At 30.6% G+C, this 116,704-nt stretch overlaps 10 protein-coding genes and 1 long non-coding RNA gene across 16 annotated transcripts; 4 read left to right on the top strand and 7 right to left on the bottom strand.

The window, feature by feature from the left end:
- Positions 1-975: 975 nt before the first annotated feature.
- On the bottom strand, positions 976-7,775 carry LOC148233897 (WD repeat-containing protein 48 homolog). Its single transcript, XM_088188844.1, has 3 exons — positions 6,025-7,775; positions 5,727-5,951; positions 976-2,996 (listed from the first exon to the last, which is right to left on the bottom strand). The coding sequence occupies exons 1-3, from the start codon at positions 7,708-7,710 to the stop codon at positions 2,904-2,906; spliced, it is 2,004 nt and encodes a 667-aa protein (XP_088044970.1). The 5' UTR covers positions 7,711-7,775; the 3' UTR covers positions 976-2,903.
- A 1,248-nt stretch (positions 7,776-9,023) lies between these two features.
- Positions 9,024-16,407, top strand: LOC148233896 (E3 ubiquitin-protein ligase UHRF1-like). Its single transcript, XM_088188699.1, has 15 exons — positions 9,024-9,204; positions 9,273-9,426; positions 11,868-12,372; positions 12,441-12,578; positions 12,744-12,943; positions 13,014-13,114; positions 13,439-13,643; positions 13,717-13,890; positions 13,960-14,086; positions 14,153-14,302; positions 14,362-14,500; positions 14,571-14,844; positions 14,913-15,112; positions 15,180-15,278; positions 15,347-16,407. The coding sequence occupies exons 1-15, from the start codon at positions 9,049-9,051 to the stop codon at positions 15,494-15,496; spliced, it is 2,772 nt and encodes a 923-aa protein (XP_088044825.1). The 5' UTR covers positions 9,024-9,048; the 3' UTR covers positions 15,497-16,407.
- On the bottom strand, positions 16,338-20,446 carry LOC148233895 (spliceosome-associated protein CWC27 homolog). 2 transcript variants are annotated; one of them, XR_015810221.1, is made up of 8 exons: positions 20,322-20,446; positions 20,119-20,227; positions 19,483-19,734; positions 19,151-19,334; positions 18,730-19,092; positions 18,473-18,670; positions 16,633-18,395; positions 16,338-16,570 (listed from the first exon to the last, which is right to left on the bottom strand). XR_015810221.1 is itself a non-coding variant. In XM_088188706.1 (8 exons), exons 1-8 carry the CDS (start codon positions 20,361-20,363, stop codon positions 16,408-16,410), a joined length of 1,446 nt encoding a protein of 481 aa, XP_088044832.1. In that variant the 5' UTR covers positions 20,364-20,446; the 3' UTR covers positions 16,338-16,407. The 2 variants fall into 2 exon arrangements, 1 of the variants encoding a protein (XP_088044832.1); XM_088188706.1 differs by having other exon boundaries at positions 16,633-16,767.
- A 3,468-nt stretch (positions 20,447-23,914) lies between these two features.
- On the top strand, positions 23,915-32,620 carry LOC148233894 (uncharacterized). 3 transcript variants are annotated; one of them, XM_088188702.1, is made up of 14 exons: positions 23,915-24,017; positions 27,295-27,445; positions 29,568-29,712; positions 30,117-30,204; positions 30,300-30,481; positions 30,541-30,701; positions 30,762-31,037; positions 31,100-31,224; positions 31,290-31,475; positions 31,543-31,666; positions 31,725-31,843; positions 31,900-32,129; positions 32,199-32,382; positions 32,457-32,620. In XM_088188702.1, the coding sequence occupies exons 2-14, from the start codon at positions 27,340-27,342 to the stop codon at positions 32,601-32,603; spliced, it is 2,073 nt and encodes a 690-aa protein (XP_088044828.1). In that variant the 5' UTR covers positions 23,915-24,017; positions 27,295-27,339; the 3' UTR covers positions 32,604-32,620. The 3 variants fall into 3 exon arrangements, with proteins under 3 accessions (XP_088044828.1, XP_088044830.1, XP_088044829.1); XM_088188703.1 differs by lacking the exon at positions 23,915-24,017 and adding an exon at positions 27,008-27,209 and having other exon boundaries at positions 27,298-27,445; XM_088188704.1 differs by lacking the exons at positions 31,900-32,129; positions 32,199-32,382; positions 32,457-32,620 and having other exon boundaries at positions 31,543-31,611; positions 31,725-31,820.
- A 504-nt stretch (positions 32,621-33,124) lies between these two features.
- On the top strand, positions 33,125-39,759 carry HLH3B (Helix loop helix protein 3B). Of its 2 annotated transcripts, none has more exons than XM_088188708.1 (5): positions 33,125-33,261; positions 37,025-37,197; positions 38,107-38,267; positions 38,333-38,849; positions 39,519-39,759. In XM_088188708.1, the coding sequence occupies exons 2-4, from the start codon at positions 37,039-37,041 to the stop codon at positions 38,835-38,837; spliced, it is 825 nt and encodes a 274-aa protein (XP_088044834.1). In that variant the 5' UTR covers positions 33,125-33,261; positions 37,025-37,038; the 3' UTR covers positions 38,838-38,849; positions 39,519-39,759. The 2 variants fall into 2 exon arrangements, with proteins under 2 accessions (XP_088044834.1, XP_088044833.1); XM_088188707.1 differs by having other exon boundaries at positions 33,125-33,428.
- On the bottom strand, positions 38,853-43,681 carry LOC148233892 (protein SERAC1). Of its 2 annotated transcripts, none has more exons than XM_088188701.1 (14): positions 43,466-43,681; positions 43,215-43,389; positions 43,006-43,145; positions 41,462-41,691; positions 41,257-41,384; positions 41,035-41,195; positions 40,746-40,964; positions 40,594-40,677; positions 40,432-40,525; positions 40,263-40,361; positions 40,017-40,204; positions 39,812-39,952; positions 39,539-39,743; positions 38,853-39,467 (listed from the first exon to the last, which is right to left on the bottom strand). In XM_088188701.1, the coding sequence occupies exons 5-14, from the start codon at positions 41,367-41,369 to the stop codon at positions 39,299-39,301; spliced, it is 1,473 nt and encodes a 490-aa protein (XP_088044827.1). In that variant the 5' UTR covers positions 41,370-41,384; positions 41,462-41,691; positions 43,006-43,145; positions 43,215-43,389; positions 43,466-43,681; the 3' UTR covers positions 38,853-39,298. The 2 variants fall into 2 exon arrangements, with proteins under 2 accessions (XP_088044827.1, XP_088044826.1); XM_088188700.1 differs by having other exon boundaries at positions 43,010-43,145.
- Positions 43,682-44,814: 1,133 nt separating this feature from the next.
- LOC148233891 (uncharacterized) lies at positions 44,815-47,229 on the bottom strand. The gene is made up of 2 exons (XM_088188709.1): positions 47,078-47,229; positions 44,815-45,460 (listed from the first exon to the last, which is right to left on the bottom strand). The coding sequence occupies exons 1-2, from the start codon at positions 47,093-47,095 to the stop codon at positions 45,158-45,160; spliced, it is 321 nt and encodes a 106-aa protein (XP_088044835.1). The 5' UTR covers positions 47,096-47,229; the 3' UTR covers positions 44,815-45,157.
- Positions 47,230-49,239: 2,010 nt separating this feature from the next.
- LOC148233890 (uncharacterized) lies at positions 49,240-51,147 on the bottom strand. The gene is made up of 2 exons (XR_015810220.1): positions 50,637-51,147; positions 49,240-50,570 (listed from the first exon to the last, which is right to left on the bottom strand). It is a non-coding gene; the product is annotated as an uncharacterized LOC148233890 (long non-coding RNA).
- A 4,702-nt stretch (positions 51,148-55,849) lies between these two features.
- Positions 55,850-64,017, bottom strand: shrb (charged multivesicular body protein shrub). The gene is made up of 6 exons (XM_088188696.1): positions 63,426-64,017; positions 61,620-61,797; positions 61,399-61,549; positions 61,230-61,329; positions 61,092-61,154; positions 55,850-56,999 (listed from the first exon to the last, which is right to left on the bottom strand). The coding sequence occupies exons 1-5, from the start codon at positions 63,604-63,606 to the stop codon at positions 61,093-61,095; spliced, it is 672 nt and encodes a 223-aa protein (XP_088044822.1). The 5' UTR covers positions 63,607-64,017; the 3' UTR covers positions 55,850-56,999; position 61,092.
- Positions 64,018-64,744: 727 nt separating this feature from the next.
- LOC148233888 (uncharacterized) lies at positions 64,745-65,408 on the top strand. The gene is made up of 2 exons (XM_088188552.1): positions 64,745-64,793; positions 64,865-65,408. The coding sequence occupies exon 2, from the start codon at positions 64,871-64,873 to the stop codon at positions 65,348-65,350; it is 480 nt and encodes a 159-aa protein (XP_088044678.1). The 5' UTR covers positions 64,745-64,793; positions 64,865-64,870; the 3' UTR covers positions 65,351-65,408.
- Positions 65,397-108,185, bottom strand: LOC148233887 (uncharacterized). Its single transcript, XM_088188551.1, has 3 exons — positions 107,856-108,185; positions 67,416-72,200; positions 65,397-67,346 (listed from the first exon to the last, which is right to left on the bottom strand). Exons 2-3 carry the CDS (start codon positions 72,198-72,200, stop codon positions 66,420-66,422), a joined length of 5,712 nt encoding a protein of 1,903 aa, XP_088044677.1. The 5' UTR covers positions 107,856-108,185; the 3' UTR covers positions 65,397-66,419.
- Between the last annotated feature and the right edge of the window lie 8,519 nt (positions 108,186-116,704).

Raw genomic sequence — 116,704 nt, 5'->3', positions numbered from 1 at the left:
TTGTGAAGTTTAACTTTTTGTTGTACGCCGATGATGTTGAAAAGCTTCGGAACAATTTCTGATTTGTTGTCTTAGCAAACCGATCTAGATTTTTGATGTCAACTGACTACTTAAGTTCACCTATCAGCATCAGAAAGTGGCTTATTTAACTTATGCAATTAACGCTTTTAAGCGCATATTTTTTGTTATCCCCGCATATGCATCGTCAAAGTGTTTTTCAGGGAGGAATTTGTAAAGAAAAAATGGCTCATAAGTATTCCAACGCAAATTGTCAATTACACCATCAGCAAGAGGTGACAAAAATACTTACAAATTTATTCTTGTCAAGTGAATAATGAACCTTTAACAAAGCATCCGATACAAAAATTATATTGTTAGTCATTAGAAGAAGAGTTTCGACCAAAACTGATTAGATGGAAGTTCTTGGGGCAAATTATTTTATTTACGCAGAATATACTTGTATTGATATGAGGAAATAAGTTTTCTATTACCACTTAAGTCAGCTCTAATTCATCCTCTAGAAATAGGAAATACAACAGACGGGAGAACCAACGAAAACTTTTATTTGATTGTCTATCGATGTTGCTCTCAATGTCCTCTTTAAAAAAGTCCTAATTCCCCGGACACTTTTTTTGTCTGCTACAATCAAACATGATCTATTTAACTCATCGTCGGTAAATGGTTATCCTTCTACGGCTAACAAATTAGCTACTCAGCTGACTAGTTGCGTCATTTTATTTTTTGTACATAAATCGCATTGTAATGAAATATTTCTTCTGTTGTGAATATTGTATTGAGAGTGCCTTATATGGTAATGATAATGTATATTGGTCTCTTAGTACACAATAAGCATAATGTCATCTAACTTAGTAACTAAATAATTCACATTTCACTATGCTTTCAAAGTATAACATTCAGAATTAAATAAAGCCTGAAAAGAAATCTCATTACACTTTGTATTAAATAAAAAAACAGTTGAAGTTAAAAAATAATATATTATCTTTCTCCATATTCATCATTACAAATAATGTACAAGATTTAAATTATTCATGTATACCAAAATATGTCCATGACATCAAATGGCATGCAATTAATCTACAATTTCAATAATTACAATCTTTCAATAGACAACATTTTTTCAATATATAAAAAAGGAAAAACAAAGTAACGAGGCACTGCATAACTAAAAAGTATATATTTGTTACAAGTTTACTCATTTTAACAATTTAACAATGCTATTTTATTCATAGTTACAAATCAATCAATAGCCACTTCGACGTATACGCCGCAAACCATACAACGTCCGGTTTGCTAAAATATTAATATACTATAAAAAAGCTTCAAACATTGCAAGATGTTTGTTGCTGACAAACTTTTTATAAACAAAATTATTTTTACAGCTTATGTCTGAAGACTAGATAACACTTCCTATTGAAAAAAATATAATATTAAAATAAATTCATATTAGGCCATATTTTGATTTAACCGCCTCCCGGTGAATCATGCAAATACACATGAAAAAAATTGTATCGCAAGCATGAAATTGTCTAAAAGAAAAAAACATGCTTTCAAAGATGAAATAAAATTCTGGGCGATCATGCAAAAAAAATACGAAAAGGTTAACATTTATAATGACAAGATGTTGAAATAACCAAGTGTCCTAAAAACATTTGATTCTGAAAGATACACAATGAATGTATATATTAATCAACACTTGGTTGTTAATGAACATCAGATTTTTTTCGAACACAAAACAAATACCATATAACATTTTCTGTAAGTGCCTGAAATTGTCAAATAAAAAAGGATACTATATTTTGCACAGGCACCAAGAAGCGCAATAAATTGGTTATTATCATAAAATAAATTGTTTTCACAAAACAAATTGTTTTCATAAAATAAATTAATTTATAAAAATAAATTAAAAACATTATTATAAAGAAGTGTACCGAGAAGCGTTAATAACATATTAATTAGTGTGGAAAATATTTCAACTGTCAGACATTCCCTTTATGCACTCATATATATCTTCTAAAAAATGCAAATATACTTTGTTATATATTATATACATACATTTAATTTGAACAATTGACAAAATCCAATCGATTTAAGCTGCAGCTTTTGATTTACGACATACGCCGTACAAATAATAAATTCATACCTTAACAAAGCTAAATATCACAGTGATCTCGGTAAAACAATTTTGAAACTAAACCAAAGTTCAATGCGAAAAACGTAAGCTTGCTTCCGAAATCAGGAATGTCTATAAGCTTTACCATCATTCTCGTCATCAGATACAATAATATAAAAAGTAATACTTCGTCTATGCGAATATCACATTACATCACAAAATGTCATAATCAGGAAATAAGCAACATTTGTAACGTTCTATAAAAAAAAAATTGAATCATATCAAAACTTGGTATGTGTATCAATAGATAGAATGTTTCATCGTTTCAAATCATACGTACATAAATAATAGGCTAATCTAACGCATTATATACATATTTGCAGCTTAATAACCGAAAACTTTACAAACCCCACCGTTCGATGATAAATTTATATATTTGCATAATATATATAATAGTTAACAGAATCGTTAATATTTTCGCCCATCATCATTTTGATATGGTTATTAAAGATTGCTTTTTGAACTTGATAGATATCCTATCATTTTATAACACATCATAACAAAGCGTGTCGTTTCAACGATAGATATATAATATTATAAAAAGAAAAATACAATCGGTTTCATTCGTTTAACACTGAGCAGCTGTAAAATTAAAGGATATCGCAATCCTTTAAATACCGCATGCGTCTCCTTAGCTACGAGAAGTCAGTCGCGGCAATACGATCAAATTCTCTCCTTGTGGTGATTGCCTTTCATGGCATTAGACTAATCGTTACTTCAGTGTCCTGTAGTGCAATGTGAACTCCGCATTTGACTTCCATATGAAGTGTTTCACCGTTCTCAAGTCCATGTTGGGATCTAATACCTAATAAATAAAATATATTAATAAACAATATATAATTTAAAACTAATGGATATATAAATGAGTTAGTTTTTTCTTTTCTTAGATCTGAATACATTTTAGATGGTCTAAAATTAACAATCTTATTATATACGTGCTTTTGTTGAGCCTTAGCCCAACATAAAATGACCATCCTCAGTAATATTCACACTACAGGCAACAACAGACACAACTTCTCTGAATTGCAGAGCCTAACTGATGTTACCAGATTTACACAATCGCAAACGAGTCCCATATGTTGTAACGTTTAATACACCAAAATTTTTAATAAGATATGAATTAAACAAAAACAAAGATTTATTATCCGCCCTGAATCATCTGCATTTTTCTCAAGCCTAGAATGCAGTCATACATCTTCACTTTCGTTCAAAGCTTGCATATACCAAAAGAACTTCCACTTGGATTATCACTTTGCATCAGACTTGGAATTCGCATCCAGCGAAGCCGAATCAACCGACACTTTACTTAGAAGCCCGAAAAAAGCAACTGCTTTTACTTAAGACCGTTCGATCCAAGCGGTCATCGCGAATCTGCAAAGTTTAACTCTATCTTCGATACGATTCGAAGGCTAGGACGTTGTAGCCCTCCCCTTGGCTACAATTTAAAATTAAGAATAAAATTAAGTCAGAATAAATATCAAATAGTTAAAATAAAAATATCATATGGTCATAATAAAAATATATTAAGTAAAGCAAAAAGAAATATCGTTTTCTTTTGTTTGTTTGTTGTTTTGAAGTCATATTGTTTCCGGCTGCGGTCGAGTAAGTACGTCAGCATTATTGTTTTGAAATTCTGCTCATACTTTTACTGTTTTCAGTTCGTTCTTTTCATTTTCGAGGCCAGAGATTGAGGAGCAGTTGCGATGTATTTTGATTTTATTTGACAAGGGATTAAAGCACTAAGAGGTTACTGAGAGCATTTGTGAAACCCACGGAGGTATTTTTCAGATTCGTAAATGTCATCGTTGGTTTAAACAATTCAAAAACAATAATAATAATCTTATCTAAAAGATAAACCGAAATTAGGAAGATCACAAAAAAACAATGAGGACGTGTTAAACTCACTGGTAGAATCAGATCCACAGAAAACTATCAAGGAATTATCAGAAGAGATCAGCTGTCCCTATTCGACAGTAAAATATCATTTGAAATTATCTTTCGGAATAAATATTATATATTTTTTTGGCAAATAAGTTCTTTCTCACTATAAAATATAACGATATTCTTTTCGCTTTACATTAAAATAATGAATGGTCAATATTATATTATTCAGGGTCAGAATAATATCAAATACTTAAAATAAAATTAGCATATGGTCAGAAAAAACATAGGTTGATCCGAATTATATTTAGGACAAATATGTGAATTTAAAAAATATTATAACATTGATATACAAATGGGTAGTAAAATATATATTTTAGAAATATATTATAAAATATGTCGCTCACACTAAACTGCTGGACAGGTTAGATGCGAGAAAGCGAGCATTGATCAGAACAGTGAACACCTCATGAATAACTCTCAATGAATCTATATTGTATGTAGGACGTGACAGTATTCACAGCGACGAACGAAGCGGGAATACTGTCACGGTCGGAACGAACGGGAGCGGCGGTGGAGAGCTCGCTTGGCTTATTGTGTTGACATCTGACAATGTCGCGAGCCCAACCAAGTAAGTCGGTCCTCGTATAACACCTCGATAATGATAATGAACTGCCGACGTGCAACAACAGATCGACCAGTTGTACCAATCTTCAGTGTTACAGCAATAACTATTTAATATAAATTCTGACCATCAAATATTTATTCTGGCCGCTTATATTCTGAACTTTTAATATAAATTCTAACCATATAACACTATTGCACAAATTGTACAGGCATACTTGAAATTGTTGTTATTTAATTCATGTTTTATTTTTAATTAAAAAATATTTTTTATAAAGGCTTAACGTCAGCATGTTAGAACAGCTAATGTGGAGTAAATTTAATTTATTATGATTAATGACTATGGTGTAATTTTACGATTTCCATGCGTGCATGTACACAAAAGCAGTTTAATCTCTATTCAAAGGAAAAGAGATCAAAGTGCAATATAATCGTAATATGTTTTTTATATACTGTCTTTTTCCGAAAATAAGACATCCTCCGAAAATAAACCCTAGCGTGATTTTCAGGAGTTTTTGGAATATAAGCCCTCCCCCGAAAATAAGCCCTAGTTAAAATAAAATGAACGCCAACATATGGCGATTGAAATTCAGGATGGAATTCAGAATTTGATTAGTTATGACTATGTTCCAAAAGAAAATGAAATGACTGTATTTGAATAAATTTGAAATAAATGTAAAATTCCTATATAAAAATAAATATTAATCGAGAATATATAAATTTACTTATTGTACGTGAAAAGTAAGCCCTCCCCCGATAATAAGACCTAGCTCATATTTCGGACCAAAAAAGAAAGTAAGACGGTGTCTTATTTTCGGAAAAAGACGGTAGTACAAACATTCCACACAATAAGCCTTAGTTATAGCTAGATATTACAGAATCGGTTGTTAAACATCAGAATTTAAAAATAAGATTCTACCCATTTCGCAGATTACCATCAAGGAACATGACGGGTAGGTTCTACCTGAGCTGTCGGTTAAATGTTATGATAAAAAAAAAATAAAGGAATTTCATTATTTGATAATATTACTTGTTCGCAACAGAGTAATTCGATCTTATCTTCGGGAGCCTCTCCGGGACTGTCTCCGTTAGCTGCCGGTCTAGGCTGAGAAGTCGCTTGCTGGTTAGAATTAGTGGTATTTTGGCTTTGACTAGACGACGACGCTACTCCGCTGTCCGATCCGGAGAGGATCTTTTCTAATACGTGTTCTGCGACTTTCCGGCACTGGATAAAATCGTTGGCTATCAAACGATCCTATAAACGAAACGAATCAATAAACGTACGGTATGTATATGCATATCGCTATATATCGCTATATATGACGAACCTTTTTTTGCCTGTCTTGTTTGGACTGACAACTAGAATGGGGCAGTAGATAAAATGGCAATTTAACTAGCTTGGGCGTGGACATTTCGATGGCTACGTCCACGACCCACTGAGGAACGGTCTCGTTCAAAAGAACGCTCTCCGTCTCTCCTCCCGCGTCGCCGACGGCCAGCCTGTACAGAGTTCGCCCTCCGACTTCGCTGAAAATGAGCGGAGTATGCATAGGCACAGAGAAATACGTATTTCCTATAACTTTAGAGCCAGTCTCGGCGTTGGCGGGCACCCTCTGGGGATGACTCCACCTCTCCAAGAGCGCCTGCAATAAAAGACTACCGTAATTAACTTTCTGATCTCTGTCCGAAGTCAATCCCGCTTCTTTGGCGCTGACCCACGACCCCAAGCAGTCGACTTCGTCTTGTCCCAGATGAATGGTCAACATTCCCGTTTTGAGATCCACGTTGAACCAATTAGGAACGTACACCATCTTAGATCGCTTTTTCACCTCTTCGTCGTAATCCACTTGGCCCAGATCTTCGACTTTGACCGCTTTTAACACGTCGTACAGAGTGACTTTGTTATCGGTGTCTTTGGTGAGGACGTGCCTTTTATCGTTCAACACTTGGTAGTGTCTTATGGCGGCGCCTCCGGGGATCTCCGCGATCGGGCCTTGAGCCCGACTGGCGTAAGTGGCGAATCCTTCGACGCCAAGGGAGTTAACAGGAGGCAGCCTCCAGCATCGGATGTCGGAATCGGACGTGGCGACCCACACGGCTTGGTGGTCGGCGGTGAAGCATAGCTTGAGGACGGGAGCGGTCTCTTCACACACTACGACGTAGTTTTCTGGATTTCTCAGCTCGGTCATGACGACTCTCTTGTCGCGGCCGCCCGAGACGACGTGCGCGAAGTTGTCGGTGGCGAGGAGCGCCCAGACAGCTTCAGTGTGCACCCGGACGGTCTGTATGCACCGCTGCTGAGTGAGCGACCAATGTTTAACAGTTCCGTCAGAGCTTCCGGAGACGGCCTGGGCGCCGTCGTGGCTCACGACGAGAGCTTTGACGTTGTCAGCGTGTCCCTTGAGCGTCATGAGTTTGGAACACGAGCGCGGGTCCCACACGCGCAGCACTTTCTCGGTGGAGCCGCTCACGAGCACGGTGCCGGGCGGGTTCATCGCCAGGCTGTAGATGGACTCGGTGTTGCCGCTGAGGCTCGACGTCGTGACGGTGTTGTTGCTGGCCGTGAGCGCCGTAAGGGTGTTGACGTCCCAGAGGAAGATGGCCCTGTCCAGGCCGGCGCTAGCCACCTGCTCCTTGTCCTTGGCGTAGGCCAGGGTGCGCACGTAGTCTTTGTGGGTGCGCAAAGTCGACATGCAGAAGCCCTTGTGGGCGTTCCAGACCTTGACGGTGGTGTCGCTGGAGGCGGATATGAGGTTCTTTCCGCCGCAGCACAGGACGATGTCGTTGACCCAGTCGGTGTGGTGCTCCATGCTCTGCAGGTAACGGTCCTGGGCGTTGGGCTGCGTGTGCCAGACGCGGACGATGGAGTCGCGCCCGGCCGAGTATAGCCTGCCCTGCAGAGGGTCGAGCTGCAGCGCGCTCACGCCCGCACGATGCCGCCGCTCTTCCTCGCCGCGGATCACCAGCGACACCTGCGTCTTCTTGCGGCAGCCGCCGCCCTTGTGGCCCGCCATCACGAGCGAAAATACGAACACAGACGAACGGCGGACACCCTCGGCGCCGGCATCTTTCCGACGACGGAGGTCCCAACGCAAAGTTCGCCGTCCAGGTGCGCGCGCGTGTTCGAAAATCTTGCGCAATATATGCTTACTATAAACATCGTTAACATTTTAATGTTAAATGTTAAAACATATTTCACTTTAAACAATAAAAGAAACTTAATTTCCTATGTCAAGTATCAGTTAAACCAAGAAAATGGTGTAATATAAAAACAAATAAAAAATTATGAACATGTTATAATTTTTATGAACTTGCACTTTGCCAATAGCCGGCACGAATTTTAAAATTATATTGAAGCTTTCATACATAATTTAATGGTGCAAGGACTATAATAACCTTAATATCCGTGATTTGTAATAAACGAATAATTTTAAGAAATTTTAATTTTTACTAAAATCATTATATACTTAATTTTACTGCCTTTGGCTTATATTTGTAACTTAAATTTAACAACTTAATCAAAAAATTCATACTAAAATAATATTTGAATTTATGTTTGAAATAATTTGCTGATATTATTAATTTTGAAAAGATATGGAAAACCAATAATAACAGTACTTCAAAAATTTAATTTCAGAAATAAATCAAAGATATAGTTTACTGCTTATGTTGTTCAATACTGTGCACAACATATATTTGAATCGAAGACAATACACTTAAAATCATTAATTATTTTTTTTTCAAAAATTCACAATTTTAAAACGAGCCTTAATATTATAAATTATGAACCATTTTCACTATGTTACTGCTTTCTCTAGGTTATTTTATAGTTAATTATTTTTAATAAAATACATTATTTGTAATTTTTATTATTAAATTCATTTTTACCCTTTTTCTTTTTCTTTAATACTTTTTTTTTTAACGAAGTAATGCTTTAGTATTTTTTTAGAATATTGGCGCTACGCTTACAAATTTTAAACTGCGGCAGTTATCGTGTCTATAAAACCATCAATAAAGAAAGAAAAAATGAAACAAAAATACTGTTTATTCCATTTTATGCGTTTTTAACAAAGCTACGATTTTTGAATTTTATTTTATATATGATATTCTGTAACATAATTGCATAATATATTTTTAAATGATAATGATAAAAATTGACGGCAGTTATCGTATACAAGTTAAAAATATAATTGTAATTTATTTTCTTCTTTTGTTTTAAGACTTGACAGTTCGGTACTTTGCAAACAGTAGAAACATTTATAACACTGCCAGCCAAATGATCAAAATATAAATAATTGTATTTTGACGCGCGGCAACATTCAGCAGTAGTCACTTTTTGGCGCGAGTTCGCGATGCACGTCCGAGTACGGGTGATCGGAGCCGAAGCCCGCGAGGTTGTCGTATCGCTGCCCTCGAGGCTCTCGCGCGTCGAGACACTTCGGGCAAAAGTCCAGGAGAAATTTTCAATCGCCCCCCGACTCCAGAGGCTCTTCTATGGCGGCAAGCTGGTACGTTTCCCCTTTCTCTTTGTCTGTGAAGCCATAAATCTAAGTAAACACGTACGAATTGTAAACAGCTCGAGGACAGTTACACTTTCCACGACTATAACATCAAGTTGAACGACGTCATTCAGCTGATTCCTCGACGGCCTGACGACGAAGATAAAGGCGAAGCCATATCCGAGGCGTCCAAGAGCGACGGAGAAGCGGAGAATCAACTTCAATTCGAAGGTATCATCGGCTATTGCGTCTAATGGATTTCCGTTACTCTCAAATTTTAAACGAAACGTGGTATATAATTACTGTAACATTCATTGGTACTCAATATTTATTTCTGAATATACAGTGCCAAGTACCATCGCTATTAGGGTTGATACAATAACCGGTTTTCGAATCCCAGTATTTTCAGAAACCGGTTAAAACTGGTTTTCCAATTACCTAAAATAAAAAATACTCTTGTCGCTTGTTACTAGGCTTGGTTGAATCGTTTTCATTTATGTATTGAAATATTTTATGGATCCTGCAAATACAACAAAGAGGTTGATATACTTGTCCAAAGACGAATTTTAACCTTTTAAATGCCTCAAACTATTTAATATAGCCATAAAATACATACATATATTAGGGGGAAAAATGTAAGTTAATTTAATACAGACGTATTAAAACAAAATGCTAGGGTTGCCACATAGAATTTCGTAAAAGAATTTACATATTTTATAAAAAAAAAGGTATAAGCAAATTTAATGCGGACGAAAAAAACGATTCTAGGATTGTCACATTAGCTTTTATAAAAAAAAAAAAATATTGTAAAAATTAAAAAAAAGTCAAACAAAGCTTTGATTTAGATCTCTGTAAAATCGATATTTGCAATTTATCCTGTCCTAATTTTTTTTATCATCTTTAGAGCTGTCACTATGTGCTGAAACATTTTACGTCGTACAAAACACTTGATATTAGGTAGTAAAACGAATATAAAGTGAAGCGCTTTGTATGCTCGACCTCGTGCGCTCAGACATAAAGAGCAAGTTTACACGCCTAAGGCGCAGAAAGGCTTAGATACTGAGATTTAAATGTATAAAGTTTAATCTTACTACAAAAAATATGCTTGTACTGAAAGCGATTTCAAGTCAAAATGTTAATTTTTCGTCATCTAGTGGTAAACATTGGGTAATGTAGGTTTACACTTGAAATTTAAATTTTATTGTGTCGATATCTATGGAATAAATGTTTGTACTAAATGAAACGTGAACATTTATTTAAGACAAGTATTTTAATTTGTTGCATTGTAAAATTAATTTGCTCCACAATATCTGTTCTAACCCACTGACGATTGTTAAACTTCTTTGTAAATATTTTCGCTCTGGATTCCGGATTTCAAGCTGGATTTATATATGAGAAGAGAGAAATGGCGGTTTCTGCAATCTTTCTTGGTCTGAAATTCAGTCGGTTGCAATCCAAATCGGGAGTCTCTTGAATTTCGGGTGGATGTTCAAATATGTCAGACAAAGTGTTAGAGTCCTCAGATGAACTATCTGAGGCAAGTGTTCCTGGCTGCCAGGGTTTCAGTATTTATATTCATGGTCCCCCTCTATAGTAGTTTTTGTGGATGACCAATTATACAATAGAAAGGTGGTGAGTAATTTTTAAATAAATTGCCGTTGGCCAATAAGATAGATTAGAAACAGTTGCGAACGTTATATATTCTCAAAGCGATAGATATTTAATCTTTTATTATTTATGGCGCATACCTTAATCCATTAAGAGGTCTCCTATGGTGTTTCATTTTAACGAACAAATACATTTTTTCTTCAACGGTTAAAATGCTCTATCGCAAGTCAAACTTGCTCTTTTTTATGATTATAGAATGCATTAATCCCCCAATTGTGAATAGAGGAGTGGTTCAGTTGATGAACCCGACAACGTTTTAATAAACATAAAATACATTAACTTCTAGAATGTTATGATTTATTTTATATTTTTCGTTCTCTAGATTAATTTTAATAATAAAATTAATTACATTTCTGACATTATTACAATTGTGTTTTGCGCCATAAAATGGCTATTTATTACACGTGAGCATCCAGTGATCTCTCACATGACAAGTGCCGGTTTATTTAATATTTGCCACAAACTCTTGACAAAAAAGCAATCCTGCAATTTTCGGGTTTTTGTTTATCCTGGAATTTTATAAATATCGCAAAACGTCCAGGATCTCTGGATTGGATCTTTAACAACAGAATTCCTAAATTTATTTTTAACGTGCTATTTTTTATTTTACTGAAATCATGGCGTCATTGTAAATTTCTTCAACATATTATAAACAGTTTAATAGAGATTCATATTAATTTATTTTATTCTTCAAGTAAAAGAATTGCTTAAATGCTCTGTAGAGATTGAACACCACTGAAGAGAAAATATCTCTGAAATATTAATTCTGTGACTAAACAGTTAATATGCAAATCAAGTTTCTGAATACGAAATATTGCATCATGCATGAATCTAACTTAGTTGGAAACGATAACAATTACTATGCAAATTAAGATTCAAACTTAAAACTTCAGATGTTCTAAGTGGGAGTAGTATACATAGTAAAAAACACTCAAAGTACATTAAGCACATACAACTTTTTATTTTGTTACAGAAGTGATTTTTTTTATTACTTTCGCTTTCAGAATCAAAGAGTGATATATACCGAGTGGGTGATCTGATTGATGTGAAATTAGACGGCAGCTGGTTAGAAGGTAAAATCATCAAGATCCTGCGAATCGTCGAAGAGTTGTCTAAGGAAAGCCAATTCAAATCTCCGTCGAAACTTTCAAACGGCACTTCTAAATCACCCGCAAAACATACAAACGGTACGCCAAAATCACCCGGAAATTCTAAATCCAATAAAACCAACGATGAATCTCTCGATTCGGAAACGTTCAAATCTACGTCCAGCACGAGGGCCCGCAAAGCGAAAGAATCGCCGACTAGCGCTTCCAAAGGCAAAAAATCTAAAACACCCGATACGACTCCAAAAAAAGGCAGCATACACGACTACTTTGGCAAATCGCCGAAGAGTGTTGAAAAGAACAGCTTGATCAAAATCAGTCGTGAGATTGAAAAAGAAGAGAGCTTGGAAGATATTATTAAAAGAGAAGATAAAGTTTTGCTTTTTAAGATTCAATTATATGAGTGAGTATTTTAAATTATTATATAAATCATTGGTAATAGTGTTATATTATTTTTGTGTAATTTTATAGCGATGAAATCGTTGTTGAAAGCAAAGTATCCCAGATCAGACCGAGAGCTAGAAAAGAGCTGAAGATGGAAGAATTGTATATCAATCAGATAGTAATGTTGAATTATAATCTTGAAGAAACACACGAGATTGGATTTTGGTAATTATTTTTATTAAATTATTTTGGTTTTCACAACTCGCTGCTCTCCCTCTTTATACCAACTTGTTGATGTTGTAATACTCCAATCCATTTTATTCACAAATATCCTTGAAAAAAAGTACAAGTTTAATCATTTGAAATGCTTAATTCAATTGATTGTTTCAGGTATGACTTTATTATACACGAGCTTAAACCTATGCGTAAGAGCTTCGAAATATACGGCGCTATCAAACAAGGCTCAGACATTCTAATCAACGACACAAAAGTTAAGACCTCCGAAAAAATTTACGATATTGAAACGGCCATTCCTTTGAGAGATCGAACCAAAGCATATGAAAAGTTAATGTTGACTGAAACAGAGAAAAGTATGTACTGATTTTTTGGTTCGTACTGATCGATTTGATTATATTTTTATTTTTAAATGTTATATTTTAGGAAAGCGGCCGTACCATTGTTCAAAATGCAAAGATATCGTTGGCGCTAAATGTAGAGATTGCGGATGTACTGTGTGTGCCGGAAAGAATCAGCCTGATAAGGTAGTATTAATAAACTCAACTAAATATTTTGATACTAGCTCGGATTTGCTTGTGTTTTGTTTCCAGTTATATTATATCAATATTGTTTTTATTGAATTATTTTCTAGTGTTTTGGATTATTTACTAGCGACGTTGCAACATAAAATCGATCACGGAAGAAGCAATCATCTCAATTCCAATCTGGAATATTAAACTTTTCTGAATTATTATTTTCCTGCTGTTTACGTTGTTCATTCTGTCAAATAAATCACACTGAAATTTTTTTTCAGTTGTTTCAAGATGTATTAGCACTAATAAAAATGTATTAATTTTGTATATTTGTAGATCATCCTCTGCGATGAGTGTAACACTGGATATCATCTGTTTTGCTTGGAGCCAGTTTTGGATAAGTTGCCTGCTGAGGACTGGTATTGTCCGAATTGCCGAAGAAATCCCGAAGACGTGATAGCACCTGGAAAGGCCAAGCAGCTGCACAAAGCAAATAGAAGTAAAACGAAAAGAGATTGGGGGCGAGGAATGGCCTGCGTCGGTAAGGAACTTGATAAGATAACGCTTTAAAGGCTCCCAGAATTAAACTATAACATGCTTGTGTCCGATTTTAGGAAAAACTCAAACATGTTCTATGCCAGCCAATCATTTTGGACCGATACCTGGTATCGAAGTCGGAATGGCTTGGAGATTTAGAATACAGTTGTCTGAATCTGGCGTTCATAGGCCACCTGTGTCTGGAATTCACGGAAGAGACGTCGACGGGGCTTATAGTATAGTATTATCAGGTAATTATATTTATTTTATTTGTTTTTGGATGTATTTTTTTATAAATATACATTGTTAAATATTTATAGGTGGTTATGAAGACGATACGGACGACGGTTTTGAATTTACTTATACCGGAAGTGGAGGACGAGATCTATCTGGAAATAGAAGGACAGCCGATCAGTCCAGTGATCAAACCCTCACTAGAGAAAATAGGTTAATATCTGAATTTAGAATAATCTAGGCTTTATTAAATAGATTATTTAATAAAATAATATTTAGAGCCTTAGCTAAGAACTGCGCCGTTAAAGAGATTAGCGAAGATGGAGCTGATGCTGGAGAAAATTGGCGAGATGGCAAACCAGTCAGAGTCACGCGATCATATAAAATGAAAAAGCATTTCCCTGCATATGCTCCTAAAGAAGGAATAAGGTATCTATTATGATTTTTTTTAATGTTAGTTTAAATCACTATAAGTAATTATTTTACAGGTATGATGGAATATACAAAGTTGTAAAATACTATCCGGAGACCGGCAAGTCCGGATTCAGAGTTTGGAAGTATATGTTGAGGAGAGACGATCCAAATCCTACTCCTTGGGATGAAAACGCTAAAAAGTTTACAATTGTGGTAATTATTAATGAAACTGACTTTCAATTGTAGTTGCTATTAATATATGTATATGTTATTGATGTTTCAGTATCCGGATGGTTATCTAGAAGCTGAAGCAGAAAAGCTTTCAATAAAACAAAAAAATAAATCTCAGAAGAGAAAGCGAGTCTTGAAAGAAAGTAACGGAGTCAATGTAGACGAAGACGAGAATAAGAAAAGTAAATCTAAAAAGAACAATAATAGTAGTAAAGATATAGAGTGTGACTCTCCGCCTAAAAAGAAGATGAGGACAAGATCTATGCTCAATGATGATAGTGAAAAGCAGGAGAATAAGAAAAAACTTGTGACGCCCAAAAGAAAACGTATGTTCCTAATTAGCTATATATATATATATATATTTTTGTCGATTCATTTAATAATTTTATTTTAGGAAAATCTGAAGCCGTAAGTCCAAATTCAGTCAATCCGTTTACTATTGCAGCTAAAAAAAGCGATTCAAAGGATTTCACTCAAAACGAGAATGTGGAACCAGAAATTTTATCTACACATATAGAAACTGTTAAAAAAGACGAACTAAACAAAAAGTTATGGGATGAATGTCTCGTTGCTTTAAAACATGAAGGAAAACAGGTAAGATAAAAATTTAATTATATATATGTATAGCTCTTAGAAAGTATGAATATTTTTTTTCTTTTAGGGTTTAATTAACAAAGTGACTACACTGTTCTTGTGCATCATATGCCAAGATTTGGCAGCGAGTCCGGCGACGACGAGCTGTGGACACAACTTTTGCACTGTGAGTATCTAAATATATAGAACATTCTCAATGTTTTTCTTTGATTAAATAATTTTATACTTTCACAGGGTTGTTTGAAGCTGGCTTTTAAGTCCACGGAAGGAAAGCAATGTCCTTATTGCAGAACGGATCTCTCCAAAGAAGAAATGAACTTGAACGAGGCGCTGCAGACGGCGCTCAGGGCTGTGATGCCGGGTTATGACGCAGGCAGAAAATAATCCAAACTACATTAGTACCTAGTGTGCTCAAACATTTCCATTTTGTACGAGATTTCAATTATTTTTTACACTAATAATAATTTTCTTAGAATTACTTCATTGTATATATGTACGTATGACTGTATTCGTTATACTTTTCCCTTATGATGGGTTCAACAATACGATAGCAATTTTACAGTATTGTAGCTGAGTACAAATATTTATTTGGTAGTGGAGAGTAATCTCAATTTTAGTATATATTTTTTCAATCAGTGTTGTCGTTTAGAATAATCTAAATGTGATATATTTGTGCCGTTTATTTTTGTAAGATGTATAATGGAACTTCGAGTGGGAAGAATTTTTAATGGAATTGTACTGGTCGAGATGCATTTTTTGCATATAATTCAAATTAAAGATTGAACGAATGGGTTATCAAAATTTTGTTGATTTCACAATAGAAGCTGCTTTCATTATATTTGTGACAAAAGCCAGAACTTTAGATTATCCTCTATTATTAAATAATTTTTACCTTTTCGTGTATCATTCGATTGAAATTGAAAGTTCGTTTTTTTATACGTTGTATCTACCTCTCTTATACTGTTTATTTATTTTCATTGTTTAGAGGTCAATTTAAGTTATCGATAAAGTTAAGTTTTAAAAGTCATATTTGTTTTTATTCAACTGACGTTTGCAGAACAATTATTTTGCCAAAATAATTTTATTACAGTTAATTATAAAATTCTGAAGATTCTTAAGAATGATTTGTTTTCGTTGCACCATAATTAAGTTCGAAACTCTCATTAGTGCAACATGTCTTATGTTCGGTAATTTGGAAGAAACTTTAATTTTGAAAACAAATAAATAAAAACTGAAAAAATGTATTTTAATGATTTTTTAACAGTAATCAATAAATAATGCATATAAAGTTGTGATCATTTTTTTGATTTGGAACCCGACTGTCCGTCCTTTGCCTCCCTTTTTCTTTTATTGATTGGATTCCTCGGATCGTAAATGTCATACCAATCGTCGCCTTTCGTCGAAGCGTCCTTAGCTATAATAGCACCCTTTTCCTCAAAGTGAAGTTGATGGGCCAACCTGTTTAAAAATGAACATTTTTTAAATAATTTATAAAATAAATATTAATTATGTATACATACCAATCGTCTCCGTCGTCTATATCTTCTGAATCGTCCACTATGTCTTTCTTCTTTTCTTCACTTTCGGCATACTGTTCTTTGGCCGAACTCAATTTTTTCTTAAATTTATTTAAGAGTGCGAGTGTAAATTGTTCCCTATAAAAATATTAAATTATCTTTTTACTATCCATGAGAAATTGGATAAGAGCAAAAATTAAACAGTCTGCAGTTTGTGAATTTACGTCAAATCAGTGATTTTATAATTCTTGATGAACCAAAATCGGATTTAATTTAATAATTATAGTTCCAAATTTTTCGCCACAAGAAGAAAAGGCTTTCTTATCTATAGCCTCATTTTTTAGATTTTCTGAAATATAAAATAGACCCAAAACTATACAAATAAAGTCGGACGGATGCTGTCAATAATCTAGTTTGTGTCAACAGCGAGTTCCGGAATATTCCATGGGACAAAATAAAATATTATTTTTGACTATCTGTTAAAATAAAATCTATGAATGTCTCAGATTTTTTTATAAATGGATCACTTGCAGGCACACAAAAAATGCAATGAAACTTAATACCTCCGTACATCCTGTGTCGTTCCCCTTCTTAGAGGTAGTATTTAAAATTTTTTTAAGTACGCAAAACAAATTGGGGTTCAAAATATCAAAATAATTCGAAGATTCCAATCAAAAACGCTAAGATGCATCACAGATGTTCCATGTTTCCAACAAAATAATTACCAATACGAAGTAAGATATCTTAGGAAGAAGAAATATTGAACTTAAAAATGAACATAAATTAATAAAATTAAAATAAAGTTTTTCTATATCGATACTTTATTTTATAATCAATCTTAGGTTATTCAGGTAACAAAATTTTAATACAAAATCTAATAATATAAATAATTTTATTTTACACCGACACAGTTTGATATATCATCAGCATCATGCACCACAGCCTCGTCCCAAGGTCCGTAAATATTATCTTTATACTTCTGCCATTTGATAAACAAATATGGACAGTATACATTGACAAATAAAAGTGTCAATATAAAAAAGAAAAACATAGTTTGAGAAACGTTCCACAATAAAATAGACGAGATCATAACGGTCATACTAAACACGATTACATAATAACGAGAATCCCAAACCAATCGCACTAAAATCGGTGACAATACGAAAGCCTGAACGGACACTGTTAGTAACACAAAAGCACAGAAGGGAGTAGATAATCTTGAAGCTAAGCAAATCGATCCGAATATTGCAGAATTTATAGATAAGGAATTTGAAACAACAGCCACAGATATACCATAATCAGAAAAAATCATATGTAACACCATCATAAATATGGTTGCCGCGAATATGGTATCAGTGCTGACAGTATCAGTTAGCGTATGCAATATCGGAGAGAATAAATAACCAAATACTAGATAAATTAACACCATCTTTAGATGTTCCAAAACATTCAAAGATTTACTCTTCTTAAATTTAATTACTAATAAGAATAGCAAGTATCCGAGGAAAGTGGCTAAACAAGATAAACCAAAAGCCGTTTTGGCACTGATCCATTCGTTGTACAAATACGTGAATATCAAAGAGAATATGACGATCGTGGAGAGTCTCTGCGTTATCCTCAAAGATCCGAAAGCACTTTGAAGAAACGTATCGTTGCGAATATTGATATTCTTTTTCATCTCCTCTAAGAACTTTGGATCTGTATAATTATCAGGATATATGCCCGTGTTTTCGTACAGTCTCTTTGTCCATGCTTTATGCTCTTCTCTGCAATGTAAGATCCGACTCGAAAAATTCTTCTTCAACAATTCTTCTATTTATAATTAAGTAAAAGAATAACTAACCTGGAAGCTCCTTTCTTTGGTATCTTCTCCATGTTCTTTCTGTACTTTTCTTGATCATCTTCGTATTGTTGCACCATCTCATTATCTTTACTGTGATGTTGCTTCTTTTTGTCATCTTTTTTATCGTCGTCGCTTTCTGGATTGTTTTTTTGAGACATTTCCTTCTTCAATTTCTTTACTTCTTTGCGAAGATCATCCCTAAACAAATAAATTTATGAATAATGTGACAAAAATGTCATTGTAAAAAATGGACTTACAACTTCTTTTTCCTAGCGTCTTCTTTATCTTTTCCTAAATAATATTCTTCGATTTCTTCATCGCTTTTGTCTTCGCCACAATGCTGTACTATCTTCTTTCTTTTATCTAAATCTGCCTTTTTTTGAAGCATCTTATTCCTAACACTTTCAACTGTCATTTTAGGCTCTTCTTCGATGTTGTCATCGGATAATTTTTCCTCATCGTCTTCTTCACCATCCGATTGCTGAACTTCCACTGCAGAATCTTTGCTTAGCTTAGGATCGTCCAACAAATCGTGAGTAGACTTTGGTTTGCCTCTGAATTCTGTCGATTGATCTTCTTCTTCTTCGGCTTCCATACCAAACGAAAGCAAACCGAAATTTCTAAAATAATAATTAAATTAAAATAAAATAAGAAAAGCATCTTATCATCAATACTTACTTAACACCTTTTTCTTTTTTCTTCTTCGGTTGTACGACTTCGTCCTGTTCTTTAATTCTAGGCTTGATGTCTTCGAATGGATTGATTAAAACTTGACATCCAGTTATTTTATGAGGGTAAGCTGGCCTTTCATTATGATCTATGTCACCTTCAGCCAGCTTCAACATATTATATACTGTTTCGCCTGAAAATAAACAATTCTAAACTACTGTGCTTTGTTCAAATTCAACAGTGAAATTTGTACTATTTTTAATTTTACCTATTACTCTCGAACCAATGTTCCATTGAAAAAGATTGAAATGCAAATAAATATGATATACATATGGACTTACCAGTGACTTTACCAAATATAGTATGCTTATTTTGAAGCTCCGGAGTCGTATTGAGCGTGAAGAAAAACTGTGAGCCATTATCGTCTTTTCCAGCATTTGCCATTGCGACAAGACCGCGGCGATTGAATCGAAGTCGAGTATGAAATTCATCTTTAAAAGGTGCACCGTAAATTGATTCACCACCAGTGCCATCTCCTTTAGGATCTCCACCCTGAACTATAAAATCAGGAACGACTCTGTGAAATATTGTGCCTGAAAATGATAATAGGAATCTTAATATTTATAATATATATAAAATAAGATACAATTTATATATTCATAATACAAGGGTATAATATATATTCAAAAAATGGAAATTTTTGTTTGAAGGGGACAAACAAGGACAAATTGTTACAAAAGCTAAAAAAGGTCATTTCGGAAATTATTGTTTGAAGAAGATAAAGGAGGGTAGATTGCTGTTGGAACTTAAAAAATGTCATTTTGGAAATTTTTGTTTAAAGATTATTTTGAATTTTTTATTTGAGGAAAAATTGCTGCAAGAGCTAAAAAATGTCATTTCGAAAATTTTTATTCAAGGAGGTCAAAGGAGGGCAAAATTTTTGGGGAGGACTTCTGGTCAACTTATATTACACATACCATTATAATATCCTTCCATAGATAATTGAATGAAATTCCTGCATGCTTTCGGCGCTTCTTTAGTCCATAGTTCCAAATCGATATCACCGACAGTTGTTTTAAGTAGAACCTATGGAATTGTATTGTATTTAAGTTAAACAATAAAATATTGGTATATAGATAATTATAATATAACATAACAGAAGACTACATAAAAACGATACCTTTCCAAGAGCTGGTGGTTCTTGGATGTAAATATTACTCATTTTGTAAGTTTTTCAAGAGAACGGCTATGTATGAATATGACGCCAATATCAAAACATAACCTTCAAATTTGACGTTTATCAATGCTGCCATATTACAATATTGTGTATAATTTATTATCTAAATATAAAATAAAATAATTTAAGCTTTATTTGGCAATATTTAAATTATATATTTTTAATTTTTAATGAGTTATATTAACAGTTTATTTATTCATTGAATAATTTATGGGGTAATATTGAACGATATGTAAAAATATATAATTTTGTCGTCAGGCGGCTTCAAAAATGACGTCATAGGGTTTTCGTAAAATTTTAACCCACCCCCTCTTATGTGACAAAGGGTCACACCTAACCCCCGTACGTCACGTCACAGAACCAAAATTATTTTCATTTATAAAGGCAACAATATCATAGGTAGAATAAGAAATGTATTTGTGTGAAAGTGATGTTGCTAAATAATTTCTTTCTTGTATTCTCCGTACCCGGTTTTTACAAACCGGCAAGCCTAAGTTCTTGTCTTTGTGTTGGGTGTTTATTTTTGCTTCAAGACAAAGTTTGTTTGCTAATATTTATTTTGTGCAACAATTTAGATCATCACGTACAGTCTCCGAAGGAGGTTTAACTCTGAAATCTAGACGTCGAGCTAGCCCAGGAAATACGAAGAGAGAAGCGGCAGTTTTGGCGATTTGGGTCGGCCTCCTCTTGGTTGAAGTTCGTACAAATTAAATAAGTCAATTTTGGTGAATTCTGATGTCTTAAAGTCAGTAGTGCAGTGGGGCCAGAATGCGCAGGATCATCGTTCCGGCATATTTTGTCATATCTATTAAAATTTCTTTAAGCTTAATTGCATTATCACCGACAGCACATTTTTAGACAGCAAAACAGACTAAATAATCAGTGTGATCGTCACCGAGTTCACATAATCACCCCCAGGGAAGTAGAGTTCCGGTACTTTTCCCTAAAACTATTTTTAATTTGCATTTGAATTGAGAAAATTTGGTAAGATTGTCCTCCAAAATCTTCTATATATATTATTGAAATGGAACAAAGCCAATTCCTGAACTTTTATTATGTTTTAAAAGAATAGTTCTTCAATATAATAGTACACAGCGAATACAATTCATTGATTTTATTGAAATATAGAAGAGTAGTTGTCATGCGGACTAAATCAATCTGTGAAAATATTTCATTAATATTATCCTTTCAAGTCTCTGCAAATATTTATAAATTGTGGTAAACTGAGACTAAATAATAATGTAAACCGCAGAGCAATACAACGTACAGTTGCTATAAATTAAACTTTTACTGTCAAAATCTATTGTAATATATTTTATTTTTTTCCATCCACTAACACATCTTTCCTGCATTATCAAGAATAGTACTTACATTTTGAAAAATATTTTGTGATTCATTGATAAAAAAAACAGTAGGTTTGCCTACTTTTATCAGATCAGTCAGTGCCAAGCGTACATATATGTACAATATAGTTTTGCCATTAATTTTTATTTTTTGACATTTGACATTTTTGTAATTCACTTATAAAAGGGTATAGGTGATACGCGCGTGTTTTAAAGTTGAAAATATTGGTCAGCCCTGAATTTTACAAATAACATTTTTTATCAGTATATCACACGTCATTTTTTATTACAATGGGCCACCGCCCATTCTTAATGACAATAGTTATCATAAATAAAGTCGCTGAACTGTGATAATATGTAACAATTTGCAGATTTACACTCCAACGATTATCACACCCCATTTTTATTGATGCCATACGCGTGCGGCTTCGGAATCGCCCCATTTGAGATAAATCTAGATACTATACTATTAAAGTAACATATATTAGGATTTTGTATTAAAATTAAATTTTATTAGATATACATTTATATATAGTATAGAATTTTGTGCACCCTAGACAAGAGACGCTTTCAGCGTAGAAATTACAGCATAATATAAAACGTACATATATAAATATGGAGAGGCCTTATCTTCGCTTGCCACTCGCTCGACACGTGACTACACTCTGGCTTTCCATAGCCAAGAAGAATTAGGAGACTTCACCCTAATTTTTAACCACAAATAGCCATAATACCTAACAGTGTATATTCTGATGAAATTCATTAAAATAAATCAAAATTTTTCTAAAAATTTCTACTATTTAGTAATTTTCACACGGATCTAATTACAATTATTAAGACCCTCCCCAAATAGTCACACCAGTCAAATTCAGCTTAGATGTCAAAAGCACCCCATTATGTGCTTGAGGGTTGACCGCTGATTTTTATATGATCCGCATTTTATATTCAAAGCGGCGATTTTTTATTTGCCGTCAATGCTAACGGGGGAATAATTTCACCCCATTGATTTTTCCAAAGTTGTTCTCGACACGCGACGACATTTGCTAAATAGAATATTTTAATAAAGGATATAAATAACCAAAAACTTGATAGAAATATAAATAATAAATAATGTTAATTTGAACGATTTGTTTACAGAAATCAATTTGTGAAATTTAATCAATATTTATGAATCATAAGATATTAATATGTTAGAATATGAAAATCTCATCTACCTGAGTAATAAAGTTCCATTAAATAATATTCGGTGTGATATAAAAGAAAATATCAGAATCTATTCTAATTTGCATTTAGTTATTTACTGCCTTTTTGTACCACTTAAAAGTATAAAAACGAATTTAACCTATTCACAGAGACAAAATCAAGTTTTATGTTCACTTTCAACATCAAAACACAGTTATTCACAATCGAAAGAATTTTGAAAGAATAGTAAAATTCTTTCAAAATTGGTTTGATTGTGAAAATGATAGATCTGTTTCGAAAGTGCATTTAGAATATGTATTATATCATATATCCAAATACGAATGTATGATGCCAGCGAAGAAAATAACTTATTCTTTGTGTCACAGATAAATAATGCAATTAGGCTTTTAAATTCGAGTCATTGCGATAAATTTTGTTCACGAATAAGGGTAAAAATAGTCTAGCGAAATTGCCTACAAAATATTTTTTCTGGTGCTTAACAGCCAATTCTTAATCTTGAATGATATGAAGCGCTAAAAAGTGGTAATCTAAATTCTTTCAAGTGAATGTTTATGAATACAGCTGCTTCTTGAAACAACAAAATATATATTTGTAAATAAATTGATGAAATAATGATATTCAGTATCTGAGACATAGTTTCTGAAGCATGCTCATGTGCATGCAAAATGCATGCATGTTATCATCAAGTAGCAAAATGCGATATGATTTTCATTGTGTTTTAATGTCATTAAATGTGACTTTGTTTATGATCCTCTTTAGATATTCCATGAACTACGCCTGAAAATGTTCCAACAATACATGCGAGTAAACTAAGGAACGGATACAATTTTGCAGTTTTTATTTTTACTATCATATCCAACTTCACACATAGGACCAGCTATGCATTACGCTCGTGATAAATCATTGTTCATTGCAGTAAAAGTTTTTCCGTGATATTGTAATCTCATTGAGATAATCAATACGCATTTACTAGCGATGGAAACAGACGTCAGTGAGACATTGACTACAGAGCGTGTAAACGCGTCGCGACGCGTCATTGCACTAAGAAAACAATAAACATTTGTAAAGTGTAGACCTTTGCCTCAAAATACAGGTAACTATTAATTTAATTTGTATACTACGGTAAAAATGTGATATTTTTCGTTGTTGTGATAAACGTTGGAACGTATTAATTGCAGTGTAATGCCTTCTACTTGACAAATACATTTTATTTAGTAATCAATGAACTTTAAGGTTAAATCAACAGTCACATTGAGACAGTAAGATAAAGTTATCACTCAAGTCTGATACATTAAGAAGTTCATAATTTTTATATTCTTTCTATAAAAATATTTTTATTACTACCGTTTATTTATTGTGTATATGCATTTACAATATACCTTTAAAAGTATCTAATATTTTTATATATATAAATCTAAACGCGTGGAATGAAATGCTTATATCTATATATTTATTTGTGATTATATATATGTATATAATTTATTCAAGGCGATGTGATCCATTCCAAAAAACGTAAACAAAGAAAATACGATTTTTGAGTCTCATGCTGCGATTAATATGGAATATATTTAGATTTGGGTCACTCTGTGTTTTTAAACGTATATAATGTTACTGTTTTGTAATATTTAATACAACATACTATTATAGAAACGTATTTAGGTAATAACATGGCTCCGGTTTTTCTAAGAATGTATTACTATCCGCAATCGATAACGCTTCTGACACATAATCGTGAGTGGTTAATTACTGTGATAGTGTTTCAGCGGGTAGTCATGCTTAGAACTAAATATTTTTGTCTCATGCTATATATTTTTAGAACAACCAGAGTACATACATATATTTATAGACCAAGAAATTCGCTTGACTATTATTAATATAACATACAAAATACGAGATCAACGTGTACCTAATTGCTAATAATCAGTTATGTGTATTACCAGTGAAGTTATATTTTCACTAGTATGAATATAATTTTACTAGCTCAGTCAGTTAAAATATATCAAGCAATTGATTCACAATTTCACTGCTCAATATCAGTAAAACTGTATGTGTTCATGAAATATTTCCACATGATCAAAAATTCATAAAGTGACGTCTAATCGTTTGATAAAATACTACAATATAAAAAATAAATGGAAAAACTCAAATGAAAGTGCAAAAACTATACTTAGTTTTAGAACCTTAGTTAAGCCATGTTGTGTTTGGTTAATTCGTTTAGGTTAGGTGTAGGTTTGAGCAGCAAATGGACGTTTCGCAACTGTCAAATTGAGTTTTATAGACATTTTAGAGCAGCATATAATTTTACGAAGGCCTATAAGTTCAATTATATTTTTGCTAGTAAAGATATGATTTTATTGAAACACTAGTAAAAACATAACTTCTCTGGTAATACACATTCACTGTAACATATATAGTATATGTATAATTGCTATTATTTATATAATTATTATTGAAAATTGCGATGATGTAGAAGTTTCAGAGATATCAAAATTTAAAGAAAAATATAATTTAAGGTAGTTGGAAAATAACTTAAAGAGATTTTCTGTAAATTCACCCATTTATATTTAAATACAGTAACATAAAGCAGAGCAATACAAAATATAGATTACATTTAGCTGGCTGAAAAATAATATATTAAATTAACTGACGAACGCATTAGTTTCAACGCGATTAAAACAAATTGTATTAGAGCCAGTGCTGGTTTAGCGTTTTATTTACTGTGATGTACATCGAGTGTACATGCTATCTTATTATGTGGATATCTTTATTAAAATGTCGAATAAAATGTTCATATTTAGGTGTTCCCCCGCAATACATTTACCTATGAAATTAGATAGTTACAGTGTATAAGTACATATCAGTAAAGTAACAAAAAAATATTCTGTAAAAAATATTCAGCTAAAACTGGTATTTATTCACCATTACATTGAATATTTATTTTTGTTGCCAGTTGGATTTCTTGCTTCGCTCAGGAGTTATGTCCGCGTAAAGCAGATTTAAACTTTATTTTTCAATATTACATTAAAACTAGATGACATTAGCTATTTTTGTGAATTGCTCTTCAAATCTGCATCTTTTAAGTATTAACATAAAATTAAAAACCCGATGACTCGGCGTGAGTGCCCGACGCATATATATAATACATACTCACTAATATTTTATTTTATATTTTTTTTTTATTTTATTTTTTATGTTTAATATATTATAATATATTACTATATATTGTTTTTTACCGTCGTGACGCATTGGGGTAACCTGTTAGGTCACGATGGTCTCAATTTAATTTAATTAAAAAAATGTAGTATATACTCACATTGTCATATACAAACATATTTATATATTTACGTACTCATATACAATATAATTAGTTTTTAGATTAATTACTTAAAATTATGAAAGCCATTATTACTAAACTTTTGTATTTATTATGTATTATATAAACAAAGATTAATAAATTTATAAATTGTTTACTGTAAACTCATACTTTTTAGAATCTAGTGAATTAAGGAAAATATATTATAACATTTTTAAACGTTACCAATTTATAAAAGTCGCATACTCGTTGTATACTTTTAATGTTATAATATGTTTTTTATTTGATATATTATAATAAACATATAATAGTCATGTCACGTTTTTCTTTCATACGATTTCATTATAAATGCATTGTAAGTACCAACAAGAGATTCGTAATATAAGTGGACTTTGCTATTTTTATGTGATACGTATACATTTAATACTTTATTTTAATAATGCATAAAGGAGTTTGTCTTGATTGAAAGTAAGAGACTTAGAAGAAGAAAAATATTTGTAACCCTGATTATTTTTTTTTATAATATTTTAATAATTTTTCAGGAAAATAAATATATTTATGATCCTAATACAAAAGTAAAAATATTTAACTTTTTTATACAAGGTTATATAAAACGTATTTATTTATAACGATCGTTCCAATTTGATTACTGACATATAAAATATTAATTTTGACCATTAACCGTTCATCTACGACATCATTCTCCATAATATTTTTGTTGTTACTAAATAAAATTTACATTGTAACAGTATATATTTTTCTAATAAAATACAGTTGTGCAATGGTATTTGCACAGTTTGCACATAGCTATCCCCAAGACCCAACTTATAAAATTCCTCTCTCAATATTGTCGCAATGTTTTAATATAATTTCTGTATTTCATAATAAGTAATGTATTCATTATAATATTTCTTACGCTGTCATTTTGTCATTAGACTGACCTGCTTTTATAGTATAATTGTAAAAATCGCGGTAATTTGTCGGCTCAAACAATAGTTTATTGACACAAGGAGAGGTATTATCTTGCAATTATTTGATAACGCCATTCGACTTTTAGCAGTTTGATGCTGTGCATCACAAATCACACATCTCTTGAGCTCAGATGGAATGTGAACCTCTTGTGCAAGAGGCATCTTCATCCGTTGACAACGAGGGAAGAAGAGCCAAAATGAGAGAATACTGCGAATATGCGCTGGCGCCTCTGGAAGGTAATTTTTTGATGTGTATTAAAAATATAAAATATCCGGATAATGACTGGTTACTTCAACGTATCAGTGATTGATATACATTGAAAAAATATTTCTTTAATCTTAAGTAACGATATTTCCTCATAAACAAACACAAATACTTGACAGACGAAACCAATTAAAATTTTTAATCAATTCCGATGACAGCAGAAACAGGGTCGAGTTTTATAATGTGCGATAATGTTATCTATGTTGTGATTCTTATATGTATAATGTATTGTATATATAGTCTGTTTAAAGGTCATTTTTACCTCAAGTTCTTCATTTTGTAATATACTTGCGCCTTATCATCGTACTGCAACTTTTTAAATATAGTTTTGTCATCTATTCGCACATCCACTTTATGTAAATTAACGCAAATATGTAGTTCTACTATAAATTAAAATTGCATAGTAAATATTATAAGTAAAACGAAAGATGACATAAAATAAGCAGTGAAAGAAATATAACAATAATTACAAGCTTTCATAAAGCTAAACATGTAATACTCCAAATCAAACAAAATTTGGTTCTACACGTGTAGCGCGGCGATGTATAAATGCATGGGTTAATAACTTACTCCCACTTCTTGCAATTGATCTACATCTGGAACCTCACCCACTACCCATGCAGCGTCTTGGGTTGCACGCGTGTCGCTGAAGATTTTGCACGTTTACTTTATAAGTTAAATAAACGTTAAAAAGTGCACGTAAATACTATTCGATCGTTTTATTACAAATTATTTATTAAATATTATACGTTCTATGCCTCGATTTACGCGATATTTTTTGGAACGTATTATCTAGCGATGAGTGTCTGTAATTATTCTACAATATTTAAGAGCACTTACTATTGTACTACTAGATATAATTCTGCAGTTTGTCACATAATAATAGTATGTTTATTAGATTTTATATTGCATTGCACTAATAGTAAGTCGTTAAATTAGAAAAAAAATAATCAATAGGAGTTATGATTATAGTATTAATAAATGAACGTGATTTATTCTCCAAGATTAAAAATAAATTAAATAAAGATTACTTTATGTAGTAGTATAATATACATATATTCTGTATATTATAAATGAATTGTTCTACACAATATATGCTAATAAATTATCAAATTAACATAGCACAATGACTAGCCATTCTTCCACCATCATTATTTTTGCGCCTGGCCTGCAAAATAGAAGACAATGTGGCCTGATTTGTAAAAATAATTTGCAAATCGTGCGTGAAGATGTGTTAAAAACCAAATACAATCCCAAGACATCAGTATTAGTGTATCGGACGTTGACTAAAACGGCATTCACAGTGATTAGGATTTTTTCTTCTATATTTTATAATGTTATTTTGGCATAAAAGTTAGTATAGTAGAATCGAGAATGAGATCAATTATCAAATACTTAATCGAAATTGTGGCAATCTTGATGGATTGAAAAAAATGATAAATTATAAGAATAAAACTTATAAACATATGTAAAGGGAAGGAACTGCCAAATTTCAGCACTCACATAAGATTGATTATTTTATAAGTAATAAACACATTTTAGTATGAATATTTTATAATATTTCGTTTAACATGTACTGTTAGACCATCATTATTTTTTAATGACTGAAGTCGATCAGTCAACAGTTACATTGGTTGGAAATTCTTTATAATCACCAGTATTTGTATTAACACTAATTTAAAGCAAATGTTTATTTTAAACTGTTTGTTATTAAAAAATGATCAACGCCACAATAATGATTGCAATAATTAAAAACAATTTACTAATTATCGTTAGATAATAGATCAATAACTCTATTTATATTTTTACAATTTTGTACATTAGATTAAAAATTCGAATTGCGTCAACAGATTTTTTAATATCACACGATATCAGGACATCAGATAAAAAATATTAAAATCAAATAGATTAATTCGCACGCTCTTTCCATAGTTTTTGGATTAATTTTGACAATAAGGGATGAGGCAACGCGTGGCAGTCGCGCGACTTCATCCCCTCGAAGCTCGAAAGCTCCCGAATCTCTATTCATAGGATGGTCGGGCAATGATAGCAAATTGATTATAAACACACCCTTGATGTTTGTTTATTTTTTAGAGTCAAACATCAGATATGCCGGAAGACAATCGATACAGAATAACAATGTGCGACCATCTTGGCAGGGACCGTTGAAAGCTCTACGATTGTTGATTTTAGTCGCCATTTTGCCTACGCTCTTCATAGCTATTCCACTTTATATGAGGTAAGAACTTAAAAATACGTATTATTGATTATTTGATAATTATAAAATAATATTGTTTTAATGATGGTTGATGTGACAAATAAAAAAATCGTAAAAAAATATTATTGTCTATATATAGTCTAGTAGAGATTCTATTTACATTCCGATCTTAAATTTATACTTAAGTATAATGGTCTAGAATTTATATCAATAATAAGTTAAGCCCTTTTAATTAATATGTATTTTTGCTCCTTCCTGTTTTATCATAATTATTAATTATAAGAAAATATTAAACTTATTAAAAGTGCTTTATACGACGCAAAAAACACTGAACATATCACAGCAAAGTTTACATATTGCTATTTTTTTAATTTTATCTATACCAATATCTGAAAAACTGAAGAACGTCTAATCATTTTCCACAGATATTTTGTATTTTCTGGCCAGATGTATCCAGTCAGCATGAGCGACATGAGACTCATAGATAAGAAAGTTTCCACCACTTGGTGTCAAGTAAGAGTTTACTTTAGTCTTATGTTCTATATAGCTTTTTCTACTGCTAAATCCAAGATAAGATAATGCACTGTCTACTAATATTTTTCTATCAGCGTCAATTGTTACATTCCAATGCAACTTTCAACGCATTTTTGATGTCCTCTCAACCAAAATTCGCTAATGATCTAGTACCAGTTGAGATGACAAGGCATCTGATGTTAGAGGACGACATGAAAGAATATTGGGGATTTTATCTACTACAAGGATCTATAGTAACAGTTTCGACGTGCGTGCGGTAAGTAAACCCTAATAGATACATTGTTAGCAATAAATTTTATTTTAAAATATATTTAGATGGTCTGGAGCTTCTCTCATAATGATTAGAGGACATAAACATCTACAAGAATGCGCTTACATAGGAGACGATTCATCTGAAGAATTAGATGAAATCATCGAAGCCAACATAGGCAAATTAGAAAATATTACGATGCAAAAACGACTGATCAATAAGCCAGGTATGTTTTAATAACAGAAACATGTATTTAAGATAATTATTTGTAACCATTATTTTTAAGGCGATATGATTAGGCAGTTGGGTGAGATTCACTTTCATGCACCTAAGCATAATAACCTGACTCATAGGAATATGACACGCGAGAGAATCAATGAAGACAAGGATATTTTAGATCCAGTCGTTTTAAAGAATATTTTACTTCATTTGAATAATAAGCAGCATAAACCAAGATCAACTCGTATTCGACACAAAAACATAGTCACAGTGCCTCAATTACAACATAGATATAGAGACACGAATGTGAATGAAGATGAAGAGAAATTTTTATCATTTAAAGGTACTTATCTTTACAATAGAATAGTTTTTTAAATACAAGATAATGTGACATATTTTTCAAAGACTTAGAACTACCGCTCGAGCATATAAATATCACACACAATGATACAGTTGAATCTCAAAAAAATGATAATGGAACAATTATAAATGAAATGAGTAACAATTCGACTCAAGTGATTGAAGATAAGGTAGATAAAAACATCATAAATTACACACTGCAGAGATTGAATGATAATATACAAATATTCTACAGGAGTTTATAGATATTTTAGAAGAAGAAGAAGAAATCATCGAAGAAAAAGATTCATATGTCAATTCGAGTGAAGTGTTAGATGAAATTTTTGAGAAATTAAAAACATTGGGAGATCGCGGAAGAGGAGTTTTAAATAAATTAAACAATAAGTTGAAAGATACTTTTGAGAACAATCATACAGTATACGTGAGTATACTTATTTATTGTAATTTTAAAATATATGCTTTTTAGTAAAGAGAATAAATATTTTCAGAATAACGTTGATTTGAGTAAGAATAAGACTGTGGCTAAAGAGGAAGAAGATGCAGAAGAGAAATTAGATGTACTTAAACAAATTATAATGCAATTGATTGATGAAAGCAAATATAAAAACAAAGGTATTTGCTTAATCTTTATACTCAGCTACAACTTAAATATTAATGATATATATTTTAGGTGTGAAAAGAAGTTGGAAGGAAAAGGATCCGAGGATAAAAAGAGATATTAAAATTACTCCATCTTTACATCATCAGCTTAACGATGAAGACGAAAGAGGAAATACAGCAATGGAAGAAGTTAGTCTTTTTTAAATATATTTTATTTTTTATAATTAAATCTCACATTTATTCAGGGGTTTGAAGCTGATGGTTTTGCCGATCATCATCATAGATTGAATGAAACTACTCTAAACGATATGTCAAGGTCAGAGTTTTGGTCTTCTTTTTCATCAAGTGAAGAAGCATTATTAGAATGTGAAGGATTAATTCTAAATTTACCCTTGACGCCTCACAAACAGTGCCAAAAAACATCTTCTGATGATATTCATGAACAAGCTTCTCTTTCAAACACCATAACGTATAGGTAAAACTATTTTATTGTAATATATATATATTGTAAATTAAGAACATGTAAAGAATATCGTGTTTTTAGTGTTCCAACCAACGGATACTACTTCTTTGTCTTCAACAGTGAGAATGAAGTACAAACAAACTACATTAGAGTCAAATTTAATCTTCAAAAGACCATTTATGATTTGACTAAAGGCACTGTAATGGAATGCAAGAATAGTAGCAGTAAATGTGCAATACCTTTATCGTTCTTCAGTGGAGAAAAGGTACAGATATACATATGTGCATCTATTAGTATAGTATATACGGAGATTAATATAGTTTATTATTTTATTTTTAGGTGGTTTTAGAAGTTCCAATAAATGACAACGAGTCTTTGTGGAATGAAGAATTTGTTGTTATGTCGGAATGTGAACCACGTACTGCATTATATATAGTTTGTGTTATAACAGTGCCTGTTTTAATTATAGTCATGGCTTTTCAATAAAGCAATGTTTCTGTTTTTATTTATCTATGATTAGATCTCAAAATTGATCAAATGCCAAAAAAAGTGAGATTACAAAAGTGAGTTTTAAGGTTGTGATACTAATTATATTATTAATTTAATGGTATATTTGTGATTTTTATATTATAATAGACTTTAATAAATATAATTTAATAATAAAAATATTTTTATTGTGCCAAAAAATCTTTTAAAAGAGGGTGAAACTTTTTAATTGCATTTTAATACTGGAACACTACCGAGACAAAGCAAAGATTTTTAATCACCCTGAAATTAATTCTTACAGTTATTTATTATAACGATCCTGCCTTCCGGTATTTCGCACAAAAATACTATTATGTTTCTGTTATGTAAGTACACACTAAATTTCATTGATTTTTCAATATGCTGAAAATTAAACTCCACCCCTATTTTGTCATTGGTCAAAATTCACCCCTATGGGCGTATACAAAGAGATTTTCCCTAAAACTCCGCCTACTCGTTCCTGCATCAAACAAATCTACATCAGTATAATCCCGACTCTTGCACGAGATGCATATGTACTAATTTTGAACAGTTTCACCGTAATTATAATATGGAGTGAAATATAATAATATAAAAATCTGCGTGGGATTGTGTGAACATCCGTTTTGTTTTCATATTGGTAATATATATTATACAATAGAAATAACCGCTTATATTCTATATATGTTTACCATAAACTATTTCATTGTATAATTTAACGATAAAAATACATCACAATGAAAAATAATATCATTTTAAATTCGGTAAAATCTGAAAATGAACAAGCTGATTTGCGAATACAATTAGGTACGATATTTCGATTGTAATATTAGTTTATTTAATTATTTTTAATATTTTTGTATGTTGTGTTTGTTTTTTATATTTTTTATTGAGTCATTAAAAATCTATACAAAAATATTAATGTAATAATCACCATATAGTTCATATAAAATACAATGTTTTACGGCAAATCATTAATAGTATAACATTAAATGTGAAAGTAGTTTTATAAAATAGCTTTATATCATTAAACCATTTATTATTTTATTTTATTTTAATAATGTTTTCAATACTATTTTTAGCATTGAAATTTTATTGTATAATATGCTACTTTAAGAAATAATATATGGTAATCTTATGGTAATTTTATATATTTTCCAACCCTCTTTTCATATTTTAATAATAAATTATTACAATTTTTCGTACCGTAAACATGTTTAAAAAATATATATTTATATAAATATATATTAGTTTTATTAATGTTTTAAAAATATTTTACAATTATATTAGATATTTACATTGGTATGTTATACTTATATTTCCCATACTTTTTACAATTTTTTACTTAATAATAGAGAAAAATATAAAACTGTTGAAATAAAAAGTAAAATATATTTGATAACGCAAAACCGCATATATTCAGAAATTTCGAAGTTTGAAATTTTTTATGTGCAATAATCCGGTCACCTCTATTTGTAGGTGCTGATTGTGTTTACCCCGTAGTAACGCACTGGGCTAACGCCTCTTATGCAGTAGCGTAGCTAGAAATTTTAGGCTCTCGTGCAAAAATTATGCAAGTCCCCCTTTAACATGATTTTTTATATATCAGATAAAATGATTTTTACTACATGTTAATACATATTCACATAAAAGAGTAAAAAAATCTAACCAATTTTAAAATTTCTTCTTTCTCGCTTTAAGATTTGGGTAATCACTAATAAGTTTTTAAACTCCATTTTCTATGCTTGTTTGTCTTCAACCAGCAATGCGAGATGGTTGAATCTGGAATGTCCGTTTCTGTTTCTTTTGTAGTATTTTATAATTTTTAACTTACTTAAAAATAATATAAACATGACATAAATTTCTGAAAATTTACTTACTAAACAATTGTATTTTTTGATGAGAAATTCTGTCTTATGGGCATATATTCAATAAGGTATTTTTTCAATAGAGAAGTTGTGGTATTTTTGCTGAGTTACAAACAATTTTCCAAAATATTTACTTCTGATATATTTATGATATGTGAGGTTCAAGAAAACTTACTTACTGCATTCCTTCAAAGCGACTTTTAAGTTGAACGGTTACCTTGTCAATAATATTATAAAATACATTAACTCTGAATAGTTCCTTTTAAAATAAACATTTAAGTCTCACTTACAGGCCATTTCATTCGCTTCTGATTTTATTTCTTCGTATTATTTTCGTAATTTACTTATATTTTCATATATACGATTTAATGACAAAGTTTTGTTTAAAATATGATTTTTTATTTATTTTATTTTTTATTCGGATTGCTTCTTATTTTTTATCGATTTTAGATTTATTTTCATCAATGTCTTTATTATAACAGTAAAACGAAGTTTCACTGCCTATATTGATTAAGAATTCAGCTTTTTTAAGGAAACTTCTGACTCTGTGAAAAATTAAGAAAGAAGATCACACATCTTTATGCTATTGCCAAAAAAAGTATTGATATTCTGAATGACAATAGTTTATGGCAATTGATAACTAAATTTACATTATGACTGTCGCAATGCACGTATTCCGCATTTGATTGAATAGTTTTAATCCTCATTTTCACACCATTCATAACACTTACTCCATCATATTCCTAGCAGTAATATTTTTCAATAGGGATATTCACGTTGTTCAATAAATTCATTATTTGATTGGTTATTCCTTCTGCTGAATCATTGCTCAATTAAAAAAAATGTTTCGCTAATATCGATATTTGTGGGTTGTTGATTCTCATCCCGAATAACATAAACATATCGTATAATGATATTTAGTTGGTCTCTTTTGGAATGTCTCTTTTATGAGTATGTATATAATGCTAAATGATCATATTGTAGCTTGATCTTAAAAAAATATTTTTATTGTGTTTGTTTTAACTTTTGATATTTTTTTTATTGAGTGCTTAAAAACTGTGCCTGTCAAGCTGGGCCCTCATGCTTTGCTGGACCAATGATAGATTATGATCGAAAATGTATTATACCAGGCTGCATAGTTTGGTATAATTTCCACTACGGCTTACGAAACGTGATAAAATTTTCATTTTTATCAGAAAGTGTTCATATGTTCTGTTCATTTGTTAATTGTCCCATTAAAATAAGTTACTTATGACAGAGTTTCTTTCAATCCGCATAATATTTGTGAAATCTGTTCATTTAGCGATTTCGCCTTTATCTCTTTTATGGTTGCAAAACGCTGTCCTTTTATTTTCCTCTTTATCTGTGGAAACAGGAAAGCCATATCTGGTAACTATGGCATCATTATGGTTATGTTGTTCATAAGAATTCGTTATAATCGAGTAAAACCAAACAATTGATCCGTCCGTGATATATACTTATTGAAATATTTTAGCACTTAGAGGTAAACACAATCAATAACTTTTAAGTAAATAATGAGACACTAAACTTGAATCAAAATGTAAATCATAAATTAATTAATTTTTATCACAGCATACAATCCACAAGGTCACTATGCATGATTTATCTCGATTTTTTATTTTATTTATTCATCCGTGAGATTAGGGAAATCTAGGAAAACATAATCTTTAAAATTATATAATAATCAATGATTCAAATTGCTCAGACACAATTGAAAAATACTAAGGTCAATGTAATGTTAACAGGTCTTTCGGGTATTAGCCACCGATTTATACTACTGGTCTATCGTATTGGTAAATATATATTAATGTACATATGAAATCATTTCAAATTTTTTACAACATAATAGAAGTGCTTAATATTTGCTATGGTAGTAAATAAAAAAAATAAATATCTACTAGCTGATGTAAACAAGCGTTTCTCCCTGTTACTATTTGCCACAGACCTTCGAGATCTAGCATGCATTGTTATAATTTATAATAGGAACGTTTTTTTAACGTCTTTTTTGAAAGTAAAAAACTGAGACGTGTTGATTGCGTAATGCAAAACGGTTTGATATGTTTACTTAAATTGCTCTCCTACTTTAAAAAAACGAAAAATATTTAGCCGTGAAGCTTAATGTTTTTGGATATTTTACAAATGAATTGCTACTCGTTGTAGCGATATTCATACCTAATAACTAGTTGTCCAAGGTAGTACTCTTAATTATTTGTATCTTATATTCTATATTTAACCATAAACATGTGCGTGATGCGATTTAATAAGCGATGCAAATTAGTTTATTATGGACAAATAACTTAAAAACAATTTAGCCACAAAACATCGCTTTCTCTAAAAAATAGCACAATATTGTTTTTAAAAAATCTCGTCGAGGACTAATTGCAAAAAAATAACATTCGGCTTCCTGCCAGCTGACAGATGGACGGAAGCGTCCATCAGTCCACTTCCTTCCTCTCCAGCCGCATCAGATAAATCTTTAAATTATTAGTAAATAGAGTATTTCATATTTTAAAGGTTTGATCGTCAACATGGCAGCATCAGATCGTGAATCGTCCTCAGACGAGGATGAGAACTGCAGTGAGATGCTCTCCGACGAGTTTTCTTTGCAGGACTCCGAAGAGGAAAATGATTCCATGGCTGGAGATCAGAAGATTAACAAAAACGATATGTTGACGAATGGGCATCAGGTAAATTCTATTGATTAATCTTGAGTAAGATATTGAATACTGAGAATTTTGATTCTTACTATTTTTTTGAAAATCAAGACTAGAGAATAGAATTTTATGTAAAGGAAATAAAAAATAAATGTCATTAATAAATTAACTGGTTTATAATAAATATTTTTCTTTTTAACGTTGTTATCTGTGGCTCAAAATAGCATTCTATAACGTATAACTCATTTGCAAGCATGTTATATTTTTCGCAGTAATAATGAATCACTGGATTATTTTATCGTTTGATGGAAAAATTCGTGATATTATTTCTGTGCCAAATGCTTTTTTAGGACATTTAGGAAAAAATCATTATCAAGGTCAAAATCCAGATTATTTCAAGTTCAATACCATTTTTCACTTGAGTGAGAACTTCTAATGTATTAATTAAATTACTTCTATTATATTAATTGAGAATAGACTGATATATAATTATTAGTGACATTTTTTGCGTTCTATTTTTATAGCTTCTGTTAAAACATCATTAAATTTTGATATAAAATATGTATTATATACTATATAATCTCTGGGAATTCTCCAATAATCGCAATTTTAATAGGAAATCCTTCTATAGATTCTGCGTTATCTTTATTGTTATAAATTGGCTGGTCTCAATGACACTTGTCAATACCACCAATTTGATATTGTTTTGCGTGTCCACAATTTTTCATCTCTATTTAATTTCAATTAATAGCACCCAGTGCTCCTTTTTCGAATTAATTATAAATCGGTTACACATTATTTTTTACAAGTTGCCATTTCGTAAAACGCGAGATTTTTCATCGTACTTTTATTCGTTTAGTAGTGGTAAATCTTTGATCTTTCGGAAAAAAGTAGCGGAACACCAACTGCATTATCTTTCTAAAATATATTTTTTATTTATAGACTCCAACTAACAGACCAGTAAAGAAGCTCTTCACAAACTGTCGAGAGCGATGGAGACAGCAGAATGTATCTGGGGCTTTTGCCGAACTCAGACGCCTCGTGCCCACACACCCACCAGATAAGAAGCTTTCCAAGAATGAAATACTACGAATGTCCATCAGGTATTAACAATCATTCTAAAACATATTTAACATAGTATATAAGTATTAACGTAAAAATATTTCAGATACATAAGACTACTATGTAACGTACTTGAATGGCAAAAATCAGCAAGCGGTCAACCGTCACAATCCAGAACATCCAACAGCAATTCCATAACTATAAAATGCGAAACGGTCACTAACAACAACACCACCAGATTCTTTTCGGCCAGTCCTATCAGTTATCAGACTCAATGCACTCCGATCAAACAGACAGAGCTGAGGACCAGGGCTAGATTGAGACGGAACACTGCTTTGACCAGAGAAGATATACCCTCAGCAACAAACAGTTTCAACAATCAGTTGTGCAAGTCAAGGTTGAATCCTAGATTCGTTTATGACACAAACGGAAACAATTTATTGATGATTGCACCGTCGAGTAAGAGTATTGATTTTTGTTACAATCCCAACGAGGGAGGAAAGCGGAAAACTTCCAATCAAAGGAACACCAAAAGGATCAAGGTAGAAGTGGACGAAAACACGGAATCTACAAATGTCAAGGATCTGAAACACGATCGAAAGGTTGATTAAATTAAAATAAAGGTATTTACTTTATAAGCAAACTTTATTATTATATAAACACTTTAAAGCTTCAATAGGAATATATCAAATAAAAATAAATAATAGTGTAACTCTTATATTAACAGTGAGGGGTAATATCGAAACTTCAGACGCATACTGAATCACAGAAAACGTTAAATATAATATAAGAGGGGTACCAAAGCAAAAGATCTCTTTTTCAAGATATTTGCAAGCGACTATTAAAAAAATGTTATTAGTATAAATTTTAAACACAAATACACCCATACAGAATAAGTAGAGCGATAAAATTATTAAAAAAAACCTTCAATATTGTACTGACTGGATGGATATAGATTTCCAGACTAAGTATAGATTATTTCTGCATTTGCTTTAATATCCCTCATTAACGACTATATTTTAAGTACGATTTGTACTTCAATTTGGTCATATAAATCGGTAAAAAAACCTGATTATATAATCGTAAAAAAGAAAGTCATTACTTCGTCGAATATTCTTAACACAATATTTTTGTCGGAATTGTCAGTCTTTTTGGTACACTCTGTACAATTTTCGTTCCTACATTTTTCGCCCTTTGCGTGTTGAATCATATCGACCACGATCCGATAGATGAACGAATGCCTTTAAAATAAATATTCATCAATGTTTTTACATAAAAAATTATATTTTCAGATGATGCACGATTGACCTACCTTGTGGCGGGTTTACAAATGTCCAAGTGATCCAATGGTAGAGTGTAAAAAGGTCCCAGATTGTCGTTGGCTGAATCAGGAGGGACTAAATGTAAAGAAAGACCAGGAAACGATAGCAATTTAGTGGGCTTGCTTTCTCCGATGCAAATCGATGGCCATCCTCCAGTCAACCATTTTTTGTGTAGTTTACCCAATACTTTACTGTCTAAAAATAAATAAAATTAAAATATGTATATATTTAAATATTAAATGGTATTTTATTAAATTAATTACCTTGACGAATATCTTGTATTTCTTTAGATGGCCAAATCAAGGTGTGTGCTGCTCGAGAGCCATGATGCGGAGTTGAGAAGAATACTATGCCTTTTGTGTTCTTTGCCATCTGTTGTTCTTCTTCATTCTTGGCTTCCATCGCTGATATTATAATACATATATGATTATATTTAATTAAAGAGATCTGATTATATATGATACTTACATTGTACAAGCATGTATTTAACAATGAGTCCTCCCATCGAATGCGTTATCCAAACTATAGGTCTAGATCCTACGCCGGCTTTTTGCAAAGCAGCACCGAGGACTCGAGCTCGATCTTCAATATTTCCGTCGTTTCGACAACCTGTGTTCCATTCCATCATCATCGTATCATAACTTACGCCTAAAACTCTAATTATACAATTAGTAAAGAAGCACATAAAAGCTATTAGTAAGTAAAAAAACTAACCTGATGTTAGTACAATCATAGGGCAACCAATCTCGTGGCCAGCATTGTGTACGCGATGTTAAATCAGTGAATTCATCTTGGGCAAGCTTATAATTATCTCTAAAATAAAATTTATCAGTACATTCACTTGCACTATATTTTTTTTAAATAAAATAAAATAAATACGTACTTATAAGACAAATCTGTATAACTAGAATCTCTCATAGAGAACTCTGGAATATCTCTTAAAACTACTTCAACTTTATTCTTTGATGAAATAATTTCTAAAACAATATACAAGTCTAATATTTTCTTATTATAATAATATATTTTAAATTATCTAAGATATTACCATCTTCGTCGTAGATAATATTATTTTGTAAATTTGCATCTTCTCCAATGCCATCTCTTTGTCTCCATGTTACGAAAGGTTCACCTGATTATATTCACATTTTTAAGGCATACAAATTATAAATATTTATGTGAATTATTTTAGTGACTTGCCTAAAAGACCATGAACAAAAACAGCGTCAATTTGAGGAGGTTTCATTGTATGATTTATGGGATAGAGCAATTGAACAGCGGGCCCGTAAAGTTCTTTAGTGCGCTTTTCTTCGTTGGTTCCATCTTCGAGACTAGCCAAAGCTCCGGCGGCCATGCAACACAATTCAGCATTTTTGCTATCGGTTTTTTCTATCCACAATGCCAAAATCGATATAATTCCTAAAATAAAATATTATAATCAGATAAATAGATGATAATGAATGAAAGATAGCAAAACAACAAAACACACCAGCTCTATGATACATTGGCAAGAGATCAGGAAAATGTGATAGTTTCATTATAATCCTAGCTGCTAAAATCTGTAAGGATCGATCTGAGCTAGATGCCACCTGTTTTATAAATGTTAATCCTCCATTTTTAACGAATACTTCTTCAGCTGTAAGCTCTGATCTATAAACATAATATTAAGTATTGTAATTAAGATCTAAAATATATCTTTAAAAAGACTCACTTAGAAGGCGTCGAGTTCAAATCGAAATGATGAAGCAGTGACTCCAAACAAGTCAACATTTCTGCATTCTCATCATTCTGCTTATTTTCACCAGCGCTCGTCTCTTGCTCCATAAGTCTTTGTACATCCTACAAACATTGACGTTTAAATAAATTATTTAATTATAATATGATATATATATATACATATATATATAATATATTACCTGTTGATGGTCCAACTGTTCTTGGATGTAAGTGTTTAAGCAACGGCATCGTCCTTTCGCTTTTGTGTTATTTACAACACTAGTAAGTGCTGTCAAATGAGATGAATCAGCTGTTACGGGCAAAGGGGGTATTCCACCTGTTAAGCGCCAAGCACATTTTCCTCCGTGACGAGCAAGCCAAACAACAGAGCGAGCATCTAAACGTTGACTTAGCCATGTCCATTCCCATTCTATTATTAAAAATAATAATTATAATATAAAAAATATTATCATACATTAGAAATATAAATAAATAAGTAAAGAAAATTATGAGAATAAAGCAATTTGATTAATTCAATACAAGAGTAAACACCTTGAAACAATTCCAATATTCCAATTCATGATAACCATCACAATTACAAAATATTAACTTCTGAGATTTTAATTTGAAACAATAGGAAATATTCAATATTTCTAATTTGAAAGAGTTTCAAGTTATAATTCACATAGAAATTGTTAGTTAACGTTGCTAGCTTTTTACACTTTCTTCACATATCATTATGAATAAAAGCACAGACACATGTTAGTAGCACCTCGGCTGTTGTCGTGGAAGCATCACTCCTTTTATGTATTTCATAGCAAGACACAAGAGCATGGCGTCAATAATAGATTTAAAAATCTTGCAGGACACCCAGTATTGCACAATAACCACAAACTTCCAAGTCACTAAATCACCCATTACTGCAGCATAAAAACTCAATTCTTGTAAGTATTGAGACCCATGCTAAAGAAACTTGACTAGCAATATCCTGCCTTTCTCCAACCTGACTGGTGAACTTTGACTACTATAATAGATAATTTAGATTGTTTCAAGGTGCAACACTTTTCTCTAAATTTATACAAAATAAAGGTCCTTATAACCATTTCTTTATGTACTAATGATGAAAATGTTAAGCATCGCATGATTAACCACTTCATACTCGCACTCATACTGATACGAGTGAATTGAACATGTCGTTACACTCACGCTCGTACCCGTGTGGGTGTTCATTTATCGTTATGCTCGCACTCGTACATATTTGATATCTGTATTAGAAAAGATGGGGTCTCGTGTGTATTTTTCAAAATCAAACCAAGGCTCTAGATTTCGACCGATCCTCGAAAAAAATGGTAAAATAATAGCATTCTTCGAGTCTTTTCCTCAATGCTGAAAATCAAGAAACTTAATAATTTTGTTAATTTTTAAAATTCGTTTCTACCATTTTTATAATAAATAATTAATTTTTTTTTTTATTAAACATAGATTATTAAAATGCAATTAAAAAAAGCAATTCATTTTAGAAGATTTTTTGGAAAAAAAAACTGAGCGTGAAGTGGTTAATTAAAGCTTGATTCTGTAATAAAAATAAATCCACATACCATCAACTGTTCTCACCACCAAGATTGACCGAAACAGAAAAAAATATTTAGCATTGCAGAGATTCATAGTGCATATTATGAATAATGTTATAAATAAATAATATATAGGCAAAAAATATATTTTATATATACACATATATAAATACATACCTTTGAGATGTTTTATAGCAGAAAGATGATGTAATGCCTTTTGCCTATCAGACGGACTACCATTGCGACTGATGTGTATCAATCGTCTCCAATATGCTCTACGGAATCCACCTATCCAACGTCCAAGAACTGGACCCTTTCAAAAATATTATATTGTATAATCATATAAGTATATTTATTTATATTAATTAAATTATTCAATTACAGGTGACCATGCATCTTCATCTTCCAAGTGCTGTCTGATGCGCTCCTCATATGCTGGATCGTTTACGAATAGATATTCAGGCCTACCTCCACGTTCTCGTTCTAAAGCACTACTGGCAACAATTCGATTCAAAGCATAACGAGTCTTATAGACGGCGGCTCCACATATAAACGATCTGAACATTTTATTGCACAATGATGAATTATTATCATATTGTAGATGCATGAATTAGTATTTTAGGAAGTACTTACACAGAGCTGATGGCAGCTGCGTATCCTGCATACTGCTTAATGTAATCCCAGCCTCTTAATCTAATATTCCAAATCACATTTCTTACTCCGGTGATCATTTAGTGTGTAGTTGTTCTTTAACATTTATGTAATGCGTAATTATTGCGTTATAAACGGTTGAGATTTCAAATGTTACACTGTAAACGTCAACCTTATCAATGCGTTCAAGGAACAGCTGTCATAAAATGTGGACATAGCACGATATTATTCGGCCAGAGTCTTTAATTTAATTTGCTGAAATATGTTTTATATATTATTTAGCAATAAAATTATATTTTCAAAATAAAATAAAAATATAAATAAACAATTTTATTATATAATTTTAAAAGTAAAAACTAAAAAGTTTTTTATACAGTTTTAGAAAATTATGCTACAATAATAGTGAGACAAAACCGCTTTCACAATATGGTCAAGATTCCTGGTGTGCTGATGTATCAAAGTAAGTAAGGTTAAAATTAAAGTTCTTGCGAACCATTTTATATGTTTAGTGCGAGTGGTTTTGATGAGTAATAAACGATCATACAGTCAAATATCATCCTCTTGAGCGTGTCTCTAACTTGTTGGCGATGAAACATAAATGAGTATATTAATGATCTTTGTTTTGAGTGCAACAATATCATATTATATCTTAATCACGTGTATAAAAAATACAATTATGTTATTTCAACGTGACAACGGTGTAAAATAATTAAATAAAAGTATTAATGTTTATGGTTTGGCCGTAATTTTTAAAAAATGTGATGATTTTTATTTCTAGGTAATCTTGCGTTACTTGTAATCAGGGCCATCGCCCGGGGCGCTAGCCCCGAAGGGGCCACCAACTACTCCGAAGGGGGGCGCCCACCAACTAATTCGTGTTTTTAAAATGATATTAAAAATTATGTGCTAGGTTAAATGCAGGATGATAATGTTTGCTAAAAATAGTCACCTCAGAAATTTTTAAATGAACAAAAATATCTAAGGTGACCCTTTTTCTCATCAGCATTCATTACTCAAAACCGCTGATAAATCGTACAGGTTACAGCTTTATCAATATAAGAGTGAGACTATTATAAATTTATTATCCCTTGCGAGTCTGGCTTCCGATCAATGAGCGAGATCGCTGATGGAGAGATAAAAGCGTTTTTGTTTTCATAATGTTAGCCAATTATTTGTATATGTAAAGTTAAAGATTTAGTTTAAGAATTAATTTTTACTTACACAATTTCTTTTTAACATGAATAAGTTTTTAGCCTAAGCAGAAGTTCATTTAGATAACAAATGGATTATTAAATTATGTTACTAGAATATATAGTCAAAGTAAAAAAATGTTTGTATACATAGTATATTTATTGTATTATTTTCACATATATAAAATCCTTGCATGTTTTTAAAAAGCAATATAAAAACTTTAAATATACATCAAGTAATTATTAACTTTGAATACCGATGCAATCATAATTTACACTTTTTATACATTATGAAATTATTAATTATTAAAAAAAATATATTTCATCAACGTTGACAAGCGAATTAAACGTTATGCACTAATGACTCGCGATTCGCTTAAGAACCTGTTTCCGATTTTGTTTTGGAAAACCCAAATTTAACCTTCAATGTATTTTATTTGAGCAACAACGAATACATTTACATTTATATTTTTACTTTATGACACTAAGGTTGAAAATAATTTAATCCCCCCAAATGTCCACGATCTCTCTGTCGCTGTTTCGCCAATCGCTCGTCTTCTTTCCCATCCATTCCCAACCCCAGTCTTTCTATCAATTTTTCACCCTTGATACCATTGAGTTCTTCCCATTGTTTTCTTCGTTTCATTCCTATCTCCGGATCAAAAGGCCAACTAGTTTTCTCGTGAAGCACAGGTAAGCCCGCTATATTTGTTTGTACAAATCCTCGAATAAATTCTAATTGACAATTAACGAGGTTCAAATTGTAAACAATCAAGAGCACCAAAATCTGAAATGAAACAATAAAAATCTAAGGATACGCGACCTTGTAGAAGAATTATAATAGGTAAAATGTAATATTATTTGTAGTATATTCGCATTTGCGTCACTATTTTTCCGGCTAAGCTTTTTGCGGTTTTATAAGTTTGCATAATGTAAGAAAAATAGTATATTTGTTACTTTGCATAAGTATTTTTTGTTAAATCTGTTTCTTTGATGGTAGGATCACGTGCAGATTACTTCCATTATGTGAAACTATAAAATGTAATCACTTTATTCTCAATCTATTGCAAAAAATTGTTCGATGATTATTGCGCACAGCAAAAATTTTAAATAGCAATAATTTTGATTATAAATAATCAATATACACATATATCTATATTTAAGAATACGGCAACATATTTAAAACAAAATGTCTGTGTATGTAACCGATGTTAATATGATTTTAATTTAAAAATATCATGTTTTAAAAATATTTTACAATTATTTATTTATTTATTTTCAACCGCCAGTGCACACAAACATCATGCTCATAATCGGTCACCCTGAGGGGCAGTACCGGTATATGTAAGTACACAGTGTATTACTGTTTTTTTTTTGTCAACGATATACGTTGTCGAGATTATTATCTTATCATCCATTTTACTACTGTTTTATTTATTATGATGTTGCCTAGCTCTATGTGTATTTTTAATATAATCCATATTGTAATATTTATTAAAAAAAATATTTGCTTCGTATTTGTTTTAGTGTACTGATTCTTATGAAAAAATAGAGTGTAGATTTTGACTATTTACTTCGTGCAAGTCATTCTTATTTTAACAAAGAAATAATCAGATGAAATCGACTATTCATATTAAATACTTATATATTAATAAGCCGAGATTAAATTACTAATACATTACATATAATTCTTGCAATATATATGCTACTAATGACATATTTATATATTAGAAAATGGGGTATAAATATATAGGAAGATTTTGCCAAGAAATCGTATTTTTTTATTATAAATTTTAGTAACGATATGCAAACAATATACGTGGTTATACTATTATAACATTCAGGATTTTGGTCATCGGAAAAACGAGGTTGTGTCATTCGGATTTCAAGAGTCCTAAACCCTAAAATTAATTGTCTGTTGAAACATAACTATATCAGTTACAGTTAAGATTAATATGTTTTCAGGATTTGAAATGAAAAATTTAACTAACCGAAACGCTCGATATTTCAAAAAGATATTTCTATTAACACATACAAAATAATTAAAGTAGTGCTAAATTATTTTTTACATCATTTTCAACTACGACTCATGTTCAATTGACTGAAAATTAACAATAACTATTTTATAACAGGTCCCTTCATTAAGTTTCTCACGTTTTTCTGATTACATTGTAATAATTATAAAGAACTTCTCACCCATAATCCGAATTGTCACACTTATTCATATATGCAAACTTTTTAATTTTAAGCAACACTGATTAAATAATTAGTTTGTATAACTTCACACAAAAATGGGTGAATTCATAACTTTCAGCACGGATCCACAATTTTTATTCTCTATGTATAATCACTTATCTAATTTACAAATTGTTCGTTTGCGAAACATGTCTCGTGGTTAACTCACAATCGAGTTTCGTCTCATTTTGGCGAATTCGCCTCGTTCAAAATCCGGTTCCCAGGAATGGCAATGGTTGTTGTAATCGCAATGGTGTCTGCGGGACGACTGGCGTTCGCGTGCCAACCGTGTCGTAGCTCTGGCTTACTGCACTTACATCACAATTATCTACGTGCAAATGTGACTGCACAACTCATTGCTATTTCAAAATGATCGGCAGATACGTTACGCAAAATGTGACGGTGACCAAGATGTATAAACAATGATGCAAAAATATAGAAAACTTATAAATATTATGACATATCATTGTAACTAGACTTACTATATATAATCTTTATTTAAAAAAAAGATTTCTAAGCTTTCCCCCAAAACTAGGATAAACAATACATTTATGATTATATTTCAAACTGGGAGAGAATCAAATAAATAAATTGATACTAATATTTGATTTCAACCAATTGTACTTGCTGCTAAGAACTGCTTAAAGAAATGGACAATTTTTTTCATATAAATAGAAGCACTGTAGATCGATGTTCAATTTTTAGAACATTAGACCTTAAACTATTGATTCAATCATTTTATTGCTTTCAAGTTATACTGTCAGAAATAGTTTCAGCCTTTTTTTAACGATATAAACAAGATCTTGTAATGAGTAAAACCTCAACTTCATCCCGTTGTATGTCGTTTGCTATACAACAGAGATACGTTCCCAAAAAGATGGCCGTTTATTTTGATACAAAACAATTATGATCATATATAAAAAAAATGGAAATCGAAACTAAGCTTTAATGACTTATTGATGATGTGTTTTGAAAACAGTTCGACGATGTGTTTTGTAAGCAAGGGCTTTGAAATCAATACCTCACAATAACTATCTGAAAATCGATTCGACAACTCACCTTAGAATATCAATTAGATTATGTCATAAATTACATGTATTTATTTGGTCATTATAATTGTTGCGTTGTCAAATAAACCGCCCTTTAAATAAAATAGTGATTTTTATGACATATTCCTTACATTATGTTAGCTCTGTCAACTTTCAGAAAAATTTCTGAGACGCATTGTTTGTTTTTTAACAATTTGCAAACTTCAGAAAGCAGTTATTGAAAAGAAAATATAATAAAATGATGGTTTAAAAAAATAATCTATTAATTGAAGCTTGAAATCACATGTTAAAAAAATTGTAGGTACCAGCAATAAGGTTGCAACTATCGTTTTTTATCCATGTTTGTAATAGTTATAAAAAAAATTCTTTAGAAAGTGTTGTTTCGGAATTGAGACAACAACACTAAAAAACTTACTTTTGTAACACATATACATTGAAATAATATTTAGTTTATAATAAAGTAATTATTCGGATTCTCATAACGATGTAAATAAAATGTTATTACATATTAATTTCGCTACGCAGCCTGATAAACTTGTTGAGAACGTAATGTAGCGTGTCACTCTCTGCACGTCATCTGTTTCAAAAGTTGGTCACTCTAGCGATGAACATCGGCGAAATTTCACTTTCTACGCATTTTATCACAAGGGAAATGATGCATCGCCGATTGTACATGAAACATTGCACGAGTATAGCTCTAGACTCAGAACTTGTCCGATTGCGTGTGTGTGAGTCACAGGGTGTTTGATGAATGTTTTACATTTTGTTATTAATTAATTTTCTAATATTATTTTTGTGTAGCATTTATTTTTAAATAATAAATGAAGCAGATCGTATTTATGTCAGATTTTCAATGGACTGTTTTTTGTTGCAATTATGTTCAAACCTTTTTTATACCTGGATAGGGATGGTTTATTGACATGGAGCTGGCGGAAGGGATTATTTTTGTCTTACTTGTCGCATTGTGATAGTTTTACTAAAGTAATATCAATGGTTTTTCCATGGATCTTTAGAATTTGTAAACTTGGTATGTATATGGTGAATTTAGAATTTAAAATTTGATTAAATTAAATTAAATACTTTAGAAATTATGACGATTTTAAAATGTATTAAATACGTGAATGACAACCTCGAGTGCGTACTAATTTTACCTTTTTGTCACATAAAAATACCTTATCAGTTCACTAAAGTGATCGCATGAAGATGAAACAAAGATAAAGCAGTTTCCAGAATTTTGGTTTATTATATATCTTAGTGTAAGAATTATTTAAAAGCCAAGGTAGAGTATTAACTTAAAAATATTTTATTTAAATATAAATCACAACAACACAAATTATAAAAAATACATACATATATAATTAATATAAAAATTGCAGACAAATTAATCTATTCATCAAAGGAATCTTCTGAACTAGAGTCTGAATCTTCGTTTACACTAAACACTAAATTCATATTATTCATAATATCATCCATGGCAATATCGTTTATTTCATATTTTTTTTCAATTTTTATTGCATTTCGGCAGACATTACTCCATTCGTTGGCAGTTATAATATTTATTTTTTCTTCCACTAGTTTTTTGACCGAATCTATTGTCATCTCGACATTTCTAGAGCCCACATAGCCTTTAATAGAAGACCAAATTTTTTCTATGGGGTTGAGATCGGGGTGATATGGTGGCAGCCTTAATACATCGTGACCAAATTCACGAAAAATAGCATCTATTTCAAATTCTTTAAATTTGGACTTATGAATACATACCAATTTATACAGTTCGACCTTCAACATATTTTGTGAAAAGGGTATGCCTTTTCTCGAAAGCCACTCTATCATTTCAGCCTTTTTTGTGTTTGAGGTTGGAGACGGGTTTAGTTGCTTATTGTGATAAGGCGCATTATCAATTATCACCACCGATCTGGGCTCTAGATTTGGAATTAGCATCTCGGTTAACCATTTTTTATAATTTTTAAAGTTCATGTCGTCATGGTAGTCTCCCGTCTTTTGATGCGATTTATATATCAAACATGCGTTCGGTATAAATCCTGCCTCACTGCCAGCGTGTACAATAATAAAACGAGAACCTTTTGATACGGGCTTTCGAATACCGCTGTCCGATGAATCGCTCCAAGCCATGGATGAAACGTGTGTGGTGTGAATATATGTTTCGTCAGTGTATACAATAACTTTTCCTTCTTGTCTGTATCGTGCAATATTTTTTAAAAATACAATCCTTTTGTATACAACATCGCTTTTTTCTTTTAAATATGGGTAATTGTCACGCGTTTTTGCCCATTTAAATCCTAGATCATTGACAATTATTCTACCCAATGTCTTTTCCGATCCTATAAATGATATCGATTCCTTAACAACTGGGTAAATTTTGTTTACGGTTGGCAATTGTTTATGTGTTAAGTGGAAATTGTGTAAACATCTTCTAATCACTGATTTGTCAAAATCATCTACTACAATTTTTTTACTGCAAACCCTTGTTTTCTTCGGAGAAGTTATGGCCATCCCTATTCCGTTATTTTTAAAATCCCGAATGATTTTTTGTACCCGTTTGATAGATAACTTTGTCGCCTCGGCAACCTGTTTCATAACGGGCTCTACTACCTAAAAATACACACATTATTTAATATATAAATATTTTGTCTATATTATTATGTTATCAATAATTACCGATTTGCTAGTATCGTCCATATTTTTAAAATATGTATATACGTTTAAAACCATTTCTTTAGTTTGTCCCGATAATGCTCTTCCTTGTCCTAATTTACTGTATTCCGACATCTCAATACTTGATAAACACCGTGTACTCAACAGACGACAGCTTCGCTCTGTGCCAATGGCCTACTGACTCACACCCATTCTACCTAGCACCAACAGGCGCGTGTGGTGAAATATATTCCCTTTCGCTCGCTCGCGTGTTAAGGGACGAGAGTGTGTGAGCGATAAGGGGATACGGTCCGAATGCCCTATCTCTCACTCACTCTAGTCACTTAACACGCGAGCGAGCGATAGGGAAAGTATTTCGCCGCTACCGCTTGATCCTAAACCATCCCTATGTTATCGCCGTCCACTAAAAAGTCTTTACGTCAAAAATTATTTTACAGGGTCCAATCAGTGCAGATTAGTATACATATTTACTCACACTATTGCAATAGGACAAGTTACGTGTCTAGAGCTCTACCTACAACATGGAAAAACATCAATTCCAAGCCATAATTTTTTTTTAAAATCATTGATTTTATTAGAAATCTCCATTCGCACATAGTCGACTTTGACTGTGAAAGTTTTTTCTTTAATTCGGTACAAGACCTTGACATGAATATTGGCCTACGGCAATTTAGTTACACAAGATTTGGAGGTAAGTAGATTTGTTGATTATGGCTTGTATTTTTTACATAAATAAAACATATTAAATAAGCAGTGTCAAACTTGGCAAATGTTGCATAATTAAAATTAAATATGCAATAGAATGACAACTTTTGTAATATGTATAGAAAATTATTTGTAAATGAAACGCTTTAATCAGGGCAATTAATAAGGCAGGTGCAACAAGTGCATAGGCACAGGTGTCAGTCCTTAGAGGAGCTCAAATACTTTTTCATACGTTGCATAACAGTTTAAGAAATAATTAATACATAATTTATCAATAACGATTTACACTATCTATCGTAATTATTTTTGCTATAAAAAACAAAGGGTCGTAATTCAGAGGGGGAGTGGCAAAAGTTGACCAATCATTGGTCGTCTTTTAATATTTCGATTTCATTAAAATTTATATTTAATTAAATGATATGCATTTTTATAATCAAGTTGAAGGGGGAGGCATATGCCCCCAAATGATGTTCATGTTTACCATTCACGTCAAAAGCAATAAAATCGCGCCGTCGCTATGGAAACGCTCGGTTATCAAGCGTTCATATTAATACTTTTTATAACAATAATACGACTTACAATAAGTGAGAATCGAATGAAGCACATCTAAACCGAATTTTGGCCAATAGAAGAGCGAAAAAAACAAGTATCCCTTTGCAGAAGTCAAAAATTCACGTCAAAAGCAATAAAATCGTGCCGGCACCCTCGTAGTGGGAACGCTCGTTACTATGCGTTCCCACTGCAACGGTGCCGACACGATTTTATTGCTTTTGACGTGAATTTTTGACTTCTGAAAAGTGATAATTGTTTTTACGCCCTCCTATTGACCAAAATTCGGTTTGGATACACTTTGAGCAATATTCTCATGTCATAAGTCTGTAGCAATAATAGCTATCATATATATAAAACATAATGTAATATTAAAATGCAGATAAACTATGGAGCAATATGCGAGATGCGACGTCTGTCTGTAGTTCTTCTTCCGCTTATTTTGCCCCGAAAGCTGAGTTAGCCAATTTTATATTTTAAAGCTCTAAACTATAATTAGGTTTAGAATTTTCATTAGGTTAAGTTGGATTTGGTTAATTCGTGTAAGGTTAGGTTTGAGTTTGAACAGTAAATGTACGTTTCGCAATTTACCCTAATATAAATATACATCTGCTGGTGAAAATGTATTTGAACCTCACTATTGAAAATATAACTTATAATAACCGAAAAATACACATTCACTGTAACATTAATACATTGCATATAAAAAAATAATAATAGTATGTAAATGTTGATATTTCTACGTTATAATTTATTTAGATAATATAGCTAATTGTTTATAGACTAAAGAAATTTAATCAAAACATATATGTATATACAACATATAATAAACACAAACAGATTATAAAAACCTATAATTTATTTCTTAATGCAAGAAGGTGTTTCTTTATTCCATTGCTTCCACACGATACATTTTTATTTCTGCAGATTGTCCTAAGAATATTATTATAAAAATTCACACCTCCGTACAATTGTCCCCTGGCCGTACACGTTTTCTTATACCCATATATCCTTAAATTTTCACAATTTCTATTATTAAATTTATGTACGTCTTTTTTTCTTATTAAGATACTCTGGTAACATATTATTTTCTACCTTATTGAAGGTGGCCCAAAAGTCGCGAACTGCTTTGTTACCACTAAGCAATACATTATACACGATGAAACAGTAAATATTGTTTATGAAAGACCACCCGGGGGTAATTCTCATTCTTCATTAGAGGGGCGTCTATAGAGATGAGGATTTTGACCACATGGCCTAAGTAGTCTAAATACATTTGTCTAAGCTTTTTTGAGAGAAAGTATAAAATATTTGCTACTTACCCACTTCGATACATCAGCTCTTCAATGACTTAACTTCTACGACTGCTATACTTTGAACTCAACAGTCTGCTCCAATCATTCCATTCTTCTGCATTCGACAACGCCGCCAGATACTGACACCTGATTTACATATGTATGTATATTAATATATACAATAACTAATATAATAAGTGTACAAATTATCGAGTCAGAATTATTTTAGATCTATTGTAGAAACATTAGTTATATTAATTTTTTGGCATTGAGTATTATAACCTCTATATTAGTATCGTACCCATTAAAAATATCAGATAGTAAATAAGCATAGTATAAATTTAATACAAGTTAATAGATAGTTTAAAAAGCAGTAATCTTTTTTTAAATTGTTTTTATGTGACCACCCTGTAAGTAATTATACTGTAAAAGATACAACATATTACACTATCGATGTTCTTACACACATGCATAAAAACAACCTTATTTGAGCAACTTTGCAGAGTAGCGATATGACATTAAAATTTCCCTTCCGGCGCAATTAACGTCTCCGAGTGGTCCAAGGATGTATGATTCACTAGGGAGCGAGATATTTTAAATTTCAAGTTCAAGATATTTCTTAAGATCTTTGTTTATCTACTGATAGTAGTGTCACCCCCAGTTATGTAGTACTCTAAAATCGCCATTGTTCGTTCCAAGAGAATTAGCATAATATTTTCTGTAGAGAGTTGTTGCGCCTAATTTGAGCGAGATGAGTCTGTTACAGTTCTCACACCGTTTAGGAACTTAATAGTCCATTTGTACCCTTGCTGAAGTAACATGCATCTCCATACTGAACTTTACATTCCTTTACTATAAAAAATAAAGAGCAGTGTTGCAAGCACCGTGATTCATATAATTAACAAGAACAAAGTAATACTTAACATTCAGTTTGAAAAACTAGCGAATGCACAATATGTTTTGATATTAAAGGTCACATTCATAGTTTCCGTATTATTTAAAATACTAGTATCGGCGTTTTTAAAATGCCATTGATTACTCGAATTCTAGCAGGCCAGATAAAACATGAATAGCGAGTGACATGAAAGCGGTTATCAGTTAAATAACAGAATGTATCTAATCATTCGAATGAGATTGAAAGTCATTGACGTAGTAAAATGGAAAAAATATACAAAATGTATCTAATAGCATTAATAAACATCCACAAAAATTTGACTAGAATTCAACCAGCAGTATTATTATTAAGAACAATTATATATAAGATTTTCTAATGCTATCAATATTATTCGTAAGAAGTCAATGATTATATTCAGTACTTAAATATTTTTAATGTATAAAATTTAATATAATATAATAAACACGAAGATATAAAAATATTTTAAAAATAATTACATACACTTGGTTTTCTTTTTATGCGGTAGATACGTTCCACAGGAAAACGCATAAAAATAAATCGCACAAAAAAAGACTAGACACGTATAAAAATAAAGGATACGTTCCATAATTTTTTAAAACCGCACAAAACTAAATCAACGAGTTACAATATACCGAAAATCGCATAAAAAAAGGTTTATTAAATTTCAGAAAAATAATTAGTCTTACCATATTCTTTCTGAAATGTTTATTCATAATTTTATAAAAACGTTAACAATCATAGACAAGTTTATTAAATTTGAGAAAAATATAATCTTAACATATTCCTTCTAAATTTATACGGAAAAATTTTACAAAAAAAAATACAGAAAATTTTTATATAAGTTAATCTTTCTTCACATTTTTTCTTTATAATTATCGTCGCTATATGGGAGTGTTCGGCATAATTTGCGAACTGGGTCGAAATCACTTTCATCACTAAAAGAGATAGTCAGCATATCAGATCTATGTCCTGAAGATAATGATTCTTTACAAGTAAAATTAGTCTCAACTTCGCATGTTGATTTTTTCCCTTTGACAATATAATCAGTGATTAAACTTTGCGATGGCTTTGCTAATCTTTTGTACAATTCCTGATATCCAGAAATGCAATTCTGAAGCTCGCGTTGAAACTTGAATGTTCGTTCAGAATTATCATCTTTTTCGATGAAATGGTTTGCCAATTTACTGGAAAGTTGAAGAACTTCTCGAATTACACTTGCAATGAGTGTGACTGAAGTTTCATCTTCTTCCGATTAATTTTAGTTTTCTTGTTCTTCAATGATATCATTATCATTCATGACAGTAATTCATCTAAATCGTTTTGGGTATATGTTTCAAAACCTTCTCCACCAATTTCACGTGCTAAAGAAATTTTTTCAGCTAAAACGATACATCCGGAGACAAAATTCTCTGAAGTTCTTACCCTTTTAACATGTCAAAATGGTCTAAAATAGTTATTTAAAAAAAAATGCTTCTTGAAATAAAAACCGCATAAAAATAGTACGCATAAAAAGAGGACCGAGTGTACCTATATTAGGCAGTCAACGATTTGTGATTATTCTTAAAGGTCATCTGTTCATCGAACCATGAATTGTTTGAAGGTGATTTTTAATTGAATTTCTTTTATATAATTTCAATACAATCACTGAATTATTTGAGTCATTCAGTTTTAAATAACATAATATAGATAAATACAGACAAGATAACTGTAGCATGAGTTTAATATAGGACTAAGATTTAAATCACATTGTATGCTTTTTTGCTATATTATTTATTATCAATAAAAAAGATAAATATATATTCTGCAGTTGTTCATTTATGATACATACATATATTTATAATACATATACAATAAAGGCATTTCATTTTATATAAATATACTAACATCTTCAAGGCCATCAATCTTTGAGAATAAATTCAACACAAGCATCTCAATACTATTACTCACTACTCAATGCCAAACAATAATTTACCGAAACAATTTTTAATATTATTAAGTTAATACATATACAATAATAAACACCAATATTATCATAATATATATATTTTTTAAATGAACAAGCAATACACTCACCATTATATTTTTAAAATATTATATGTATATAGAATAAAAATTAAAAATGTTTTTCATTAATAAATAAAATATCCAAAAATCTTGAGTGTTATTATCTCTACTATAGTTAACTTTGTATACATATTCATGTATTATTAAACAATATTAAAAATGGCCAAATTTATCCATCCTGCCAGCAGGGATTGCATATATGTAATATATTTGTTACAATCTTGTTATAAGATAATAAAAATAGGTTCCACGAATATTTTTGGAATAATTGTAAATTTGTAGAATATATCAGAAATTATATAAATATTATATTCTACAAACTTATAATATTGAAACTGATAAGTCTTAATTAAATAAAGCTTTATATTTGATTGTTTAAGGTAATCTCTAAATTGCAATTTTAAATCTAGTATTTTTTTGAAAACAACACAAAAAAATAAACATTCGAAAGTTAAGCTTTAAGAACATTTCCGTCACGAGATTGAGACTCTTGTGAACATATTTCACAAAAATAAATACATTATATACAAAAATAAAATAAAGTATGTATTGCAATTATTAAACTGCTCCGTATCTCCTCAAATCAGATATTGAATGACCGGCTCCGAGCGCGTGCACCAATCTCTCTCCTCTGTAGCCATATTTTTGTTGGAAGTATCCTTTTAAACGGTCTGATTGATATGGATCGAACGGTATTTGGATCACTTTCGTGTAACGTGAATCGCCGACTAGTAGAATCTTGCCGATCTTTAAGTATTTGCCGATGTTCAAGAAATCCAGAGCTTTAAGTGGGATGTGCGATACGGACAGTTGTATTAAGCAGAGTAGAAGCAAAACCTATAAATAATAACAATCACCATATAAATAACGATAAAATAAACAAAAATATATTACTTAATAGACTGACGTTAAAAAATAACTTCATTTTGAGTACGATCGAATCGACTGTTTCGTGACACCAAAGAAAACTGAATGAATCAATTGTGTGAAAGTTAATCATACTATAACCCATATTGTGATGCTATTTAGTATTCTGTGGAGTGTATGTGTGACACTTGGAATAGCAATTAAAAGTTTTGTAATACAATGTTCGAAAGGTTATGTAACAACAGGACATATAGAAAGTGTTTTCGTATGCTGACAAAATTTTGGCCCTTATTGTTATGAAATGATAAATATAATTGCTATAAAATGTAGTTATTGGGCAAATTACACGTCCACTAGATTCCAAATGATAAAAATTAAGCTTGACATAAACCACGGCTCAAATGAAGCAAAAACTATATTCTTGAAGAATGAGATTATTCTCTAAAAGATCATTTTTCGAGATCTTTTAGGTATAACCAGTATATTAAATTATTTTCAAAACCTCATGAAATTCTCTCAAATCTAAATCACTTAAAAAAAATTATTGATACAACATATTTAAAACTAAACAGGTTGCTTAAAACATGTTTTTGCCGATTTTTAACTCTTTCGTAAAATCACTATTAACTTTAAAAGCAGTCACTATAAATTCATATATTTTTTTAGTTATGTTAAAAAAATCAATAATTGTTAATTTCGCATTTCTAAAATTGCATTTTTTTTGACAGTTTTACAAGTGAAAATAAAATTAAAGAACTAGGAAACAAATTAAGTGTTCAACCTCTTAACCAGGCAGTTTCTTATTACGTGATTGAAAATAGTTGATTCTGAATGGATAGTTAAATTTGTCAAATCAAATTTCATGAATATTTAAAAGTTAAATTTTCCCGTCATAAAATAAACAGAACGCAAAGCGGATAATTAAAAAATTCGCCACAGAACGGTCACGCACTGGCTCTTATGATGATATAATATAAAGAATGACAAAATTTGTCCTTCCTGTTAAAAACACTTTTTGCGTCATGCCCTTTATGCACGAAATATATATATGACGCCTTTAGGCGTCATGCCCTGTTAAGAGGGTAAGGATAGTCTTATAAATGACCCACAAGTTCGTTAGCTGCCTGTAATGTGTTAACAGTAAACTAATGGATTGTTTTTTTCTTTTAGCGCTTATTTCACACAACACAAAATTAAAAGTAAAAATTCATTTTTTTCAATTGAAAGAATTATTAAAAAAAATAGTTTTAAGTTTTGACTTTGGAAGTATTGGTACATCTGTTCAAATTGTTTTGTAAATGATTTCAATCTGTGGGTCATGTAAAATCAAAATTAATACCAAATTAACATATATTTATAAAAAATATTTAAAAACTGTTACAAATAAATTTAATAGCATCTTAAACTTGTCATAGGTGGGATATAACAGTTAAAGTGGATCAAATTAATTTCATTAGATAATTTATAGCTTTATCACACAACAAAAAAATATGTCATTTTACGATCCTCATGTTTGTAGAATAATATTTGTAGAAAATGTAGAAATAAGACTTGTTGATATAGTTCAAGAGAAAAAAATCAAGTCGTATTATCTTTTTTCATATAATCCAAAACCTTTTAAAATTTAAACAAAAAAATATGTAAAAAAAGTAAAGCTATAAAATTAATGTATGATACACTTTTTTATACTAATCTCAAAAAAAATATTAGCCATCAAATAATAAATAAAATATTATAAAAATATTTCCCGAAACCGCACTAGCTCACTAATCTTGTGTATCGGTGACTACGATACAAGCAACTCTATATTTAATTACAAGCACGTATTGTTTTAGAGAATCATTTCATTTCTTGTTTTTTTTTTCCTATATTTTTTGTCATTTGTTGGCCATTCACGCACAGGCACATCCGACAAATCTGCTCGTCACTGGTGCCCGGTGGACAAATCCGATTGTGTGTGGTGAGAAAAGACACAGATTTGTCTGTTCGTCATCTGCCCACTGTCCGTGCTCAAAACGAACAGATCGGACACGGACAGGCAGATCTGAGCACTCGCACCCAATGGTTAACAATATTTTTTGTTAAAATTTGTCCCCTAAGTAGTTCTATGAGCCGGGCCGGTAAAAGTCTAAAATAAGATTTTGGTGATGAGGTTTTATTACTTTATGACAAATTTTTGCTCTTTGAAAGAGTCATTGGACAACCGTTTGAAATGGACCCGTAAAAAATACTTATGTCCGAGTTCAGTTTGTCCTGGTGTCCGTCGGACATATCCGTGCGTGCTTAGCTTTTCGCTTAAATTGTAAGTTTTTTTTATTTTTTACCCTTAAATGGATGGATGACCATTGGCAAACGTAACAAGTAAAAACTAAATGACTGACATGTAGTACAATTACATGTTTATAAATGTCTAGTACCAAGCTATATATAATAGAAGGGTTTTATAGCAAGTCATATGTAATCAGCAAATATAATGAAGTGGTTGAAGGATATTTTTTACGGGTCAAAGTAATGTTAACATTTTAACAATGCCAGTAACTACCGCCACTGAAATGTTTCAGCACTTGCAATATTGTTCGGCAAAAAAACAGAACAATCAAAAAATATGAAACATCAAGAATAATTTATAAAAAGGTTAAGATCAAGATAAAAAAAAAGAGCATTAGAAAGATAAAGAAACCAATCAAAGAAATGCTTTAAGTTTTAAATAATTTTGTCAGAATCTGATTAAATATACATGTAGTTTGTCTCCTTTATTCCTTTACTTGACAAACCTTTTGAGACTACTATCTAAATATCCATGTATTACATAATAAAAATGTTAGAATTTTTTTTCATTTTTATTATGTAATACATGGATATTTAGATAGAAGTCTCAAAAGGTTTGTCAAGAATAAGGTTAAAGGACACAAACTACACTTTAATTTAATCTGATTCTGACAAAATTATTTAAAACAAGCAAGCGCAGGGTTAAATGATATTATAGTTGTTTTTTTTTTAATTATTTTTCCTTATACTATCATTCACTTATAAATGATTTAATCATTTGGAAATCATTGGAATAACTGTTACTTTTAGAAGATATTATACAGAACAATCTTAACTATAAAACACAGTCTGTTTGCTGAAATAATGTAAAATAATAAAAATGTGTCATAAAATTTAGTGTAAAAGTCTAGGTTATGTCATCTCAATCATGGTCTTTATAGAGCATTGAAATATTAATGTCATGACAAGACTTTTTAGTGCATAACATATGTATATTTTACTAGGGTATATTAAGTCAGGTTATAAACATATTTTTTAAATTTTGCGCGAATTTATGTTAACATCATGATTTACAAGCTACTGTGTCAACCCACTTGATATTAAAAATACTACTTCCTTGATGGTTAAGGCCTTGATAATAAAACGTATAATAAACCTAAATTGGTCAATGAATAGAGACAGAATGTATGAAGTAACTGCAATACTTTCATTTATATTTTAACAACGTATAATCCTGTTCAGCGAACGTTTTGAAATTATTGTTTTATTTTAATGCAATTTACTCTTGCATCCATCTAAGCGGCAAGGTTGTTCCAAAAACTATGCATTTTAAATTAGTTGAATGTTTTTTTATATAAATATTAAAATATCCAATTACCCATAATTTTATTTAATGAAATTTGAATGCATCTAATGTGTTCTATGCTTACAATAATACACACAATATATATATAAATCTTATATTTATGCATTATACAAAAAGATATTTGTAAACTTTTATTGCCAAATGGATTGAATCAGAAAAATTACCCCATAATCGGGATTCTGCACTCAATATATATTTGTTTTTTAATAAAAACTACACAATTTGATATCTTTTTAACTCATGATTGACTACAATTCAACTGAAAATTACCATAAACCAATATTATTTTATATTGCTAAAGACAGTCGTGTTACTAAAGTTATTATACAAGTAAAGATACTTTTTAAATACAACTAAATAATATTGATATTATTATGTGACTTGCACGCTTCTTCACATATATTTTATTTTAATAAAAGTGTAATAACCTTATGTTGACCACATTTTAAGTGCTTTTAAATCTTCGTCATCATCTTTGACCTCTTCGGCTTCTATAGATAAAAAAAACACATATTTTTTATTATAAATATATTTTATATTAATATATAAATTATAGAAATACTTACTCTTGGTACGAGGTTTAACCGCTGGGGCCAATTCTCCAGTCGGCACTTCTGGTAATTCATCGGTTTCTCCAACACCGAGTAACTCTTTATCGAGTTCCTCCTGAAAACACATTAAAATTGATTCACACCATACTTTTATATTAAAAAAATACTTGAATAATAATTTTACTTGTTCTAATTCCTCTAATTCCCTTTCTAATTCCTCTTCGTCGACGTCCTGTCCGAACGCTACTGGATTGCTGATGGCGTCGCTAATTTCTTTGGCTACATCTTGCTGTTCAGCTATGTCGTCCATCATATCGTGAACTTGATCGACGTCCCTATAATATATAATAACAATAGTTATACATATAATGATATATAATAAAAAATATTAAATGAAATAATTACATATGCTTGTGAGCAGCTTTGAGAGCATCTGCTGCATTTTTCATGGTGGTTAAGACAGCCGTATTCGTATTGGCCGACTCGAGAGCTTCTCGTTGCATTTCAATTGTACTAAGGGTTCCATCTATTTGCTGTAATTGTTTCTCGTACCTCTTCTTTCTCTTCAATGCTTGGATTGCAGCTGAAATTTGATGGGTTCAGGATTAATAATAGATTAATTATGTTAAGTCATAAGTGTAGAACAAAGAAAAAAACAAGTTACTCAAGAGATTCATTTCTATTATTTTAACTTCAGCCTTACATTTAGAGGATCTTTAGATAAATTATTTACCAAAAATAATAGTAACTTTAATAGTAAAATAGGCAATAAGAAATCCATACAAAATGCATTATTTGGGAAAAATATCCAGCAAGAAATCATCTCATTGATCATCAAAGCTACCAAGGACACGGTGAAAAATGTTATGTTTTTTTCTATAATTGTGGACTGTATGCAGGATGAAAGTAATAAGGAACAAATGTTGATTTTTGTGCAATATATGCACATTAAAAAAGAATCCTAAGTTTGCAACTCAAGAGTGTAAATTAAGGAAAGTTTCATAGAATTCATAAATATTGAGAACACAATTGGAACGAAAATGACATAAGTAATTTTGAATTATTTGAGCCAATATGGTTTATCCATCGAATATCTTCATAATCAAGTCTACGACAACGGAACCAATATGCGAGGTATAAGAAACAGTGTACATCTTATATTGCAAATATTAATCCAAAAGCATGTTTCATTGTGTTTTAGAGGTAAAAATCTTTGCGCAATGGATGGAGATCTTGGGCTAAAACATCGCAAAAGAAAAATAAATTTTTGATGTGTTGTGCTCTACAGCAATTGTTTTGATTTAGAGATATGACTGATATAATTAGTCCTCGCGGTTTTGGGACAAACAGTCTACGTAAAAAATCACACATATTATAGCATTCATATATTTTTGAGTACTTGTACTTTTTATAGATAAACAAAACGCATCTATAATTTATATTAGTATAAAAAATAATAACCATCAGATTATTTCTTATCAAGTATTTTTTTATTACTTGTTTAGCCCTTTGAGTAGTGAGTTAATTTATACACATTTGTTAATTTATTAGTATACACTTGGAAATTTTTTGTTATGTTTATTTATTTTATACTTTTTAATTTATTTGTATTATTTTCTATACAAATCATTTGCATTATTATATTTTTTTAGTTCTATTCTTCATGCAAGTAGTATCGTAATACCATACTCTACATTTGACTAAATATACAAATCCATTCATTTCGATCATAATAATTTCATTATAACTACCTTTTAAATTTTATAATCTGTAAGCTTTTTCAATTTGACTATGCTTCGAGCTTATAAAATGATAAAATACACAGCCAATAACTTATTATGAAAGGCGTGTTAGTTCAAAGATTATAAAAAACGATAAAAAATTCACTCATCAAGATTACCGTATATCATATAGTGTAATCACTACAAATTTTAATACTTTCTATGAGATATTTCATCAAATGTATAACCAACAGAAAAAATTAAGCACTCAAATCTCTCAATGACATTGAATTTAGTTACAAAATAATTGTTATAAAATTTAGCGTTAAACTTTCACGTAGATAAAATGCTAGTGACAGATAAGCAAACGTCAGATGCGCCATTTTGAGGAATCGCGCAACAAAACACGAAGGTCAGACGCTCTCGACTAAGTACACGTTAGTTTGTTTTTAAGACGAATAATGGGAAATAGTGACGGGATACGCCTTACCTCGTTTATTTTTGGTGGCGTTCTTCTTGGCAGTCGAAATCTCGATGTCGATCTTCTTTTCGAGGAAGTCCTGTTTCTTGACGAGCATCTCCTCAGTCTCGCGCAGCTTCTGTATCGCTTCGCTAGTCGTCGGCGCCTTGTCCTTGTCTTTGCCACCGAACATTTTCGTTAGGAAGCTCATCTTGACGGCTGGTACTGGACGATGCGTCACCGACGGCTAGCGAAACGACGCACACGCTCACCAACCTAGGCGGTTGGGCGAAAGTGTTACCAACGCTGCGCAACGTGATTAGAACAAATACTTGTCTAATTGGAACTACTCACATTTTTACTAGCGAAACGCAGTTTTATTGCAAAATTACACTTAGTGTCTCATATATTATATACCAAAAAAGTACATAGTTAAATTCTTATTGAATAACAAATAATAATAAAAACATTTTGTTTAAGAAAAAGATATTTATATATATTTATTTAGCTTTAATTATGGCCAAAATTTGCCGGTACGCTTTTTCTCTTTGACTTCGGCGGGCTCTCGCAGCCGGTGCGGGCCCCGCGCACCGTCCACTCACTTGTATATTCATGTAACTTCTTTATCTCAATAAAAATACTACTGCAGCGAGTCAATCTGTATCTAATTACCACTCGTCACATTCCGTCGTCAAAACTTTACACATAAGTATTTTTGTAAATGAGAGTTATTTTATTTTATGACATGCATAAAATAAAACAATTTAGTTATTTATGAGGGAGGTTGGAGGTGCTTAAGTTGGTGGTCAATCATTAATATGCCACAATCATTTATTTTAGTTGGAAGTCGTCTGTATGACCACTACTGATATATTTATTCATATAAACATAAATATAAAAAAAAATCTATTTGAAGTTTCTGATAAAAGTCAAAGTACTGAATGTGACGTGGTGGAGGACAGCTCATTCTATTAGTGAGTCTCGATGGAAAGATAGTCTACCATTCACTCGCATAGCAATTTTAACCTAGTTATGTGCGTTGTAATCTAAAAGGGTTAGTCATTTAAAATTATTACTATATTATTTAAATATCTAAATTATTATTGTTGAAAATTAGCAGATATTTAATTTTTTATTGTTTCTATTATTATTTTAGGAAAAATAAATTGGGTTAATTATTTAATAACCCTACTTAATTTCTTAGTTTTCTGATAATACATATTATTAATAGTTATTTAACAAATGTTTTTTTATTAATAATAAAAAAAAGTCAGATATTATTAACAGATCTAGGTAAGAATTTATTTTGTATTTTAGCGAATTGTTTTTTGGCAATGGCCGTAATTTATTACGCTTAGATCGCTGTCACCGTCTTTCTTACATCTGACGTTTCTAATTGTATGTCAATTTCGATGGTGTACATTTTGAATATCTTTCTAAAAAATATACTTATTCTATTCCTCTTACAGATAAAAATGGAGCAACAAATACGGAGTCATCTAGAATTATTAGGATGTACATCGCCGCTTAAGATATCATTAGCATATCAAGTGTTTATAGAATTATTCGACGTTAAAGCAATGTACGATGTCAATTTGCACTATAACAAAGAATTAGAAATTCCATTTTTAACGGCGAAGGCGTCAAAGAACGCCGAAGCCCACATCTTTGTCCCTCAATCAACATTGGATACAATAACAATGGTGCAGATTGAAGAATTACAAAACAACCTCTGCGGCGAAGGCGAACATAAGACTGTCAATTTAGCATGCATGGAATCCGATTCGACGATTGTGTTTTATACGTTCACGAAAAACTTTCTCAATCCACAAAATCCTGAATATTTTATAAGACAAAAAACTCGAGAAGAGAGGAAGCAGTATTTAGAAAGTGAGATAAGAAAAAATAAAAATAAGCTGCTAGTCGACGCCTATAAACAAAGCATTGGTAAATAATTTAGTATGTTTGTAATGTGATAATTAAAAATATAAACAATTAAGAATTCTTTATAAACTTGTTTTATTATAAATCATATAAAAATACATTATTACAATAATAAATTACATGGAGTATTAAATAACTTAAGTGTAGCTAGAATTATTTTTAAGGCATACATGTAAATGTATCTACAATATACATCTTAATTGTAAGTTATTTTTATATAAACTATTTGAAAACGGGTCGTGCATATTTGATAACACTAAAATGCAATTACTGTTTTCAAACTTGGTAATTTCAAATTATTTTATCGTCACAAAGATTATTAGTAATATGAACAATATTTTTATTGTTTAGTTATTATTGCAGAGTGAGAAATAAGAGAAACTAATTCTCCATTTAAAAATATATTTACAAAAATATTTCTCAGTCTAACAGTAAACTTTATATGCGTAACATATTTTTATTAACTGTTACAATTTTGTAACACATCATTGTTACGTCGATAGCATATATTGAAAAAATAAATATTAATTTTCTTATTCATAACAGTTACAATAACTAAATAAATATATTTGATATAAATATAAATTAACAATACCATGGAAATCATATATGATAAATATATGATACTGACCTGAACATTTGGACAAGTAAATTTCGCAGTGGAGTTTATGAATATAATATATTGTAACTAATTAATAAAATAAGTACAGTTTTCTATATAAAATTGTGCAAAGACACATTTTCAAGCTACCATTTTTGGTAATAAGCTGTACATTATTTATTACTATAATATACACATAATGGAAAATATAATAGATACATTTTGTATATTATATCATAAATTGATCTCGCATTGGGAAAAAAGATCACACAATACATATATTTGCAAATCAGTCATTTCTACACTTTCATAGAAAATTGAAAATTTGATCTTTTAATTAAAAAAAACTGACTAATGTATAAGAATGACTGGCGACATTAAGCTAGGAACAGTAAATATAAAAACGTGAGAAGAAAAAAATATTAGGCTATTCAATCAGGCACGTATGTTTTTTTTAATACAATAAATTCACTAAGCTTTTATGATACGATATTGTGATCTTCCTTTTTCGTTTTTATACATCTTCCCCTATAGCAAATTTCTGTTTCGTGAGATATTTCAGTGGACTTTGACGTACTGATAACATTCATCGGATCCCAATATGCTAAACCAGGTGTAGTGTTTTCAACCGATTCAATTTTTGTAACAATGTCTTTTTGAACAACATCTTCATGAGAAGGCTCTTTTTCAACTATACTATCCACATGTTCAGGTTCTTCATCTTCCGCTTGTTTGGTTGTCATTTCTTCTGCTTCAGTAGCATATTCCGTTGGATTCTCCATTGGAATCTCAGTCGTGGTTGGAATAGCTAAAGCATCTTTTAATTCTTCCATCACAACTGTTTCTTTTTCGCTATCGTCTTCCAAATTTTGAACTAGTTTCTCTGATACAGCTTCATTATTGGAAAACAGCATTTCGTCACTTTCTTCTACTTTAGTTTCCGCACTATCGGTATCGTTCTTCTGATGATTTACAACTTCTTGTTGATCCTCTAATGAAGCTTCTTCATGAGACATAACCTTTTCACCGAACATATTCATCATTAGCATATCAGGAGATCCAGTTCCAAGATCCATATCAGCAAGGTTTTGAACCACTTCAGTGACCGATTCAATTTCAGGAGCAGTTGTTGGTGCTATTGTAGTTTCATCCTTCACATTTTCTGTAGTGATCACTACTTTTTCTGGTTCTTCTTTGATCTTATTGACTTCCTTTTTCAATTCATTATTTTTAGATACGATTGTTTCTTTTACAGTATCTTGGATTTTAAGAAGATCGTTGTTTGAATTGCCGTAATACTGAGATTCTGCCGTTTCAAAGTTATTTTTCTTAACTGGACGTATCTTCTTAACTTTACGCCACACGCCACGTCGTCTTGGTTGTCTTTCTGTCGTGCTAGTAGTGTACTGAAATTATATATTTAATATTAAATAAGTAAATAGAAGTATTAAAATTTAATTTAAAATGATCTATACCTTATGTTCCACAGCTGAAGAATAAGCAGATGTATCGAACGGCGATACATCAACCTTTCTGCTCTCAGTGCTTATTTCCATGTCATCAAAATCTATGTTCCTCCTGGTTGTTTGAAAATTTTCTGGAGGAATCGCTCCAATTTCTCCACCTTCGTGCTTCATCACCACATTGCCATCATAATCGTTGCTGTATTCGTTCTCGTCTTGCTGTTCCAAATTACGCATCACTTCTTCAAGAACGCTTTCGAAAGTGGATGCAGCGCCGGATTTTTTATCTTCTTCGATTTCCTCATTTACATCTGGCATTCTGAACGTTGTACTCGGATAGATATTTTCATACACTGAAGACTTATCAAGATCTATTGTGTTGCTGGAGGGAGTCACTGAAATTAGCACATCCTCATACGGATTTCTGACTGTTATTATTTCATCATCTCCGCTATTAGCCGATAATTTAGATCCGTATTCAACGCCGTCATGTTTTATTTCATCGGCGATCAGATTTGGATTGAAACTCGGTCTGAATGAGCTGAGCGACAGTTTTGGAGACCATTGAGTTTCCGCTTTCCCGTTTTCTGGGTTATAATCGTCTAACGTCTTATCGTTAGATTTATATTCTACGTATTCGGGTCTATTGATCGAATCGTAAGAAGCTTGATCGTCCGTTACTTCTTGAGATATGGCAGGACTTTTCTCAGTGGCTGATACTGGTCTTTTAAAGTATTTTTGAGTAGCTAGTCTGCCTCTAGTTGAATATTTAGCTGGTGTTCTTTCTGTTGCTCTAAAAGGTTTCTCTTCCACTTCGACAGTTTTTTGTATTTCTTCTTCGTTCTTTAATTCTTCTGCTTTTTCAGTAGTGGTCGGCCTCGTACGTACTCTTCCACGCACTCTCACCCTTTTTAAAGTCGTGCTTTCAACAGTCGGCTCAGTGGTTGTTCTTTGGCGATAGCTGGAAGAAGGCGCCGTCGTGGGTCTTACTGGTCTCCTTCTAGCAAAATGATTTTTTTTAGTGGTTATTTCATCTTTTTCTGAATCAAAATTGGAAGAAGTGCTCGGAGAAGCTTCTGGTATGTATACTGGATGTCTTGAAGTAGTTGGATGCAAGCTAGATTTCAATTGCTGTCGGTTCGACTTCAGTTCAGCCTCAATTTCTTCTATTCTCATTGTAGTGTGGTGCCTGTTATAAGACGGACGATAAGTTATAGGCGACACATTTGGAAGAGAAGACCTTCGCGTAGACTGTAAATGATTTTCAGTGTGATCTTCTACTTTTTTAGTCTCAGTGCTTATGTGATTAGCTACGTTTTCTTCTTCAGTGCCGTCTTTAGATACAGTGACCGCAATGTGCTTTGGACGCGATCGCAGCTTATTTCTAAACCTTGCGATGGGCGTTTCGAACGTGGACGATTCGTGTCTATCTGTGGTTTCTTCATGGCGTTGAGTTACAGATTCTGGTTCACTTTCATATTTGATTTGTTCCTTAGCAGTTGTTTCGTATCTTTCGTAATTTTCACTCGTACTCGGTTGATCCTTTGCAGTTGAACTATCCCTGGAGTTTATGAAAAGTTCTGGCATTATGCTGCTACCGCCGATCCTTTCGCTGCTTACTTCAACGTACGTGTCTGGTTGAGTCAAATATTTCTGTTCTTCTCCTTGGAAGACTGGTTGATTATCGTACGTTTCGGGAGCTGCTGTAGGTTTTACTTCGTGTAGAAAATATGATCTTTGCGTATTTCCAGTCGTTTCGTAAATTCTTATTTTACCATTGGTTAAATCTACTCCTTGAGTACTAGGCAATGGAGTGGTGTGAACTTCAAAAGTGCTCATTCTCTCAACTTTGGTTACTGGGTAGTTTTGGTGTAAAACATCTCGTTGGTAAGCAATATCTCCGTCGTTTTCTTTTCCTTTTGCTTTTTTAGGAACATAATCTGATCCTTCATAGTTATCTGCCGATTTGAAGTGAGTTTTTCCTCTAGATCTTAGTCTCTGATTCCTGGCAGCCGCTGATGTTTTTGGTAAGGTGCTTTCTGTCGTTGTTTTTGTTTCTTCGTCCGTTGATGATGCAACTCTGTTGCGATATGAATATCTGTTAATCTTAGGAGCTTCTGCTTTCTTGGCAGATTCGAAGTTGGATGATTCCGTAGCTGATGCTTGGGTAGTAGTCTTTTCAAAGCGTGATTTATATGTGCTCGGTCTGCGTTCTCTTAATGGAGTTCTTCTAGTAGTTGGCTTTATCGGTTGTTCAGTCGTTTCAGGTGTTGGAGTTGTGGTTCTTGTCCTTCCACGCAAATGAATAGGACGTCTAGTAATGATCGATTTTGTCGTCGGCGCTTGAGTAGTCGTCGTCGTTGTTGTTGTCGTCGTTATTATTTCGTGTTTTATAGGAGCTTCAGTGTGATATTGTACATTAGAATCATTTTCATCATCATCGTCAGATGTAAATTGATATTGTGCAGCAGATACGCTTTGCTTGTTGACTTCTTCGTTTATTTCATGAGGTGAAGGTTCTTCGGCAATAGAAGATATATCTATTTCATTAGGTCTAACTGTAGATGTTGGTCCATAATATGGAATTGGGGAAAAACTATCAATCGGCGAATAGCGTACATTTTCAATAGGCGCTGGTCTCCGTTCAGGAATATATGGTGAGAAAATCGGAGTTTCACGTTGTTTTTCTGTAATGTATTCTTGAACTTCGTTCGTGTTAAAGTTCTTGACTTCTTCCTGCTCTTGAGTTTGTTGGATAATGTGATTTATAAGATAAGGATTCTCCGATGGTAAAGTGGGACCTGATGGTGGAACTGGGGTAGTTTGAGGTCTTTCGCTGGATACGTCTTTTGGAGGAGTGACTATTTTTAATGGGTTCTGTGATGGATCAGCAGCATTTGTGATGTAATGTCCGCGATAGAAATAGTTTTGAGTAGTCGGAGGTCTTGTAGTGGTCGGTGGCCTTGTAGGAATGGTACTATATTCAGGACCAGAGAAGCTAAAATAGCTAACAGTCGGTTTTGACGGAGTTGTGCTGAAATAGCTAGATAAAGGTTGACGCGATGTCGGCAAAATAACCGGTTCAGGTTTTTTGCTCGGAGGTGGTGGACGATGAGATTCGAAACTGTCAAATGGCAAGAACGACGAGAATTGTCCAGGAATTGTGCTATGCGATAAAGATGGATTTGGGGTGGCCGATGGGAAATAATTAATAGTGCTTTGTCTCAATGGTGATCCAGTGATTGTGGATCTGAACGATTCTGTCGTTGGATTTTGTTGAAACGTGGTATATGCGAAAGAGCTAGGCGATACTTCTGCTAAAGCAGCTGGCCTAGAATCTTGATCTTCGTTCATAAATGGATTGATAATGACAGAGCCAACGTGCGGTGCCGGGAAAGGAATTTTAGCGAAACCTTGCGGAGCTTTGTAGCTCAGCGGAGCAACGAAGAATGGCAATCGATCGATGTTTCGCTGAATTCTATTTCCATCTATGCTCGACAAATACGGTAGTTCAAATTTAGAATAATAACTAGGCGTTCTTAAATTGTTAGGACCTACAAATACACTAGGCGAGCTAGAACCTACGCTATCCAGCACGGATATTCCTTTAGCGTCTTTAAGCGTGGATAAGACATCGGATAGTTTGAGACTCTCTTGTGATTTGTTGATCATGTATATAGCTAGAGGGGGTTGGTGAGCTTTCAATTTCTTCGATTTGGGAGTCGTAATATCTGGTTTTGGGAATAATGTTTGAGAAAATGATGGGAATATATTGGAAGAAGACGGCTGGTACTTAGTTGGTCTATCGAATGTCGTTTGCTTGAATTGATTTTGTAGATTTTGAGTGTTAAACGCTTGTTGAATTAAATCTTGTTGGATGTTGTGGAGCTGTGTTTGTTGGCGTTGGACGTAATTTGGAGTGGTCGGAGTATATAGTTGATTGTTTATTTGAACCGGTGATCCAATTGAGTCTCTCAATGCTTCTTGTTGCTGAGACGTCTTAAAATATTGCTTTTGATCACGTTGAAGAGATTCTAATGGGACGTATAAGAGTTGCACTTCTTTTTTTTCGATGGTAGTCATCGCTGGCGTCGTTGGACCAGCCATGAAAGTAGATGAAGATCTTTCAGTAGCTCTAGGAGGGATGACTGGTTCTGGTTTGATGTATTCTTTGTTTTTAACCAATAGATTAGTTGGTTTCTTCTTAGCAGCATTTTGGAAATAATCGACTGAAGCATTTTCGACCTTGTAGCCATCGACAAATCTGAGTTCTTGTTTTAGTGTCTTTTGATGCGCTTGTAAGAATTGCGGAATTTTCATTTGGTTGTAAAATTGATTGTTGATTTGCGTTGGGTGCTGAATAATTTGACCAGACGATAGTTGTTGTTGGAACTGTGGGTAGCTTTGCTGCTGCTGCTGCTGTTGAAACTGGATGGATCTTGGCACAAACGCTTGCGCGAATGGATATCTTGGATCTGTTAAAGTTAATTGAACCAAAGGTTGATTGGGTGGTTGAGGAAATCCTGATTGTCCTGCGGGTACTGATTGTAAATACAGCTGCCTTGGAGTTTCTTGTGGCTTGTATTCGTTCGGCGAAGAATCTGTGGGGAAGAAGTTGGATTGGAAAGGTATCGATTGACTGAGCACTCTAGCTTCTCTTTCATTGTCTGACGATTGGGTTTCTAAGGGCACCCAATCTCCCGAGGATTCTGAAGATAGTTGCCTCGACCATCTTCCTTCAGCCGTACAATGGTTGACGGCGAATAAAACGAGTAACGCAGCGAGGGTTGGCGACATCTGAAAAAAAGAAAAAGGGAAATTAGTTATTCATCCGTATGTATTGAGAGCATCTAGATGTTTTCACGCTTCAGTCGTAACTCGAGTTTTGTACATTTTAATGTTAATCAGATCTGAATGTTTCTGCAGCGTTACCATACGGTGTTGCGCAACCGTTTAGGCTTATCCGATGAGGAAACGGTTTAACTAGAACGACGTACGCGATTTCCGTGTCAAGAAAATAACCACCACTTATGAATTATGCCAATTAGGTTCTGGCGACAGTTTCACTTTTTTATTATGGAAAATGCGTCAGCAGGAAATTGAAGGAAAAACTGTCACCGCCGGATGCAATGTCATTTACAACTGTCAAGACGAAGGTTGCATCATAATCGCACATTGCACTATGATGGAATGGATTTATATATTAATATTGCTATATATAAAGATTAGATCATGGAGATAGTGTAAAGCTAATTTTTGAAAAAAAATAGACGCGAAACAAAATTATATTTCGATAAACAATTATGAAATACTGGTGTTTCTGATCTAATTAAGAATATATAGAAAATCAAGTGTCAAGATGTTATCATATTGATAAATTACAACAAGTTATATAAAATATATAGTATTAATCTAAAGCACAGTTATTTAAATTGTTACAGAATATATTTATGAAATAAACTACTGTAAATATTATATATCATATATTAATAAATAAATATTTTTAAATATTTATTTATTAATATATGATATATAAATATTTTTAAAATGTAAATATTTTTTGTGGTCGTTTATATATTTTTAGTTAAACGTATGACATTTATCATAATGCATTATTTTGTATTCATTTAGCATTTATCATATATGCAATATTTTTCTGATAATAACCTTGGGTTTTTTTTTTTAACTTTAACGGTAATTTTATTCAACTTCAGAAAAATATTTAGCCACTATATGAGATGCGTAATAGATTTTAATTTTTAATTAAAACTATAAAAGTTTCAATCAAATATACTTGGTCTTTAGATTGCTTAATATTATATTGTTTTGTCTTTGCTGCTGCATCTCTGCGTCTCATTAATAATAAAAAACTACCGATTATGATTATATTAAATTGTCATAGAGAACAATTGCATTGGTTAATCTTATTTAACTTTATTCATTTTTTGCAGATAAGCCTGATTGCATACTTTTAAAGATCGTGTAAATTGGGTTAATTCACCGAAAGAATGGCATTAGACACACGCTCGTTATTGTGTATAATTATAACACTTTTCAAGTGCAAACTCTGTAAATATTAGTTTTAATCTGTTAGGTTACACTTGAGTGGTATATTGAAAATCTAGCGCTCTTATGCGAGAATATAGTCACGTGCGAAATTAATTAAAATTGGCATGGCATGTCAGGCATTCCATCGGATAAGTCATTTGAATTACTAGCAGAGAAACTAGGTTCCACTCCGACGCCCGTTAATTCCAACAATCGCGTTATTATAAACGTATTTCATAGGTGCTTTCACCAATTTTCGTCGTTGAATAAAGAACGGTAGTATCTACGATAGCTAGGAAAAGGCTCAATTAAAAAGGTTTTATTGTGTTAGGTCAATGCTTTTGAGTTTAAAGAGTGTTACGTATATCCTACGTAGAAGAATGCGTTGGCTTCACGGACGGCTGAAGCTTAGTATTCTGCTTTGGACAAAGCAGGAAATTAACAATTGGTATACTTATTGTATGCTGTATCGTGATTGGCATCGTTATCGTTGTCGACTGTTTCTTTATTATTAGAAAACACCTGAAAGAATAAATAAGTAATTGGGCATGCGTCAAGAAATATATAAAGCCTTAGTTGAACAAAATAATATATCCACTCATTTTTTATGTATAAGATTAAAAATAAGTTTTCCAAAGACACGTTATATTAACTTACAACTGCTGGTTTGAATTTGTTAAAACAACAATCAGTACGATAGATTTATATTTAAAAAAGAAAAAAATTTAGTTATGTAGAAAAAATATTTGTATGAATATTTGTAAAAAAAATATTTTTATTTTGATTTTGTATTCTTAACTAAAGTTAATACTGAAAAGCAGTTTCAGTAATACAGTGTAGGTTGATAAGTTATTGAATATGCTTTATAGATTACTTAAATACATGTATCTATAAAGCATATTAAAAACGTCTGTAGAACATAAGGATGCCAAACGCTGTTACTTATACAGTTTAAAGAATACGAAATATCTTAGATATTATATTTTAAAATCATGGAATTTACATAATTCAATTTTTTTACGAATTAATTACGAATCTATAAGGGGACTTTGTAAGTTGTAGATGAAAATTGGAAAGGTCAGAGATAATAATTATAAACATAATATTCTACTTGATTTAGCCAGCAATAATTATTTACTACTTAAAAGTGTCAATATAATGTATTATTATTTCAATTACCATATTAATTTGTGTTTGTAATTTTAATTTATTTTTTAAACATTTTTAGTAACGATTGGTTTTAATTTAATTTTAATTTTAATTTTAGAATATGTAAATTTACTTACAAATGTAATTGTATATTTTATTGTTCTTGTAAAAGCCTATTAATAAGTACACAATACCGTAAGAATGAATTTATATTGATTTCAACGTCTCACTCCTTCTCTTCCTCAGATAACCTAAATCTATCGGCAACTTAACGGTGACAATGCATGGTCTTTCTTTTATTCATCATAAACCCTTATTTTATCTGTCAAAGCACATAAATTATTAAGCCTTTTGCATTGTTCAAAAAGTTTATAAATCGTTACACGCGTATCAAAATACTGTTTCTATTTTTTTTAATGAGTTCATCAATCACAATGGATAGCCTTCCCACATACATCATAAAGTTAATCAATCGTTACGTCTTTGATATTGTTTATAAAGTTGATCAATTTTAAAAAGCTAATCAAAAGTATTGTTTCGCCCATCATAATTGTTTCCTAATTGTTTTAAATAACTTTATCAGTGACAACTTTTGGCGTTTTTATTATTAATTATAACCCTCCTATTGCACCTGTTCATAAATTTTATCAATCGTTACTATTTTAAGTGCTCATTAAGTTCATCAATCATTAAACGCTAATAAAGCTTTTATTCTTTATTTTTGAAATGCGTTTATCAGTGACAATGGATAGCCTTTCGTTATTATATTGTTCATAAAGTTGATCAATCGTTTAACATTAATAAAAAATATTGATTTTTTATTATTTTGAATGAGTTTATCAGTGACAATATATGGTCTTAGTTTATTCTATTCTACCTGTTCATAAATTCATCAATCGTTACGACTTTGATATTGTTCATAAAATTAACCAATCATTATACGCCTATCAACAGTATTGTTTCTTTATTTGTTTGAATGAGTTCATCAGTGACAACGGATTGCCTTCCTTTATTCATTATAATCATACATAAGCATATACAGAAACAATTTGGCAATACATTTAAGAAACAGTTTCTCTTTTTACACATAAGAAACGGATTACTGATTGATAATTGACACGTCTATGTTAAACAGCAACTGGAGACATCGTTGCTGCGACTGAGCCATGGTCCTAACATAAAATGTATTTTTAAGATATTGCTTTACATCTATGATATAATTTTATAGGATACTCATCCGCCTATATACATACATATAAATATTAATTCAGCATAGATCTCAGTTATACTATAATAAAATAGATAATATATTCATATGAGATAGACACATTTCTTTCATTAACTTTCTCGGAAGAGACACTGATTTATAATCGGAAATATCATATATAATATTTTTGACGTTGTATAAGCATAATCGATTTTCACACGCATTTTTGCGAGATGCTTACGTTCAGATTCCGATGAGATGGACCGAGGCGTGGCTCTTAAACAAGTGAAAGGCCTTCGCTTTTTACTTTTTACACAACGGGTTTGTGTTATTGGGTCAAAAGTGATACCTTAACCTTACCGCTTCGTCTTCGCTTCGTAATACTATATAAATTTAATAATCGAATTAAATTCAACACATGGCAGTACTTTTTAAAATCCATAGTCCTGTATATGTATACATTATTATTTTATGTCTATTTAAAAAATCAAAATCGATTGACTTTCATTTTATAATGTAATTAAATCTATGCTTCCTTATTATGGCTTTATCCGGTAAATATTATGAATGTATTAAACATAATAGATGATACAATTACGACATATATTTTGCATAAATATTCACACCAAGATGAGAATTAAAAAGTTGTTAATTTAAATACTTTGAGTGACATAAGAGGATGCTGGTTTAATAAGTGTTTGCTTTGAAAGTTTCACAACTTAAAGGTTAAATGTTGCGAGTATCAAAATTTTACGTTGTCATTATAAAATAAACAAACTTATGTTGGCAGCGCTTGTCAAACCGGAAACGCCAATTGAATCTATCGTTGTTTGCACATTGTCATCGTGTCGAACATAACAATACAATTACCGACCATACACACGCTATATTTATTTTTCAAGATTAGGCGCTACAAATCGATGCAAAAAATAAAAACAATAAAACTATTGTTCTAACGCGAGCCGCACAGGTGGCGATGAAAGTTTTTGTATAATTTTATAACAATTCATGATTTACATCAATTTCATATTGGGGGAATCGACGGGCGTACTTGACCCCGTTCATGGCTGAATTCGTGATGAAACCATAAGATAAAGCATACGTGTGAACTTGAATGAAAAACGAAAACCCGAGAGATGATTAACGTAATAATAATATATTTTTTACGATTCAAATCGGAGAAAGTGTTTATTGATGGCAATAAAAGGGTTTTTACAATTTTATACATTATAAACATGTATGGGCGTCCTTGGATGAAAATCAAACGTGAGTATATAAAAAATAATGATGAACTGTTTAATGTTTTATATAGATAGAGATGCAATACTTTCTACAATCAACAACAATTGTATTGACTCCACACGAAAATCCGTAGACTGGTAATAACCTTTCTTGAAAGAACTTTTGTTCGAAGACCATTAAGAAAATTTGCCGAAGAGATCTAATTGAACAAACTGTATGAGAAACCCGTTTTTGAACACCAGTTTCACTGGCGACGGAGAAAATTCTTCAAAAGCCGGTCTTCGTCGCTAGTTTCCGACAGATGGGACATATTTCGCGGATGCTATAGTCCAAACAGTCTTCCTGCTACATTCATACATAACACATTGCACAACCACAGTAGCCACAGTTACACACTGCACCACATACTTCAATAAATCATATAAAAAACCCGAGCTATTAACTTGGGATCGGCTCTTTGGTTTTTAAAAATTGACTTTCTACGACACGTCAACGTTTTTACGGTGGGTTAAAGACGTTAATTTTTATTATGCGGAACGTTTGACAAATAGCTCGTAATTTACAATTGAATGCATTCCACACATACAATATGTGTTTCGACATAGATGCTCTTGTGTAACATTATTTTATCACTTTTACTCTGAATATTTCATTATCTTAAAATTTCTCTTGTGTGTGCCAATTATGGAGGTGTTAATTCGATTTGTCACGATAAATGCTGGACTGATAAGCACTTATTAAATAGTAAAAATATTATGTGAACACTTACATTAAATATCACCAGATAAATAACAGTGATAGATAAAGTTTTTATTAACATCACAAAAAAGGTCATATAACGAGTTCTTCTATGTTCCTTGAATTAATTTTATTGATAGCGTAAACAAACAATATTGCGTATCCGAGCGGACGTCTTTTTCTGGTCCAATAATAGTTCCTAAGCATTTGCATAAAAAAACAAGGGTCGGTGCCAAATATCTTGATCAAATAGGTATTGAAGCCCGAAATTGAAAATTCCTACCTACCTTTTGCCGTTTTACATGCCAAAGAATCTAATAAGATCTAATATTATATAATAACGAGTTTTTATCCACCACAAGTCATCGATATTAGTTAAAAAATCGAGGATTGAAAATAACAAGGGACCACCCCCCCCCCCCACACACCAATTAATAAGGGTATCTAAGAAAAAACACTGCTGTAATGAGTTACTCAATTCTGCCACTTTTTCAGTCACTTGAATCATAGGATAAGATCAATGCACAAATATACTATAAGAGATACTAAGCCTTGGATACATATACCTACGTGTTATAGAATGACGACGTTATCAATTAACACTGATTTATAACCACTGTTACGCAATGTTATTGCCTAATAAGATATAGCTGCAATGTAACTCCCTTTTAAAGTCACGGAGTAGAAATATTTTTTATTAAGCATTTATAAAGACGAACTGAAATATTCATACAATAATTAAAGTGTAGCGTTGATCCTTCAAACCGGATAATACAGCCTTCCCACGAGGGTCAAAGTCGCACGTAATTAGAAGACATCTTAATTTATCTTAAATAAAATAAATTAGACATTCTATTGAAATTAAAGATAAATGTGCTAAAAAATCTCCAAATGAATTCTCAAATACATGTAGTACAGTTCTTACCAAATTGGATTATTAAAAATAAAATAATTCGAAACAAGTTTAACATAGAATAATTAAGATCGTGTAAAAATATTTTTTATTTCTTTGGCCGAAACACGCTCGTGCGTTGCGATCTCGCACACTACCTTTCCAAATCAAACACACTTTTAAATTCGCTTTTAACAAGAGCAATATAATTATTGAATTAAGCGTTTGCAAAAATAGATATAGATATTTCAATTAAGTTGTTTAAAAATACATCAATATTTTTATTATTATATATCCTCCTACTAACGTTGAACATATTCAAACATAAAATTATATTTTATCCGGTTATATCTTTTTAAAATAAAAATAACAAATTTAAATTCGCAACTTTCATATTTTTATAAATAAAATCTTATGGCTTCATTCTGAATGAATTAAAATGTTTAAACATAGATCATATCCATAATAATAAATATTCATGCGTGATTATATAATATAACAGTAAAAAAATGCTTTTAATATTTTCATGAATTAAACATAATTTTCTTCTTAATTTACAAACATAAATTCGTTGCATAATTATACCTTTTTCTTAAGTGTTGCCAGTATATAGATGCACGGATGCGATTGGCGGCGTACGTGCTAGGGCTCAATTATTTAAATGCTAACGAATGAATGAATCGACAACTATCGATTTTGACGAATGATATCGTTATACAGAACGAAGAAAAAATATGATCACCTCCCGTGGCGATTGCTCAACGTTGTCTTTCTCATCGCAGTGAAAGTTTATAATCGTTTACGCAGCATTTTCGATAACAATTTATTGACGTTCGAAGTCATAAGAAAAAGAAGAGGTCAAACGCCATATCTGTTTTTTGTCTGAAAACACAATTTTCCGACCATGAACGGTCGTCAAGCATCGATGCCTAAATGGCGTATCGAGTACACTATTTGATTGATTAAATATTTGAGATTTTTTACGCACCGATTAAAAATTACAACCGTTTTATAACTTTTAATACTCGATGAAGAAGTGGCAATACAGCTGTCATATATTTTTACGTTTTTTTTGGCCATGAGCAATTATTGATCATTATTAAATAATGACCAAATACGTATTATATATTATTTTAATTACGTTATTAAAGTGAATATGTTTTAATTTTTATATTTACACAACGTCTCTAATTTATCCAATACAATTATAATTTTCTATTTCCCCTTTGTATATATAAGATTTATTTTAGTAATAAAAAACGCTCATTTTGTAACAACGATGACCCATATAATATAATAAGCATTTTCACTACCGTATAAACGATTTCGACCTAACCGATCATTACATGCGTCGTTATGTCATACAAATCTAAAACGAAATCAAACAAATTTATTAAATTGCTTATAGAGACACGCGCACGCCCATTTTTTCCAATATTTGTTGCAAGAAACTGTGGCTAAGAATAACGCAAACGCACAAATTATTTAGTCATTATGTTTAAAGCATTTTATTTCTAACAATCGGCTTGGAAAGCGGTTATAGCGATTTGTCTTTGTCTCCTTTGCATCGCTTTGATAGTGATTGATTCGTCTACCATAATACTAATTAAGAGGTTTTAAGTCAGACATAATGTGTGCGAAATTAGTCACTTTCTTTTAATAACTTAGATAAGTGTACATTAACACTGAGTAGTTCAAATATAGAAAACAGGTTCCTCTAGAGAAGAAAAAAGCACAAAGGAAAGTTTTTGAGTATTAATAATGACATTATTAAACATCGTTCGACATTTTGCGATGTTTGCATTGTGTCGATGATAATTGATCGTTTTCCTTTTCACTTGTCAAGCGCCTATTGTTAAATTTAACTTAATGTTTAAGAACAAAGCCGTTCACAATTTTATCCGATCTTAATATCCGGGAAACGTAAGCGTTTCCTGATCTCTATGGGCACGCATTTTTCGCCTAAAACGCTTAGAAAGTGAAATCGATCTTGACGCTTGGAAGCTATGAAAAATTAAGGTCGTACCTTTATCGCGAACGCAATCAATTCAATCGTACCGTATAAGGTTAATCACTAAGAACGAGATGAAAGCGGGTCAAGTGTTTAGGAACTTGTGTACATGTATAAAAAACTGTCTCCAAAAACACGAGAGATGGTCGTTGACATTTCGACCGGTTGGCTTTGACAATGAAAGTTGTTTCGAAACATGATATTGGAATATAAAAAATATGTCATCACGAACACTAGATTTATTAGCGTTCATTTATACGTGCAAATATAATTGCGGTGACCCTTTTTCCGCTTATTTGAGGAATTAATTGCGAAATTGACGGTGGAAATTTTTATTAGCGTTGTGGGAAAATGATTACAGGGTCACGCAACGAATTGATTGGCTCGTTTCATAGTTAATAGGTGTACAGTTGTTATAATTTATGTGAGAGTGAGTTTAAACAGTATAAATTTAAGACAAATATGCCGTCAAAGTACTATAAATAATTACAATAAAAAATGAATTTATTACTTTAAAAAAATATTTTGTTTAATATATTTGAAGAATAACTAAAATAGATTTTCAGTAATAAAACTGGTTTAGTTGCTCTTTAAATATAATAGAAAATGCTTATAATATTTTATATGTATTATTTATTTATTGATCATCCTTTGGTCCTGGAGTTAAATGGTAAACCTTATTGCTCCTGATAATTGCGACTTACTAAGAATAAATTATTTTCTTGTCAATATTATACAAACTTGCTTGTGTCCGGAGCAAATAGAACTTTGCAAAACAGACATAACGTATGATGTACAAAAAGTTTATATTTGTTAGATTTTTAAATTGCTATAATAACAGTTAATTATAAATAAATATATAAACATCAATAAGATAATACGTTTTAATAATAAGCAAAATTTTACGTAACAAAATCAATACAAAGAAATGAATGCAATTTAATATAATCATTATTTATGGTCAATGTTGCGGTTGATTGTGGCCAAATAGAGGCATAAAAAACATTAAAATATCTCATACAATAAATTTGACACTCAAATGGAAAAATCGATAAAACAGTTTTCTATTTTATCTATCAAATTTACCCGCACAATATGAATCAAAAGAACATGTCCTTTTAATTAATTTAATAATTCTCTTAATTATGAATATATTGTATCCGTTTATGTAAAGAAATCTGACACTGTTATGATCAGATAAACGTTTCGCAACGCAATATCTGTCAACGCGTCGTGTCGTTTTTCCGGAGGCCCTTGACATTGGCAAATTTCACTTTCGCACAAAGCGCGCCTGCCTGCGGTTTGCCGCTAAGAGGTTCGCAATAAAAACAATAAATTTTCATTTATTATTATTTAATTCAATCGCTTCTTTATTATTTATGACACTTTCGCTTTAGTAGTTAACGGATCGTGCGTGAGAAAGTGTCGCGAAATTCATTAACAAATCCACGCAAAATAGCTACAATGAATATCGATGATTTTCACATAAAATATGTGGATTGCGTGTTTAAAATTAACCAGGCTCATTGCCGGAGCAATATTGTGGAAGCATTTACATAAATATAATTTATGATGAAATATTATTATTTATTTTTTATCCGACAATACAATATTACTTACTTTTTCTACTATTTTCTTTAAAGAAAATGTATATAGTGAATTTAAAACAAAATGTTTGATTAAACATAGATACAATTTTAGTTATTTAAATATTAGCTCAAACATACTGACTATTTATAAAGCGTCTACAAGATCAATGTAATTTCAATGTAGTAACTATTTTTTATCCTATATAAATTTATTCCTTATTAATTCTCTGAAATAGTGCAAGATAAATTAATGTTAATCTATAATAATTCATATTGTCTTTATCTATATCATTATATCTTAAAATCAATATAATAATGTTTATTTTTAGTTACATGATATTTTTTTCATATTGACCAGAATTAGAAATGCATTTCTTAGCTCTTTTAATTTCTTACTAATAAATGTAATTTATTTACTAGTTGATAGTAACAACAACACATATGTATGTATGTAATAGTAAAGATATATAAAGATACAATTATTTAATAGTATTTTGATTTTCAGATTGTAGTTATATGTACTTCACAAAAAAATGATTTGTAAATAAGAAATAGCAATAGAAAACCGTAATAAATATGGCGCTGAAGGTTTAAAAAAAATTGATTATTACATATTTGATGATAGAAATTAGTGATTATTAAATAATTATAATTCCGATCCGTTATCACAGAATAAGTTCATCTAGATTTTCTTAATCTCACGGATGAATATCATGATATTAAATTAAAATAAAACTGGAGGTCTTTCATATAGGTATTGAAAATTCATTAATAAACGGCTACTTCAGTTCATAGAGTGTCTTATAGGTATTAAAAAAAAAATTTGCCCTAATTATGTTTGCGATTTTCTTTTAATATCTCGATAATTTTTGAGTCAATTTATTTTATAATGAAACTCTATATAGTCGATGATTATACCTAAGATACTGTAAATTTATAAAATAGATAATTTATGTGGAATTAGATTTTCGTAAAAAATGCGATGGTGGACTAAGTAAAATACATATTAATTTTAATCAATGTGGACAATTTAAAAAGACGGCTGAAGAGGATTAAACCCTTCAAACGGGTCTAGTTATCATTACTGGAACTCATTTACTAATAGTGATTGTGAAATGTTAGTCATAGTGTATACATGCGCCATTCCATTGAATAAGTTTTCCTTTAAAACCAGCGATATTGGCTTAGGTTGAGCGTTTTAAGAAACAAAAGTCTATTAACGATCTTCCACAAAGTGAAAGATCAAGTAAAATATTTAACGTGTACATCACAGCGTTGGTAAATAACCTTAAGTGCGTTCCTTTGATCTCACGATATAAGATTTATTTTTGTCAATATTTAAAGGGATAAATGCCTATCATTAGGCATTGGGTTATTTTTGAACCGAATAGCAATATTCGTAGAGAAATTCGAACTAGTATGTATTTTACATGCAGTTATGGATAGTTATTGAGAGAGCTTGTAAAACTAATAAATATGATTTTATTGATTATGTCTATGTATAAAAATCTTGATATTGATTAGAAAAAAATACGTATAAGAAAAATTAAATTAAATTAAAATACAAATATTATTAAATTTTAATATGGAAAAGTGATATTTGGCTGATACTGTATGTAATATAAAATGTAAATTTAAATTTTACTAACAAAACTGATTTTTGTTATTTTAATGAAATACATGTACCACGGTTTAATGAAATAGGTTTAATGAACAGTGACATAACTATTATGCTAATACGTGTAAAGAACACAGGTTCCCAGAATTGTATAGCAACGAAAAGCTCAATTCGAGTGAATGAATCTTACATTTGCATTCTGATGAAAGGTTGCATTGGGTTAGCTCGAGCTACTTTTGAATCGTCCACCTTGTTGGGAACTATAAACAATGGTCAAAGATAAAGGAGAAAAATGAAAGTGTCTACACGCGTAAAGCACATAACAGGTGTAATGTCCAACGGTCGTTTTTTTTAAAAAAAAGGTCTTTTCCAGCTTTCACCTGCTTGTCAGCCGCTCCTCTGACAATGAAGTGTATAAATATATCTTGTATGTTAATTTTATATTTGCATAAAAATTCCGAATTTCGTCGAGTGAAAATAATGAACGAAAACGCAATGTGCGAGAACAATTTTCTTCTCGGCTATCGTGTCACTTTTCATGTTCGTATACTAATTTGACGAAGACACAATGAGCTATAATTAGCTTCCGTTTGTTTTGGAAATGTCGTAACACTATATGGTTACGAGACAAAAATCGATCTATATCCGGTTTGGTTGGATTCGGAAAGAAAGAGAAAAGCTCATTTCACACGACGCGACGTGCTGTAATATAATAATAATAATAATAAAATATATTAAAATAACTGCATATATGAAAGTATTTTCTTTTAAATTTGTAACTTTTAATATTATATAATTATGTGTGGTTTCTATATATTAGCTCACCTCTAATACAAATCAATTCATCATTCAGGTGAGAAGCTATCGTAATAAGATAAAAAAAACACTGATCGACATGTAATCAGTTTTAATTAAAGATTATCTATGTTTCTAGTTTAATCTAAGAATAATATTATAAATAATGCATTTTTACAATATTTTGACATTATTTTCGTTGTGCTACTCTTTGTTTGCTTACCAAGCTTAATATTTAAAGGATTATAATATATATCATATATTGGAAGAATAACTCTAATGGTGGTTACTATACGAAATTAAAATTAATATTTTAGTTTAGACAAGTTCAACAAACGAAGTCGTTAAGAATAAATGAAAAAAAGAGTGACTATATGGATTGTTAAAAATATTACATAAACCAATTCTATAATTTCACAAATTGACCGATTGATTAAACTATTTGTTTAATCAATAAAAATAAGATCCGGTTGTCTACAATTCCAACAAGTCAGTCATTTTCTGCTTTTTTTGTAAGTGCAATGTGAAACGGTACGAATCAATGATAACTGATTTGAGAAAATGAAAAATCAACATGTAAAATTAGAAAAGAAATATTTCGCATATTGAAGAAGCTTCCAAACACTCTTATTTTTTCTAAATAAATATTTTTGCTAGTAGTAGTAGTGCCGTCCGTTTGACTTTGTTATTACAAAATAATTTTTGTATCTTTGCACATTGATTACTTTTAAAAATAAAAATAATTAAGAGCTAAAATGTACAAATTTTACTTGTTACGAGTTAAATTATTGACTGAAAAGTCATAATTTACAAAATTGCTATTGTAAATACTTAGGTATATTTTCTAGGACTAGACTAGAAATAGTAATAAATAAATAAGTATTAAACCTATTTTATAAAAAAATATATTAGACAGTATAAAAATAATATTTTATACATAATATAAAATATGTGAGAAATTTCCTACAAATAAAACGCTTTACAATATATAATCTGGAAAGTTAATAGAAATAATATTACAAGCCTGAAATTTTTCTTTTGAAGGCGTAGTAGAACCAGCCAAATCAAGTTACCCATTTATGTGATTTTGTAGGTTTTTAGTAAGCCTGCTCTTTAGTTAAATATTATAATTTACAACTGATTTATTAACGACAAGCTATCATTTAAAAATCTATTGCTTGTAAATTTTTTCTCGAGTCCTTTAGAAATGCAATATCCAAATATGTAAAAAAGCGTCTCTGAATTAATCCAAACTTATTAACTAAGTATTTTAATACCTTGCAAATGTTCTATACAAAGCAATATATTTCATGAAAATAATTAATTGGCTCTTAGTATTTTCACGGTATTTTTGGATCAACTTTTCTATTGCCTATTCATTGGAGAACTAAGAGATAAATAAAGTAGTGGGTATCATTTTTCAGTTGACTAACAATTAAACGTGTAAGTAAATAAGAGAATTTAATCAATGCAGCCCTACACTACTTAAAGCAGCTTAGAAAATAAAAAAGCTTGACAAATGGGTACCGCATGAACCGAAAAAAAATAGCTTTTTTAAAATTTATTCACGCAACAGAAACAGTGCATTTCTCGTTGGAATTTCAAGGTGCGACAAAAAGTACATTTAAATTAAATTTAAATATTTTTTTTTAATTAGATAAAGCTGTCGTGACCATACAGGCTACCCCAATGCGTCACGATAGTAAAAAAACAACACACAGTAATATTACAATACACAAAAATATAAAACTTGTAAGATATAAAAATAGTATTACACAAATAAATAGCCTTATTGAAAAAAATCATTAAATATTAATATTAAGTGATAAGAACTGGACCAGCTCCTCGTAGCTGACATTAAATGTGTCAACGTGCAATGCCAACGTATTAAGGAGCCGGATGGCAACAGTCACTTTCTTTTATAATCTTCACAATGTTTAACCTTAATTGGTAACAATTATATGTTCTGTCTATAAGATTTACTTGAATGCGCATTTGAGATTATATTTTGCTATTTATAAATACCCATAAATGCAAGTTTGATATTTAATATTATAATATTTATAATTAGGTTTACCATACGCCCTGGTTTGACCGGGATAACACAATCGGTCCCTGCTTCTCAAAATTTCACTTTCAGTCTGCTGTGACTAGGGATTCCAATCCCGGGCCAAAATTTTGATCCCGGGATTTCGGTATTGCACTTAGTCGATCCCGGGATCCCGGGACCAGTCCCGGGATAATTTTCATGTTATTTTATCGATAAAAATAATTTAAAATGAATAATACAATATATTTTTACATCTGTTTTTTATAACGTACAATGTATAAAGTACGTATAATTTTAGTCTTGGACTTAAAATAGAAAATAATATAATAAAAATAAAAAAGGGAAGGTTATATATTTATTTGAAAAGAAAAAAATGAACTTTTGACAATGAATGTACATAGGTATGTACATTCATAGACACAAGTAATTGAAAACATTATTTTGAATAAAACTCACAAAGTAACATCAAAGCATCAAGTGTTTTATCATTTAGCCTTGATCTGATTTTGGTTCCTAAGCAGCCTGCTGCTGAAAAAGCACGTTCAGACTCACAGCCTCAAAGATTCACAGATGACACGTGCAACTCGCGCAAGTTTGTACACGAAATATAACGATGTTGTCAATAATAATTCGATTGTGCTTGATAAATCAACCAATCCGAAAAATTCGGGATTATGTTTTATAATCCCGGGACTCATCGGGTATTGAAAATCGTTCGGGATCCCGGGATTGGAATCCCTAGCTGTGACACAATACAAAATACTATAAATGTTGATTGTTAGCATTTGTAATTAGTCTGTCATATTCAAACAAATGATTTATAGTAAACAAATAAAAGTTAAAGCTTATAATTGGTAGTTTTTCGATTACGAATATGTTTTCAAGGTGTTCCCATGACGAATTCACCCTGTGAGCGCATACTCGTGTCAAAGTGACTAATGGGCGAAGAAAATCGAGACAATGCCGTCAATTAGAAACTCATCGAGAGCTGACGATGCGTGTCTGACACAGACAATCTCCTAAAGCCAAAGAGACCCCTTACAACACTTAGGAATGAATCACGCCAACGCCAAAGGTTACCTATCCACGTTCGAGCATCGGAGACATTTTTATTAATCATCTCATATTATACGCACTTGCGCAACGTGGGTGAAAGCTAATCTCGAACGTACTTGAAAATGTACACATTTTTTTACCACCTCGCTAGGAGGTTTTTCCGCCCAACAATGTCGCTGGTTTATTTCGCAATAGACGTTGCGGAACAAAACAAAAAATGACTATCCCACTCAACGAGACGTCTCAGACGGTGTCAATCTGAAATTAATTCACGGACCTACGTGGGCGTCCATTGTTGTGGAATCAATTTTTTGTTTATTATTAATAATGCACATATGCACGACGTGTGATTTGGGTCGCGTGTGTGTTAGTACGCTTGTTTGGACAATTGCGCACGTATTGTAAGTAATTGTTAATGTTTATATCATTAGCTATGTATTCATTATGAGAGAATTATATAATCATTATTTCATGTTATTATTTATGCTTATTTAGCATAAGTTGTTTAAGCGATCGTAGACAATTCGTAACCTATGAGGGTCGATTGTCGAAAGAATATTTTATCCCTTTGGGATTTCCTCAAGGGTCCGATCGGATCCTATGCTCTTCTTATTATTAATGAATGATATAAATACAGCAGTAGCAAATGTCAGTTTTCTATTGCTTGGATCCATTCGATTTAAAGCGGACTCTTTCTCTCTATTCATCTCTTAGAGGAAAATAAGTGGCAGAAAAAGTACAGACAGACTGGTCAAAATATATTCAAACCAAATTTTGGTCAATAGGAGGGCGCAAAAACATTTATCACATCTCAGACAAAAATTCACGTCAATAAAATCGTGTAAGTGCCGTCGTAGTGCACGATTTTATTGCTTTCGACGTGGATTTTTGACTTCTGAGAAGAGATAATTGTTTTTATGCGCTCTTATATTGGTCAAAATTTGGTTTAGATGTACTTCATTCGATTCTCACTAACTGTAAGTCGTAATATTGTTATAAAAAATAATATTTTAATATGAAAGCTAGATAATCGAACGTGATGCTCTTAAATTTGGTCAGAAAAATGAGAATTTTTGAGATGAGAATTCACAAAATACAAGTTTCTGAGATTACTTGAGCATGACCGGGAAGGGGTTGAAAAAGCAGCGAGACTGATAACATAACATATTAAAATAAAATCGGGATTCAAATCTAAGACTAGATAAACTTATTCAACTTAATAAAGCCATTTTTTAAATCTAAGTACTCAATTTTCTTTATAGTCAATACTTAAAAGCAAGTACAAGAAAAATAAGTAACTTGATAGGCGTAAGCCTAATGCGTTACAACAGAGTAACACACAGAACCTACACGTAAGTATTGCGACACACCAAACTTAAACTGTCTAAGAATATACGATTACATTTTTTGTAAAAAAATCAAATATAGAGCTAGCCAACTTACACTTTATGCCATCGGTATCCCAAATTTTCGCGGTGTATTTGTCGGCAAGTCACTAATCATATATAACTTATATTTTAGTTTTAGTTTGTTAATTAGTTGAATAATGATAACATTGTTAAAATATGGTTTTTGTTAACTACATATATAATATACTTAAAAATATATGTATAACTAATCATATATTTACGTAAAAAAGAACATAATTTATACTAGACACGCTTTCAATGCAAACAGCTGTTACACCAAAAATAAATGTTAAAATTAAATCTATAAGAATATTAGCTCAAGGAAAGCGCATGTATGTATATTATTTTATCACTGTTTTTTAATAACTTATATATTATTCTATTGCAAAGCTTACTCATCTGTTTTAAGCTGTACTTAAGCTAAAATAATATTTCTGAAGTGATTACGAGAGAAAATGTCACTTTATTCTGATCATCGTTTTTTCTACTTATTTCTAAGCTATTTCAAAACCTGCTTCTTAAGAGACTTACGTCTCACCAGTTTGATTTCCGACAAGAGCACCTAACCATAGAACATGTTTATCGCATTACAAGTGTTATTAATGAAACATCTGAAGAAAATAAAAGATCTTCTGGACGTATTTGTTAAACTGTAGCACATTTAGCTTAATAAATATTTATTTAAAATATATATTATACAACGGAAAGATTCTTCAAGGAATAATATATATTTACATGTCATACGAGACAATGAGACGCTTCTTCTCAACAACAAAAATGCTTTCACGCCTAAGAAAAACATTTGTGTTTTGAAATGTTTATTGGCGGTCTCTACCATGACCGAAATTCGAAGAATTCGTTGTTGAACGAAACAAACCGTACATATATCAAATTCGTTCCAAAAAATATAACCTATTGAATATACAATAAATTCGATAAAATTATGTATAAATCAATATTTTTGCATTCATTAAATCTCAGATTATTTTAATTATGGTGATTTCTAAAAGCTGAAATGACGTATCTGTTCAAAATATGTGTAATAATAAATTAAGCATTTTTATTTTGACACCCTAATTGATTAGTAATTCAGACAGCATTGTGGTATGCATATTTTATAAAATTTTAAGAGTTTGATTATAAAATAATTACTGATAAATTTAAATATATTTTATTTACCAATAAACTATTTTTATTATAATTATATTATCGCTTTGGAAAATTTAACTGTTTTCTCTAAAGTCCAAAATGTTCATATGGTATCTTGTTTCGGTAAAGTCCAAAAAATACACATTGAATCTATCCTGAATTACATAACATAATGTTTCGTTGTGTGATGAAGGCGTGCGATAATATAGAACATAAAGACTCACTTTGGAATAAAAATGATAAAACAGCAAAATTTCTGAATGTTTCTGGTAGCAGAAGATAACCACTAAGAACTAGATTATCTGATGTCGTCCAGTGAGAATTTTTTGTAAATCTTTTGTTGAAACATGGCTAGCGTTAGCTCAATTACTATTATTGTATTATTATATTAGGTAGTGAGACACTAAACAGAATTTAAAACTATCATTACAGCTTACTAGCAAATAAGCTTGATTTTGTTTAATTCCTTACGACATGCATACATAAGATTAGAAAAATCTAATCTGTGAAGGTTGATCGAATTTTAATTTTAAATTACTTTCGGCACCATACGGGATTCGAGCCTAGATCTTTCAGGTATCCGTCAAATACCAATAGTATCAGACTCACATTTTCATAACAATTAGCTGACATTTGAAAGAAAACTTTTGATAGTTTTAGATACTAATAATTAAAAAAGAAACTAGAATTTGTAAAAAGTGGTTATAACATCTCATTATACCTTTCAGTGTAGCGTATTGTATAATTTTATCAAATCTACTACTTCTTTGGTGTTCAAGAAGAAAGTATTACTTAATAACAATGTACGGTTTCTAATGGACAGATTCTTTGATAGCATCATAATGGATCCATTCACGCTTCTCTGATGCGGATGCAGCATGAAAATCTGTCAAACTGTCGACCTCAGGTGAAATCGAACACACCCAAGGCAAACGACATCTTAGCTATACATTTGCTCAAATGAATATTATGCTAGGCAATTAAAGCCATTACAGATAAACGTCAAACACGCCACATAATTGTCTCTCTTCATCTTAAACATTACTAGGTACTGCTTAACGTGCATCACAAATTTCACGCCGCGCCTACCACGTTACTTGTTCACGATCACTGGTTTAGTAGGCAAGCATGCCGTATGTTTATTTATTATACTCGAAGAGGCATTGTTCTCTTGAGAGACTTTTTGCAGATTGTTATTGCTGAAGCGATTGCCATATGACACGTGGGTGCAGCGTTATGCAAACGCAGACTCAAGGTAGAGGTGAATTCGTACATAAACCGATTAATTTTGTTAATGAAAAATGGTTACCAACCTCTGTCGTTATGGATTAACATAATAGGAATAGAGATTTTCACAATATATTGAATGACTCATTGAATTTTTGTATGAATCGAATTTTTAACGATTCGATCATTACATGAATTATTTATTAATTGTGGGCCAATTACATTGAGTCATAAGTGTAATTCATATTATTAAGATGTCAATCGATTATGATGAAACATGCTTACGTGAGGTTTAGGTAGTGTTGCAAAGATAATAATAATGATTAAAAAGAGTTGAAAGATGGGTCGCTCTAAGGAGTATTTTGCTCTCATTATTGTTTAATTCTAAAAGAAAGTTATTTATAAAATATAAAAAAGAAAATCTCGACTTGTTCTAAAAAGTTTAACTTTGAACATTTTTTTAAATAATAATAAAAAAAAGTAACACAATACGCACATTTTCACAAATTTGCGATCGTTTTCTCATATAACCATACAATTTGGACCGTGACGTTTTCACCTGCGATTATCTAATCCGGCATTTGGGTTGTGATCTAGTTATGGTGTGATTTATTTGGCCGTTGATAATTGCGGTGTTTCACGCTTAAACGACCCGCGTGAATATCGAATAAACATTATTTTTATTGAGGAGCCACTCTCACTTTTTGTCTGTATTAAAACGTGGAAGATAACCACTTTAAATACCTGTTCTTTGGAGAGAAAGTGTCTCCTTGTACGAGGGGTGAATAAACGTATTATATGTATATTTATATTATATAGTATAGGTATATAATAATCTGTATGCATTATAAATGTATTCATGTAAATTGTTAGCGCAAATTATTTGCTATAGATCAAGTTGTGGCAATGTGCAATTATCTGCGTTTCTAATTTCATCCTCAATCTGGTAAAATAAATTTTCATTTTATCGATTGTACTAATAATATAATCTATTAATAACATACTCATGTGTGGTCATTTAAATTTATTGGTAACATAAGTCATAATCGGAAAAATTTATTTAGCCTAATTAGTTGGACAAATGTGATCATAAAATTGATATTTCGGCATTATTATATATACTTAAATACAATTAAATGATCAGAGAGTAAAATTAACTACTTAAGTTGCATGCATTAATATATTCAATATTTTCACTTTGGTATAATATCTCATAACTATGAGATTTCAAATTAATCGAATTATCTCAGTTCCAAAGAAGTTATAAAATCAAACGCTTAAAGTGAAATACCATATAAAACATTGCGAGCAATGTCTATAGGTGAAAAAGTGTTTCAACTTAATCTTAGCATTGTTTCTAGCACTGAAGTTAAACGTAATTATGTTTAAAGATTAGAGTAATAGTTTTTTATAGATTGCGTATCTCGTTTTTACTATACTTTAATAAATGTTGTGATACAAAATTCATGTTTGTGTTTTTAATTAATAAATTTCCCTTTTTATGTTATTTTTTGTATAAATCTAACAAAAACATATTATTTATAATAAATATATGGCTCGCAACTTTTTAATTCAAGTGAAATTTTACTATGCATGAGAAAATCCCTCATATCCATATTTGCATGAGAAATTCGCACGACACGCGATTTTATTATATTCTGTTTTTTCATTTTTGTTTATGGTCATTTTTATTGTTTCTTTAGTCGGAATTTACGCGTCATAAAATTATTATACTGCCTTTGATTTGCTTCGACTTTCATTATCGGATCGGAATTATCGTTGTTCTATAATTCGGCACACTTTGACATCAAAATCAATCGATTCTAACCTAAAAACCTAATCTAGAAATTTCAGCGCGGTTTCATAACTTGTGATTTTTTTCTAACGCTTTCTATTATTAACTCTAGTATATCATTATTGAACGATATTTTAAATTGAGATATATTGTAATAAAAACGGACATTTGCCATTCAGTCGGTCACAGAACTATTTTCAATCAAATTATATTCACGCAATGAGATTCACTGACTCGTTTCGGATTGCCCTAAACTAAGGTAATTTGATCAATGAAAAATGTCATTTGAAAGCCCTTCACTTATAGCATGTGTGACTTATCGATATGGAACACTGCTCGGGGTCTTGGAAGTTAAAGTAAAATTTTGGTTATTTTTATGCAACGAAAACGCAGTCACGTTCTATTAAGCCGCGAGCTGTTAACTCGCCGGATATATTCCGCTAATACACTCGAAAAAAACGCTTTCTCACTTTCTATGAATATTGTATTTAATATATTTCCCTAATATATATATTTATAAACTTGACATTAGTTTTGTGTCTTTATTACGCAACCATAAATTAATCTTAACTATGTTTAATTCCAAAACATGTATATATAACATGTAAACAATAAAAATGAACATTACTATTGTATATACAATAAAGAATAAAAATAATCGTAATCTAATTTTATACATAATCATATACTTAAAAAAGTTACAGTTATGAGAGACTTAGTTATACAATTTATATCATTAAATTTCAAAACAATCTAAGAACGCTGCAATTCGAACTACGTACTTTTAAAAATTAAAATCAATACAAACAATTATATAGCACAACATATACTTCTTGTATTAACAAGTCAATTGGAATAAACTTTTTCTATCAATTTAACAAATTTATAAAATTGTTTTTATTTGCTTTTTTATTACTTTTAAAATACTTAATAATATAATAAAATGCCCTAAATTAAACGAAATGGTTAATATTATATAATACACTCACTAGACATATCTGTCAACTTATAATAATAATAATTACAAATACAGTATGAATCCAGCATTCCTGAGATTACATCGGTTTGGGCATCAATACAGTGAGTTAGATTTTTTTGACAAAACTTATTTGCTTGTTTGAAAAAAATTTTTTTTACCTATTATAGACATATATTAAAATAATTTTTAGTCTAAGTCTAATTTAAAGTATGTAAATTTATTTATGTAAATATTATTGTAAAAGTCTAACCATGACCTAAAAAATAAATAATACTGTAACAAAGCATTTAGTGAGCTTGAACTATTTTTTTATTTTAACTTGATAGGATTTTTTTAATTGTTAAACGCAAATCAAAAATATTGTTTTTTTTAAACAAATTTACTAATGACAACTTATGGCCTATCTTTATCTTTAAGAACCTCAGAGAGCTTCACAGACTGTGCTCCAATAATACAGCATGCACTAAATTTCAGTATAGAGCAGATATATATTTTTTGAAGCAAGAACTGCAATAGATTACATAATTTAACATATAGCTTCTATATATGTACGTAAAAAAAGATTTTTAATTATTATTTCTATACAGAAATCTGTTAAATCTTGGAGACAATAAATAAATAAATTTATTGTAAAAAAACGTGAAATAAAAATATTTTATCACAAATCTCAATATCTTTCAGCAAGATAATTCTTTTATTTCCTTTAATAATTTTATTTATTGAACAAAATTCACATTATAAAAGATTATCACTAATAAATTACAGACTGCTTAAAGATTAGCTTTGAATTTGAATTACTGTCACTACGTCTGTTAATTTTTAATTATCAAAGGTTAATGGACAATAAGATTGTTGAGCACTTGATAACGTGCTCTTAAATTTCTACCTTGTGATTGGTTGTTCGCCGTGAATACGTTGTACATGTAAAAACACAGGGCAGTATTAGGTTATTGTTTAAAAGTTATGGTTAATAACTGTTAACTGTTAATGTAATTTTAAAACACAAAAATATATCCTGTGAGCATCAATAATAATTTTTAAGTTAAATGTGGTGATTATCACAAATAAATACATGTGAAATCATTTTAAAACTTTGATGAAAACGCAGTCTATATCACAAAGTTTTTTTTTAAATTGTAGTAGTAGTTACTGTTTTATTTTTTTTAATTTAACCTTTTTCTTTATGATCACGAAAATTTTGTCGACTTAATCTTGAAAATAAATAAACTGTACTTTATGAAGTTGTATACAAATATATTTTTTTATATTAATCAACAATTCTTCTTTAAAATAAATGTAATAATCAGGTAGATTTTTGTGTGATTTGTAAAAGGATATGTTAGGTTTATATATTTGTTTTTAAGTTATTAATATATTATAGAATAATTTGGAATGCTATACTTTTATACAAAGCTTTATTGTTTAAATAGCCGCTAATTGGAAATAAAAGGGTTCACCGTTTACAAGTGTGGCAAATTTTTACAGTATTTATCGAACTCCAAAGATCCACCATGTATCACTCAATAATAATATATATTGTAAATCTGGCCAGAAATTCCTAGTGAGTCATGAAGACCTTAATATAAACGCATATTTAAAAGAGTTAAAAAGCAAAATGGCTCGAGCAGTGCTGTTCTGGCCGTGACAGGTAGGAATAAAGGACACAATCGCGACTCTCTAGGGCGGTTTATAGCTTCCAATTGAAAATCGCTAAGGATTGTCAAATTGTCGACACTAGGATGCAAATAAGAATTTGATCTGTACTTGCTAATAATAAGAAATATTTTAAGACGTTACGAAATAACGAATTGTATAAAACGAAAATTGGCAATAAATTGTTACAGTGACACGCGCTCCGCATAACAAAGCTGAGCTATGCGGAGTGCGTGTCGCTTCCAAGTACTCGATGGAAGTATTTCTGGGTAAAATACTTCCGCCATAACTATAAAAGAATTCCCAACGGTATAGCGATCTATAAAATATAACAGTGTTAAAGATTTATCGAGACACACATTTAATAATTTTTTATTTACATTTAAGTCAAAAATATAATCACAAACTAAGCAAATTTCTGCGGTTGTCATGACTAACGTAATGTAACAAACACAAGACTATTTTTTTTATTAATGTACTCTTCCATGTCCGATGGAGAATTTTTTCAACAAAAGACTTCAATTTTGGTGCAAGTGTTCGCTATACTTTAATGTACTCTACAGTTTCTATAAAATATTTATACATTAGTAAAGTATGTAGGATAGTTAGTACTTGCTTTAGCTAAACATCCGCTATCTTTACTGGTGTACATTTTATGGCCAATCTGTCAATCAAACGTTATTTGACCGATGTAAATCATAGCAATTAAGGTCAAATTTTACAGCTTTACAATATTTTAGATATTTATTGCCAATTGATTATGCAGCAAAAGACGTCACGATTGCCGTTTACGAGGCATACAAGAGTAACGAAGCACATTCTGTCGAGTTTCTAATAAATTTCCTAATAAGATGGGTTTATACTAATTTAGTTAATACACAACTTTCGCGGAACTCGGTGCAGGATTATTAGCTTATCATTATCACATATACGGTGAAATGTGTGCAGTTTTGTAACCTCTAAAGCAGTGACAAAATCGTATGACTTCACGGCGTGACGTAACGGATAATCCGTGACGAATGACATGTTAATATTTTGTCATTTTTTTTTCATCGCATGGCGGCAGAAAAGTCACGAAAAAGTCGTGTTTGCATAGCAAACAAGCAATTTGTTAATGTATCTTTGTATGAATGAGGCTAATTCGAAGTAAACGCTTTTTTTATTGACCTACTTGTACAAAATCATAATATTTAATAACAAAAGGTAAGCTATCAATCATCTTAATGTTAGAAGGTCTTTTCTCAATTTGTCGACAACCAAATTGGGTTATCGTTGCTGAAAAATAAACACGAGTAATGAGCGACTCCCCTTTTAGTTTTAATTGAATAAATTTATTTAATGACACTGTATAAAATCGTGAGAATCGCATGCGAATATAAAGTAAGCTAATAACTAATTTGGCAAAATTAATTGTATACATATTGTTTGCTTTCTTTGCGGATTAAACGCGCAAAAATTGCGAGAATAATATTAAAAAATTAGATCAAACTCAACAGAGATTCGCTGACCATTTTCCATGTCTAACAACAGCTCTAGTCAGATTATTAGACCGTAAAGTCTAAAGCGGTTTTTAATTCTTCTCGCGGTCAGTTAGCTATGCAACGGTGAGATTCGCGACTAACGAACTAATGAATTTTGCGGTAAAATGCATCCAGCTACATAACAACTTTATTTTTATTATTAATAATAATTTACGCCCACTGTCATATAAATAGTACATCATCAATTTCACTTTCACCCCATAATTTCACTAAGTAGTAGACACGTCGAATAAGTTATTCATGATGATTTTTTTCGGTCGATCGTCTCATCTGTACATCAATCATTTGATGAATTAATTTATGAGCGTTTGAATATTAATTATACGAAACTTAACATGTTAAAAAAATGTGTTTATATTGATCTTTACCGAAGAGATCGACATGAATATCTCATTCATTCAATCGTTGTTTATGAATGCCAATTAAACGCTTTGCGGCTATTTTTTTTTGATAAAACAATTGCGGAAGAAGCATTTCAGATTGTTTTCAATGAAAATAGAAAGCACAAAAGAGAATCCGCGTTCTTAGCAATTTCAGCGCAAATAATCATCTAAACAGAGTGCGTCGTAAAAAGCGCTGACACACATTTTAAGCCAATTTACTAAATAAAATGGATGTAGAAAATCATTTTAAAAGATATTGTACGTATAAAAATAAATGAAACACGTAAAAACATTATCAAATTCATGCGCCAAAAAAAAATTAATGATAAAAAGATTGACTCGAACTTTTTATTTGAAATTTACGCTTAATTTATGTTTTTATATACATTATTTTTATTCATAGTAATTACTTAATGGAAATGTTACTTATTATATTAAACATAAATTATTACTAGACAGCAATTCTAAAACTAATTTAAGTTTGTCAAACAGTAATAATTAATAAATAAATATATATATTTAGCAACAATAAAAGTTTAGAATGTGTAAAAAAAGATAATGCAGTCACGAAGAAAACTTGAATGAAAAACATTTAGGTCAAGCTTTTAAGAGGCTCGCAATCGTGTGAAAGCTCAAACAAATAACAAAAAACGAACAAAATTCTAGAAAAACAAGACACGATTTAATTTAAGAGTTTTGTCATTTATATTATGTTTATGAGCAAATAACATTTTTTATGTCAGTGAAAATTATTAGCTTCCATCAATAAAAATGTCATAAATAAACAATCATGTAAATAAATAAATTCTTACAATATGTTTGTCTACTTAATAGAAAAAATAAGTTAAACGTGCCATTTACTTGTTGATTCGATTATATAATACAACTTCTAGTCGTTTACGAACAATTAGTTTTTATTTGAAAGAGCACAAAAAAATTAGCTTAATGGGTATTATAATTTATTTTATGTAGTAAGTTTTGTCGATCAATGTGGTAATATGACTCATCATTATACTGTTATTAGTACAAATCCATAAACCAATAACTTTGATCTTTCTTTACTTAAAATAAAAGACTTGAAAGGATAATACATTATCAAAGATGATCGTTGAAAACTTTAGAAAGTCTTTTAGATATCCATAGTTCTGGATGCATTTCTAGGCAATCTAGATAAATGCTTTCAAATTAACCATGCTGGTAACATTTTCACTAAACAAAATCTTTGAGCTTTTATCTCAGCAACCTTGAAGGTCACCGGACAAGAACCGGAGATGATTCCGATGTGTCCGCGAAAGTTTTCACTCGTTTGCAAATGGTTGCTTTACGGAGGCTGTGCATAAATTGCAGACGTATTCAGAGAATCTGGGCCATTACGGATGGTGTTCTAACACCGCGATAGTGGTTAGTATCCGTTCATCACGCCATGGCCCACTAACCATTCTGTGTGTATTAAATTTATATTGTGGATATGAAAGGGGTCTTCGGACGTAGCGAATTAATCCATTTCAGATCGGACCTTCTCCAATACATAAGAGAAAACTATGTATTGTGAATCTCGATTGATGTTTAATATTAAAGATTGACAATAAGTCTTATTTGGTCTGTAAATATTTAGAATATTGTATGAATAAAATATAATTAAAAAATTATACAATACACATTAGTCTGTTTATAAATGTTTTTTTATATAAAAACTGTCTAACATAAGAGAAATATATTCAAAACAAATAATTTTTATGTGTTTTATATTTAAATTTTGCTAATAGTAGTCTAGTCTAGTAAAAATATTTTAATATACATCTAATTATTACGCGTGAGAATATATTGTTGTATTTTTTACAAATAAGCAGTAAGCTATTGTATTTTATTTATAAATTTAAAATCTTCCTTTGCAAAATAATAGGAATAATTTAAATAGAAGTCACAAACATATGTTTTATAAATTATAAACTAAAAGTACAGCTTACAATCAATAGATTTCACAATGCACGATCTAGCTCAATTTTATGTTAATAATTCATCACGATATTTATCCGTGAGGTTAGGAAAATTTAAGAAAACTCAATTTGTGTTGATCGACCAGAATTTTCATTATATAATAATTATTAATTCCGACCTTCAAGAAACGATTAGAGTTTAAATGGAATTCAAACCCAAGTCTTTCATGTACAATATTTTACCGACTTACACCACTCGTTTATCGTTTTGATTATACATATATAAATGTAAACAAATATACATATGTATTTGGAAAAATATACATATGTATAGAAACTATTTATGTTAGTTTTTTATTTATATTTAAATACAGTGTTACCCAAATTCTGTACAAAAAATTCTGTATTGTATAGAAATGACACATAAGTGTAAATAATTATTTTATTTTAGTTTTGTACATAAAATATTTATAAAATTGGGTTTTTAATAAATTAAGATATAAAAGGTCAATATGGAATTTATGTTCGTTATAATGTTCTTGAAATTTTATATATAGTAGCAATTATAGACAAATATATGTATAATAGAATTGTACAGGTACAGATACAGTATAGTTTTCTGTATCTTTTACACATACATATATAAGATACAGTAAAATATACATATATTACCAATGACATTTACTTTTAAATAATCGACTGATATTGCATTTTGCTAATTTGATTATAGAAGGCACAATAGCACAATAGACGAGTGGTATAAGTCGCGGGCTATTAACCTGCCAGGTTTGTATTCCATATGTACCTAAGTGCTTTTTAATTTTTATCATGGCTGAAAAATCGAAATTTGTGATCATCACAGATTAGATTTACTTTATCTCAATGATGAATATCGTGATGATTGATTAAAATAAGAATAGTTCGTACAAATTAGGCATTGAACTATATCAAGTCATTTTTTTAAATACATATCTTATATGTATTTTAAAAAATTATACGTGCATTATATTGTATTTTTGTTAAAAACACATTATTTAAACATATTTAATTGTTATATTATATTATACAATTTAAACCATCAATATAAAAAATAAAACTAAATCTGAAATATATTAGATTTATTGTTTTGATATTAGTAGAAAAATAAAAAAAATATATAATGCACTACTATTAAACGCGCAAGTGCATATAAAATATTCATATCAATGATAAGACTTCCAATAGTACATTTATGTATCTACTAATTAAGATATTTGCTGATAACTTGCCATTAATAGTAAATTTTAAACAATTCGAGCTATTTTTCAAGGCTCTGTTTTAATAAATAGATGACCTAAAGTATAAAAATATTAATAATTTAAAAAATCATTGAAAATGTTACAATATTTATATTTTTCTAATATTTAACATCGCTATCGAAGCGCGATCTTTAACAGAAATGTATAAAACTAACTAACGAGTATGGAAATCAATAACTTGCGATCGAAGAAATTTAATTAGGCGATTTCATTTGAAGTCACATCTCATTAGACCGACAAACAGCATCTAAACCTACTTTAAGACACGAATTCTAAGGCGGACATCCTCAACATTTTTGTTTTATATCCATTTTAATTTAGAAAATAGGAGCAATTCTCGCAATCGTGACTACACGTTCTGTTTGAATTTTACCCAATAGGGCAATCTCACGATGCGTAAGTTTTTCACTTTTCCTTCTGACTACTGATTGTTGACGCAATAAAAAAAATACAGTGTTATTTATTTTCATTATAACAAACTTTTATTTCCTAAAATTGGATTATGTATTATGAAATATGTAATAAATGAGAGAATTGCGTAAGCTTTCATTTTACATAATTAAAATTAATGAATAGTAAAACTGCATTATAACAAATATAACAATAGTGTTATTATAACCGTATTAGGTAAGAATAATTTTTAGATCTATTTTGTAAAAAAATTTTACACAAAAGACGTATTAAATTATATGAACTACATGGCAATTAAATGTCGTTGAGCTTATGATAATATCTTATTGTGTATATTGAAAAACTACTTTAAAATTTACCGCTTACATATGACAATAAATATATAAAAAACTATTGTATTGTTATCTATACTAGAATAATTAATACAAAATAAACTAACTTTTATACCCCAAGCTGAATTTATAAACATTGCTCATGATTTTAATGCATTTTGTACCTAATATATATGTAATTATTGTAGTGCAAAACGTCTTAATGTTAATTAGGATATTTTATCTCTTAATATTTATTTATGTTTAATGAATATTGCAGTGCATAATTTTAATTACCTTGCTAAAAAGTAATAGTATATACAATTTGCTTACTATTTTTATAGTTTCAAATCAATTTTAAACATTGCCAAACAATACTAATTATTTTTTGCAATGACAATATTTATAAATAAAATTAATTTAAATAATTATATAGCGAACGAAATGGCATTGAATTTGTTGTTTACGAAGTTGGAAATTTGTTTTAAAAAAAGTGTCGATAAACATCGCTGGTGCTTTTGTATAATATCTAGACCAATTTGAGAAGTATTTCCGCAGCAAAATTTGCAAGAAAAAACGCTATTATTAATCGGTACAAGTTATTCATCCGTTCAAGGTTGTCGACAATCACCGGCGGATATTCGCTCGTCAGTTTAATAGACGTTAAAAATCAGATCAGAAAAGCAGCTTCTGAATGAATGTTTAACATGAAATGCTTCGCAATTAGATATTATAAAAAATATACAACACATGTTAACGTTAGGGTAACTCATTATGTAAGGAATGACATAAACGATCTTATCCAGTATCCCAAATGATAGAAGTTAATATTGTTTTTTGTGGTTTTGTTTGGATTCCGTATCTCATTGTCGGTCCGTTTGATCGTCACGCTTGGCCAGGTAGACTCGTGTGTGCTCTTGTCGAGTCGAAAATAAAATAAGCGTAGAAAGGGAACAGGTATAAGAGATTTAGAGAGATAATGTTCAGTTTTCACTTTTTTACGAGTTCCTGCTGCACTCGAAACGGGTTTGCCGCTTCCCCTCGCGTTCGAGTCTACCAACGAACAAAAAGTGTCCCACAAAAATGCGTACACACTGATTCATTGATGCTGTCATTTAAGATATATTCAAGATAAATAAATGGTAAGTCAAGCCTTTACAAATTTGTGTTTATAAAAATAACATAAGAAATCCATATGTGTAATGGGATTTTGTTGCACAATTTGTTGGAATGCTAATAGCTAGTGACATTTTAAATCTGCTAATAGCTAGTGACATATAAAATCTGCTAATAGCTAGTGACATATAAAAGCTGTCATAGATTTGAATATCTAAAACTTTTTGTATTTCTTTTTCTATTGTACTTTTGTTTAAAAGTCAATCCTAATATATATATATCATTTCGCAAAACAATTTATCATTAAAAATTATACATTAACGTTATGAAGAGTCCAATAAAATAACATGTCACTCAAAGGCTTGTAAATTGGCCTGGATTTATTTAAATTATAGGACACGAACCTCTGTTTCAAGCTTGTCATTTTGCGACATAATTTGTCGGAACACTGACGGAAGCTGGAAACGAGCACACGACGATTCACTTTATTTTCTTCTTTCTTTCCGCACGCTGAGCTCTCTGCTCAGCGGTAAATCGGTGGCTTACATACTGTTCTCTGTTCTGTGCTACCGATCGGAATCATTATCTATTGGTTTGATAAATAAAAAAGTAATATTGCGCAATATAATTGTATAAATAACCATACGGGCTACTTTTAAAAGCGCCACTTATACAGTAATAAAACTGATTGATAGAAATTTTACGTGAAAGTGGATTGGAGTTTAATTATGATATAGCTTTATAAATGTCACAATTAATTTAGTATAGAGGTACTGTACCGGATCTGTTTTAATATCGCAGCCATTAAGAAATTTGCGAATGAAAGTCAAATAGTTCAGCTAAGAGCTTTTATTGCATACTTATTTATTTCCATAGAATCGAAGCTATATCTCTCTTGTTTATTTTAAATTTAAATCCGGTTAAATGTGGAATTATATTACTTCCTGCACTCAAATATAATGGTGTCAACATTTAAATGATCGCAATATCTAATGTATTACTTATATGAACTCAAAAAAAAATTAAATCAATGCATTTCGATTATTTATAAAAAGTATTTTTATCCAACTATAATGTAATTATACACTTAAAAAATCAACAGTACATTATGAATAATCATATAATACATTAAAATAGTATAAAATTCTATAAATTTCGCTCAATTAAATATTTAACGTGAGAATCATAATGTTGGATTTTAAAATATTAGACATTTATTACATTACTTTGTAAATACTAGTTGCAATTTTAAATAAATAAACATAAGTCAAGCAAGAAATAATGTAAAAAAAAATTTGTTTATGAAATAAAATGTTTTAATCTAAAAGTAGTCCTTATAATTTAAAATTTTACTATATAATAAATCGAAAACGTGATAGAATTCTAAATAAAGATAGTATACATAATAATATATATTTTAATATTAAATTATATTGCTAAGCCAGTCACGTTTAAAGAATCTTGATTATAACATTGTTATGAATACATAACAGCCTTTGATATTTATAATAACCTTGACCGTTGATATATCGGTACATGGGCGTTATTCTAATACACTTTTGTATACACTCACGTGCCTAAATTGTATACTATGTATATTTAATTTGTAAATGTATATCAAACAATAGGTGATAATAAATCTCCTCTCAAAGTGTCGCACAGCAAATTAATAAAGTAAATCACTATAAAGATTTTTTAAGCGCTCGCTTTCTTTTTAAATTAGGAACAACTATAGAAAAAAATACAATAATATCTTAATCTTTTATATTGTCTGACGAGGGTGGTGAAATCATACGTAACACTTTCACCAACGGAAGTAGGAAAAAATCAACAATGTTCGAAGGTCAGACGTTCGAAGAGCTCGAACAATAAATTATAATGTATAAAACTAGCAATATTCACCTTAGAATCTTAGCTTGGAAAATACCTAATTTTCACACTAATACTTTATAATTCTATTCATATTCATTAATACACATACAAGATAAAACTTTACTTATTATTAAAATGTCGTTATTGACACATTCTATGTAATTTTAAAGCACTTTATTTCATTGAGCAAATTTGAATGAAATCTGTATTAAAAACACATATGCTTAATAAATTATCTAAAGTAGATTATAACAAGCAAATTATATATAATCTATAAAAAAACAAATTATATTAAAGCCTTAAAGTGTGTGTATGTAGTAAATTATTTTAAATATTAAATCGGTTAGCTTAAGTCATACGTAAAATTTTATATTATAGATAAGTTAAGTGCGTTAGAAACGTACAAAATTTTTTTGCAACAAGTATAGGATAGCTCGATTTGTATATAAAATTATACGTTAAGTTAAAAAATATGTTTTTTGTGTTGAAATCAGATTCTAATAATCGATTACACAGTTTTAGTTTCAACAAATTTCTTTTTTAGACTTCATATTAACATTTTTTGCCAATAAACACTACACAAAAATTATGTTTGTTCAATCAAATTATATTTTATGCTAATATGCATATTTTGACTTACCTAAAAATTAAAATAATTTTGTATTTACAGATTATAAGAGTTTCTATGCGTAGCTAGTTATACGTTATTATAACAACCGGATTAGAGCAAGTTTTTTGCTAGCAAATTTTTTTTGTTATAGGCATTTCAATAATATTTTATGCCCTAGTGTGTAACGAAACTATAAGTATTGTTACTTAGGAATTGAATTGATTTAAATATATATTTACTACAAAGATTCAATAATGTGAATAAAATGTAAAGTTCTGAGCTAGTTACGAAACTATAGCAATTTCAACTAATATATAGTGTTTAATGTTTTTTTTTTTTTAATAACAGGAGATGTGTGATCTCATTACAGTGAGGTAATCAAATGAATATTAAGTCATCAGACTGAAATCAGCAAGTCTTGGAATTAACAATTTCCAAAAAAAAACCAAAAATATTTTTTTGGATTTTTGGAAAACAATGTTGTTTTTTATACTATCATCAGTAGACTCTTATAAATATTTAAGTTAATTTGTATAGCCTTTATTTTGTTTAAAAATTGTTATCGATATTTCATTAAAAAATGTATTTTAGAAAAACATTAAAAAAATAATTGACCTTTAATACAATTAAATCTACCTGATTCTTGCGCGCAGTAATGAGATTTTTTTATTTAATTTAGTAGATTTTGTTATTTATATAGATGATGTACGGATCATATTTTTTCAGGCGATACTTGAAAAAAACTAATAGACAATATAAATTAATGCTTAAACAGGTAATTTATTTTTGGTGTCAAAAAAAATAATCGCGTATAAAATGATAAAATATTAAAAAAAATTAACAAGATTCAATAATATTTTGTCAATTGTTATGCTATTCTAAAAATCTAATGATTTTTAAATTCTGATCATATGTTAATATTTTATAAAAATAAGAAAACGACTTCATCTTAAGTTCTGTATTTCCAAAAATAATTAAAATTATTTTTTAATAATTAATTTAAATCGTTAAAGAATAAAGGATCCCAAAAATATTACTTAAAATAATAATAATATATTTTGTGAAAATGCTGAAAAAATCAAATAATATACTTTTGACGGGTTGTTTTGAGAAGAATACAGCAAGAAGAATCATATTTATAAAAATAATAGATTTTTTTTACGTCTCACTCACAAAAATATGTTAGGAAGCAACAAAGGATAATATATTTTAAATATGTAAGGATTTAAGAAGATCATGAATGTCGATAATTTATAGATGGCCAAAAGTTCAGTCACTCTCTGAAAGGTTATTGAGCCAATTAGAAAATTATTCTTATTCAATTTCTTCGATTTATTGGACCGATCACTGTGAATAGTAGCAAAGAGGAAAAAACGCAAACGGCCACGCACATTGTGTGAAACCGTTTCATGAACACACACACAATGGAACAATCGCTTGAAAAATTGTTCTGTGATGCAAAAATCATCATCAGTCACGACTGAAACGATGCATTCGTATCTTGCTCTGACACCGATGATGATGATTATTATGATGAACTTATTAGCATTGTAAGTGATGTGCAAAAATGTTACTCTTTGCTGTCTAGTCTGGCTATGTTTTGGGAGCGTGGGTAATTTAATCTAAAACAGATTCGATTGTCACTATAACTGTTATAATGCGATTTAACTGATTCTTAGAAATTTAATGTTGGCTTCTAAGTTTACCACATCACATTGTTTCTTTATAATTTGAGGCATTGAGTTTCTCTTAATGATCAATCAAAATATATTTATAATAATAAAATAAAACCATAAATCAATTTAGGTTAGTCTGTAATGATAATATATCTACAAAAGAAAACTTTTATGTGGGTTACTATTTTTATTATTTATAAAAAAGTATCATTATAATTTTAAAAAAAAATAGAAATTTTCCATTACTAATTTATTGATTACATAAAAACGGTATTTTGATAAAAAAAACTCACAATACAGCTCTTTCTTTTCATGTTTTATTAATTTTTGTCCTAGAATGAGTTGTGCATGATTAAGCCTAGAATTTTCGCGTATTTAAAAGTAGTTCTTGAACTACTTTTAAATGCCCCGTGTATTATAAAATAATCAAGTGACAAAGGTATACAAATGGAGTGTCTTTTTTTAAATAGCTAGTACTAAAAGTTTTAAAATATTTTTTATTTTATATCATTCAAATTACATGTATCCCAGAAGCTTATTTAATTTATAAAAAAGTAGTAGCTTATTGCATATATTATATATTAAAAAAAAAAAAATTTAACATCACACTTTAAAAAAGCTTATAAATTTTTAGAGTATCCTATTTAAATCTATCTTAATCCATATTAAGTAAATAAATTCAGGTCTTACCTTAATTCAATATATTCTATGTTTTTCACGTATTTTCATTCACTGTCTATCACACAAAGTTTTCTACTTCATAAATTAAACACTTATCAAACAGTAGATGCACATGGTCTTTTGCAAATAAACTTGAACTCGATCTGATCTGATATGACCATAATCCTTAGACACTGAATTTTTATCGTATTTTTAAAATTGTTACTCCACCTGAAGATTCAGGGGAGGACTCGTGCGTTGACTTGCTACACAGGTGATACAAAAGTGACTGAGCACTATCCAAAGCGAGTGTGCTAGCCCCTCGGCGGCCAGATAGAAAGTGAAGTTCGAGCCGAGACTAAAGAGAGACCAGATAGAGAACGGGCAGATACAGTACCACCACGCGGGGGAATCTACCGAAAAAATGTACGTATGTGTGTGTTTGTCCAACAATTAGTGGTGGATCCAATTTGTGTAATTAAATGAGCAAAAGTGCAGGCGAGGCAAAAGTTTGTTCTTGGTTACTGTTGCATATTTATGATTCTATCTTATGTTTATGGCCTGGATGCATAGAATTACTAGGCGGAGAGAAAAGCGAATCATCACGCATCATGAAATATTTTTTTGGATGAGAGTGAGCGTGTCCCTGATATGAGACGCTGGTTATTAGGGGAAAACGAGAGGAAAAAATCTATTAATTTTATTATCGTTCTCTAAAATATATGTGAAAGAGTACCATTAGAATGTTTTAAATTTAAATTACTAACGTAACATGACCTATTTATTATATCTGGTTACTTTTTGCATCACCTTGTCGCATACCATTAAGCGCATGCAAGGGTCTGGACAGCTGATTCTGCATTCAATTGCATTTGACACATTTCATTGCGAGTTTTACCATGGAAATAAACTTTTTCGGGATGTTTAATTCCTTCATGGCTGCATATAAACTATCTCTATTTATCGAGTCATACGAACATTTTTTTTTCTAGAATTTATCGAATTATAAATTAGATATATAAGTTGTTTGACCCTAAAATAAATTACTTTGTAGTAAAAAGAGTTCACAACGGATTGAATTCATCTAAACAATTTGAAATCATCGGTATACAAATGAAATCTGAATTTTGATACTGTCGTATTTATGTCAATAAGAATAATAGAGGATCTATGTTGGACCCTTAAAGATCTCCCGAAGGGGTAAAATATTATTATTTGTATTCCCGCATCAATGTCTTGTTGAGACAGAAGGTTAGTGGCTGAAATAAGCGGGACTTCGCTATTGACCCAACACAACTTGCCAAATGGATAATCATTTTGAATAATTTAGCGAAAACTAATAACACTGCGACTGGTTTATAGTTCTTGATGTACAATTGTTTACGTCGAAATCATAATGGTTATATCACTCAAAGCCTTCAGGAATTATATTTGTAGGTATACTAATAAAAACATATTATGATCTACATCTAAAACATATATATACACGATTTCGCAGAAATTGTTTCAGCTTTTTGTAGCTATCGCCAAAATCATTATATTGTGTTTAAAAGCTGGAAAACTCATTTAAGGGCAGCTTTCTCTTGGCTATGTTCTCAAACCTTTTAGTTTTTCTGTGCCACGTTGAGCTAAGAGAAATAGTTTTTAACCCCACATGAAATATATAACATAATAAATGTATTATACATCAGTGATAAACTCCATTAATTTCGAAATTATTATTACATAATTTTGAAAAAAATAAGGCAACATAAAACTCCTTGTAAATAGTTGCTCACAAATATAGAAATAATAAGGCACGATTGAGAAGTAAGGTGGATTTTTCTCTATAAATATAGGTATTGTAAAAGTTCACCATCAATTTTGTATCCCAGTAAAATATCAGATTTATTCAAATTTATACAATTCCATTAGACAATTTACAGGTATGTATAATTCATGTCGACTAAAAATATGACGAAGTATTGGCGATTGTTTTAGAAATCATAAAATCTATTCTTAAATTATTGTATTAAAATTAAAATCAAGGCTACATGTGTTTCGCTGTTTACATGACTGTATTTAGCCAGCGTAGCAAAATGCATGATTTTTTTCTATAACTTAAGCTTCATTTCGAATGCTGTTATGGTTTGAAGCATTGCATTGATAAGTTAGTTTTACCTTGAAGTCGCGTTTAAATTTAACAAGAATGCTTAATCTGTGAACCATTCATCTTTAAGTTTTGGAATAAGTATTGTTTTAGATTTTATAAAGAAATTGATTAAATTTTGCAAATTATAAAATCTTCTATTAAAATTTTACTTTGGCTTAACCACATTACTTCTGAAATATTATTGATGTTCCAATTATAAAGAACCGAAATGGTTTAATTCATCTCATGAAATTCATAGCATTTATGACAATTTACTACACTATTTTTTTAAAGCTTTCGCGCACAACTTTTTTAATGTACTATGCAGTTGTACTTTTCTGACCAATCATAGCTAGAGAGCTATTAGTATATATAGCTTATATGTTGACAAATGATAAATAGGATCGGTTTAATTGAATTTTTAGTGCTTTGTACGAATCAGGATTTTAAGTTGTATGGATTAATAGAACCAAAGAATACATTTTTTAATGAATACATTTTCATTAATGATTACTAATGAAAATGACAAATTAAGCAATATCTATAGAAATAAGTAGTTGTATCTATCACCAATGAATAAACTATAAAATTAGTAATTTTATTCTCTAAACCTTCTTCAATATATTTAACAATATCTTTGAATTGTGTGACTATAATCTGGTGAGACAATTGGATTTTAAAACTTCAAAACGAGCGAAATACTCATCAAAGAGACAACTACCATAGCTCAAATGCTATAGCGACCACTTAAGTAACTGGAGGAAAATCTATCAAGACCGTTTGAAAAAAATGAAATTCCTTAATTTCCAAAAAATAAGTTCTTAAAGAAGAAATTTGTAAATCTATAAATAAATTATGTAGTGATCTAAATGTACGTTGGATTTTTTCGACAAAAAACTACATTAGCACCATTTAAAATCTGTTAACTGTATTTGATAAATGAAATAATTTATAAGTCATATTTAGAATGTAACTCTAAATACGACCTAATAGTTTTTGCAGTTTGATTTGTCATCTCTTTGGTATGGGTTTAATCAGTTTTATCTTCCACTCCTTTCGAATGAAAGATAGAAGTGTTACGTATAAGAGTCCTACCTATTAGCATCAGTGATATTGAGTTACCTACGGATGATTTTTGGTTTTTTGTCATTAAATTTAACCCTTTGCGCTCGTAAGTCGACTATGTGTCGACATCGTATTTCAAGCGTTGTACTCGAACGTCGACAATATGTCGACAAAACTTTGAATGCATTTATTGGCTTTGTGTTCAAGCAAATTTTGAAAATTTAAATTTATTAATAGTAAAAAGACTTCTGTTAAACACATTTCAGTAATATTGAATTTTTAACTTATGCAAATAACTCAATAATCTTAAATTTACAAGTGTAAGTTTATTGTAAAATTTTTCATCGGAACATGGTCAAAGCGCGCGCTGTTAGGACGGCATCGCGCTAGACTTGACAGATTTAGGTTGTCAATTAATGCTTTAAAACTGATTTTTTCCTTCTAAGGGCATCTATATTTTTATGATATGGGATGAAACGGGATCATATGCTCTAATTGTGCATAATTATTACTTTATATTGTGTGTCTGTTATGAAATAAAAATAAAATTTTTAAGACGGAAAAAAGAGCGAGATGCCGTTATGCTAGCAGAGCTCGCTTACTCGCTCGCACTAGTAAAATGAGCGATTGACAACTATCGACCTGGCTACTCAACTCAAACGATAATATTAGTCTCGACACATTTAATATATTTTCGAGCTAGTAAATAGCTAAATTATGTAAAACAGAATTAGTAATCTGTGTTTTAATTATTTATAAATACATATATTGATTTTCTTTTAAAAATTATCCATATAATTACGATTGACGATATAATATTGAATTTTTAAGGACGTGACGATGAATTCGATATTAACCGTGATATTATTACTGTGACAGTAATAGTATGCGTTTATGCTAAGACTATTTTTACCAATTTTAAATCTGGTACAAGTATTTAAAGTTTCAAGTTTTAGGATAATCTTTTAATGTAATAATTTTTTATGATCAATTTATTTATATTTTTAAGAACTGTTTTAATAAATTCAAAACTTAAAAATTCAAAAATAAAGCCACGAGGCCAAACTACGCTGGTTCGCTCTAGGTGTAAAAACGCCTGCCAATCCAAAACAGATCCCCACAAAAAAACAATGTAATATTTATCATTTCTGCCTCAAATGGGCAAATACATACGAAAAACTTGTAGAATATTTGTCTAAATATAAAATTTGATCATTTTCACAAAATATAATAAAACTTTACCAGCCCCACCTATTTTTTTTTATGTACGAAAAAATTGGGTGGGGCCTGGCCCCAATTGCATTTATATTATCACCACAGCTGATATTTTTGAGCGCCATTTCGAAATTTGTTAATATGTGGGGGCACCTATTCATGCCATATTTTTAAAAATATTATGGTTCAAATAATTGATTTACAGCCTTAAATTATACTAAAAAGCCATTTTATTAGGCTCAAATGCTTACGGCACCTTTAAATGTCTAATGAGTACTGGCGATTTTCTTGATGACACCTATAGAAGTCATCCGCGGTGAAAGGGTTAAAAGTCTTGTAAAACATATTTTTTTCAGTGAGTTTTAGGATTGTATTACACTTATATAAATTTATCCATATTTAACACTCTAAAGGTGGATGACTCAAATATGCGTCATTGAAAAACTATTGGTAAAAGTCGTTTATGCACAACATAATCAACACTTACACGTTTAATTGGATAAGATTTAAAACACAGTTTGTAAATTAGTGATATCTATTATATATTGTTAACTATAATTACAGCTTACAATCAATAGATGTCGCTTAGCAGTTAGGGCTTAATTTTAATAATAGCGCATTCTTAATATTAAAATGTTTAGTTTGCTGCGGGACCTGAACCGATAGTCTCTAGGATATCAATTCAACGCCTTAAGGACTACGACATTCCGGTTATACAAGACAATCTAAATATAAAGTTGTAAAATCGCCATGACGCGTTTTGAATGTCTCTCTGTAAAACATATGACTAAAGAATATAGACAAGGTTATTTTGCTCGTGTAACACCATAGACCAGGGGTCGGCAAACCTTTTTTGTGAAGGACCAGATTGTAAATATTTTAAGCTCAGCGGGCCAGGAAGCAAAATTAAAATGAGCTTTATCATTTCTCTCAAATATTCAAATGTATTGCAAAAGGCATTACGTGGGCACTGAAGATGCTGTCAAATTTAAAGTGCATAACGTCACGGTGAAATACAAAGCAATAGGAGCACCTTATAAGGTGATACCTAGCTAGCTCCTTAACTCGACGGTTGGCCGCTCTATTATAGCACATACTTTGATTTTTTTATATGTCAAATCTAACAATTACTTGCAGCCCGGATTAAAATAAGCAGAGGGCTGGATTTGGCCGTAATTTTCTGACCTCTGCCATGGACAGTGAATATATTAAAAAATATCTAATTTAATTGGGCCTTCTTTTTCGTATTTTAAATATTCCTATCCTAAGTGCATGTAAACGCAGGACAAATACCCCCTGGATAGATATATCTCCCATCAAAACTCCCCTGGACATTAACCCCCTGTACAAATAATCCCCTGTGCAAATAACCCCCTGACAAATAGCCCCCTGAAAATTAACTCCCCGTGTAAATAACCCCCCTGACGATTAACCCCCGCCACGTATAGAGATAAGTATTTTATATAAGTTGTTATTATTTATAATAAATGGTCATTATTTTAATAAAATAATGTTTAATACGAATAATCAGTATCAATACTAATTTATTTCATTCAGCAAAATACAGAATTTTTAAAATATCAATAAAACTAACACATTTACGAAGAAAATATACGTATTGTATATTTTGTACCGGTGACCGGTGCGAGCAAAATTGTTATAAAGAGTATTAAAAAAAAATAAAAAATATTATTAGGCTAGATACATATGTATGTATAATACAGCTAAACTTTGGTAATGGCGTCAGTATATGTTTTATTAAGTATAATAGAGCGTCACAAGACGTGTTAAGTAATATCTGTATTATCTTTATACGTGGCGGGGGTTAATTGTCAGGGGGATTATTTGCATGGTGGGTTAATTGTCAGGGGTTATTTGCACGGGGGGTCAATGTCCAGGGGGGTTTTGACGGGCGGTTATTGTCCAAGGGGTATATTTCCAGGCGGTTAGTGTCCTAGAAACATATTTCCTAATCTAGATTCTCCTTTATATATGGACCTTCGCTTTACTTTATTTGGAATCTCATTATCGGCAACTTAGCGTCAAAAGTGTTAAATTTTGCTTTTAAAAATCATTGGTTATATCGTCAAAATGTATCCTTTTGCTTAAAACATATGTGCTGATGTGCATATTGTTTGTGTTTTATTTATTGTAAGGTGCATAACAATTTTTCGTATTAAATGTGTTTTTAAACGTTATTATATGTTGATATATGTTTTATTTAACTAACAGTATATTTTTTCATTTTTTATAATACGTTTATTGTAATCTGATTTTCTAAAAAGTCTAAAACTTGTTAATGGGAATATATTAACTATTTACCAAGAAAAAACAACAATTAAAAAAACTAAAAACTAAGGTTTTACTAAGAAAAAAAAACTACAAGTAAAAAACTTGTGCTCTTTGTAATTTTAATCTTGATTAAATTTTATTGTAACCATTATTTTTTTGTATGAACGCAAATTGTTGATCGATGTTATGAGCGCTAAACGCTATAGAACGAGCGCGATGCGCAAGATAATAAGCGCATTGCGCAAGATAATAAACGATGGGTGCAAAAAAAATACAAACAGTCCAATATTTTAATTATTTAGAATTCATATGACATCTAGCTATTTACAAATTTCTTAATGGTTATAAACCCCTGCCGCTACATCACTCAGCTGTTTTTTTTAAATAATTCATTTATTTGTTTTACCGCGCATTTGATTGCGATGGACGAAAAATCATCTAAAAACATCATTACATTTACCTTCCTATACTATGTATACCTAATACTATGTCATTTATTTTTTGTGAATAGTAAGTACAATTCTTCGTGAACACATTTTAATAAATTATTCTTTTCTAAGTTTCATGGTTAACGTTTTACAAATTATTTAAAAAAGTACAATAAAAAAAGTTATTTTCCGATTAAAGTATTTAAATTATAATATATTTTAAATATTTAATTAATTTTTTTTAACTAAAATACTGACCAACTATCAATCTTTCGCTGTATTAATTTTAATTTGTAAAAAGATTAATCAAAACATGTTTTATTTCATTTTTACTTCCAAAAATTGAACATAAAAAAAGTCTCGAAATTAAATACGAGCTGGCGCTACCCCAACCAAAAAAAAAATACGAGTGCAAAGGGTTAAATGTTACTTAGCTGAATCTAGGTTATTCTAAAAAATCTGTTTATTAATCTACTACGCTTTGTTTGATCATTTTGCTAGATCAAAATTATGAATAAGTGGAATTTGTTGTATATAAATCGCAACAATATAAATCAGATATTATGATATAGATATGTACTGCGTTTTTCTCGCTTTGATACTATGTCGTAAGTAGGGATTGCAATACCGGTAATACCGGTATTGAGACAAAAATTGACCTTTGGTATTACCGGTATTACAAAATAAAATAACGGTAGTACCGAATATTTTTTTTCTCATATTTGCTGAAAAAGATATCTCCATGGCTTAGAATTACGACTACAAAAATGACGATTTCTATAATGCTTGAAAGCAGAAACGAAAAATAAAATAATGCTCAATATAAGTGGGCGTAGGATATCAATATAAAAAAATATCAGCATATGACACCAATGTAAAAAAATATTATGCAGTACTTAAGTATATATTTACATTAACATTTATAGCTAAAATTTTATTTATGTTACTTTCAACATGATTATAAATATCTTTAAAAAAAATATTCTGAAATATTTAATAAATGTGCAGTAATTAAAATAAGATAAAATAAATAAATTTCACTTCAATCACATAAATCTGTTTTTAGAATAAAATATATCGCCTTTTAAGCAAGCCGACTTACAATTTTTTACACAATCCTTTCTTATTAGATTCTTTCGAAAAATCGTAACTGATCTAAAATAATTAGTAATATAGGAATATATTTCATTGGAACAAATCGACTTTCCAAAAGAAGAAAGATCTGGCGTTCATTTATTCAAAAATATTTTTTCCGACAATATAGCAAATTATTGAAAATGAGGAAATTAATGGGACAGAAAGTTTCTTGTGCACAGTCGTCATATTGATTTTTATTAGTACTCGTATATAACACAATAAAAGATCAGCGTATAAAGTATTTTTAGAAGGACCTGAATGTAAGGAAGATTGTTTAAAAGCTTATTATTCTTTTAAACACGAAATGTGCATTAAAATACAGACGGATAATTGGTCATACATGTAAGAAACTTAAGTAATTTGTTTATACTTCACAAAAAACTATGAAAATGACAGTGTTTACTAAATATTTAAATTAAAATCCTTAAAGAAATGTTCCGACTCGCAAAATTATACGATTTTAGTAGACTAATGGTTCTTAAAACTTTCCCAATTCGGACGGTAAACAAATAAAAAAATTATATCCACAATAAAGCATACCTATATTTTAAAAAATATATGAGATAAACAGTTAAGTGCGTATTTTAATTTAAAATATTTAAAAAAAATAC

The sequence above is a fragment of the Plectrocnemia conspersa genome, unplaced genomic scaffold (assembly GCF_051122295.1).
Source record: "Plectrocnemia conspersa isolate PC_06_02 unplaced genomic scaffold, ASM5112229v1 ptg000007l, whole genome shotgun sequence".
NCBI lineage: Eukaryota > Metazoa > Arthropoda > Insecta > Trichoptera > Polycentropodidae > Plectrocnemia > Plectrocnemia conspersa.
The sequence above is the reverse complement of the archived record's forward strand: the minus strand, read 5'-3'. Positions and strand labels throughout refer to the sequence as shown.

Bases quoted from the DNA above. Each gene is read 5' to 3' on its own strand.
- LOC148233894 (XM_088188702.1), top strand. From the start codon at position 27,340: ATGGAATGTGAACCTCTTGTGCAAGAGGCATCTTCATCCGTTGACAAC. The intron at 31,038-31,099 runs GTACTTATCTTT...TATTTTTCAAAG, and splicing joins GAAATTTTTATCATTTAAAG to ACTTAGAACTACCGCTCGAG. The intron at 31,476-31,542 runs GTGAGTATACTT...AAATATTTTCAG, and splicing joins AGAACAATCATACAGTATAC to AATAACGTTGATTTGAGTAA.
- shrb (XM_088188696.1), bottom strand. From the start codon at position 63,606: ATGAGCTTCCTAACGAAAATGTTCGGTGGCAAAGACAAGGACAAGGCG. The intron at 61,798-63,425 runs GTAAGGCGTATC...ATCAAATTTCAG, and splicing joins CGCCACCAAAAATAAACGAG to CTGCAATCCAAGCATTGAAG. The intron at 61,550-61,619 runs GTAATTATTTCA...TATATATTATAG, and splicing joins AAAGCTGCTCACAAGCATAT to GGACGTCGATCAAGTTCACG.
- LOC148233892 (XM_088188700.1), bottom strand. From the start codon at position 43,563: ATGATCACCGGAGTAAGAAATGTGATTTGGAATATTAGATTAAGAGGC. The intron at 39,744-39,811 runs GTAATTAATTTA...ATTTATTTTTAG, and splicing joins AATACAAGATATTCGTCAAG to ACAGTAAAGTATTGGGTAAA. The intron at 39,468-39,538 runs GTAGGTCAATCG...TTTATTTTAAAG, and splicing joins ATTTGTAAACCCGCCACAAG to GCATTCGTTCATCTATCGGA.
- LOC148233896 (XM_088188699.1), top strand. From the start codon at position 9,049: ATGCACGTCCGAGTACGGGTGATCGGAGCCGAAGCCCGCGAGGTTGTC. The intron at 12,579-12,743 runs GTAATTATTTTT...TGATTGTTTCAG, and splicing joins ACACACGAGATTGGATTTTG to GTATGACTTTATTATACACG. The intron at 13,115-13,438 runs GTAGTATTAATA...GTATATTTGTAG, and splicing joins GAAAGAATCAGCCTGATAAG to ATCATCCTCTGCGATGAGTG.
- LOC148233887 (XM_088188551.1), bottom strand. From the start codon at position 72,200: ATGTCGCCAACCCTCGCTGCGTTACTCGTTTTATTCGCCGTCAACCAT. The intron at 67,347-67,415 runs GTATAGATCATT...ATATAATTTCAG, and splicing joins CTTCAGCTGTGGAACATAAG to TACACTACTAGCACGACAGA.
- LOC148233888 (XM_088188552.1), top strand. From the start codon at position 64,871: ATGGAGCAACAAATACGGAGTCATCTAGAATTATTAGGATGTACATCG.
- LOC148233895 (XM_088188706.1), bottom strand. From the start codon at position 20,363: ATGAGTAATATTTACATCCAAGAACCACCAGCTCTTGGAAAG. The intron at 19,735-20,118 runs GTATGTGTAATA...TATCATTTTCAG, and splicing joins TATGGAAGGATATTATAATG to GCACAATATTTCACAGAGTC. The intron at 19,335-19,482 runs GTAAGTCCATAT...GTTTATTTTCAG, and splicing joins TATATTTGGTAAAGTCACTG to GCGAAACAGTATATAATATG.
- HLH3B (XM_088188707.1), top strand. From the start codon at position 33,359: ATGAAAAATAATATCATTTTAAATTCGGTAAAATCTGAAAATGAACAA. The intron at 37,198-38,106 runs GTAAATTCTATT...TTTTATTTATAG, and splicing joins TGTTGACGAATGGGCATCAG to ACTCCAACTAACAGACCAGT. The intron at 38,268-38,332 runs GTATTAACAATC...AAAATATTTCAG, and splicing joins ATACTACGAATGTCCATCAG to ATACATAAGACTACTATGTA.
- LOC148233897 (XM_088188844.1), bottom strand. From the start codon at position 7,710: ATGGCGGGCCACAAGGGCGGCGGCTGCCGCAAGAAGACGCAGGTGTCG. The intron at 5,952-6,024 runs GTTCGTCATATA...TTTCGTTTATAG, and splicing joins AACAAGACAGGCAAAAAAAG to GATCGTTTGATAGCCAACGA. The intron at 2,997-5,726 runs GTAATATTATCA...TTTATTTATTAG, and splicing joins AATTACTCTGTTGCGAACAA to GTATTAGATCCCAACATGGA.